The sequence below is a fragment of the Myotis yumanensis genome, unplaced genomic scaffold, assembly GCF_028538775.1.
Source record: "Myotis yumanensis isolate MYYU_CA2020_CCGP unplaced genomic scaffold, mMyoYum1.0.hap1 SCAF_13, whole genome shotgun sequence".
In the NCBI taxonomy this organism is placed as follows: Eukaryota; Metazoa; Chordata; class Mammalia; order Chiroptera; family Vespertilionidae; genus Myotis; species Myotis yumanensis.
Window position 1 is genome coordinate 5,689,042 of NW_027223764.1, and position 116,251 is coordinate 5,805,292.

A 116,251-nucleotide genomic window follows, 5' to 3' on the forward strand; every position below is an offset into this window, starting at 1 on the left:
ATGTTGATTATTTGAAGAGAATTAAGAGGATAAGATTTTTTAAAAAGAAAAAGTAAAGAAAAGTGAAAGTCAATAGAAGAAAAATAAATGTAAGAAAATTCCCAAAAAGTAAAGCAAAAAAGACAAACATGGAAGCTAAGAGACAAACCTAAGAAAATTAGAAATTTCTAGGCAAGGAACTCCTATATCTGAATATTAAGAGTTCTGCTAAAGAATAGGCACAGAGAAAATGCAGGGGAGGGAACCATCAAGGGGGAAAAAATTTATTCCCAGAAATGAAGGATACAAGTTTTCAGATTGGAGTTGAGTACCCAGTACAGTTGGTGAAAACAGACACACACCAGAGTGTTAGGACTATAGGGCAATATAACCTTAATGGCCTTTTGTAAGCTTCCCACCACAGGAGGACAAAGACCAGAAAAACTTGCAGAACACCAGGAATTAGACCAGATAAAAATTGTCCTAAAGACACCTGATCGCACACCCGTATTCCATCTGCATTCCAAGCCCACCAACTCAGCCCCCAGACCCACTGATGACAAGAGCTTCCCGCCAGTGACTACATATAGGGACGAAACTCCAGCTCCTGGGTGCTGCCATCCATCATCTACCAATGTCTCCTGTGCAGCCCTTCCCTTCGGATACCTCACCCCCCATCCCCTTTCCTTAAATAAATTCAATTTTCTTTCATCGCAGTCAGAGATGGCTATTCAGCTTGCCCACACACCCCGATTTTAATATTTCACAGAGCATGGAGACAAGATCCCTAAAGGTTCCAAAAGGAGAAAAACAGGTCAAAGGGAAAGGAATTCAGCTCCGAAACTATTTACCTCCCAAACATACTGTCTAAGAAAGCAATGGAGGAGATGATCCAGCCAAATGAAGGAATAAGCTAACAGAGTTCTTCCGCTGTGGGATACAGAAAACATGATACTGTTGAAGAAAAAGAAACTGGAGCCCCTAGAACAGCAAATCAAGACTTACTTGCAGTTTCAGCTCCTCCCAGGGATGTGGCCTTAAACCAATCAGTCTGGAATTTCCTGATCAACTCTAGTGCGGTAATCTGCTTGATAAGATCCTTCAGCCATTCCCAAAAGGTAGGTGACTTCGCCTGAAACAGTCCTTATGCTAATAACTCCCTTGTCCTGTCTTCCTGTCTATAAAAACCTTACCTTTTGTGCAGCTACTCTATTTATTAAATAGGATACCGCCCAGTTCACGAATTATTCAATAAAGCCAATTATATCTTCACATTTACTCAGTTGAATTTTTGTTCTTTTTTTGTTTTAGTTTTTGTCCTTAAAAGATTTGGTGGCAGCAATGGGATTTGAAGTGAATTTCTGCAGGTATTCGGGGACAACAAGAAACACAGGCATGGGACCCCGCAAACCCTTCGAGTTCAAGGTCTTTCTCATCATCTTGGAGGGCCAGGATACGTTCCTCAAAGTTCTGAGCTTCCCTTTTTTGTGTGTGTCAAGCTCCCAGTCTAATTGGCTTGTCAGCTCTGGGCTTGTCAGATCACCTTGAGCTGGCAGACAGTTCCATCCAGAACACAAGTCTCTGGTCTTTGGTTCTCCAGTTGTTTAGACTCAGTTTTCTCAGTTCTAGGCCACAACCTATACTCGTATGTTGTTTTCCTCGTCTTAAGGCTTGGAACACTTTTCACCTAGTGCACTTTCATTTGTCTTTTAACTGCTAGTGTACAGGTCAAATTTCCAGAAAACCCTGAGGCATCCTCCTCCTCCTCCCTCACGAGAGAAGATGGAGCTGTTTATCCCTCAGACAGAACTTCACTTTTTCCTTTTTCTTTTTTTTTTAAAAAATACTGTTTAGCCGAAGCCGGTTTGGCTCAGTGGATGGAGCGTCGGCCTGCGGACTGAGGGGTCCCAGGTTCGATTCTGGTCAGGGGCATGTGCCTGGGTTGCGGGCGCATCTCCAGTGGGAGATGTGCAGGAGGCAGCTGGTCGGTGTTTCTCTCTCATCGATGTTTCTGGCTCTCTGTCTCTCTCCCTTCCTCTCTGCAAAAAAAAAAAAAAAAAAAAAAAAAAAAAAAAAAAAAAAATACTGTTTATAGATTTCAGAGAGGAAGGGAGAGGGAGAGAGAGATAGAAACATCAACGATGAGAGAGAATCATCAATCAGCTGCCTCCTGCACAGACCACACTAGGGATCGAGCCTGCAACTCAGGCATGTGCCCTGACTGGGTATCGAACCTTGACTTCCTGGTTCAGAGGTCGATGTTCAACCACTGAGCCGCGCTGGCTGGGCAGAACTTCACTTTTTCTTGCTTAGCACCTATTATAGTTGTAAATGAATAATTATTTAGTAATAAGCTCTCACTGGACTGTACATTCCATGTGGGCAAGGATGGTGTCTTCTTTTTTCACTCCAGTATTTCCAAAACCCTCAGTAATGATATGTAGATAGGATTACTTAATGCCCTCTTTCAAAAATGCTGACATGGGCCCTAGCTGGTTTGGCTCAGTAGATAAAGCGTCAGCCTGCAGACCGAAGGGTCCCTGGTTCGATTCCTGTCAAGAGCACATACCCAGGTTGCAGGCTGGACCCCCACTTGGGAAGGGGGAGTTGTGCAGGAGGCAGCCGATCAATGATTCTCCCTCATCATTGATGTTTCTATTTCTCTCCTTCTTCCTTACTCTCTGAAATCAATAAAAATATATTTAAAAGAATTTTAAGCCCTAACCAGTTTGGCTTAGTGGATAGAGCATCATCCTGCGGACTGGGGGGTCCCGGATTCGATTCCGGTCAAGGGCATGTGCCTTGGTTTCGGGCATATCCCCAGTGGGGGGTATGCAAGAGGCAGCTGATTGATGTTTCTCTCTCATCGATGTTTCTAACTCTCTATCCCTCTCCCTTCCTCTCTGTAAAAAAGTCAATAGAATATATTTTTAAAAAATAATTTAAAAAATGCAGACTTGGGGTGGAAGCAGAAGTGTATTTACTGATAGTGAGAAAAAAATCTTGCCATTGAGATGTACCCTCATGGACCTTCCCCTGGCCTTTTAAATTTTCATAACTACTTATTAGTAATATAAAAACATCTTGCCCCAGAAAAATTAGAGGGTGAAATTATTCACATTATAAAATAACTATATTTTCATAAGGATCACAGTGTCTCTTTAAGTAAAATCTGAGGAATTCTTTTTTTTAATTGAATTTATTGGAGTGTCATTGGTTAATAAAACCATACAGATTTCAAGTGTACAACTCTATAAGCAATTATTTATTAATCACTAAATATTCTACAGAGGGAGAAATCCAAAGTTGAAGTGTTCCCTGGCCACTGCTGAGTTGGTATCCAGCTGTAGTTTCATACAAAGTAAATCTGAAATTATGATTTAAAAGCAGGATTTTCATGTCATACATTTACAGTTGCCCTTTGAATATCAAGGGGATTAGGGATGCCTACCCCCACACAGTTGAAAATCTGTGCATCATTTTTTTTTAAACCCTCACTCAAGTATATGCTTATTGATTTTAGAGAGAAGAGAAGGAGGAGAGAGAGTGAGACAGAGAAACACTGATGTGAGAGTGAGCATTGGTTGCCTTAGGTAGGTACCCTGACTGGGGATTGAACCCATAACTTAGGTATGTGCCCTGACTGGGAATCAAACCCACAACCTTTCAGTATACAGGACAATGTCCCAACCAATTGAGCCACACTGCTCAGGCTGCATGTAACTTTTGATCCCCTTAAAACTTCAGAGCCATCCAGGGTATCTGTGGGGAATTGATTCCAGGACCTTGCCCACCCCATACCAAAATCTATAGATGCTCAAGTGCCTTATATAAAACTAGTGGCCTGGTGCATGGATTCATGTACATTTAAAGGAAATTAATTAGAAGAAAGATTTGTGCAGTAATTACATTACTGCAAAAAATTACGTCAAAATAGTATATATGATATAGTATTATAAAATTAAAACACGCATGTGATATGTATTGCACATGCACAAGTCAATGTTTATTTTTAAACTATAGGCCCGGTGCACAGATTCATGCACATTGAAAGGAAATTAATTAGAAGAAATATTTTAGAGGCTGAGGAGGGACAGGAGGAGATTGGCCAGCCGGAGACGGACCGAGGGAGGTTGGCTCCTGGGCATGTCCGGCCTGTCTCACCCACTCCCAATAGGCCAGACCCCAGCAGCAAGCTAACCTACCGGTTGGAGTGTCTGCCCCTGGTGGTCAGTGCACATCATAGCAACTGGTCAAACTGGTCAGACACTTAGCACATTAGGCATTTTTTAATATATATATTGCCAGTGCACATCATATGTACCGGCCGGTTGGTCAATCAGATGGTCGGATGGATGTACTGTCGGTCACTTAGCCTTTTATATATATAGATGAGATGGTGTAGAACAATGCATACAGTTGGCTGTCTGCATCGCAGATTTCCAACCAGATTGAAAATACTGTCCTGTTAGCGGTGAAATGGCACCAGATTGTTATCAGATCTCAATTCAGCAACCTCAGTACTTGAGTTCAGTAAAAAAAGAATTCAGAGCCAAGGAACTCAAATTATAAGAGAAAGTTTATTTAGAAAGTCACAGCGGTAAAAAAAAGGTGAGCCAGCTGGGCTGCATGGGCTCAGGAACTGAGTTACAAAAGCAAAAGAAGGGCCCTTGTTGCTCAGGAAAAAGAAGGGCAGAAAGATGTGCCTTGGAGAAGGAAAAGGGGAAAGAGGAGGTAGAGAGAGAGAGAGAGAACACACACTGGGTCCTTGGTCCTAAGTGTTTCTATCCCCTCTTTAATTTAATGGCGGGGTCTTAGGGGAGATCCCAGGGGAGGGTCTCAATAGAATATCCGTCAGCTTTTCCAAGTCTGTCCTTTCAGGGTGTGGTCTCTACTGATTGGTCAGTGCTAAGGGAGGGTTATTAGTCATTGCATCTGAACCTGATGTCAGCTAAGGTGTCCCTTCATCTGGTTTTGCTGCTTTTCTGGGTCCCGAGCTGAAACACATCTGTGGTCTAAGTGTCATCTCTAGTTTGACCAAAAACTCAGCAGACCCGAGGCTTTGTTCTTAAGATTACTTGATGTGCAAAAAAAAAAAAAAAAGAAAGAAAGAAAGAAAAAAAAGGAAAGGAAAAAAAAAAAAAGATGACCTGATGTGGGTCAGAACCTCACGTCCTAAGGACTTGATGCTTAAGGGAGTGGTCCTGCAAGGACTTGTATGGGAGTCCCGTGAGGCTATTCTTCAGTCCCCCTGTTCCTCCTTTAAGGGGGGCTATCACATGACCAGGATATGCGAGGGGCGGCAAGGTCACCCTGGGGCGAGGTCCCAGCCTAGTTTGTCCGGTTGCTAGGTACCTGGGGCTTTCTGCCCTGGTGACTTCTGTACCTGGCCTATTGTTCCTGCTCTTCTCACGTCTATCTAAATGCCTACTGTATCAGTTCGGTCCGCAGGTGGTTGAACCTGAGGACGCAAAACCTGGGGATATGAAGGGCCGACTGTATATTCATTGGGAAAAAAAAAATCCCAGTATAAGAAGACCCAAGTAGTTCAAACCCGTATTGTTCAAAGGTCGACTGTGATTTGCCATTAAGCTAAAATATGAGACGTCTCCATTTACTACCAGGGACTGGGCCACCCTCTCCGCTAAACAAATGAGTGCGTGAGAACGTGGTGGTAATGCTCTGGATTTGCAACTCGATTTTGTCAACTCACGCAGACTCACAAGAGCCGGGTGTGTAACGCAATGTGCCAATTGCGAAGGTGAGAAATGCCAGGGACCCCCATAGGGCGTAAGGAGGGCTGGAGCCCCGAGTTCCCTTCTTTTCGCGCTTTCAAGACTCCGTTCCCATCACCCCGCCCCCGCCCCTCGCCCCCCACACCCCGTGCACATGCCCCATTTCCAGCCGATGAGACTGGCCCCTTCCAGGCCCAGGGAAAACAAACTGAACTTGGACATTTCCCAAACTTCCTCATGAAAAGGTGATCATAGATGTGATCTTCTGTGAGTGCTGACATGGGGAGGCGGGGGGAGGAGGTGGGCGGGCCCGAAAGGCTGCTGCACCCATTAGTTTTGCCCGGAGACGACTCGGAGGGGGGTCTCTGGGCTGCGCCTCGGGGCTGCGGTGCCTCCGCCCCGAGCACGGCCGCGCGCCGGGAACTAATTAGTCGGACTTGGTGTCGCTCTCGTCGCTTTGGCGCCGGGTGTCAGAGAGCAACACGGCTCTGCCCGCCCGGCCGGGACGCCGGGCGCCGCGCCACAGCCTCCCCGAGGCCGGCCTGCCCGTCCCTCCGCCCGCTTCCAAGATGGCGGCGCGCTGCCGTCCCGTCCTTTCGCGTCGCGTCGCGGCCCGCCCCGCCCCCGGGCCCGCCGGCCGTCCCGCCTCCTCGTGCGCGGGGCCGCGCCGCGCGCGCCCGCCGCCCCTTCCGCGCGAGCTCCACCCAGGTCGGCAGCAGCGCGGTCGGCGGCGCCTATTTCCCGCCATTGTGCGAAGTGGAGGTTGGGGGCCCGGACGCGCCGCCTTTCCGCGGCCGGCAGCTCCCGGGCGGCCGCCGCCACCGCCGCGGTTCCCTGAGGCCCGGCGGCCCGCGCCACGCGTGTCGCCCTGCGTGGGAGGGCGAGGAGCGGCCGAGCCCCTGAGGAGGCGCCGCGGCGCGGGACGCCGCTCGGCGAGATGCCGTGCGGGGAGGACTGGCTCAGCCACCCGCTCGGGATCGTGCAGGGCTTCTTCGGTGAGTGGCGGCGCGGGGCGGGCCGGGCCGGGCGGCGGCCGACTGGGCGAGCCGGGGGCCGGGCCCGCGCGGGGCGACCTCGGGGGCTCGCGCGGCCCAGACGGACCGCGCCGCCGGCGCCGAGACCCCCGTGCCCGAGCCGGGCCGCAGGTGCCTCCCACCTGCCGGATTCGCGGTCCGCCGGCGGCCACGGGGACGCCGCGAGGAGCGGGCGGCCGGCCGGCCGTGATTGACGGCGGCGCTCCCTGCCCGCTCCTCCGGGGCCCGAGCCCGCGGGCGGCCGGCCGGGCTCGGAGGGGTCCCGGAAGCCGCGGAGGGCCCGCCGGGACGGGGCGAGGAGCGCCCTTCGCCGGGGAGCCTGCGGGATATTTCAAAACTTCCGGTGTGGCGGGGCGCCGGCCGCTCGCCGCCCGAGTTGGCACCGGCCGCCGAGACCCAGCCTCCCCGCTCGGGATGAGCCGGGCTGGGACAGCTTCCCGCTTCTGTTAGGGCGACCGCAGACCCTGCCCCGGGGCCGCTCCGCGGCCCGAGCTCCCGGAAGGGCTGGCCGCTCCCCGAGCCGCCGCTGGAGACGCGCACACGCGGGGAATCGCAGTTGCAGGTGCTGTGAAGGCTGCTCTTGTGCTCGGGGCGCGGGGCATCAGGGAAGGTTGTTGACGGTTAACTCGGCCGCGGCGAGGAGCGGAGGCAAACGCGTGGGAAACCCCTGTGCGGGAGGGAGCCCTGGCACCCGGCCGCCTGCAAGTCACTTAGACGGGAGAGTGGCCTCAGCTCCTGGAGAGCCTCGTGGGGTATCGGCGAGAACTACCCGTCAGAAGCTGAATGCTCCCCCGGGGCCGAAGCTGATGGTGTGAAGCGGATGCGTTTCGGCCCTCGATCATGGTCCCTATAATTGGAACTCGTTTAGTTACCTGGTTTCGCAGCCTGAAACTAGAGGCAGCAAATGAGACGACATCCCGGGTAGGCAGGCATCCCCCTGGTAACCAGTGAACGCTGACAACCTGATGAAGAAGTGGAAGCTGTGTGTACCTGTATTTTAAAAACCAGACTAGACCCCCCCCCCCCCCCCCAAATCATATATCCATCAAGGGCGCTTTGAGGAAGGGGCAAATATCCCTCCACCAGATCCTAGTAATTGATGTTCATGATGCTGGAACCCGTAATTGATACCCAAAATAATGGTCCCAAAATGTGGAGCGAAGGTTAAATTGCATAGTCGGTTTATCAGGGTACAGACTCATAGATACTTTATCTGAGAAATCCTTCAAAAGTATAAACTTTCGGTGCTTAATGGGTGCAGTTCCAGTTACTGGTCTTTAGAAAATTTACTTATTAGAAATACCCCATATCCTAGTTATGCTGAACCAATGAGATTATTTTATATTTGATAGAGATTTGAATATGTTTGTATCAGATTTTGTCTCCTAAGTGTATAATCCTAAGGGGCACTTCTCATCATGGTACAGAAATGATATAATTTGGGTATAAAATACTGGCTTTACAGTAGTTGGAAAATTTTGTGAATTGTGGGGACCTGGACCTTGATACCCCCTCCTCCCATCCCCCGCCCCCCACAAGAATAATTTGTTCCTATATAGGTTGTGTCTTACAGAGAAAAAACTAATACTGGGTTGTCGTGATTTTTTGTAGAAGCTGTTCTGAAGTATATATATATTTTTTTGCTGTGTTTTCCTGTCACTGGGAATGTATTGAATACCTTTATAAAACAGCACTATGGGTATGTTTGTGTGAGAAGTATGTCAGGTGTTAACTTCTAAACTCTTTTTGCTTTAGTAGGAAATTGTTTAAATCCATTCCCCCCACTCCCACTCCCCCAGGTAGAAGAGTAATGCAGCACATCTGCCTAACTCTCAGACCTCATCGCTACCTTACCCCTCATGTTGAACTCTTTCACATTGACTTTGAGCCTTGCCTTCTGCATCAGCTGTTTCCTTTTGCCTGGTCCCTCCTCCCATCCCACTTCACTCTCCTGGCTGAATCTTACTCTTCCTTTGGGAACTTAAGTCCTTCTGCTCCCAGTTACTCCAGGACCCTGTGTGTCCTGGAAATGAGCATGGAAAGCAGCCTGCTGTTGGGTTCCTTTGCTGGATTTTGACTCTGAGCAGTCTTGGCCTGTAGCTGCCTTATTCACGGGCAATATCCTAATTGCCTGGAATATGTTTTGTGCAACATGACAGTTGAACAGAGGCAGTGGATGGTTTCTGGACCACACATCTCAAACTTAGGGCAGTTCTGGCAGACCTTATATTGATTCAGAGAATTTGTGGGTATGTCCCATATGAATTACTTTTACATACAAATCCTAATTCTTTCTTCTTGGCTCAGATAAGAAACTTTGAAATTCTGTGAGTGGCTACTCATAACTATATGAGTCTTAATCTTTGTGAACCAATCTGTACCTTGCATTTGTATTTGCCATAGTACAGTTGTTCATATGTAAAGGTTTTTCTGCAAGCCTTCATAAAATGCATTTAATGTTTCAGTTCCAGTTTCTAAAAGATTTTATATGCAGGACATTGAGGTCCAAGGCTTAAATTAAGATTTAGGAATGCTTTAGTTCTGCAGATTTCAGTTGGGCTCTGTCATGGGCATAATGCTAGAGTCAGTCCCCCCATTATTGCTCATTTCGTGATCCATAGCAGATAGCTTTCCTTAAGCAAAGGCAGGAATCTTCAAAAAAGAAAGTTTTGTACACTTCTTTTCTCTTTTAATCATTTTTTATTTTAAAAAATTTTTCTTTATTTAAATTGATTAAAAACTTGAATTAATAACCGCAGTTAATTTCAGAAGTAGAAATGCTTGTCAACTCTGACTTCTTTTATTGTTTTTAAATTGTTGGTTGAGTCAAGATCATTATTTTTGGTTATATTCAAGGAACTTTGGTTGTATCTGATAGAATTAGAACTAGCGTATCTCGTACAAATGAGCAGTGGTGTGTGAAGGAGGGGAGGAAGGAGTATTTTCTAGTATTTTAGGGAATTTAAAGCAGTAAGAAAATTGAAAGTTGGTATGCCTTTTTATTGTCACCATGATTCTAAACAGGCAATTAATACCCTTTTGTTTGTACCCACCTTGGATTTCTCCTGCCATCACACCCTTAGTAGGCCACTGATAAGAAGGAATCTGTTATGAGTGTTACGGCCAAAGGTGATCCTGAGTGGGGGTGGGGGCGGGGGTTGGGGGGTGTGTGTGTGAAAGGATTGAGAAAAGACAGACAAGAGAATGAAAGCTGGGTCTCGGTGGGACACTGCTCCCTGATGAGGAGACAGCGCTAGCGCCCACAAGCCGTGTCTTTATTTTATAGCAAATGTCACGAGGCAAAGTAGGGGCGTGAACAGGTTGTTTACAGCATTCTTGTGAGTTCCAACCTCACTCAACTACATGCAACTGAACTCTATCGCACAGGCATGTGGGGCCACGTGTTCGGACCATAAGTTCAAGCTTACAACTATGGCTGTTGGCTATAATTGTGCTGGGAGGGCCCTGCCCTCCAGCTGGGACTTGCACGTGGCAGTGAGAGGACCCTGTCCTTTCATTAGTCCGAGGCTTGAACCTGGCCAAAACACTGTAGCCGCGCCCCACAATGAAGCTGTGGGACCCCAAAACACAGGAGAGTGGCTTGGTATCCAAAGAGACTACTGAGTGGATCAGGAACTGGGAAACTAGCAAGAATCCAGTCCAACTTTATCTCTTCTCCACATAGCTCCCACATTCACTTGTTCTTAGTTTCAACCAACACTAGTTAGCACCTCCCATTTAATCCCAAATTCCAGGGTTAGAGAAACTGATTGGCCTGGCCTAGTATGGAGTCAGGAGTTCACTCCTACACTGGGCAGCTATGGCCAGAGCACAGCTATGTCATGTAGGCGGTCATGACTGTTGGGGGGGCGTGGAGGGGGGGGAGGGCAAAGTTCTCAGAGAAGAATGGATTGGGCAGCTATGGCAAAAGGCATAAATATGGATATATGCATTTTTTAACTCATTACATAATAGCTGGCACATGGTTACAAAAAACATAGTAGTATTAAATGAAGAGTAAAAGCATGCCCTTCCTGTACTGAGGTAACCACTTCTAACTGTTTTTACTTTTAGTTCTTTTTTCTTTGCAAAAATTTTCACTGAGGTGTAACTCATTCGCCACTTTAAAATGTAAGTTCATTGGTTTTTAATATATTACAGTGGTGTGCAATCACTATCATATGATATGAAACCCCATATCATAAGACGCAGGATTTCACAGGGAATTCTTATACATACACAGTACATAAAACAAAAACTTTATAAATTGGGCATCATCAAAATTAAACACTTTTTTCTTTGACCAGTTTTCTCAGTGGTTAGAGCATCAGCCCGTGAACCAGTTCAATTCCCCGGTCAAGGGCACATGTGTTGGTTGCAGGTTTAATCCTCCACCCCTGGTTGGGGCACCACTAGGAGGCAACCAACTAATGTGTCTCACACATCGATGTTTCTTTCTCTCCCCGCTCTCCCATCCTTTTCCTTTTCTAAAAATCAATGGAAAAAATATTCTCATTGGGTGAGGATTAAATAAATTAAAACCTTTTGTTATGCCAAAGATATTTATTAGGAGACTGACAAGACAAATTATGAACTGGGAGAATGTTTTTTGAAAATCATACATCTCATAAAAGAACTTGTATCCAGATTATATAAAGAAAATACAATGATAACCCAATTTTAAAAAGGAGCAAAAGATTTAAATAGACACTTTACCAGTTCAGTATTGTTAGCCACTAGGGAAATGCAGATTTAAACCATGATGAGCTATTATGCACCTATTAGAACAACTACAATTGGGAAAAAACAATAGTGACAATAGCAAGTACTGGCAGGGATACAAACAGCTGGATTCTTATACATTGCCAGTGAGAAAGCAAAATGAAACAGCCACTCTGGAAAAGTCAATCATAAAGTTAATCACACATTTCCAATATACCCAACTGTCCTATTCCTAGGTTTTTGTCCAGAGAAATGAAGGCTTATGTTCACACAGAAACCTATATACACATGTTTATAGTTGTTTTGTTCTTAGTTATCAAAACCTGGGGAAAATCTGTCCTTCAATAGCTAATTGGACAAAAAAATTAATGGTTCAGCTATATAGTGGAATACTATTTAACAGTAAAAATAAATGAACTATTGATACACACCTGGCCTTAGAGATTCACTAGGACTCGTGAATCAGTGTATAGATGTACACATGGCTAAGATTTATTACGGCAGCACAGTGAGGATACGAACTGGGAAAAGACACAGATAGAGTCTGGAAGAATCCATATGTAGGCTTCTTTATGCTTTCTCCCTTGGGAGAGTTCATAGATTGGAAGGTGTATTTTTATTTTATTTTTTTAATATATTTTATTGATTTTTTACAGAGAGGAAGGGAGAGAGACAGAGAGCCAGAAACATCGATGAGAGAGAAACATCGATCAGCTGCCTCCTGCACATCTCCTACTGGGGATGTGCCCGCAACCCAGGCACATGCCCTTGACCGGAACCGAACCTGGGACCCTTCAGTCCGCAGGCCGACGCTCTATCCACTGAGCCAAACCGGTTTCGGCGGAAGATGTATTTTTAAAAAAATATGTTTTCATTGATTTTTAGAGAGAGGAAGGGAGAGGGAGAGATGGAGACAGCGATGAGAGAGGAACATCGTCAGTCTCCAGGTAATAGCGTTGCAAACACAGCATCAGCATCACTTACGTAGAAATCTGACTGATAACACATACCTTCAGTTAATCTAAGAAAACATCAGACAAAACCAAAATGATGGGCATTCTATTTTTTAAAGGCCTGTATTTTTAAATATGAATGCCATAAAGATAGGAACTGTTCTAGATTAAAGATACATGGTAGCTGAAAACAATATGTGATGCTAGGCAGGGTCCTGTACTGAAGGGGTAAAATGCAATAAAGGATATTTTGGGTCAGATGACAAATTGGAATATGGATGGTTGATTAAGTAAAAAGTATATCAGTTTTTAACTTCTTGAGGTCGATGGACAGTACTGTGATCTATTGTTAGGAAACACATTGAACTACTTAAAGTTAAAAATCTGTGATGTGTGCAACTTAATCTCAAATGGGTCAGAAAAGCGTACATGCGAGAGAGCAAATGATAAAGCAAATGAAGCAAAGATACAGGTGTTCTTTGTGCTAGTCATGCGTCCTTTTGGAACATTTATTCCAAAATAGAAAATTCAGAACAACAGCAACAACCCCAGCTCTTCATTTCAGTCTGTAGAGAAGTGTTTTCAGAGAGCCGTGCGCTGTGCAAAGGCTGCTGGAGGTGCTGCTTTGCCTGGGTGCCCCCTCTTTCTGTGGGCGTCGCAGCCAGTCCTTGGCCCCTGAGAACCCGCAGGAGGGCGGCACGCCCTGGTGTGTAGAGCCAGCCTGCGGTGGGCAGCTTCTTGTCTTGAATGTGCCACTTACCTGAACAGCCTATTATTGTGTAGTGTAGCTTGACCTTTGAAAAGTATATTTGTCTTTCAGCCCAAAATGGAGTTAATCCTGACTGGGAGAAGAAAGTAATTGAATATTTTAAGGAAAAGCTGAAAGAAAATAATGCTCCTAAATGGGTAAGTTTATTGCTCTTTGTGGGGGAAGATGGTTGGGCTGACTTCCAGTTTCTCTCAGTAGAGTTGTAATCTATATATAATTTTAAAATATATAAATTAATGTGTACTGCCTTCTGCCTTAAGTGCCGTCAGTACATATATATTAAAAGATTTTGGTCTCTTTTACAACTTAAATTTAAAATCAAGCAATTAAATGTTTCTGTATTGAGGCCTCTAGATGGCAGTATCTGTCCGTGTTACTTTCTAAGACAAAAAAATTGGTAGTTGTGAGCTTTGATTATTATTTATTTAAAAAAATTGGCATGTACTAGTCTTAAAAAAAATTTTTTTTTATTGCTTTTTAAAGAGAGGAAGGGGGAAAGAGAGAGAATAAAACATCACCCTGGCTGGTTTTGCTCAGTGGATAGAGCGTCAGCCTGCTGACTGAAGGGTCCTGGGTTCAATTCCAGCCAAGGACACATGCCTGGGTTGCGGGGTCAATCCCCAGTAGGGGGATGCAGGAGGCGGCCGATCAATTATTTCCTCTCATCCTTGATGTTTCTATCTCTCTCTCCCCCTCACCCTTTCTCTCTGAAACCGATAAAAATATTTTTTAAAAAAGAGAGAGAGAATAAAACATCAGTGCGAGAGAGAAACATCAGTCAGGTGCCGCCCTGACTGGGGATTGAACCTGCAGCCCTTTGGTGTACAGATGATGACGCTCCAACTAACTGAGCCTCACCGGACAGGGCAGCATGTACTGGTCTTAAAAGAAGAACTCAATAAAACAAATGCCTTTCTGCTACTCAGAAAGTGTTCAGAAGGAAAAGCATTTATTTTTACACTGTAGTCAAATGCCATTACACAAAGTTGGAAGAACTCGGAGGTACTCTTGTCAGCAGTTATGTTGACTATTGAGAACATTGGCTTCCTAATGGGGCTGAGTTTTGTGCCTGAGTTGCGGTTTGGGTGTGGATATAAAGTCTATGTGTGTATTTGAGCTTAATGTTTTATAGACAGACTGCCTTGTTCATTTTCCTTTAAGGTACCATCATTGAATGAGGTTCCTCTTCATTATTTGAAACCTAACAGTTTTGTGAAGTTTCGCTGCATGATTCAGGACATGTTTGACCCTGAGTTTTACATGGGAGTTTATGAAACAGTGAACCGAAACACAAAAGCACGTGTATGTATGGCTTTTTATCGTGGAACTTTCTGTTTATAATTAGTGTTTTTTATGGTATTTTTGAATTAGATGTATTGCTATAATACTCTTATCCTTTGTTTTGGGTCATAGGTCCTTCATTTTGGAAAATATAGAGATATAGCAGAATGTGGGGTATGTATTTTTAAGATCTATAAAACATTCTTAATAAGAATTTTTTTCTAAGAGGAGAATTTATTTCTTTTGGTTTATCTTAAATTTATCTTTGTATAAATAAATTCTAAGAAGTCATGTGGAATGCTTTTGCTCTTATTTTCTCTATTATATTTTTGGTCTTCTAAAAATCTTTTAGAATGTGGAATGTTATAAATGACAAAACTAATTTGTTTCTTTTCTCAGTATCTATGTATTTGGTTTAAAAAATTACAGGTTGTGATAAATTCTTTAAAAAATGAAAGTGGAAGATTAACTGAGGGCTTAACACTTGCTTAATTAAGTTGGATCAAGTTCTCTCTTTCCCTGGAAAGAAAATAGTTTTTAATAGACTTAATCCTTCTTTGATGAAAGGAAGCACTGGGTGCTCTCTTACATATCAATGATAGGAAGGGTAAGAAGGCAGAATCCTGGTGCAGTTATAGTTGTGAATGGGACAGTCTTAAGGTAGAAACTTAATATTAAGCAGTTACAGTGGAACACAGTATATCTCCAATTTAAACAACTGCTTTTCTGATCATGAACAACATCCATAATTAAATTTAATTTCACAAAGAAACCTGTTCAACATACCTGGCATTATATCGGAACAGTTTAAAATTTATTTCTAGTTTAATAGTAGAAAAAGATTATCAGCATTTCAAAATAGATATGTCAGCCCCCAACGTCTCCCATCGTTTGCTCTCCCTGTGTTTTTCATGTGGTCCCATTGAAACAGCGATTGTAAATGTTGGGAAAGAAACCAAGTGTCCCAGGTGGGGATGGAGGAGGCAGGAGCTTGGGCAGGGCCTCAGGAGAAAGGTGGGCCCTCGGTGGAGCCACTGGGTCTAATTCTCTGCCTTGCAGACCATCCTTTTAAATCAGGTTTTCTAGGGCTTTTTTCACTCTGGGAGTCTGGCTCTTGCTTACTCAAACCTCAAGAGATTGGTTTATAAAGCCTAATCCCAGCCCATTCATTCATACAAGTTCTTCCTCATTGAATTAAAGTGTTCTGGTTCATTGGCCCAATCTGGACAGAACAACAACCCTAATTTGAAAGGTTGCTGAAAAGATTTTATTAAACAAAAATGTAACTTCCTACAATTATTTAGAGAAATGGACTCATGAAAGATGAATTTGTTTAATCTTACACATGATGACCTTCGGGTCTCCCAATGTCGTTTTTCTTCAGAGTGTTTCCATAGGTAAAATGTTTGCCAAGTCTGACGAATCAACTTTTAAATGCTTACTGCATCTTTTGATTTAGGAGCCCTAACCCCCCTCATATGAGGCTAATTTTTTTTTTAAAGATATTTTATTGATTTTTACAGGAGGAAGGGAGAGAAATAGAGAGTTAGAAACATCGATGAGGGAGAAACATCAATCAGCTGCCTCCAGCACACCCCCTACTGGGGATGTGCCTGCAACCAAGGTACATGCCCTTGACTGGAATCGAACCTGGGACCCTTGAGTCCGCAGGCCAATGCTCTATCCACTGAGCCAAACCGGTTAAGGCGAGGCTAATACTTTAATACACAACTTTTCCTGGTACACAGTAATGCAGTCTTACTATAGCTCAGTCATCGTAGTACCTGGGAATAGGAAAATAAAATAGATGCGACTGTCCATCTGGGACACTACCAAAGGCAAAGATAGTTCATACCGTGTGGCTTAAGATTCATACGTAAAAGCACCATCCCAGGAAAAGGGGACGTCAGGCCTGGAAAGAGAAACAGAAAGCCCTGCTTATACATATGATATCAGGCTCAAACCTGATGTCTTGGATCCTCTTTTTTCCCCTCTACAAAATGAAATATACATCTTAGTTTATTTTTAAGAGGATTTTTTGTACTTTAAAGTTATGTGTTTATTAAAGTAGTTTTTAAATGTTACATATTGGGTCCTTTAACACTTTCTAAGCATATATGAAGTAGAGAATATGCTTTTTTTAGGGAATAATAGCTGAGTCTTGGATTGCCTCTCAGAGCTACCTCAAAATGAGTATTTCATTAAATTCCTTTTATATAGGCTGATTCTGATATGTTTTCTATGAAAGAGATAGTGGGGTTACCATGTGCTTTGTCTTTAAAAAAAAATAAAGCACCCTGTTTATTAAAAGGATTTAATTTTGTAACATAGGGTGCTGTGTATTTTGAATTGAGGGAAGGTAATGTATTGATTATTGCTCACAAAATTATTTTTATGTCAGTTTTCTTTTAAAAAGTGATGGTTTGGATTTAGTTAGCTGCTTGTTAATTCAGTTAACTCAATGTGAAATAATTATGGTTTTATGGTAAATAGCATAAAAATGTGGTTGCTAAGTTAATTGTTTTGTTTTTCTTAATTTTTAAAAATACTTTTGTGTACATCACAGCCTCAACAAGAAGTTGATTTAAACTCTCCACGAACTACCACTTTGGAAAGACAGAATTTCTATTGTGTTCCAGTGCCTGGGGAATCTGTGTGGGTAAAAGAAATATCCTTTATCTGAACTTTCTTATTATGGTCCTTGATTATTTTAATTGAAAAGACCATAATTTAGATTGAGTTTTTAAAAACTTAGTCTTTTTATCCCAGTGAAGCTAACTGGAAAAAAACCCTATAAAGCAATCTAAGTATTCATCCCTGAGAAGTGATAAAATTGGTACATTCCTATAGTGAAATACTGTTAAAAGGTTAAAGTAGATTTAAATATATTGAAAAAAAGAGTAACATTCTAATTAAGTTAAAAAGTTTTAAATTACAACTAATTCTAATTTTCAAAGGGAAAACAATGTTAGTTCTTTTGAGAGGAGATTGTGGAAACTATTCATCTCATTTTTATTTTTTTATTTAAATTTCTAGTTAGTAATATTTTTTAGGCACAGTTGATATACACTGAAATGCATAGAGTTTAAGAGTACACGTCAGTGATTTATACCCCAAAGTGAAGAACTAGTGCCAGGAAGTTTCTTTCTGCCTTTTCTAGGATTGCAACCACTGTCCTGATTTTTCACCATAGCTTCCTCATGCCTGTTCTGGGATGTCGTAGCTTAGTTTTGGGATTCATTAAGGTGGGTTTGGAGTAACTTGCTGTATGGGACATAGTTCTTACTCATGCCATGTGCTATTTCTGGGTCTCACCTAAGTGCCCGGAATGTTCAGCAGGGTCCAGTTCTAAGTGTTGTGCAACTTCCAGAACCTTCATTTAGCTTCTAGCCAGCCAGCAACTGTTCTTTGCTAGACTTCAAGGAATCTGGCCTTGTGCATCCGCTGTTTTATATTCAGCCAAAGACCCAAATGGAACCTGCACCGATTTCTGGGTCCTCTTCTGTCTTCTACAGGGGAACTCCTTCCCCCCTAGTACCAGTCTGTGTTGTCTCTACCCAGCAAGAGATGCGTCTCCACTTCTTTTTTGTTGCGATTTAGAAAATGCCCCCTAGAGGGAGTTGGGGATAAAGTGGAGTTCACCCAGTATATTACTCATTCAAGGATCATAACATTATGCTCCCTGTTGTCTAATGATTGACAGCAGACCCTAACCAGTTTGTCTCAGTGGACAGAGTGTGGGCCCACAGTCTGAAGGGTCCCAGCTTTGACTCCAGTCAAGGGCATGTACCTTGGTTATAGACTTGGTATCGGGGCATGTGTGGGGGACAACCAATTGCTGTGTCCCTCTCACATCTCTCTCTCTCTGTCTTTTCCTCTCCCTTCCACTCTCTCTAAAAAAATCATTGGAAAATGTCCTCGGCTGGGTGAGGATTAACAAAACAAAAAAAAGAGAGAAATAGCTGCTTCATGTCTTTTGTCCAGTGTTACAGTTCTTTACAGCAACAGCAACGGTAGGTAGGGGGCATAAGTTAATCCATTAGCCTCTCATGGCCAAATCTGGAAGTCCAGCCTTTTTAAAAAAAAATACATTTTTGTTTTGAGCAAATTGCCAAATTAGCAATCTTTTATTAGTCATGTAATTAACATAACTTAGGACATTCCTCAGTACATAGTGGTCTTTTTCTTAACTTTTTATTTAACGCCTATATTAATGCAAACCAAGCTCGAGTCAGTCCTTCAACATCTTACACTCCCAGTCGTCACAAGAGGAGTTATGAAGATGATGAAGACATGGACCTACAGCCTAATAAACAGAAAGAGCAGCATGCGGGTGCCAAACAAACAGGTAGTTGTATGCTCACAGGTTTTCTGCAGACTTCTCTTTCATTAGGTTGTTTTCAGAATGAGCTGTTGTATAATACAGTTCTAGATTTAGGAGCTGGCAATGATTTGACAACCTTGCTTTCACGGTTATCAGACTTGTAGATGGTTCTGTGCGTTTTTACAGTACCCTGGTCAGACTGCAGTTAGGCATCCTGTAGGGAGAAATGGCTGCTCTGCTGTCAGTTTTTAAGGGTCTCAAATGGTTAGCTGAAAGGGGTCTTTTCTCTTTATTTCATTTTTATCTCAGCTCAACTACTACGGAAACAGTGGTTTTTCCTAAAAATGATTTATTGATATCTGAAAACATTCTTCTTTTTTTTCAGAATAGTGGTGCTTTTAATTTAGTAAGACTGAAAATGTCAGGAAATTGTGATACATTCCTAAACTCTAAAGAAGATAGCCCTTAGAATGGTCACAGTTCTGATCTGTTTACATATGTTTGTAGTGGCTTACTTCTTAAAACACAACTAATTCTGATTAGAACAAGGAGACAAAAAGTTGAAAATTTTCTCAAAGCAAGAGAGAATTTCAGAATTGGTATATCATTATTGATTTCACCAATAACAGTTTTTATGCATGGTGAATTTCTTTATTATGCCAGGTAGATAAGTTTGTCTTTATTTCTCTTTTTATATTCAGTTATTTTTCTTCACCTTTAATTGGAGGACATGTTAAAGAGAGAGGAGGTAAAACAAATTTAGTTAATTGATCTCTGTCAGATTGGGTCGAGAGGGCAAATATGAATCAGTGGTAAACAAAAAATCACTAAAGAATTTCATTTAACCATATATTATTCTATTTTACTAGAGGCCCAGTGCACGAAATTGCACTTCGGGGGGGGGGGTGTCCCTCAGCCTGGCCTGCACCCTCTCGCAGTCTGGAAGCCCACGGGGGATGTCAGACTGACAGCTTAGGCCCGCTCTTAAGCCAGCAGTCAGACATCCTTAGCACTGCCTCGGAGGCAGGAGAGGCTCCCGCCACTGCTGCTGCGCTTGACAGCTGTGAGCCCGGCTTCTGGCTGAGCAGTGCTCCACCTATGGGAACGCACTGATCTCCAGTGGGCAACTCCTGCATTGAGTGTCTGCCCCCTGGTGGTCAGTGCACATCATAGCGACTGGTTGTCCTGCCCTTCGGTCAGTTTGCATATTACCTTTTTATAGGATAAGTTCATGTTACTGTCTTTCCTTAATGCTAAGGAATATTTTAATATCTTTAAAATTGAAATGTTTTACAGTAAATATATATAAATGTAGTGCTCTTTTTCTCCACCTACCCCAAATGTTTATTGAAATTAGTGGTGTATCATAACAATAAATGATAAAATCCAGATCTTTGGTAATTCTTATCATTTAAGCAATTGATTCTCCTATTTCTTGTCTGATTGTTTGAATGCCATACTGCTGGGCTTTTAATTTTTTATTTGAGTACATTATTTATGTAAAGTTTAACTTGTTGGTTTCTAGGCAGTCTTTCAGGTTATAAATAGTTTTAAACTTTTTCTGAGGTAAGTGTGGATTCACAAGCAGTTGTAAGAAATAACACAGAGATCTTATTTACCCTTGATCCAATTTTCCCCAGTGGTGACACCTTGTATAATTATTGTAGAATATCATGACCAGAAAGTGGGCATTGATACAATCCATTGACCTTGTTCAGAATTCACATTCTTTACAGGCATCTGTGTGTGCGTATTTAGTTCTTTGCAATTTATCACACGTGTAGATTCATGTGCCCACTACTATAGTTAAGATATGGAGCAAGTCATTACTTGACTTCTCATATTGCCCTTTTATAAGCATGCCCATCTCTCTCCTGTCTCTGCTCTCCCTCCCCAAGTCCTTAGCCCCTGGCAACCACTAATCTATTCTTCATCTCTGTAATTTTGTCATTTCAAGAATCCCATATAATAAAAAGCTAATATGCTAATTAGACCAAACAGCAGAACAACCGTCCGGACGACCTTCCGGACAAAGCCGGGGCTGTGAGGGCCTACCCTTGCATGAATTTCATGCATCGGGCCTCTAGTGTTATATAAATAGAATCTTACAGTATGTAAACTCTGTGATCAACAGTTTTCATTCAGCAACATTCCCTTGCGATCCATCCAAGTTGTGTGTGTCAGCAGTTTATTTCTTTTTATTGCCGAGCAGTATCCTGTGGTATGGCAGGCTATATATTGATTCTAATTAGTTATCAGCCCTAAACTGATTATTTCAGGGCTAGAGGCTCTCTTTTAATCATCTTTGTATCCCCAATCACTAGTATGATTCCTGGTACATAGTGGATATTAATAAATGCTTGATAAGTGAATTTATTGCTATATAGTTTTATTCTGCTTAGAAGTAGGAAACTGTTTTACCAGGGTGGTTCTGTTGTCAGTAGGCCATATATGCCTTAGGTCAGAGATGTCAAAGAAACCATATTAAATATTAACTTTTAAAAATACTTATACTGAAATTTGATGGGGAATTTGTTGCCATTTTATTGTAGGAGAAACAATGACTCAATTTTCCAGATCATCGTAATCTGTGTTTTCTTTTTAAGTCAGAGAAAGGGCTTTGCTAGTATGTGTTCTTTCCTTAAGAACAGTAACAAGTTTGTGAGCTCAGAAGCATCCTTTATATCAAACTTGAAATGCTCCTGAGGGACGGTTCTTTACCTGCAGAAGGCCCTAGAAATGACGTGAGTGCAATGCTCGCTTTCCTTTGTCCTAGGGAGTGTCGGCGGTCTTCAGGGGTGTGGCGAGCCAAAACGTCTAGAAACTGAAGCTTCTACTGGACCACAGCTGAGCTCCCTGAACCTCTCTTCTCCTTTTGACCTGAACTTCCCCCTGCCAGGAGAGAAGGGCCCTGCGTGCCTTGTGAAGGTAAACCTTTCACAGACGGGACATTGACATAGACGTGTTCTGTGTCTCGGGAATTAAAATGGAAAATTCTTAGCGTTTGTGTTAGTTTCCTATTGCAAACTTGGTGGCTTAAAAGAATACAAATGTACCCAGGCTTTTAGATGAGAAGTCCGACATGGACCTTCCTGGGGAAATCCCGTGTCGGGGGCTGCGTTTCTTTCCAGAGGATCTGTTTTTGTTTGTTTGTTTGTTTGTATTTTTCCTGTTACTGTTTCTACAGGTACCCACCTTCTGGGTTTGTGGTCCCCTCCTCCATCTTCATAGCCAGCAACAGTGCATCTCTCTGACCACTTTCCTTTTTTTTTTTTTTATAATACCCGAGGATATTTTTCCATTGATTTTTAGAGAGAGTGGAAGAGAGAAATACCTATCGATGTGAGAGAAACACATCGATTGGTGCCTCCTGCACAAGTCCCGACCAGAGCCCAGGCTGGGGAGGACCCTGCAACCAAGGTCTGTGCCCTTTATCAAAATCGAACTCAGGACACTTCGGTCTGCAGGCCAAAGCTCTATCCACTGAGCCAAACCAGCCAGGGCTGACCATTTTTTCATAGTCACATCTGACCGTAGGTAGGAAAGATTCTCCAACTTTAAGGCACCGTGTTATCAAATTAGGTCCACCCACGTAATCCAGGGTAATTTCCCCATCTCCAGTTCCTTAATTTATGCAAGTCACTTCTGCTTTTAAAAATAACATATTCACAGACTTCAGGGATTCGGGGGGGACATCTTTGGGAGGTCCATTTTTCTGTCTACCATAGCATTCTTAAAGAATATTTCATTTTGGCCAAGGTGGCTCGGTTGAGTATTGACCCATGAACCAAGAGGTGGGCCCATGCCCAGGTTGCAGGCTCAGTCCCCAGTGGGGGGTGTGCAGGAGGCAGCTGATGGATGTTTCTCTCTCATCTGTGTTTCTATCTCTATCTCCTTTTCCGTCTCTCTAAAATCAATAAAAATATATTTTTTTAAAAGTATTTGTCAGAAGTGGAACAATATTTTAATTCGTGTCTATTCCCTTCCTATATTGTTTCTAACTTTCTAATACTATTTTCACCATTCTTCTCTTACCAAAATCCATTTCTCATTTGCATTTAAAATAGAAGAAAAAAATTTTAATAGCTCCCATATCTTGCTTATCCCCTTTTTAATCCTGATAAGTGAACAAGTGATACAAGTTTCAGAAATGATCGATGAGAATACATTTTTATTTGTTGTGGTTTTAACTTTAATGACACGTATGTAACACGAGGACCACAATCCCAGTATTTTTCCTGCCATACTTATATCGGGTGTCACCAAGGGGGCTTTGATAGTTATTAAAGACCATCATGGCGTACAACTTTGAAGGTTGGTTTTTTTATAGTGAAAGACCTCATGGCCAATCTGAGTTTTTTGTTAACCTCTTAATCCTGTGTTTTGTTTCTCCTTCTTTGGGTACGGGTGGTAGATTTTGAGATTGTGCATGTTTCTGGTTTTAGTTGGAAACTAGAGGCCCAGTGCATGAATTCGTGCACCAGTGGTGTCCCTTGGCCTGGCCTGCAGGGATCGGGCCACAACTGGCTCTCCAACATCTCCCAAGGGTCTCGAATTGCGAGAGGGCACAGGCCAGGCCAAGGGACCCCACCGGTGCATGATCGGGGCCAGGGAGGGACCACAGGAGGGCTCCAGGGCGTATCCGGCCTGTCTCACTCAGTCCTGATTGGCCAGACCCCAGCAGCAAGCTAACCTACTGGTCAGAGCATCTGCCCCCTGGTGGTCAGTGTACATCATAGCGACTGTTTGAATGATCGGACGGTTGGAGGGACAATTAGCATATTAGGCTTTTATATATATAGATCGTCCTTGCGGGGAAGCCTCTCCTTTGTAGTGTGCTCTATTGAAGACATGTTGGTCTGGGATCAGGGTTCCCCCTTTTACTTCACTTATTTGCTAACTAGAAGAATGACTTCAGGCAAGCACTTGACCTCCCTTGGTCTCAATTTATGAAACAAAAGAGTTCCACTTTCTCTAAAGTTCTATGAAATTATTACTTTATTTCAAGACTGATATCTTACACTTCGTTGGTGTTATTTAGTCCTAACAACACAATGTCATGTGGCCTCTTATTAGGTCTATGAAGATGGGGATTGTTTCAAAGTAAATGATGTTCTTGAGTTGTATGGCATCCTCTCTGTGGATCCTGTGCTAAGTATACTGAACAATGATGAAAGGTGAGACTTTTGTTCTTTTTTTGTGGGGGGCGGATAACTAATAATTAGCAGGGTAGAGAAGAATAAATTTTCTGCACAGTGAATAATAGGTACCTGATGGCTTTTGAGAAAAAGACCCAGGTTTTGAGACCCTCTGTGACATTTGATGTTCCAGCTGGTAGCTCGGGAAAGAGTCTGTTCTGAAATGCCCTAGTGAGTAGCCAGACTATATCCCGTTGAGTCAGGTGACAGCACACTGAGTACAGACATTGCTCTGCTTGAAGAAAAGAATGAGTACGTGTGTCATAACATGATCCATCCAGCCTGAGGTCCGTGAGGTGACAAAGGGGAGCCATTTTCTCGTTTTTTAAGATCTACAGGTAGAACTTGTTCTTGGCTTAAATTCTCATTTTTTTCAGAGATGTACGTTATCGTTACATCTCTGTAACGGGCGTATCTGTGAGTTGAAGCGCTGTCCCTCTCCGCAGGGACGCCGCGTCACTCCTGGATCCGATGGAATGCACAGACACAGCCGAAGAACAGAGAGTGCACAGTCCTCCTGCTTCGCTAGTGCCAAGAATTCATGTGGTTTTAGCCCAGAAGTTGCAACACATCAACCCACTGTTGCCGGTCTCCCTTAATAAAGAGGAGAGCAAAACCTGTAAGTGTAAGTGACCCCGAGATGTCCCCATGTGTCGGGAGCTACGTGTGACGTGTGCTCGTGGGGAACTGAGTCAGCAGGGTCTTGTTCCTCGAATGGCCACTGTTTCTTTGCCCCATTGTCCTTTAGGTTAATTAATTCTCTTCGTTAAAGTCTTGACACGTATACTGACTTGTAGTGGGGTTGTTGCGCAGTTATCTTTTAACCTAAAACACTCGAGAGGAACTGGTATGTTTATTCTGAATCTGGTCTCCTTTCCTTCTCCAGTTGTTTCAAGCTTCATGTCCGAATTGTCTCCAGTCAGAGCAGAATTGCTTGGGTTTCTCACACATGCCCTTTTGGGAGATAGTTTGGCTGCTGAATACCTTATATTACATCTCATCTCTACAGTGTAAGTGCTATATTCCTGGTGGGGATTGCGAGAGTTGGTGCTTTGTTAAAAGGGGGGAAGAGCAGGAAGGTTTCTGAGGATTTCATCATCAAGTCATTTTTATTTGTTCAGTGTAATGAGTGTTACACCAAATTAACGACAAAGTCCTTTTTCCACCTCTTCTCAGTTTCACATTGAGCACTTTGATGTTCTCTTTCAATTTAAGAGCTGATCCTGTGTAATAAAGAGCTAATATGCTAATTAGACTGAACAGTAGAATGACCATCTGGACGACCTTCCAGACGAGGCTTTGAGAGCTGAGCTCCTTGCACGAGTTTCATGCATTGGGACTTTAGTATCAGATAAAGGACATGGCTGATGAGTAAAATGAACTGTTTTATCCTTTTTGTATTCGTTATTCCCTAACAGTCAATGAGGTCTGTTGAGTGCACATCTAACTCAGATGTGGATGTGAGCACCCCTTGCTTTCACGTCACTATAGTTCTTTGTTTTCTGGTTTCAAAAGTAATATGTGTGTGGGGGGGAAAAAAGTAGTATGTGTGCCTTCAAGAGCATAAAGAGGAAAATAGAAATAATCTATAATCTCACCATTTAGAGATCATCTGTTATTAACACATTTTGGTACATGTTCTTGTCATTATTTTTGTTTACATTTATATACATTTCTGCATAGAACTCAGTTGTAATCTAAACACAGATCCATACCTTGCTCTTATCATTTAATATCTATTAAACATTATCCCGTCATAATACTTTTTTTGAGGATTTTTCTTTTCATTGTTTTCTTTAGAGAGAGTGGAAGGAAGGGAGGGAGGGAAGACGGGAGGGAGAGAAATATTGATGTGAGAGAGACACATCAATTGGTTGCCTCCTGCACCCACCCCGACTTGGGCTGGGGATTGAACCTGCAACTCAGGCATGTCCTTGACTGGGAATCAAACCCTTGATCCTTCAGTCCATGGGCTGACGATGCTCTTAACCACTTGAGCAAAATCAGCCAGGGCCATTTATTTCTAGATGAACTTTTTAATGGCTGTACAATATTTCATTGTAGACAGTTGTACTGTTTCTCTAAATGCTAGGTTTTCCTATTTTTTCTCTATTTTGAACTATACCACAGTAAACATCTCTGTGCTGTAAGTCTTTGCTCGTATAGAATTTGACACAGTGATATGTAATGGTTGCAAGCACAGACTCTGGAACCAAACACCTGTGTTCAAATCCTAGCTCTTCTACTTCCTGGCTATGTAAACTCGGTCTTATTACCTAAACTTTTTCATCTGTAAAACAAAGGAATAGTCCCTACTTCAGAGTGTTTAAATGAGAGGATTAAATGAGAAAGCATTTAAGCACTCAGAACAGTCCCTGGCACATAATCAGCACTCATGTAAGTATTGGCTGTTATTTTTACTGCTGTTATTCTGATAAGTAAAATAAATCTTTCGTGATACCATTAAGCTAATTTTCCCATGTTTGCTTTTTGATGGAAATCACCTGAGTATCTTATTGGTTAATATCTTTTTTTTTTCTAGATATACAAGAAGAGACGTTCTTCCACTAGGAAAATTTACGGTTAACTTGAGTGGTTGCCCACGGAATAGTACCTTCACAGAACACTTGTATCGAATTATTCAACATCTTGTTCCAGCAGTAAGATTATTATAAATACATATTACAGATCTGAGCACACTTGAAAAATCCATCTAAATGTCTTTCATTCAGCCCAAATATTTATCTTTGAGGTTTTAGTAGGTGTCTTTACAAGGAAGCAAGGCCGGCCGGACTCTATAACTTAAAATGTACTCACCCCTAAACATTCACTTTTGTTGCCTTAGCAGCAATTTCTGTAAATGTAACAATGAGCCCAATTGCAGTTACTCGCTCAGAATTGTACTCTCAGTTGAGGCCATGTGCTTGTGGAATTTGGTATCCTTTGTGCCTCTGAACACCTGCCTCTTTAATATCTTGTTCACAACAGGCCGAGTGTGAGTAACCTGCTCATGTGGCGCAGGGCCATCTTTGGGCTCACAGCCATCTTTTGTTTGGACAAGATGCTGCTCTTAACGGTGGTTTGCTTGTGTCTATATTGTGGCCTCCCTCCCTCATTTTCTTTGACGTCAACGAAGCCAAAGTACAAAAGTCTCTCCATTTTGAAAATATACCTTATCTCTTCTTCGACATCCTTCTCCCGCACCCCCCCCCCCCCCCCAACACTGCCGCTTAGGGAGGGAGACAGAGAGCAGATGGGAGTGAAGAGCGGGTCAGAGGGCGCTGGGGCGTGGGCTCTGGGAGATGGGTGAGGAGGCAGGTGCAGCCGGGTGGAGCGAGTAATGAGACCGCTCAGTGTGCTCTGCTCCTTGGTTTTTCTTGAAGCAGTTTATTCAAGAATCTGTAGGATATGAATGAATATGGTTTAAATTCAGGGAGCATAGAGGGAAACTAGGCTTTTCTCTCCCTATCTTGATGAGTAAATAAACATTTTATTTTCCGTTTAGTTGCCCTGTGCACTTAAGCTGCTGGATATTTGTTTTTGGTTGTCTGGTAAAATAAGAATCTTTAAGAATACTGAGCAAGACAGTTGAGAATAAAGCAGCTCAGAGTCAGTGAAATTATTTTTTAGGATGTGGATAATCGTTTTTGCTTAAAAGGGCTCAAGAAAACATGAGATTCCTCTTGGGAGTTGATAGGTTCTTTCCATATAAACACGGTGTTTAACTCCAAATATATGTTTTCTTAAAGCAGGAAACTTAGTTCCTTGCTCATTAAAAAATTTCTCTTTGCAGTCTTTTCGTCTGCAGATGACTATAGAGAACATGAACCATTTGAAATTCATTCCCCACAAAGACTATACAGCCAATCGCTTGGTCAGTGGGCTCCTCCAGCTACCCAGCAACACTTCCCTTGTAATTGATGAAACTCTCCTGGAGCAAGGCCAGCTTGACACCCCAGGTACGTACGTGGGTGTTTCCCTTCCATTTGTAACCTCCTGTCAAAGCCAGATCTGGTAATGACTTCTTAAAAGAATAACTAAACAAATTGACATCTCAGAAATATTTAAAGTAAAGGCTTGCCATATGAATTTAAAGCATATAGTATAAGTATAAATTGTGTACGTCCACTATATGTTGTTATAATTATATGAAAATTTACAGTTTAGACCAAATTAACAATGATAGAACATTAAGTGAATAGCTTTAAAGATAAAAAGAGGTTTCGCCGAAACTGGTTTGGCTCAGTGGATAGAGCGTCGGCCTGCGGACTGAAGGGTCCCAGGTTCGATTCCGGTCAAGGGCATGTACCTGGGTTGCGGGCACATCCCCAGTGGGGAGTGTGCAGGAGGCAGCTGATCGATGTTTCTCTCTCGTCGATGTTTCTAACTCTCTATCTCTCTCCCTTCCTCTCTGTAAAAAATCAATAAAATATATTTAAAAAAAAAAAAAAGATAAAAAGAGGTTTTGCCTTTAGTCATATATTATCTTTAAAAAAAGTCTAGAAAAGATGTAATAAAACATTTTTTACTGCCCAATATGAAGTTTAAAATGTTTATTTCAAAGCATCTCTGAAAAAGTAAAAAGCTTAGTAGATCATATGGTTTGCACTGAGCCCAGTTATGGAGCATTATAAAATTACAAGGGCCCGGCTAGTGTGGCGCAGTGGTTGAGCTTCGACCCAGGAACCAAGAGGTCACTGGTTTGATCCCCCGTCAGGGCACATGCCCAGGTTGTGGGCTCGATCTCCAGTAGCAGGCGGGAAGGAGGCAGCTAATTAATGATGTCCCTCTCTCATCGATGTTTCTATTTATCCCTCTCCCTTCCTCTCTTTCTAAAAATCAATAATATAAAAAAATGTCTTTTTTAAAAAATATATATATTTTATTGATTTTTTACAGAGAGGAAGAGAGAGGGATAGAGAGTTAGAAACATCAATGAGAGAGAAACATCGATCAGCTGCCTCCTGCACACTCCCTACTGGGGATGAGCCCACAACCAAGGTACATGCCCTTGACGGGAATCGAACCTGGGACCCTTGAGTCCGCAGGCTGATGCTCCATCCACTGAGCCAAACAGGTTAGGGCAAGAAATATCTTTTTTAAAAATAAAATTATAAAGAAGCAGATAGCTTGATGCTGGTGATAAGTTCAAGAGGAAAAGGGAATTAAAAACAATGTTGACTGGGTACACATATGGCAAAAGTGGATGGTAGCAAATCAGTAAAATTCTGTAACCTTATCCCTGTGGATAAATATAATTTTAGTTCTACCGTATTATTTTAGCCTTCTTGAACACACCACCTAGAAAGTAATCATACTTAATTGGGAACCTATTTTTTGCCTAATTGCATACCAGATGTTAGGTATCAGATACCATGTGAGAAGTATTACCTAATGAACACTTAGCTTAGTAAATTGGACAGTGCTTTCTATACTGTTTTAAAGCAGTAGAAGAAACCTCGTGTCTTATAATCAGTGTCAGCAAAACTAATTTGTTTAGGTGATTAAAATCAAATGACTGAAAAATTATTTTCCTGCTTTTCTAGGTGTTCATAATGTGACGGCCCTGAGCAACCTAATAACTTGGCAGAAGGTGGATTATGATTTCAGTTACCACCAAATGGAATTCCCCTGCAATATTAATGTTTTGATTACTTCGGAGGGGAGATCACTCCTACCCGTACGATGAGTTATTTTTAAATGGAGGGAGGTTATATTGGAAAGATATTCATATATTCTTTGTCTCTTGGTTACTGCATATTACTTCAAAATTGTAACTGCTGATTATTAATAAGGGAATTGATTATTTTGTTTCTGCCTTGGAATGAAAATCTTAGATCTACGAAGAATCAGTTATCAGCAAATCACAAGATAAGCAAAAAAAAGCTGTTGGGTAGTAGCTCCCACATCTAGGTATAGAAAGTAGAAGCTGTCAGTAACTTGCCTGATAAATATCCACACCTTTGTTCTTGCTGCCTCTATCCCATTGATTTCTGCCAATCTTATGTGCGAAGTATTTTAGAGTTCCTTTTAAAGTGTTCCTAATCCATTTGATGATGATTATTTTTTGCTTGATGGTGAAATTCTCTGGTAAATCATCAGTGTGACTGACAGCTCTCACTGATGGGAAATATGCTATTCAAAAGGCATCAAAGTTTCTGTGTATCATAAATCACATATGTTCACTTGTGATGTATGAGACAACTACCTGTGAATGAGGCTGAAATGGCCCTTGGTAAGTTTTCCGTGGGAAAGTGTGATTAAGATACAGATTACATATTCTGTGGTTAAGAAAACATCTAAAACATTTTAATTAGCTGCTTTTCAGACACTGGCGCTACCTTACGTGTTTGCTGATACTGGTGAGGAAACATAAGTAACCAAGAAAAGGCCAACTTTTGTAATTACTGTTGAGGTAGAGATTGTGTATGTAAATTAATGTGTAAAGTGACCTCCCCCCAATAATAAATAGTAGTTTTAATTCTCTTAGGGCCTGGTAGAGATGATGCATCTATTCTTCTGAAATTTTAGATTAATTTAAGAACTTGGAAAATACTGTGTACTATTTCTCTTTTTAGGCAGATTGCCAGATCCACCTACAGCCACAGCTTATTCCCCCAAACATGGAAGAGTACATGAACAGCCTTCTCTCAGCCGTGCTGCCTTCTGTGCTAAACAAGTTTCGCATTTACCTGACCCTTTTGAGGTTCCTGGATTATAGCATATCTGATGAAATAACCAAGGTATGTTTGGGATAAGATAAAGGATTTCCCTGTGTTGAATGAAAGTATTTAATCAATTTACATTTATTATATTTACTGATAAGGTAAGTTTGCCATTTGTTTTCTATGTCTTATATCTTTTTTGTTCGTCTCTTTCTCTGTTATTGTCTTGTGTTTGAAATAGATATTTCTTTTTTTTTTTAAATATTTTTTATTGATATTTTACAGACAGGAAGGGAGAAGGATAGAGAGTTAGAAACATCAATGAGAGAGAAACATCGATCAGCTGCCTCCTGCACACTCCCTACTGGGGATGTGCTCGCAACCAAGGTACATGCCCTTGACTGGAATCAAACCTGGGACCCTTGAGTCCGCAGGCTGATGCTCTATCCACTGAGCCAAACCGGTTAGGGCTAGATATTTCTTGTATACAATTTTAATTTCTATGTCTTTTATAATTTTTTTTCTTAGTTGCCTTGGGGGCTACAATTAACATCTTAACTCTTAACTGTAACCATCATTTGGGGATTAATGCCAATTTAATCACAGTAGTACACAGAAACTTCGTTCTCTTACAATTTCATTTTCTCCCTTTGTGCTTTATTATCATACAGATTACATCTTTATACACTCTATGCCCATCGACGTTCATAATTATTGGTCTATACAGTTGTCTTTTAATCAGAGGGAAAAGTTGCAGAAGAAAAGTCAGTTATACCGCCTTTTATATTTATTTGTATAGTTCCCTTTACCAGTGATCTTTATGTGCCTTCAAGTTACTTTGCAGTGTTGTTTTATTTCAGCTTGAAGAACTCTCTAAATATTCCTTGTAGGGCAGATCAGCTCATGACAAATTCTCTACGTTTTTTTGCTTATCTGGAAATGTCTTTCTTTCTCTTCCATTTCTGAAGACTGGTTTTTGCTGGATGTAGAATTCTTGATTTGTAGACTTTCTCTCAACCCTTTTGGGTTATTTAAAAAGCAATATGTCGCCTTAGCTGGTTTGGCTCAGTGGACAGAGCGTCGGCCTGCTGACCAAAGGTTCCCAGGTTCGATTCTGGTCAAGGGCACATGCCTGGGTTGTGGGCTCAGTCCAACATGCAGGAGGCAGCCAATCAATGATTCCCTCTCATCACTGCTGTTTCTATCTCTCTCTTCCTCTCCCTTCCTCTCTGAAATCAATAACAAAATATTTTCTTAAAAATAAAATCAAATAAAAAGCACTATGTCCTCCCACTGTCTTGTGGCCTTCATCATTTCTGATGAGAGGACCCTCTGTACACGAGTCATTTTTCTCTTGTTCTTTCAAGTTTCTCTCTGGCTTTTGACATTTTAACTGTGATGTGTCTAGGTGGGAATCTCTAAGTTTTTTCACTTGGAGTTGAGCATCTTGGATGTGCAGATTAATGCACATTTTGGGAAAGTTTTCAAGAAATTTGGTAAGTTATGAGACCATTGTTTCTTTAAGTTACTTTCTTCCCCCTTCCCTCTGGCACTCCCCTGTATAAATGTTGGCACCCTTAACGGTGGCCCACAAGCCTCATTCTTTTTGCTTGCCATTCCACAGACTGGATAATCTCAGTTGTCCTAACTTCAAGTTTGCTGAGTCTTTTTCTGCCTGCTCAAATTTGCTGTTGCCTTTCTAGCTAATTTTTAATTTGTTAATATTTTTCAACTTCAGAATTTCTATTTGCTTTTTAAAAAAATATTTTTTATTGATTTCAGAGGAGGGGAAGGGAAAAACAGAAACATCGATGAGAGAGAATCATTGAATGGCTGCCTCCTGCACACCCCCTCCCCCCCCGCCCCCGAGATTGTGCCCACAATCCGGGCATGTGACCTGACCAGGAATCAAACCATGATGTCCTGATTCATAGGTCAGTGCACAACCACTGAGCAACACTGGCTGGGCTCTATTTGTTCCTCACCTGAGGCTGTTTTTCCATTGATTTTTAGAGAGAGGGAAAGACAGAGAAATATCAATGTGAGAGAAACACATCAATTAGTTGCCTCCTGCACGCACCCTGACCAGGGCCCAGGCAGGGGAGGAGCCTGCAACCAAAGTATGTGCCCTTGACTAGAATTGAATCCGGGACCCTTCGGTCCACAGGTTGTCAGTGCTCTATCCACTGAGCCAAACTGGCTAGGGCTGGCTCTGTTTTCAAAGTAATTTCTATTGATATTTTCTATTTAGCAATACATCATTCTCATGTTTTCTCTTAGTTATTTATATGTGGTTTCCTGTAGTTCTTTGAATATATTTAAAATGGCTGGTTTCAAGTTTTTGTCTAGTAAGTCCAATATTTGAGTTTCTTCAAGGACAATTTCTATTAACTTTTTGTCCAATGAATGAGGTTGTACATTCTTATTTCTTTGTATGTCTCCTAATTTTTGTGTTGAAAACCAGATATCTATATGTATAAAAGCCAAGTGACCAGAATGACCGGTTGCTATGACACTGTGGCCTGCCAGCCAACCTCCTACGGCCCCTCCCCCCAGCCGGCCCAACCCCAACCATGCACAAATTGGTGCACTGAGCCTCTAGTTTTAAATAATATAATGTGACAACTCTGCTGACAGATTCCCTCCCTCTCTAGGGTTTGTTGTTCTATAATGACTTTCTGAATCCTATAGTTTGGTTGTATGTGGGCACTGAAGTCTGCCCTCGTAACTCAGTGGTCACTCAATGAATGGATAGAAATTTAATTTCCCTAGATGCCTATTAGCAATACTTCTCCCAATCTAAGTCCTGTATCCATGTTGGGGTAAGCCTTCAACACTCAGCCATGCAGATTACAACTGCTCTATCCTTCCTTCATTTTCTGCTTGCATAGAGACTCAAGGTTATTCCGAGGTGAGAGCTTAGGGCCTGCTCTCATCTGAGCATGCACACAGACCTGTGCAAGCACGTGACCTTCTAAATCCTTAGGAATTGATTTATATAGCTATCGAGCACACACACACATATGGACATCTCATTCCCTGTTTTTCCTTTTAAGGAATTTGGCTAGCCAGTGCCCGAGGCAGCCAAGATGTTCAATAATTGCTTCTGATTTTTTTAAAAATGCCCTGGGAGAAGAGCTGTTCACACTGGGCAAGCCCCATGTCAGGTTAAAGACAACCTTACAGAGGGGTTCTTCCAGGGAACCACCAGTCAAATGATAATTCCTGAATGGTGCTTTGGGAGACCTCAAGCCCCACTACCTCTTCAGTGGTTGCCAGGCGGGACATTCTCAGGGCTGTCTGGAGGTGGGGTGAGGGTGGGGAACAGAGCAAGTTAAAATTCCTCAAAGCTCAGTGTTCTTACTGCCTTTCTTGAGTAATGCTCCTCAGATTGCTACAAGCCTCTGGTTAATTTCCAGAGCTTTGATGAAGCTGATTTTGACCATTTTTACTAGAGTTCTTATTCCCTTTAATGGAATTTTCTGAGGTCCTTGTTCTGCCATTTTTACTGACATCATCTTCCCTGTGTTTACAGGCATGTTTGCCTGATCTTATTTTGTTTGGAATACTTTCATCAGTAACATTATTTATATGTATTAAGTTTGGTTCTCAATCATTTCATCCATGTTATCTAATTTTTCTAAAAAGCAGGGCTGACTTCATTTTTACACCAGTCAAGGGACCATGTTAGTTTTCTTTTCCCTATTAAATGCAAATGTCATTTCCTCTTGATAAAGGCAGTTGAAGATGACTTTGTGGAAATGCGCAAGAATGACCCTCAGAGCATCACTGCTGACGATCTCCACCAGCTGCTCATTGTCGCTCGGTGAGTAGGACATGTCCATAATTGCTTAACGTAAGCTATGAATAAAGCCCCTAGTTTATAGAAATGAACTTTTTCCTTTTAAAAACCCTTGTGAAGTGGCTCATTGAAGTGAAATTGCATTTGGCCGGTGATCACTTCAGTGGAACCAGGCATGCTTCTCAAAGTGAGTCATCTCCCAAATTTGACTTAAAGGATTGATTCCTTTGTAGACATCGAACTTGGTTCTTGACCTCTATGTGGCCCTGCCACAGGTCTTGTTCCTAAACTAGTATTCCTAGGTCTAGACTTAAATTTGTTTCTTATCTCAAACCAGGTTTCTGTCTCTCAGTGCTGGTCAGACAACACTGTCAAGAGAACGATGGCTAAGAGCAAAGCAGCTTGAGTCTTTGAGAAGAACTAGGCTTCAACAGCAGAAGTGTGTGAATGGAAATGAACTTTAAACATCTGATACCTTTCGAAGAGTAATGAGCAAATTACAGCCACATTCTTGTAAAATGCAAGTATCATTTATACCATTGTTTTGTAGATACTTTGTATTAAAAACCAAGGACTTTTCCTGAAATCAAGCCTGGTAACATCTGAAGTTTATATAATATTCAGTAAGGGCTTTTACCTTACTGATTTTATGGAGCTTTTGGAGTTTGTTTTATAATTATATAAATTAGTAATGTACAAAACTGTATTTGATATTAAAAGTTTAATATTGATAACATTGCTGCTTATACCATTTCCTTAGCTGAAGCTAAGTTATAGGCCAGACTTTGTTCATATGAAAATAGTTGCAATTCCATTCGGGAATTGTTCACTTAAGATTTTTTACGTCTTTCCAATTAACAGTGGATCTGAATGTGTTTTGTGATCACATGTTTGGGAAATGATACTATAGAATTTCACATGATTTCCCAAACATTTGACCACAGAAGCTTTTTTTTCTACTTAACAGTTGTTAATCTGCAACACTAGTCTTTAACGTGGCAGTGGTTCCCATACTTTTAGAGTTCATGGACCAGTAATATTTCCCCAAATTTTGGGATGGACAAGGCTGCCAAGTTATCTGAAAGAAATCACTGTATTATTACATTTTTTTTCTGAGGACAATCTTAAAACAAGATAGTTCTTTAAGTGGAATAAATGTAGCTTTCTAAAAAAAATACTCCATTGTCCTTATTTTTCTCATTTCACCCCAGTACATTTGGGAACCACTGTTTTATGGCACTCACTTAAGGAAATTCTACCCTACTAAGTTGTTTTTCCTAATTAATTTTAAGAAATGTCTTCTTTAGGAAAAAGGTTTTTAATTCTTTTCCTAATGTCATTTACTTGCTTTGATGATTGTATTAGATTTTGAACTTTATTAGATTAACTAACATTATCTGCTCGTCTAGAACACCATGATAAAACTAAGTAGGCTTTCCCCAGACCAATTACAGTTCTAACATACAGTAAGTTTTCAAATGAACAAAAACATCATTGTTCATAGTATAATTGTGGCTCCCAGAATATTTGGAGAGGTTAGAACATCACTTAAGCTGTGGTTATACATAATTATTTTTAGTCAGTGACTTACCTAGTTGGAAACATTAATGGTTCAGTTAAATGATTCCTTAAATTCCACCCCCAGGTCTAAATTGACATTGTTAACCAAGGAAACAGGGTGAGCCTTGAAAATCAAGGAATTTATTATGCCTAGCAAACGGGATTATTAGTTTAACTTTTCCTAAACTCAAATCTATTTTTTATAAACTAATCAGTTTATATTTAGTATTCTAACTGGTTTTCATTTTTATAACTGGTAGACTAGACCATCCTTGAACTTTTAGGAAATGAAACCTCACCTGGATTTGTGGGAATAAAATTCAAGAGATTAGTTACTGTGTGTTTATTGTGCCAATGTGAACTGTGGTTTACCAAAGAGAAGTACTAAGTAGCTTGGTCTGGCAGAGAAGTTCCCTTGAAAGGAAAACCCTTCCAGAGAACTGAAGCTCTTCCCATGTGCCCTGCGTGGAGATGCTGTGCCCTCAGACTCCAGTGAGCAGGTAGGAGAGAGAACCCTCGGCTTCAGAAACCCTTTCCTCCCTTGCTATATACACGTGGACATTAAAGTTGTCAATCTAACGTGATTTTAACCCTATTTTTGAATCACCAGAAAACTAAATGAATATTATAGAAAACTTACCTTGCTTACAAATTCTTTAATCCCATTCAAAAATCAAACCCTTATCCTTAAAATGTTATTCAAGGAATTCTCATACATTGTCACTTTAAATTACAATGTTATTTATTTTTTAAATAGCCACAAGATTTGACACTTCACACACACACAAAAAATATACCACTAATAAATAACAAGTGGAAATACTTAGCAAAGTTACAACAGACTTAATGTTTAGCTGAGAATCACATCAACAGAGTAAGGCTCTAAAGATACCAGACAAACCAGTATTTGTTTGGAATAAAGTAGCTTTCTTAATGTATGGGCTATAGAAGAGTTTCCATGTGGTCAGGGTTATGGTCATAAAACCAATTTTAACACAACTGTGCTTCAGACTAAGTTTCAATAGTCTACACAAGATGTTAAGGAATGCCCCCTTCAAAAGAATTACCAATATCCGGTAAATGTACATTCTTACCTGAAAATACCAAAATTAATAGGTGCTGGTATTCAGATCTGATGTCTCAGGTTTTATGACTGACATATCTTAATGCTCCTAGACTTTGGGGTATACAGAGTGGCATAAAATTTAAAATTGTTTAAAATACAGGGAAAATTAAGATCCAATGGGCATACATTTCTTAACTATGCCAGTAACCCTCAATTCTTCATAGGGAATGGTTAAGCCATCAAAACAAAACCAAGTTTTTTATATTCAAATGCTTTTCCATATTAGTAACACTTTTAAAGTCACTAAAAACAAAATGTATTTACCTTATAGAGCAGTGATTCCCCAAAGTGGGCGCTACCGCCCCCCGGTGGGCACTGCAGCGATCCAGGGGGGCGGTGATGGCCACAGGTGCATTTGGGGGCGATGAGTAACTGCTATTAAAATTTTAAAAAAATTAATTTCCAGGGGCTGAGTAATATTTTTTCTGGAAAGGGGGCGGCAGGCCAAATAAGTTTGGGAACCACTGTTGTAGAGGTAATACACAGAAATATACTGAGAAAAATGTTATAAAAAATGCTAACCCCCTCAATGTAGGCATGACCATCCTTTATGTGTCTACTTCATACACTCAACAGCTCCCCCCGCCCACTCAAAAAAAAAAAAAAAAAGGTTCAGGTACAGGTTATTATACCCCAAAGTAATCTATTCCTGAATTACATTCAAAGAGACAAACAGCTCTGTAGTGTTTAGCTACTTAGGTCTACACACTCTAGGATGCTGCACCTCTGTTGTCCTGACTCTCAAATTTGGAAATCTGCTCAAGTTCATATTCCTTTTAAAACCTTTCCCAGTAAACAGAATGTATGATCCCTAAATTCAGAGTCAGTGCGGGTTAAAATAGCCTCATATGTGAAACTTTTTTTTTATTAAAAGCCATAGGATTGTGGCTAAAAACTAAATCTGAATTATTCGCGTCTGGCATTGTGTAAACATATTTTTAAGTTCATTTTGCTGGACTTCATTAACCACTTCAGGTTCTGCAGGGCTCTTTTGAACCTTTGCCACTGCAAAGCTTATCCCCTGGGTTAACCCGGCTTGGGTAATATTAGCAACCTGGACCATGGAGCTCCGAATCTTTGCAAAGGGAGAGACGGCTCTGCTGCTGCTCTCCGAAGGAGAAGGAGTTACATGAAGCTCTGTCTCAAGTTCAAGCATGCTGGATCCAGAGCCGGGGGTCTTCTGAGATATAACTGAATGCACTGGTTCGACAGACAAAAACTGTGGGCCTGTTGCAGAAAAACATACATCTAATTGAGATGGTCGAGAAGGTATGTGTTCCGTTGATTCAGATTGGGTTTCTTCATTGGAAACTTGATTGGTGGTTTGACTTCCTTCCTCACTAGCCTGCTGAGAAACACATCTGGTTTCGGACAGTTGGGCCATTTTGTTGTGTGCCTCTTGTACAAACCGGTGGCAGTAAATATCCATAGGCTTGGCAGAGCCAGGCAGTATGTGTATATTATCAGCAGAAGGACTTTTTTTTAAAGGAGACTCACAGCCTTTTCCAAACTCACTTCCATGAGCAGCAATAGTAATATCTGAAGGAGCATGAATGCTAACATCAGTATTGCTAATAGATTGGGATCTGCCTAATCGAGGTGCTGAAGCAATAATGCCACAACTAGGAAGAACATAGTCTATTGGCCCCACGTTCTCTAGAGAATTAGTTAGCTGCCTGTCCTCATCAGACTTGGAATTTGTAAGGAATTCATCAGAGTGGTAGGAGTCATTATCTGAAGACATTTCCCCATCAGACTCTGCCTGGACTGTATTATCCATCACACCTGTGTTTTCCATGGTTTCAAGACTACTATCTGATTTCCAAAGATTTACTTTTAAGTTTGGTTTCAGAAAATTAACTTTCATTTCAGGTTTTGCAAAGTTTCCCAGCCTTCGTAAATTGCCAATATTTACATTGGATTTGGTCTGTTTCACTTTTTGATTTAGAGATGAAAATTTGCTCATTAAAAACTTTTTTCCCTGGGCCAGAGACCCTTGGTTTTGAGATCTGATGCCAATTATGTCTTCATGAGGTTTACTGCTCTTCCTACAAAGTAGAAGAGAGAAAAGTTAATTTCCCATGTAATTCAGCATACCATTTCCAATTACTGAAAACTGCACATTGCTAATTGAGAAACTAAGATAACCCCTTGGAGTTGACACTAGAAGAGAATGTCCAATAGAAATAGACAAGCTGTAGGTGTCACTGAAAACAGCCACATTAAAAATGTGAAATGAATTTTAATAGTATTTTATTTAAACCCAATATAGATAAAACATTGTCATTTGAGCTTAGAGTCACTATGGAAAAATAGTGAATGAGGTGTGTTTTTTGTGCCGAGTCTCTGAAACAGCCAGGGGGTAGGTTTTACAGGAGAGCAGCCCTTAATGACACTGGAACGTTGTTCCAGGCGCTGAGTGGAAACGGGGGTCGGGCTGTGTGACTTCAACCCCAGTCCCACACACAGGCCAGAGACATCTCCCACAGGCGCTCTGTCCTCACCTTCCTCAAGCAAGCCACCAGGAGCAACCCAGAGCCACCCTGTGGAAACCACCACATCAGCATTTTAATTCTGCTTGGTGACATTCTTTCTGGTAATTGGATTAATCGTGTTGAGTTCTTTTGGACCAAACCATTTGTCTTTGGAGTTACCACTGCTGCTGCATGTTTCCTTTCAGCTGGGTTCTCCTAGGCATGCAGAGAGGAGCAGGCAGCGGAGGAAGGGAGGGAGGGAAGCCTCCCAACAGTTGCCTCAGCCCATGTTTTTGTGCAAAAACAAACAACCAAAAACCCACACCCAAAACGCAGACTAATCACCTTTCAGAGGCTCCACATCCACAATCTAAAGGACGGCAAAATCACTGGTTGTAAGTGGGAATCTTACCGTAACTAGAGCTGTCTACACACATTCCAATTTGGCTGCATTCGGGGGGGCGGGGGGGGGGGGGGATTCAGATAACCCACTGGGAACATATTTTTAAAAATTTGGGACATTGAACATAACTTAGTGGTTTCTCCCTTGGCATCTCTCACGACAGGTACAAATGAGAAAAAATAAGTTGTGCTATTCATCACACATATCTTGAATGTTTGACTTGGTGGTCATGTGGGATTACTGGTCATGAGACTTTTGTAAAAATTGTAACATCAAAGACAACAGAAACAATATTCTCTACTAACAAAAGACTGAACAATTTTTTTCTAGATGACCAAAGGACTCTCTTCTCTAGTGGAATGTGGACCATGAACCTGCTCATTAGATGGAAAGCTCACAAATTTAAATGTAAAATAATCTGTTTACAGGCATTCTTTCCCAAATTAAGTAACCTCGTGTTTAAAGCATAGTGGCTAGTTTCTCTACAAAGTTATTTAAATTGAAATGCTCCCCTCTTAAGTATATTTTAAGAGTTTAAAAATATATTACTTGTGGCCATAATTTTAACAAAAAGTTTTACCTTTAATCCAGAAATTTGAAACTTCTCTCTCTAAATACCAACTCATTACTCTAATGCGACCCCTCCCCCCCACCTGTGCAAATATTTTTAAAGATGACTCTGGATAATAATGTCTTTATTCATGAGAGAAAATCAAAATAGGGTACTCACCTCTCAAGTTTTTTCTCGATTATAGGCACATCCAGTCCCATGGCTTGCTTGGTGATCTGCAGCATCTCTGCAATGCACTGAAGGGTATCTGAAACCCAAATAGAACTGCTGCCACTTTCTCCAGAAACATACTAAAAAGTAGCAGTTCTAACTCAGAACCCTAAATGAAATTTGTGGTCTTTCAGTTAAAATCAAACTTATTTGCTTCAATTTACAGAAAACTGCTCCTTATTCATTACTTCCCCCACTAATTCAGTGTTGTAAAACCAATTTTAACAAAAGAGTAAGTAAAGAGCAAAGGAACCAAATCAATTGGAATTAAAGTGCTAGATGCCGAGGGTAATAGCTGTGAACCAGACAGACACGGTCCCTGACTACTACCCACACGAGGCATATATGGTGGGAAAGCCCGCATCCATACGGCCACACAGGATTCCCATTATAGCTTCCCTCGCCCCAAACCATCATCAGTTCAGATCATCTATCTCCCTGTGCTGCTGAGAACAAAGTTGCTATTTCCCTGGATCGTTTAGTTGGTGATGGTATGTACTGCCCCCAATTCCATTTGTGCTTAGAAGAGCAGATCAAAAGTTTACACTCAGTAATTTCATCTCCTTACCTTTTCCATCCTCTTCTGGATTGCGCATTACAGCTCTCAATGTGTGGAAATAGCCACTTGTTTCTTTGTATCTGTAGTGCAGCCGCATACAGGAGAACTTTGGCTTACCAAAAAGAGTAGGTTCAGGACCTAAAGACCAGAGGAGTTCATGTGTAAATCTTTCACATAACCTTTACTTTCCTCTGTCTTCAAAAGACCAACACATCATTCCATTGGGCTATTTAGCACATTTCCCTCACAATCTAAACAAGCACACAAGCTTAGTGTGAGTTTGGTTTGATGAAATAAATACTAGCACTTCAGCCTCAAATATGTAAACTTTCTTGATCTCTGGTTTAATCTTCGCAAGATAATAAAATAAAAACTTACTATTGGATTATATTCATCACTAATCTCTAAAGCAGGGGTCCTCAAACTTTTTAAACAGGGGGCCAGTTCACTGTCCCTCAGACCATCGGAGGGCCGGACTATAGTTTAAAAAAAACTATGAACGAATTCCTATGCACACTGCACATATCTTATTTTGAAGTAAAAAAAAAAAACAAAACGGGAACAAATACAATATTTGTATTTGCATGTGGCCCGTGGGCCGTAGTTTGAGGACCCCTGCTCTAAATAGAAGGGAGACCTACAAAATACGACTGGGAATACCCCTCTCTGGTTCTAGTAAGATGCTATGCCAGTTGCATAAACAACTTGACCTACTCTTGGAAGAAACAGTATTTGCTTTCTATGACTTGATTAGTATCTTTAAATTTACCTATTTCTATTTTTTCCAGGTCTTCTAGACTTAGTCGTTGATACTGGTTTACTTTATCAACTTCATCATCATAACTAGATAAAGGAAAAGGGATTAAAAAATTATTCAAATCAAAAGCATATTTATCTTATAGCTGAAGTATAATAGTACCAACTACTGTGCAGTTAAAATCTGTAGCACAATACACAGTTAAATATTTTTCAAAGTTAGATGTAATGAGATAACATACATAGTTCAATAGTTAAAAGAAAATCAGTTTATAGATCTTACACTAAAATTCACAGCAAAAATTTGTTTTATAAACATTTGAAAAAGAAAAAAAAAAAGAAACTTAAACCTTAACCTAAAAGGAAATTTAAAAATACAGAGACATGTATTCTGAAGCTATGTATTTGGGAATAATACAGCAGATAAATTATATCCAAATCAAGGAGGGAAAATCAACGTGATCAATGCCAATAGGCACCCAGGCCAATGACAAGAAAAAACAGTTCACACAAGGTGGGGGGAACCACCCTCAGTTCTGGCAAGGCTATGAAGAAGCACTTGCAATTCATCACTATAACCAAATGATAACCTTGCACACACAATTATCTGCACAAAGACAGCTGTATCATTCACAACAGCAAGACGAAACTACAAAAAAAGGGAATCCTTTTAATGCCCAACAATGGGAAATCATTTATGGCATAATAATAAGACAATGATATATGGTCACTAACAATAAAAATATGTGAAATACACCAAAACCTGGGATATAACTCTAAAAATCATTTTCAAATTTAAAAAAGGAAGTCTGATGTCACAGTTATGTAAGGTAAAGGGGTTCAATGACATTTCTTCAAAATAAAACCCAATTCTTAATTTCCTAAAATCGAAATTTACTCAGATTTTAAAACAATTTAAAGCTTTAAATCAATAAGCAACTTACTAGGCAACGTAGTAGGCAGAGTTAGAAAGCAGTAACAGCACATCCACATCTCTGTGAGTAGCATCAATGAGGCTAAACAAACATGACACAGGCAATTACATATTTTTACTTTCATCTAAATTTTTGCCAAGCTTATTTTTAAAGGAGAACCACTTGTGATAAAAGACAGGAGGGAGGGGGAATAATCAATGCATACATTTAATTTCAGAAGGTAGGACACAATCTATCCATTTAGATATTTAAAAAAGAATCTAGTTTGGGAGGGTGGAAGAAAGGGTGAGTTGAAGAGAGATGCCTTCTCACAGCCAAGGAGGAGGGGGAAATGGATAATGGGGGGAAAAGGGGAATTGGAAAGAAAGAAATGTGAAGTTTAGAAGGAAGAAATAGTCTAAATGACTTACTCTCATAACCTAATCTTCAAAATGACACTGCACAGTATTTTACTCTGCAGAATGCATCCTTGGAAAGGATTTTACATGATATTTGCCTAATAACAGCCTTTCCAAACAAAAGGTGGAAATTAATCTGGCTTTTCAGAATAGTCCCAAAAGTCTCTATACCAGTGATGGTGAACCTGTGACACGTGTGTCAGGTGACACGCGAACTCATTTTTTTGGTTGATTTTTCTTTGTTAAATGGCATTTAAATATATAAAATAAATATCAAAAGTATAAGTCTTTGTTTTACTATGGTTGCAAATATCAAAAAATTTCTGTATGTGACACGGCACCAGAGTTAAGTTAGGGTTTTTCAAAATGCTGACACACCGAGCTCAAAAGGTTCCCATCACTGCTCCATACGAATGCATATTCTGCCTGAGAATTACACACCTGTTTGCCTGTATATCAAAGTATTGTAAAACACCCTTTGCAGATGGAACTGGAGCCGAAGAACCCGTGCTGCCTGCGGAGAAAACTTTACCAACGTGCAGCACCTTGTTGTAGTGTAGCTAACAGTCAATCTAAAAGAACAAATTCGCGCCGAACCGGTTTGGCTCAGGGGATAGAGCATCCGCCTGCGACTGAGAGGTCCCGGGTTCAATTCCGGTCAAGGGCCTGTACCTGGGTTGTGGGCACATCCCCGGTGGGGGATGTGTAGGAGGCGGCTGATCGATGTTTCTCTCTCATGGATGTTTCTAACTCTCTCTCCCTTCCTCTCTGTGAAAAATCAATAAAATATACTTTAAAAAATAAATAAAATAACAAATTCTCAATTTTCGCCAAAAACGCAATGAGTGACATAAGATGCCGGGGCGTCATCAGTCCCAGACAAGAACCAGGGTCGGCTCTGGCCTGTACTTACGGGCACTCCGAAAAGCGTTGCTCCAGCCAAGCCACGAAAGTTACGTCACAAGACACTTGAACACGGAAATATTTTACTACTGGTGACAATATTTACATCAGTCAGGCGAGCCTCACACTGACTGCGCTGGATGCGGAGGAAAGGCGGCTCCGTCCTAGCGCTTCCGCCCCCGCCACAGGGGCCGGCCGTCCACCGGCCACACGAGCCAAACAAAACCGCACAGCAGTATGTGGAGGCCGATCACCGCCACAACGAGGGCGTAAAAGCTGCTGTCCTCAGGGGACATTAACAGGAGGCTTTGAAAAAGGACTATTTTAGAATAAAAATATAACGCCACCGGAGCTTTCAGCATGAGCCCTGCTAAAAGAAGAACCGTCTTCAGTATTGTCGTCAAGCGATCATGTTCAGCAACCAGGTCTGCGGCGCGGGCGGGCCGCGGGGCGGCGGGCAAAGGCTTGTAGGACCGCGGCATCTGGTCGGGGCGTCCGTTTGTCTGTCTCTCGAGGGGTCAAAGCGGTCAGAACCGCTGCACCCAAACCCACGCGTGAATCGTCTGCACCCAACTGCACTGCGTGCACCCGCTGCGCCACGTCCCGCCCCGGAACACGTCAAGGCGGGCCACTTCCGCTGCGCAGCGTCCAGTGCGCATGCGCAAGCCCGTTAGCCCCGCGGCTGGTTCCAGTGCGATACTTAAGGGGTTGCCAATAGCCATCAAGATAATTCTTAACCAACTTAGCCGCTTTGGCCTGCGGACTCAGGGTCCTGGGTTCAATTCTGGTCAAGGGCACATGCCCGGGTTGCAGGCTGTCCCCAGTAGGGGGCGGGCAGGAGGCAGCCAATGATTCCCTCTCATCTTTGATGTTTCTCTTCCTCTGAAATCAATAAAAATATATTTAAAAAATTTTTTTTAACCATTTGCAACACCATGATGGTCCTGAAAGCATTATGCTAAGCGAAGTAAGTCTGTCAGAAAAATATCATATGATCTCACTCACTTGTGGAATATAATGAACATAAACTGATGAACAAAAACAGATCCAGAGACAGAGAAGTATCGATCAGATGCTCAAACCTCAGAGGGAAGGTAGGGGAGGGTGAGGGCATGAGTGGGTCAATGGGTGGTTAAGGACACATATATAATACCTTAATCAATAAAGAAAGAAAAAAAATATATCCAGAGACTGGGGTGGTGGGAGCTTGCCGTTAGGGTGGGAGTGGTGGGGGGGTCAATAGGGAAAAAGGAGACATATGTAATACTTCAAACAATTAAAAAAAAAAACATTTTAAGTGCAATATATTTTGTTAACCTTCACCAGAATATATTTTTCCATTGATTCTTAGAATAGAAGAGAGAGGGAGGGACACAGAAATATCCATGTGAGAGGGATTGATTGCCTCCTGCATGTGCCCCGGGCTGGGGATGGAGCCTGCAACCGAGGTACGTGCCCTTGACCAGAATCGAACCCAGGACCCTTCATTTTGCAGGCCAATCCTCTATCCACTGAGTTATGTGCATTAATACAATAACCCTAGATTCTGAGGGGGAAAACCCACACAGCCACTAGCGAACCATAGTTTTACAATTGTTTTTTATATCAATTATTGCATTAAAATAGTTCTTATTACTGAGTTTTTAGTGTCAGCTTTGTACTTGAAAAGTGCCATGCATCCATGCCCACAGCTTTATGGATAAGTCCTAGCATTAATTACAGAAAACTTATCAGAAATCTAAGCACATTAGTTAACAGGACATCACTCATTACCTGGGATCACAGTCAATGAGGGCCCAGCCCCCGTGGAACTTTTCATTATCAGGCAGCAGTAACTTCATGTAACTTTGTAAAAGCTGGCTAATCAGTTCCTGGTGACTTCTCTGGTTTTCCTTATGCAAAGCTTCATGCTCTTTCTCTTTGTTAAATATGGAATAAAGATCTTCTGTCACTGGAATGCCTTGCATCAAATCTAGAGTAGAAAGTGTCAATATCTATCATCATCTTAGTTTCCTAACACATTTTTTTTAAAAACAAAAGAGAATGAAGACCTAAACCATAAAACTCTAAGAAAACATAGGAATAAATCTTTGAGACCTGGATTAGACATGGGTTTTTTTAGTTTTTTATTTGGTGTTGGGGGGGGGGGGGTGTTAGGGAGGGGGTGGGGATGGACACTAACATCACAAACAAAAGAAAAAACAGATAAACTGAACATCATTAAAAAAAAAAAAAAAAAACTTCTGCCCTAACCGGTTTGGCTCAGTGGATAGAGTGTCGGCCTGCAGACTGAAGGTTCCCAGGTTTGATTCCGGTCAAGGGCATGTACCTTGGTTGCGGGCATATCCCCAGTATGGGATGTGCAGGAGGCAGCTGATCGATATTTTCTCTCTCATTGATGTTTCTAACTCTCTATCCCTCTCCCTTTCTCTCTGGAAAAAAATCAATAAATTAAAAAAAAAAAAGATACCGGCCTAGGATGTAACTACCCACCATAACTGCTAAAAAATAAATAAAAATAAAAAAAACTGTATTTCAAAGGGAAATAACATGATAGTGAAAAGACAATTCACAGAATGGGAAAGGATATTTATAAATCACCTATCTAATAATGGACTTGTATCCAGAATTCCTACAACTCAATAAAAAGACAAATAAGCCCAGCTGATGTGGCTCAGTGGTTGAGCGTCGACCCATGAACCAGGAGGTCATGGTTTGATTCCAGGTCAGGGCACATGGCTGGACACGCAGTGAGAGGTGTGCAGGAGGCAGCTGATCAATGATTCTCATCATTATGTTTCTCTTTCTCTCTGTCTATCTCTCTCTCTCCCTTCTTTTCTGAAATCAATAAAAACATTTTTCTGAAATCAAAAACATTTTTTAAAAAGCCCATTTTAAACAGATCTAAATAGACTAGCTAACTTCTTCCTAGTGTGGCATGTGGCTTAAACTTTAACAAGTCATTATAATCCCATTCCCTGGTTGTTTGGAACAATGAGACTGGAGAAGGCTTCTGGGAAAGATCTGCCACTGCTATCACTATAGGGGAAGCAATAGCCCAGCCTGCTATGGGCCTCTGTCTCAACCTTGAAGAGACCAAACTGCGCAAGGGACAAAACCTGAGTCCTCAAGGACATAACTGAGTTACCAGATCGACCAACAGAAGGAAAGTATCTTACTTTTCTGTAATAATGTGCTAAAAATCCAGTTTTCCAGTCAGCACACCCCCATCCATGGCAAATGAACCAAACTTCTTTACACCAGACTTCTCAAATTACTAACTGGCCTGTGTCTAGGCCCCATTATTTTATGAATGATAAATATCAAGTTTAAAAACAGGATTTAAAAAATAGTCTCAGAGACCATAAGATAAAGTGTTGCATTTGGTTCTAATCCACATTATATGTTTATTTAAATACTATAAGGTAATATTTTAATAAAAATTAAATTTAAAACATGCCAAAGCATGAATTCCACTGGGCAATCTACCCTCCATTTACTCTTCAAAAAAAAGGACTGAATTGGGTAGGATAAATTTTTAAAAAAATATTTTTATTGATTTCAGAGAGGAAGGGAGAGGAAGCGAGAGATAGAAACATCAATGATAACGAAGAATCATTGATTGACTGCCTCTTGCATGCCCCCCACTGGGGATTGAGACTGAAACCTGGGCATGTGCCCTTGACAGGAATCAAACCCAGGACCCTTCAGTCCACAGGCCGACACTCTATTCACTGAGCCAAAACAGCTAGGGCTTAATGTAATCCTCTTTGATATGCTATTTAATCACATCCACGGAAAGAAAGGATGGTGTTTTTGTCCACAGCAAGAACATACGATGTCATGGAAAGAAAGAAAATCATCTTGTTACATCTCTCAGCCTTGAGTAACGGAAAAACAAATAGAATGTGAGGTTTTTAGTTAATGAGGTTTTAGGGTCTCTTATTTCATATTTCAGGAGCCTCAACCATGCTTTCTGTTACATGAACAGCAAACTGACAAATACGGATGGAAACGAGTGGTTTCTTTTGTTGCTCCAGCCTAAAAAATTTGTCAAGTTCTAATCTCCTAAAAATTTGTTTTTGATTCATTTGGTAATAAGATGCTCAATATAGAAGCGTAAGTATATTATAAAACATATGAACTATGTTAATAATGTTGGTTTCAGTAAAACAGTCACAGAAGGAATAACAAATTTTAAAGAAAGGCTTTTACGTTTCTTACCTATGACAGCTTGCCTATAAGCATCCTTGAATCGATTCAGGTAATACCTATTTGCGGAGTTAACACCGTCTTTCATAACTCCTGCTAACTTCCTTTCTCCTGTCCTTGTAAAGTCACCCTGTCAAGGAAAACATTTTGACAATTTAAACACAAGAATGTTCCCGAAGTCAAGGTGGGCTTGTAAAACTGTAATTTTGTAGGCTTTTATAATTCCAAGTCATGCAGCTGAATTAAAATATCTATTAGTATTTGACTCTGACCCAAGCATGTCAAATAATTAAACATACTATTTGTAGCAAAAAGTCTTCAGCTAGATGGAGCTTTAAGGTAAAGCCATTCTTGGTAATCTATAGAATTTTGAAAATTTATAGGTCTAAACTTATTACATAACAAACAAAAAAGTCTTTCAATTCATTTATACGTTCTAGTTTATTGATGGAATCTTTAAAGTTCTCTCTATATAGATCCATGTCATCTGCAAATATTGAGTTTTACTCCCCCCCACCCCAAATCTGGATGGCTTTTATTTCTTCTGATCACTGTGACTAGAACTTCCAATACCATGTTGAATAAGAGTGATGAAAGTAGACATTCCTATTTTGATCCTGATCTTAACAATTTTCAATTTGCCCATTGAGTACGTATAATGTTGGGTGTGGATTTGTTAAATATGGCCTTTATTATGTGCCGGAAGTCGGTCCATCCTTGCTGCTTGACATAGTCGCTGCAGGGAAGAAACATCTGCATAGCATATGTTTCAAGGGACCTGCATATATGGCATATTGTTCTTAATATGTTTGCTCCCCTTCTTAGCGCTATGTGTTTTAACCAAGGTCACCTCTCCAAGAAAGGTTGTTTCCCCAGGTGGGGATTTTTCCCTGGAGGTAGGGATTAACAGGACTAAGGAAGGGAATAAATCAGTAAAACTTTTTTTTTTTTTAAATCTTTATTGTTCAGATTATTACATTTGTTCCTCTTTTTTCCCCCCATAACTCCCCTCCTTCCAGCTCCCACCCCACCCTCCACCCTCACTCCCCACCCACTGAGTTCATCCATAGGTGCATGATTTTTGTCCAGTCACTTCCCGCATCTCCCACACCCCTTTTCCCCCAAGAATAGTCAGTCCATTCCCTTTCTATGTCCCTGATTCATTATAATCACCAGTTCATTCTGTACATCAGGTTATTTATTCACTTGATTCTTAGATTCATTTGTTGATAGATGCATATTTGTTGTTCATAATTTGTATCTTTACCTTTTTCTTCTTCTTCCTCTTCTTAAAGGATTCCGTTCAGCATTTCATATAATACTGGTTTGGCGGTGATGAACTCCTTTAGTTTTTCCTTATCTGTGAAGCTCTTTATCTGACCTTCAATTCTGAATGATAGCTTTGCTGGATAAAGTAATCTTGGTTGTAGGTTCTTGGTATTCAGCACTTTGAATATTTCTTGCCATTCCCTTCTGGCCTGCAAAGTTTCTGTTGAGAAATCAGCTGACAGTCGTATGGGTATTCCCTTGTAGGTAATTGAGCCTCTTTCTCTTGCTGCTTTTAAGATTTTCTCTTTGTCTTTTGCTCTTGGCATTTTAATGATGATGTGTCTTGGTGTGGTCCTCTTTGGATTCCTTTTGTTTGGGGTTCTCTGCGCTTCTTGGACCTGTAAGTCCATTTCTTTCTCCAGGTGGGGGAAGTTTTCTGCCATTATTTCTTGAAATAGGTTTTCAATATCTGCTGGCACTCCAATGACTCTGATATTAGTCCGCTTAAAGCTGTCCCAGAGGCTCCTTACACTATCTTCACACTTTCGGATTCTTTTTTCATTTTGCTTTTCCAATTGGGTGTTTTTTGTCGAATCTTTGGTTTGATTCTTGTGCTCCTCTGGTCTGCTATTGGGTATAATATTCTTTATTTCAGTCCGTGTATGCTTACTTTCTAATTTCTTTATCGTAGCATCGAGGGTCTCATTAGTTTTCGTGAGGCTCTGCACAAATTTATGGCAAGCCCTCAAAATTGCGATTCTTAGCTCCATATCCTCCATTTCTGTCATGTTTTTTTGTCTCCGCATCTTTTATGCTTTCTTGGTGCACCCCCTTGTGGTCTCTGTGCGCAGTCTTGTTCTAGCCAAGCCTTAATTGTTGTAGTTAACACTAGAGGGATTTGACCACCAGGCCGACTCCAGTAAAACTTCTTAACTAAGTGCCAGGCGGGTAGTTAATCACTTTAACTATGAACAATCACGCTTAAACTACATAATCTTTTCTTAGGATAATCTCCTTCAGTTACTTCCTTGTAGCTTAACAGAACAATAGAGTAGTGACCTTGGAATGGAGATAACAAACGCCCTAACCTTTGGAATAGAATGGATGGGATTAAAATCAACTGGTATAAATACAGATGCTTGGGGGGAGAAGGGGGGTGTCTTTCAAGCCTCAACTTAATATATTGAAAAATCACAAATTTCTTATGTGGAAAAATGTGGACAGCTTCCCAGAGTTTATTAGAGATTTTACCTGTTTATGTGGATGTGTGTAAATACAGAGAGAGCAGGTTTCTCATTACACGTTAAAATTCCTGTAGAATGAGCCAATGAGGATTTAAATTGTTTTTTTCTCTTGCTTTTAACAAAGGTATCAGAGCAACTCCCCAGAGAGGTAGTGATTTAAACTTAAAAGGCAAGGAAAGCATAGTCCTTTTTTCCTCCATCCCAACCCCACTATTTCTATCCAAGGCCATTCCTGAAACAGACCTTGTCCTAACACTGATAATTTTGGAGAAGATACTGCCAACTAGTTAAGTCATTCACAGGAAACAATAATTAAATAAGAATCTATTACAGAAGAGAGACATGAATGCTGAATCCAAAAAAGTTTAGTATCAAAGAGAAAAATATTTCTCTCCTCCCCAACTTTGAGATAAAATTGATGAATAATATGTGTAAATTTATGGTGTACCACGTGATCACTTGGTAGATGTGTGTGTGTACACAGCGAGCTGGTTACATTAAGGTTAACGCATCACCTCACATAATTCCTCCGTGTGTGTGTCTGTGAGTGTGGTGAGAACATTTAAGATCTACTTCCTTAGCAAATTTCAATTATACATTATTGTTAACTAAAATTACGATGCTGTACATTACATCCCCAAAACTTATTCCATTTGTACCTTTTGAACAACATCTTCTTTGCCCCGAGTCCTGGTAACCACCAATCAACTCTTTATTCCTAGAAGTTTGACTTTTCCAGATTCCACACATAAGTGAGATCATGTAGTACTTTGTCTGGCTTATTTCACTTAATCATATTGCCCTCAGGGTTCATCATACTGTCGCAAATGACAGGATTCCTTTCTTTTTCATGGCCAAATGTTCCATGACACACACACACACACACACACACACACACACACACACACACACACATTTTCTTTAGTCATTCATCCTCACTGAACATTTAGATTGTTTCCATGTCTTCACTATTGTTAATAATGCTGCAATGAATATGTAAGTGCAGATATCACTTCAAAATAGTGATTTCATTTCCTTCAGATATACTACTATACCCATAAATGGGATTGCCGGATCATATCATAGTTCTATTTTTAATTTTGGGGGAACTTCCATACTGTTTCCCATAATGGTCATGCCAATTTACGTTCCCACCAACAGTGTATAAGGGTTACCTTTTCTCCACATCCTTATCAACACTTATCTCTTACCTTTTTTATAACAGCTATTCTAACAGGTAGGAAGTGACATTGCATTGTTGTTTTGATTTGCATTTCCCTGATGATTACTGATGTTGAGCACCTATGTATGTACCTGTTGGCCATTTGTATATCTTTGGAAAAATTTCTCTTTAGGTCCTTTACCCACTTTTTACTCAAATTATATTTTGCTGTTGAGTTGTATAAATTCCTTACATATTGTGAATATTAACTTATCAGATACATGTCTACAAATATCTTCTCCCATTCCATAGCTTGTCTTTTTATTTTGTTGATTTAAAAAACATTTTTTCTTACTGTGCAGAAAGTTTTTTGTCTAATCTACTCCTATTTACTTTTTCTTTTCTTGCTCGTTTTGGGAATCACACCCAAAAAATCATTGCCAAGACCAATGTCATGGAGCATTTTCCCTATGTTTTCTTATAGGAGTAAATGATAAAGTTTCAGATCTTACATTTAAGTCTTTAATCCATTTTGCGTTAATTTTTATATAAGACAGGGGTCCAATTTAACTTTCTTGCATGTGCCTATTCCATTTTTCCAGCACCATTTATTGAAGAGATTACCCTTTCCCCATAATGTATTGTTGACACCCTTGTCAAATATTATCTACAGAATTTATTCATCTTATAACAGACTATACTAGTTATACAAAAGCTGTCGTTGACTATATGTGGGTTTACTTCTGGGCTCTCGGTTTGATTCCATTGATCTATGTGTTTGTTTTTATGTCCATGCCATATTGTTTTGATTACTATAGCTTTGTAGTAAGGTTTGGAATCAGAGAGTGTTATGCCTCCAGCCTTGTTCTTCTTTCTCAGAAATGCTTTGGCTATTGGGGGTCTCATGGTTCCATACAAACATTAGAATTGCTTTTGTCTATTTCTGTGAAAAATGCCACTAGAACTTTGATAGGGATTGCACTGAATCTATATATGGCTTTGGGTAGTATTATAAACATTGTGAGAATATTAATTTTTTTATCCTGAACATGGGCTATCTTTCCATTTATTTGTGTCCTCTCAATTTCTTTCATCAATGTCTTATAGTTTTCAGTGTACAGATCTTTCACTTTCTTGGTTAACTTCATTCCTAAGGATTTTACTGTCTGTAATGCTATTGTAAAAGAGATTATTTTTTAGCAGTTTGTTATTGTACAGAAGCGCAACTGATTTTTGTAGGTTGATTTTGTATTCTGCAATTTTACTGAACTCATTTATTAGTGCTAACAGTTTTCTGATGGAGTGTTTTTAGGATTTTCCATATACAACATTATGTCATCTACAAAGACAAATTCACTTTTGCCTTTCCAATCTGGATGTTTTCTATTTTCCTTTCATGACTGCTCTGGCTAGAACTTCCAGTACTATGACAAATAGGAATGGTGACAGTGGGCACCAAAGTCTTGTTCCTGATTTTAAAGGAAAACCTTTTACGTTTTCACCATTGAGTATGCCGTTAGCTGTGGGTTTATTATTGCCTTTATTATGCTGAGGTACAGTCCTTCTATACCTCATTTGTTGAGAGTTTTTATATAAAAGAATGTTGAATTTTGTCAAATCCTTTTTCTGCATCTATTAGATTATGATTTTTATCTTTTATTCTATTAATCCAGGATGTCCCATTTATTGATTTGTATATGTTGAATGATTCTTCCACCTGATAGATAAATCCAACTTTATTATGGTGTATGATACTGTTACATTTAGTTTGTTAGTATTTTCTTGAGAATTTTTGCATCCACATTCATCAGGGATATTGGCCTATAGTTTTATTTCCTTATAGTGGTACCAGAGCCTCATAAAATGAGTTTTGGAGTGTTTCCTCCTTTTCTGTGTTTTGGAAGAACTTGAGAAACGTTGGCATTAATTCTTTAAATGTTTGGTAGAATTCACTAGTGAAACCATCTGGCCTGGGCTTTGTTGAGAGGTTTTTGCTTAATGATTCAATCTTACTCACTGGTCTGCTCAGATTTTCTGTTTCTTCATAATTCAGTATTGGTAGGTTGTATGGTTTCTAAGAATTTATTCTTCTAAATTGCCCAATTTGTTCTCATATAATTGTTCAGTATAGCCTCATGATCCTAAGTATTTCTGTGGTATCCTTTGATTGTTCAAGAGTGTTAATTTCCACATATTTGTGAATTTTCCAACTTTCCTCCTGGTAATGATTTCTAATTTCATACCACTATTACTAAAAACAACAACAACAAAAACACACCCTGATATAATTTTTGTCTTCTTGAATTTGTTGAGACTTTGTGGCCTAATATATGATCTATCCTGGAAAATGTTCCATGTGCGCTTCTTAAGAATGTGTATTCTCCTCTTGAGAGAGAAATTAAGTGACTTGCCCAAGGTAACAGAGCTAGTAAAAGGCAGGATGGGGATACAAATTTAGGGGGCAAATGATCATACTAGGGGCCAAATCCCATCAACAGACATGTTTTGTTTTGTCTATTTAAAATTTTAAAAACCCAGTATTTCACACAATTCCAAATTGCCAACTCCCTTGAAAAAAAGCCTCCATCCTCATAAGAAAACGAGACAGCACCCTCCTGAGACAACATATGCTCTTCCTTAGGGCCATACAGCTCGCTCCCTCTCTCCCTTTCACCTAATGGGTGCCTGCCTGAGCCACCTAGCCCCAGCCCGTCCCAGCCAAAAGATGAGTGTGTGACCCTGCCTTAGCCAAACATTCCAGAAAGTAGTCAGCCACCACCTGTAGCCACACACCTTTATCTCAAAAACAAAGATGGTTTTTACCCACATTCTGAGTCCCACAGAATAACCCGCAAATGCTCGCTGCAGGTATTTACCTTCAGAGCAGCTGTGCCAGCGTACTGCCTGCTGATGGAGTCACCATTGTTGGCCCACATTATCTGATAGATCCGATTGCATTTCACCGGCAGTGGCTGCTCTGGGGGCATCACACCTAATTTTTTCAGCTAAAATTTACACATTGGTGGATTAATTACATATAAACCAAGACACCGTAGCATAAAACATACTGCAGAAAAAGGAATTACGTTCATACACAATTTAGAACCCTTAAATAAAAGAAATGGTGTTTTCAGCCCTGGCCGGCATGGTTAGAGTGTCAGCCTGTGCACCAGAGGGTTACAGGTTTGATTCCCAGTCAAGGGCACATACCTGGGTTGCAGGTTCGACTCCCGCCCTCCAACCCAACGTCAGAGCTCATACAGGGGGCAACCAATCGATGTATCTCTCTCATCAAAGTTTCTATCTCTCTTCCTCTCCCTTCCTCTCTGAAATCAATAAAAATGTATTTCAAAACAAAACAAAAACAAAACCAAAACCCTAGAAACCATGCTAGGAATTTCCATCTTTGAATTTATTACTCAGGTGTTAGGGCCAAAAGATCTAAAAGGGGACCTGGGTAATGACATAATGACTACAGGAAGCAGTTGCCAGCAACTGGGGCATCAAGGCAAGAGGCTGGTTCTGTGGTGCCAAAGGGACCAACAGCCCAGTGATGGCACTGCTGGCAGGACTATAACCAGATGAAGAAGCTAGTCCCTTTTTTCTCCTCCAGCCTCATGATCTTCCTTTAGCGTCCACCACTGGCAGAGCCTGACACGAAGCCAGTCGGCCAAGCAGAAATGAAATGTACAGACTCCCAGCTCCAAATACAGGAGAGAGGGTTTAGAGATGAGGTAAAAAGGTAAGTGACCATACAGTGACACCCGATACATTTTTAAATGTTGGGCCTCACATTTTGAAATGTGTACTTAAGAAAATACCACTTGGTTCAAGTTATTTCTAGTGGAGGTTGTGCTTTCCAGGTTTTAATGCAACAAGAGTTTTATGCCATAAATGTTCTAAAGGACAAAGATTTTAGTTATTAGTTTACTCTTGAAAAAATTAAAAATGAATATTTACAATCCAACAGAGTCCAAGTTACCTGCTGCTCCATGACCACTCGTGCGATGGCAGCTTGAACCACGTTGGTGCGGTCCAGGCAGTCCATGCAATTAACTCGGAAAATCCCTTCTTGTTTACATATGACCCCAGCTTGATCAACCCTTTTCAAAAACAGTATGGGATTATTTCACAACATGAAACACTTTAATGCGTTTTTCAAAAACCAAAATTCTTTCAAGCACAGCGATGAGAACAGCAGCACTGGTTACCAGCTTGCTTGGAAGAGCACTGTGAGCAGGCATCATTGAGTCCTATGTAGACACTGTTGATTTACACAATAACTCAACAAGGAAGACATTACTATCCTCATTTTGGAAAGAAAACTGAGGTACAGAAAGAGACACTTGCCCCAAGTCATACAACTACTAGGCAAAACGGACCCGTTACTCTTTTCTGCACATTAAAATAAAAAAGCACTTTAAAACACCATCCTGTCCCTCCTCTTTGACTCCAAGAAGAAATACATCTAAATTAGCTCATTCACGTTACCACCTAATACAGAGTCATGCAGCATGCCCTGCCCATCTCATTTCTCTTGCCATCTGTGGCCTTAAAGTCTAATAGAATATAGTTCTGTTCTGTCCTTTAAGCCAATTTTTTCTTCCTGCCTCTCCCTCCTATAATCTGAGAATTTTCATCCTTCCTTGATAATTTTAAATGCCTGACAACTGAGACCAGGTACTCTTAGCCCTCCTTCCATGTTAGGGATGGCAAGAAAGAGGAGAAAGACATTCAACTACGAAGTATTAGAATGAATTAAATAATGGTCATCGGGCATTTCACGTCACTGTGCCCAACCACCTGACACCTCTTCCCGGTTCACAGCTACAATGCCTAATGCCTAACCCTCTCTTAAAAAGGAGAACAGGAAACGGGAAGCAAAACTAGAAAAACAAAAATGCTTTCTCAGCTTGCTGCTATTATTTTAATGCTTAATGTTACTAAACAAATACACATGGTTTCACAGACCAAGAGTTTGTTACACTGATTTCTTATGAAATAAATACGTACCAACACCACTTCATGTCAAGAATAATGTCATAAATAGCATCTGTTAGTGTTTGAACATTCTCAAACTTCATTCCTCGGCTAAAATACAAGCCAAAACAAAGAGAAAAATCTTTAACTTAAAAATATGATATTTAAGATAGCCTGAAAAATTAAAGAAAATTATTACTTTAAATAAATGAGGTTTATACTATATAATTTATATAGGCAATTACATAAACGTTTATAGCTAATCTGTCATGTGGAAGAAAATATACTGAAAAATAAAGATATCTAAAGCTTCTCTCCCCACCAAATTTTCAACACTTAGATAATTGAGATCACGTTAGAACCAGGGTCATGATAAAAGAACCTTGCTTTCAAAATACACACAAGTTAAAGTTATCATCAAAATGGTTCACTAATTGTTGATTTTCCAGAGCAAATTCTAGTGAACTTTATCCATAGAGAAAGAAGTGTTACTAATAAAGTATGAAAATGAGCCAGCAGGATGATTTTTATTAAGGGGTTTCTGTTACTTCTGCCAGGCTCAGGCTTAAGCAGAAAGGTAAAGCTCCAGAAATTCTTTACTTGAATAATAAAAGGAAAAATCAACTCTAAGTCTCCAAGTTATTTAGGAATAGAAAAACTATAAATATTTCAGGAACAATTAAGTTAAATTTTTAGCCGAAATAAAATCCGTATGAAAATGAAAACAAAGTAAACAAATAATATTTCTTCCCTTTCCAACAATGAGAAGAAATTTTTCTTCCCAATAAAGAGAAACCTAGGTCCCTGGGGCAGCATCGGACCACAACCATTGAAACTGGTAAAAAAACTCATCTCAGGAAGCATCTTACCAGTGCTCATGGAAGTCAAATGAAACATAAGTGAGGTGCGCATTGTTAAAGAGCAACACCTGCTTTAGGTAAGCGTCCCCGATAATTTTCTCTCTTCCTGCTTGGTCTACCAAGTTAATAATAACCTGTAAGAGTAAGGAGAAAAAATTCATTTTAACCAGATGATAGAATCATAATGTGACTTATTTGGAATTATGTTTTAGAAATATTTTCTAGCTATGCTTAGAAATCCACTCAAGCATTAATCTTTTTCCTATAAATTAGATTTTCATTTGTTACATTTAGGTTTATGATAACTGCTTACATCAGTGGCATTAATAGTTTTTATATACATTATACATTTGTAATAACCAACTAGAATAGACAATGAAAACAAGGTCCTTTAAAATAGCAAATCTTGAAAATATTTAGAATACTTTTAAAAAAATTTTTTTTATTGATTTCAGAGAGGATGGGAGAGGGAGAGAAAGATAGAAAACATCAATGATGAGAGAGAATCATTGATCGGCTGCCTCCTGCTCAACCCCCACTGAGGATCAAGCCCACAACCCAGGCATGTGCTCTAACTGGGAACCAAACTGTGACCTCCTGGTTCATAGGTCTACGCTCAACCACTGAGCTGGTGGCAGCAGATCAATGATTCTTTCTTATCGAAGCTCTACCCCCACCCTTCTTTCTCTAAAAAAAATAAGATAAAAAATATATTTATAACATTTATAATAGTATTTATATTTATGATAAAGTTTCAAGAAATAAAATTCTAATAAAAATTTACAAATTAGTAAGGTCAATTTTATTCACTTAAAAATTATGGTTAGTGCTTTTTAAGTCCAGTTTAAGACACAAGGTCAAAAGATGTTCTATATTTTCCTCTAAAAAGTTTTGTTTAACTTTACATATTTAAATCCATATCCACCTAGAACTGATTTTTGTATATGGTATGTAAGATAGATATCAGAAAGCAAAATTATGGGTTAACAGTAGAGCATATTTTATTTTGAATAATACCATTCAAAATGGCTGTACCAACTTATGCTCCCTCTAACACAGCGGTTCTCAACCTGTGGGTCGCGACCCCTTTGGGGTCGAACGACCTTTTCACAGGGGTTGCCTAAGACCGCCGGAAAACATGTATATATAATTACATATTGTTTTTGTGATGAATCTATGCTTTAATTATGTTCACTTTGTAACAATGAAATTGGGGGTCACCACAACATGAGTAACTGTATTAAGGGGTCACGGCATTAGGAAGGTTGAGAACCACTGCTCTAACAATATGTGAGAGTTCTCATTTCCCACATTCCTGACTTCATCTCTTATCATCAAACTTTATAGTTTTTTTTCAATCATTTCGTTTTTATTTCCCTGCTGGGACTTTCTTTGGGATTGCACAAAATTTATAAATTAATTTTGGAAGAACAGAAATCTGTTGAATAATGAGTCTTTCCTTCTACGATTATTGTATTTTCTCTCCATTTATTCAGATTTTCTTTTGTGTTCTTCAGTAACTCTCCCTTGGACCCCCGCAACCACCACTGTCATGGTATCCTTTTGTATGTTTACAAGATTTTAGGCCACCACCACTGTCATGGTATCCTTCTGTATGTTTACAAGATTTTAGGTTATTTCTTCCTATTTTATTTTTGTTGCTGTTAGAAAAATACATCCTATGGCATTATACATTCAGACTGGTTATTGCTAATGAATTAGTTATTGACAGTTCTAGTTCAATTCTGTATCTGAAATCTGGTCATCTTATTGAGCGTGTATTTCATCTATCAGCTTTTATCTTACTTTGGTTTATATGATCACATTCCTACATGACTGTATGAATATATAAGAAAGGTGGGCAAAGAAAAGATACTGAAAGATACATATTAAATTGTTATTTCCAGGAGGTAGAACTAACTATATGGGTGGTACTGAGAGATGCCTTTTATTTCTTACTCTAGAAACTTCTCAAATCATAATAATTGACAGATTAATCTCTTATCTAAAAATGGTCTAGTCAATTGTAATTGAAAAATAAAACTGATTTAAAAAATTAAAATTTTAAAAAATAATAAAAATAGTCTAAAGTAGCTGACAATGATATTTCTTTAAAAATATTAAGAATATTCTTAGCTTACATGTGTTCTTTAACTTTATGAGAAATGCCATTTTGCTTAATTATGAATAGTACATTGTTATTTTCATGAAATTTAAAGAAACAGATATACAATCATTTCAAAATATAAAGGAACATTAACTACTAGAGATCAAAGCCCACCTGTTTTTTGTAAATTTTCAGTTGTTCTTCGAAGTGGGCACAGAAATAGGCAACAGTTTCCTTTTCACCTACAAAGAAGTGATATAAAATCGATTTTTTCCTTCCCCTGTTTAAGAAAAAATTAGTGTCTATTCCATCGTTATTCTTACTTTTAAAAAATTGACAGCCCAAAAGTAAGATTTTCTAAAATTATTTTAAAATGAAATGCTAAGCCAAAGATCTGATTTCTTCCCCCCATTAGACTAAATTAAAACAAAGTACAAACTGTGAAATTATAACATTATAATAACAAGCCAGCCAACTTATCAGAAAAGGTTTCATGTAGTTTATAATAAAAAAATAAAAACTTCTTTAATCAAGGATATTAAAAACTGAAGTTTTACCAAATTCTCATAAATATAAATTCAGTTTTGAGAGAAAAATATTTTGTAAACAATTTTTAAAAATCAACCTAAGCCGCTCAGTGGATAGAGCGTTGGCCTGCGGACTGAAGGGTCCCAGGTTCAATTCCGGTCAAGGGCATGTACCTGGCTTGCGGGCACATCCCCAGTGGGGGGTGTGCAGGAGGCAGCTGATCGATGTTTCTCTCCCATCGATGTTTCTGACTATCTATCTCTCTCCCTTCCTCTCTGTGAAAAATCAATAAAATATATTTAAAAAAAAAAAAAAATCAACCTAAGCCGAAACCGGTTTGGCTCAGTGGATAGAGCGTCGGCCTGCGGACTGAAAGGTCCCAGGTTCGATTCCGGTCAAGGGCATGTACCTGGGTTGCGGGCACATCCCCAGTGGGAGATGTGCAGGAGGCAGCTGATCGATGTTTCTCTCTCATCGATGTTTCTAACTCTATATCTCTCTCCCTTCCTCTCTGTAAAAAATCAATAAAATATATTTTTAAAAAAAAATCAACCTAATTCAGTAATCTAATTAGGCTGACATGATTTAGCTATTCCAGTGTTAAAGTTAAAATACAAAAATAAATTAACTTCTCAATAATTTAAACAATAACAAACACTTCACAGTGAGGCATTTCAATAAAGGCATCTTGTATAATAGGTGCCATCTTAAGATATTTCCTCTTCCTACAAATATTGGCTTCATTTACCCTTTTCCAAAATTAAACATCCAATAAAGTATTCTTCAGAAAGTCAAGAATTTAAAATGTACAATAAGCTGTTTTGCTCTATTGTTTGGGGGATTTTTGTTAAATTGTCAACAACCATTATTGCTCTTATGTTTATATGACTTTCCACTAAATTTCACTGTATGAGTTATTGTTTTGAATGACGCATCTAGCAAAGCAAATCCAAATCTATAACGTATCTAATATCTGTCTGACATCATTTGCAAACCAAACAATGGACTTGCTTACTCTTGTCCAGCCGAGGTCTTGGATTGTATCGATAGCCAACCTGGCTCCAAAAGACAGGCACAGAGCCTCGGGTTTGAATAAATGACAAGGTATGATTATGGACATGAATTAGCTGCTCAGTCTCTACATAATTTGCAACATTTCCATTTTTATCCACCCCTCTTCGTTTATAGCGCATTCCTAAAACAAAAACAAAAAACAAACAAACAGAAAACAGCAATATTTTAAAAAAATTTAGCCTAACTAGATCATGCTTATCTCACTTTCAGGATAGTCTTGGGGATCTAATATGCAACTGCCAGGCAGAACTGGATCAACTTATCCCAAATCATAACTGCATGCATCATGATTTTTACAAACTGAAGCTACGAGAGCTCCTATGCACTGAAAGAGAAGGATTTTCCCAAAGGCGCTAGCACTCAGGAAGGATTTATTACTGTGATTGTGATCCAACCCATCAGTGGGAACAATGGTATTTTAGAAGCACATCCCAAGTGACTTTCTTCTCTTCTTTCTCCTTTTGTTAACTCTTCCCAGTTCGCCTCTATCCAATAATTGGTCCCCAGTCACATTACAAAGTGACTGAGCACTGAAACGGACAGTTTCCAGATCCATAAGGTCATCAGCATTTCAGCACCCCCGCAGGATTTCCATTTAGCCTGGATTTGATTTGCAGGTGATTACAGCCTTCCACACACCTGCTCTGTGCCGACTGCGACGTGAAATGAGAGCCACTAGGAATCGTGGGTGAATGTCATCTACACAGGTGGACTCCTGAGGCGGGGTCTCGGGGCTGCTTTTCTCATCATCAGATGACTCACTATAATTTACCACAAGTTCTTCAATCTGCACAAAACCTTGGATAATGGGGATAATCCAGAAGTCCACATCTGGTGTCTGAAAACAATAGGAACATCACGTTGTTTCTATGCTGTATAGCACTGACACTTTCTTAAACCCAAGCAGTAGCCAGCACACACTTGTTAGTTTATTAGGAACAGAAACTTTCCATTCTTTAACCATATATTCTGCTCACTGGAGAACACAAAGGAGTGGAGGGAGGAGTGCAGGTGGAGCAGAGAGCATTTCCTTTTCTTTATAATAATCACTCAAAAGAGAGCTGCCTGAGAGGGATCACACCATAGGAGCCAGACAGCGGGGTCCAAATTCAAGCTCCGCCATTTACTAACTCCCCCAGGTGAGTCACTGCACCTCCCCAGTGCCTGGACACTCTGCTTTGAAAAACAGGAAAACTACTCCCCTATTAGGTTGCTGTGAAGATGAATGAGTAAAATGGAAAAAGTCGTTAGCAGAGTGCCTGCCTGCTTACAGGAACTAGTTAGCAATAGTACGGATCAACAGTGAAGGCTGAGAAGCTTCCCAGAGAGTTGTTCTTAGTCCCTCTTTCTCTCCTGTCTCCATAATCCTATCTAGCCCTAATCTCAGCATCAACTTCAAACCCACCTCTTCTCGCATAACCACACACTCCAGGTCCTATCTCATGGTTCTGTTTTACGGAGCCTGCAGGGAGGATCTTGGAAGGCGGCTGGAAACAGCAAGGGCCGACCTGCCTTCATGATTCTTGTCACTCCCATTACTTGTGTTTTCCCTCTAGCAATACATGCAGAACTCTTGGCAGGAACAGAGACGTGTAAGTGGCCAAATGCCACCTTTGTAGCAAGTCACCAGTTCTCAATGGAAATGCTAAATATCTGCAAAAACTCTGCAAAACAGAGCTCAACACATCAGCAAGCAAGACAATATTCATTACCGACACCCTTACTGCTAATCCTGCCACAGAGTTCTGGTGGTCCCAGTATCAGCATCATAAAGAGGCAAGAACTCTTTCTCGATAGAGACATGATAGATAGCTAGTGGTAGGCATTATCTATCTACTAACTCCCACCAAGGAAGAGAAATAGAAAAAAGGAGAAAGGTCTGAAAAAATTTTTAAATAATATACTTATTTAATCCTCACCTGAGGATGTGTTTATTGATTTTTATTTTTAAGAGAAAGGAAAGAGAGAGTGAAGGAGAGGGAGAGGGAAGGGGAGGGGGGAGGAGAGGGGGAAGGGAGGTGGGGGAGAGAGATATCAATTGGTTGCCTCTCCTATGTGCACCAACCAGGGACTGAACCCATAACCTAGGTATGAGCCCTGACCAGGAATTAAACCCGAGACCTTTCTGTGTAGGTGACAGCGCTCCAACCAACCGAACCACAATGGCCAGGACAAAAGGTCTGAAATTTCTGAAAGGCTAAGAAAAAGATAACATATGATCCTAATCAACTATTTGCCCACTTTGTGTCCAAAACAGTAACTGGCACACAGCAAGCCTTCCACAAATATTTGTTGATTGACTGAATAAATTAATTAGTTGTCCTTGGACAGTCATAATTCTCCAGCATAATGTGACAGAGTAAAGAAAGACTGTAATCACCAAATCTCAATAACCTCATCATATTCCCTATCTTCCCTGATTCAAATACTGGCAGTACGAGAATGTCCTTGGAGATCTGTCCAGATGTAGAAACAGGAAAGTTAAAAAACTTGGTATTATTCAAGGACGACTGGGCTTCAACATTTCCAATGGGTAAACAAACTGCCTCTTTTATAGGAACTCTCAGGACATTAGTTCCCCAGCCTTAAATGACTACTATCCTATGGCAACCTGCTAAAAAGCTAGGCCTGTGGCTAAGCAATAGTGAGCTACCTTAAAATACCAAATGCCTTAGTTTTCCCTGGCTAAATGATTCCATTCTATAGGGAAAAACATTAGAGATTTTAAGACAATTTAAAAATATTTGCTTAATTATAATTATCTTAGAATATTTTAGAAAACAACTACTCACACCAATCTCAGTAAGATCTTGTATCATATATTTATTCCAAAAAAATCGATCATCAACCTGGAAAAGGTAGAGAATAAACAGTTCAGAAACCTGTTGTTTCAGTTTTCCGATAAAGCCAAATAAGTCCATAAACTGCTCCGGAGGGCAAACCCTGCTCTGAACCGTGAGAGGTACCTTCTGCCAGAGGGGCCGGGGGTCCCTCTCTGCAGCGCTTTGCCTCTGCACTGAGTTGGTCAAGTCATAGGTCAAGCTGTAGTAAAAGGATTCCGAGTCCATGAACATCTTCAGCAACTCTTCGAGTAATCTTCTTTCCAACTTTTCCTTTTCTTTACTTTCCTTGACCTGTAAAAATGTGGATTACTATCACTGCAGAAATGAAATGTAAAGACAGCCTATGTGGGTAATACACACCTTCCTAGGAAAGAGGTTAAGCTAATCACTAGGACAGTGGTTCTCAACCTTCCTAATGCCATGACCCTTTAATACAGTTCCTCATGTTGTGGTGACCCCCAACCATAACATTATTTTCGTTGCTACTTCGTAACTATAATTTTGCTACTGTTATGAATCGTCATGTAAATATCTGATATGCAGGATATATTTTCATTGTTACAAATTGAACATAATTAAAGCATAGTGATTCATCACAAAAACAATATGTAATTATATATGTGTTTTCCTATAGTTTTAGGCGACCCCTGTGAAAGGGTCGTTCGACCCCCAAAGGGGTCGCGACCCACAGGTTGAGAACCGCTGCCCTAGGACATGCAGAGGCAGTGCTGGAATATGACAAGTGGTTTCAAAATAAGTTCACTGGCAGGAAAATTACCCCTCAATTTAAATCTAATAAAAAATAAATTCCAAGCCCATATCAGTTAAATTCTTTTTTTTCTTATTAAATCTTTATTGTTGAAAGTATTGGGGGGGGAAAAAGGACACTTATGTAATACCCTTTGTAATACTTTTAGCGAAAAAAAAAAAAAAAAGAAAGTATTGCATATGTCCCCCCACTTCCCCCATTGACCCCTTCTAGCTCGCCCCCTACCCCGCCCCAGGCCTTCCCCACCCCATTATCTGTGTCCTTGGGTTATGCATATATGTATGCAAGTTCTTTGGTTAGTCTCTTCCCACCCACCCCCCCTCCCCTGCCTTCCCTCCAAGATTCCACAGTCCGTTCTATGCTTCTATGTTTCTGCATCTATTTTGTTCGTCAGTTAATTTTGTTTATTAGATTCCACATATGAGTGAGATCATGTGATACTTGGCTTTCTCTGACTGATTTTGCTTACTTTCTTTTTATTAGGAGCAGATACATTGGACTTAATATGCGTAAAGGTCTTCAGTAAAAACTTTGAGTCATCAGGAGATGGTATAATCTTCTCTGGTTTGTTAATTCCAAAATGATGCTTCTTACAGAGCTAAATAATAGGGAGAGAGAGAGAAAATTCATTATTATTAATATCTACTTGCTAAATGTTCAAATGTGAGTCCAGCAGTGGATGCTACTGCTCCTGCACTGTGGTTCAAAGTAAACCTCAAGAGTTAGAAAAACGACCAAGGAGACAACTGGTCACAGGAAACACAGCTGTGCTTTCAGTGATTAGAAAGCTACAGTAGAAGACAGGCAAAGAATACAGGGCAGGATATACTTAGGATTTAGGGATGAGAAATTCAGGTTAGGATCATAATTATGGTTAACATAACTGAAAAATAAAATGCTCCAGCTGAGGTTAATTAATGCTTTAAAAATTGGCATCTAAAATTTTAAATTTTAAACGTGCAAAATGCACGTTTTCTATGCTCCAAGGGCATTACTCCACAGCTGTTTGTGCTAAAAATTCATTCATGCCAGTTAACTGGGCGTTCTGGTTTAGAACATGTCAAGAGTCTGCTCTACTGGGAACGTTAAAAGCTGGACAGGTCAACTGCTTCCTCTCCTCCTATCCTCATACACTAACCAATCAACAAAAAACATAGTCTCTGGGTCCAGGGATTAAATCTGAAGAAGCAGTATGTAGAAGCTTCAGGAAATGTGTGGGCCAACTGGCAAAGGTGAGCAAGAGGATGGGGACATGTTAAGACCAGAGAAGGGCACAGAAGTTCTGAAGACAACTACCTGGTTAAAATCAAGTGTTTTACATATAATTTCACACACCCCCTCCCAGGTCTTCACTATCCTATTGCCCGTGTTCATGGTAACTCCAATCTTTTGTTCTGAGCACAAGACCCAAATATATAACATCTGCCTGCTATTGGCACACCAGTCCCTCGAATTCAGCATCTTCAAAACTGATCAACATCTGTTTCTCAAATCTATCTCGGGCAACTACTCTAGAACCCACGGGATCACGTAAGCAAGAAAGCTAGGAGTCATCTTCCATTATTCTCCTTCCTAAAGTCTCTCCTATCAAACCCAACCACTTGCTGCTGATTGCTACTGTGTTAATTCAGGTCCTAATCTTTTGCCCAGACCAGTATTTCTCAAAGTGCTAAACAGACAGAATTATTTATGCACAATTATCTATCCCATTTAGTGCAATGACCTAACAGCTTCCTTTCATGAGCTGGGGAGTCTCACTCTAGCACCAGGCTTCCAGTACCAAGCATGGTTTCAGGCCCCCATCTTTCCTGTAGCCCTTCTAGTTCCCTTTACTGTGTAGGGGACAAGTTTCTACCTGGAACTGCCTGCTTCTGGATCCAGAGTCCAGGAGGCCTATGGCCCCATTCAAACCACTATTCTGTTTATGATCCATGAAGATACTACTTCTCTCCAGGCCTAGCAATATCTTCTTTGTTTTTCTTTTTATTTACTGATTGATTTTTTAGAGAGAAAGGAAGGCAGAAGGAGAGAGAAACATCAATGTGAGAACAAAATAACCACTGGCTGCCTCCTGCACCTCCCCTAGCAGGGATCGAGCCTGCAACCGGGCCTGTGACCTGACCAGGGAATCACAGCACAGCCTTCTGGTGCATGGGACAACACCCAACCGAGCACCCTGGTCAGGGCTCTTTTCTTTTGTTAATCTAACCTCTTCCTGGGCTTGGGCCCAATACCCCTTAACTTCCTTCCTTACCAACAATATGCCAAAATGTACCCTAAACTGACATGAAGCTACTGATGTCATCACTTACCTCCCTTGGTATGAATATTCTCCTGATTCATTATTCTCTAAGAAATATTAATGTGTTGTATTGTGGAGTAACACCTCAGACTCACAGGGCATATATAAAATAAATGGAATAACCTTCTCAATACCTCCCCACCCTCCAAAATAAAAACTTGAACTCTAAAACAAATATGGCCCCAAAGGTTTCAGATAACCATTGTGATCTGTATAGGGAAGCATAAACACTACAACATCTTCCCCAGAAGTCTATCTCTACCTCTTAAAACTGATTTTTCTAAATAGAAATTTAAAATTACTTTGAACATAAACATTTTCAATGAATATTCTAGAATCCTCCATACAGTTACCTTTAGAAAAAAAAGTATAGGCCACTATCTTTTTAAAAAGGTTAAATAAAGTCCTACACAAAGTATGGATAGAGAAAATGAAGTCTGAGATCCTTTCCAGTCCTAAAAGGCTTTGTTTAGACAGGGTTCTTGGGATTACAAAACACCGTGTTGACAGTGGATCACTTTCCCTTTTCCAGAGGCCCAGCCAGGTCTGTGCCGTGTGTGCTTAGGCCTTTATCACAACCCTGACACACATGATCTCAAAGAGAAAGCCACCGCCACAAGCCCCACGGTGCTCCCTGATATCTTCTATTACTCTAGCCACTTACATTTCATAATCAAGATTAAGTAAGAGCTGCTGTCTAAGAAAATAAAAATAAATGATTTTTACTTTAAAAGTTGCTATCTATCTGTGTCCATCTGGAGCTAAAATTTTAAACAGATGTCTGATGGGAAACTAAATATGGGAAATGATGCAGTTATCTATTAAGGCAATGAGATACAGCAAATACGATATGCAGACATGGAACATCAAGCCTATAAAACTTTAAAGAATTTTTTTTTCCCCAAAAGAAAGAGCACCTCTGTTCTCATTTATTTGAACCCCACAGACTCTTCATACCCTTGTCTAGATTTTTTTTAATGGCACACTGCTTTGAAAAACAGTCTGGCAGTTCCTCAAAAAGTTAAACATAGAGTTACCACATGACCCAGCAATTTCATCACAAGGTATATACCCAAGAGAAAAGAAATGCCCACCAAAAATTTGTACATTAATGTTCACAGCACATGCCCACTCCCCATCACCACCTCAACCAAAGCAGCTCTGATCTTATGCATCTCATATACTGGATTTCACCGATTTGGAAACAGTTTCCACTACTAAAATGGAGTTTAAAAACCATAAGATTAAATTATTTTAAAGACATTATCCATGTCTAACGTTGTATGATTCTGGTCTATTAAACCAAATCCTCGTAATTGCTATTATATTCATATCACATTTCCATAAAATTTCCTGAGAAAGCACCTTACCTCTAGCTCAAGATCCTGAGGTTCCATTTCAGAAAGTGACAGCACAGCAATCTTGGTAACTTTACAGACCTCATGGTCTCCTGGAAGTTTGCCCACCAGTGCTTTCTGCCTAATTAAAATAAGCCACCATGGAAAATCTGAAACAGAAAAGTCATTATTAATGTCTAGTCTCTATAAAGTGCTTCCGTCCTGGGAGGCTGAAGGTGAATAATCCAACCACAACGTGCATTAGATATAACTCTTTAAAGCAGCGGTTCTCAACCTATGGGTCGCGACCCCTTTGGCGGTTGAACGACCCTTTCACAGGGGTCGCCTAAGACCATCCTGCATATCAGATATTTACATTACGATTCATAACAGTAACAACATTACAGTTATGAAGTAGCAACGAAAATAATGTTATGGTTGGGTCACAATATGAGGAACTGTATTTAAAGGGCCAGAAGGTTGAGAACCACTGCTTTAAAGTAAAGGACAGAACAAAATATAAACATGGCCCTTAAACATATGAAAGGGTGTTTAATCTCACTCATTAATTAGAGGAATGCCATTTTCACCCATCAGATTGGGAAAAATAAAAAAGTAAGATAGTACATTTGCTGGAAAGGCTGTGGAGAAGCAGGCACCCTCATACAGTACTGGTGGGAGTACACACAGATACAATTTTTCTGGAGGGAAATTTTGTGGTACCTAACAATAAAACATTTGCACTTACCTTTTAACCTAGCAACCCCACTGTTGTAAATTCACCTTAAGGTACACAACAATACACAAGTATATACAGTTAAGTCTATTCATTGCAGCAATTTGTAATTGCAAAGAACTGGGAAGAACCTGAATGCCAAGATATGGGAGAATGGTTGAATAAACTAAGGCACATATACTCAATGGAGTATTTGGCAACTATGAAAAATAATTAGAAGTGTTCTATGACTGATAAGGAGTGATTCCTGGATATATTAAGAGGATAAACTGGATATATTATTAAATCAAAGTACAAAAGTAGAGTATTCCACACTTTATACAAGAAAGAAATGAGAATATGTTGAGTATCTGCTCATTTGTTCAACAACAAGAGGCAAGATAAATCAGAAATTAATGAGACTGGTCACCTACATGGGATAGGCAGAAATGGAACGGAAGAAGGGGGCAATGGGGATAGTACAAGGGAATGAAAAATAACAGTCCTCTGAGTATACTCTTTTGTTAGACATGGTAATGTTTCATGTTGCCTCAAAAATGAATAGCTCAAATAACCAGAATGTGGAGGAACCCCAAAATGAAATGCAAACAGTAACCCAACTCAGCTACAAATGGAGAATGTAACCCACTATAGGAGACAGGGAGGACAAAAACTAAATAACTTTGGAAAAGAGTATTTTGTAAGGATAAAGGCAAAAACAACTGAGCACGATACTGCATTCTGGTTAATGAATTTGTTTTTCAGAAGGGTATGGATTAACAATACCAAAACTACTTTATGTGCACACTAGGACTGAGCAAATTAGTAAATATACTAGAGGCCCGGTGCACAAAAATTTGTGCACTCGGGGATAGGGGGTCTCTCAGCCCGGCCTGTGCCCTCTCGAAGTCTGGGACCCCTCAGGGGTGACCACCTGCTGGCTTAGGCCTGCTCCCTGGGGGATTGGGCCTAAGCTGGCAATCAGACATCCCTCCGGCAGCTCAGGCAGCCCTCGGGGGATGCCCATTTGCCAGTAGGGAGCAGACCTAAACTGCAGTTGGACATCCTTAGCGCTGCTGAGGAGGCAGGAGAGGCTCCCACCACCACCGCTGTACTGGCAGCCATCAGCCTGGCTTGTGGCTGAGCAGAGCTCCCCGCTGTGAGAGCAACTGACCACCAGAGGGCAGCTCCTGCATTGAGGATCTGCCCCCTGGTGGTCAGTGTGTGTCATAGTGACCAGTCATTCCTGGTCTTTCTGCTGTTAGGGTCAATTTGCATATTACCCTTTTACTATATAGGATAGAGGCCTGGTGCACAGGTGGGGGCTGGCTGGTTTTCCCTGAAGGGTGATCCGGATCAGGGTGAAGGTCCCGCTTGGGTGCCTGGCCAGCCTGGAAGACGGGCTGATGGCTGTTTGCAGCTGGTCACACCCCCTTCAGGGTGGGGGTCCCCACTGGGGTGCCTGGCCAGTCTGGGTGAGGGGCTGAGGGCCGTTTTCAGGCTGGCAGGCGACTGAAGCTCCCAGCCTCTTTTTATTTTTATTCTGGGATTTATTTACCTTCTATAGCTGTCACTGGAGCTGAAAGCCGGCTCCAGCTCTGAGGCTGTGGCTGGCTGAAAGCAGGTATCTGGTTTTGTTTAGCTTCTATAATTGAAACTCTGTTGCCATCACTGGCGCTCTAAGCCCTGAGCCCGCTGGCAGCTGAAAGCAGGTTTCTGGGTTTGTTTAGCTTCTATAATTGCAACATTGTTGCATCTGGAGCTCAGAGCTGGGCTACGGCTTCCTCAGTCACTGGAGCAAGCAAGCCTCCTATTCGCTTCAGCTGCGTGGCTGCCAGCCGCCATCTTGGTTGGCAGTTAATTTGCATATCTCGCTGATTAGCCAATGGGAAGGATAGCAAAGTTACAGTTAATTACCATGTTTCTCTATTATTAGATAGGAGGATTGAGGGGAAGAGTGAGGAAGATGGTAAAACAAATGAAAAAAATCTTAATACAAACGAGAAAAAAGAAAATACTCAGAGGCCTAAATTTTAACTTCCAATCTAAGTTTTAACTTCTCACAAACACTTTTTAATTAAATGAGAAATAGTCTACGAAAGACCGCATGTAAAATCAACCTTTCAGTTTATGAGTTTATATCCCTAAGAAAAATATACCAAAAATAAAAATAATTAAAACAGTTGTTTCAGGAATTTATTGTAGAAAAATAACATGATATATATTTCCCATATGAAAAAAGTTTTTTAAAGGGATACATAGTATTTCAATTTCCCCCACTTTTTCTTCCAAATATTAATCAACTCTCACATTAGGAACAGTGTTTTAAAGATGCTTTTTTAGGCATTTCATAAATGCAAGAGTTTGAAAGTGTTTTATAATTCTTTATGGAGTAGGGTGGAAATCTACTCCAAGGTTTCAAGGCTTTTACAGGCCATTTCATTATTCATTATCATTAAACATTAACCAAGAACCTACCATGTGCTGGGAAGGCATGAATCAAGGTTACCAAGCACCTAACACACAATAACCCTAATACATAATAAAAAATAATACACTGTAGAATGTCAATACATTTATTGAATAAAAAGAAATCCTTGCCCAGCCGGCGTGACTCAGTGGTTGATCATCAACCTGTGCACCAAGAAGTCACTAGTTCGATGATCGGTCAGGGCTCGATCCCCGGTATAGGGTGTGCAGGAGGCAGCCGATTGATGATTCTATCTCATCATTGATGTTTCCATCTCTCTCTCCCTCTCCCTTCCTCTCTGAAATCAATAAAAATATATTTTTAAAAAAGAAATCCTTACCAGAGGTTCTTAACCTCAAATAAGTAATTTCTATTTTACACTGAACAATTTAGAGTGTTGGCAGCTGACCAGACAAGCCAGCATTAGAAAGTCCTCTTCCATGCTATGCCTTCTTAATGCAGTTTACTTTGGATTCATTTGTATTAATATCATGAATTGTAATCTTAGTAAGTTACAGTATGACAAACATGATATGCATAATCAAATGTAATAAATTTCTAATAAATCATCTAATGGTATAATACCAAGATATAAAAATACTAACTTTCAAATACATAAGTTTTACCCCATACATAAACTCACTTGAGAAACCAAAAGGCATCCTTTTTTCCACAAAAATATTGGTATTGCCAATATTGAAATTCAACTTATGAACTCAAACACAATTAAAAATAAAATATGCATATTTTAGAGTTTAGTTAGGTACTCACACAGAATAAATCTGAAAAGTGGAAGTGCTCCTTTTAAAAAACTATTACAGATCAAAGTTCAATATACCTGGGGGGTTATGAGAAAGATTAAATCTGACAAAATATGCCCGGCTGGTGTGGCTCAGCAGTTGAGTATCGACCCAGGAACCAAGAGGTCACTGGTTTGATTCCCAGTCAGGACACATGCCCAGGTTGTGGCTCGATGCCCAGTAGGGGATGTGTAGGAGGCAGCCAATCAATGATGTTTCTCTCTCATCATTATTTCCATCTCTCTCCCTTTCTCTCTCTCTAAAAATCAAAAAAATATTTAAGAAAATAAAATTCTGACAAAATGTAACACAAATAATCTCAACAGAGAAGGAATTTTGTAAATAGTACCTTCCCGTTTCAAGGAGGCTTCAATGTTCTGGACTTCGCGGTCGGAACTCAGACTCGAATTCTAGCTCCATCACTTATTTCCGTGTACTTGGCAGCACAATACTTAACTGCTCTATGAAATGGACTAAACTGCCTACTGCAGAGAGTAGTTGTGAGGATGAAATAACCTTTTAAATTCATATTATCATTACTAAAGCTAATGTTTACCAGATAGCAAACCATACTAAAGCTCTCATTGAAACAGCAGTATCTAAAGCAGTGGTTCTCAACCTTCCTAATGCCATGACCCTTTAATACAGTTCCTCATGTTGTGGTGACCCCCAACCATAAAATTATTTTCGTTGCTACTTCATAACTGTAATTTTGCTACTGTTATGAATCGTCATGTAAATATCTGATATGCAGGATGTATTTTCATAGTTACAAATTGAACATAATTAAAGCATAGTGATTCATCACAAAAACAATATGTAATTATATATGTGTTTTCCTATGGTTTTAGGCGACCCCTGTGAAAGGGTCGTTCGACCCCCAAAGGGGTCGTGACCCACAGGTTGAGAACCGCTGATCTAACGCATGTCCCGAGAGCCAGGTCTCCAGCAAAGGCTGAGCTCCGCAGGGGCCCTGCCAGTGTCTCTCCTGTGCCTTGAGGATGGGGTTTTCTAGTGGCTTTTTAGAAAAGTATACAGCAATGTTAGCGACACTCCATTCACCACTGAAATATGTAAAATATTTCATGTCCTTAGTGTCATAGCAAGAAGTCTCTATAGACAGCAGAGGACTGAAATTATACACTTAAAACCCTGTGCATAATCCACTTTACATTTTAGTGACTGAGACATCTCCACTTCAAAGGGAGAAACAGGCAGATGGCGAGCACCACTTTACGGAGTGAGAGCTCATTGATGAACTGTCTGTGACTCTTCAATCCTACTTGTAGTAATTCCCTTAATTACTACATCAAGAGCCTCTACTGCCAAATTAATCAAGATTCCTGACAATTTTCAAACTATTTCTGAATCTATCATGGAATATATACTTTTGCTTTTTATATTCCGTTATTTCTTACCCCAACAGAGCTTATCCTTGTCTTAATCTTCAAAATAATCTCAATTTAAAGAGCTTTTGTGATCCACTTAAACTCTCCAGCCTAAAGCAATCTTTTCATGAGTAGCTGTGTGAAGATACAGCTATTTCCCCAGCATTACACAGAAAATAGAAACTACACACACACAGAGAAGATAATGTGAAGACACAGGGAGAAGATGGCATCTCCAAGCCAAGGAAAGGCCGCAGAAGAAACCAACCCTGATGACACCTTGATCTCAGCCTTCAAACCGCCAGAATTGTGAGAAAATAAATGTGTTATTACAGGTACTCAGTTTGCAGAACTTTGTTATATGGCAGTTCCAGCAAATAATACAGTTCCTACGTCACACCTGCTTAATACTTCCAGAGCTCAGAGTTCAGTGACGGTCATGAACAGCGCACCCACGCCCTTTTAAGACTGTCAGTGACATCTGTTCAAATAAATGTATGTTCCTATCTCACCAGGCAAGAACAAAAACTCATGTATTAATATGTAGAGAGTAAGTAGGAGGATGAAAACGTTTAAGTACATACGTTTTATTCCCCTCGTCCTCTCCCCCAGAAGGTAAGATGCTCCCATGGGAAAACATGCCTGCAGTGATTATCTGGTTCTGAGGCATACCAAAAGCACACCTCCCCTCACCCAGGCTAATGGTGTGTGTGGCCAGAGCAAGAGACATAACGGGGTCCAGAGAAGGGAGGAGGCATCCCCAGGACAGAATGAAGAAGAGAAGGCAAGGAAGAGTAAGATGAATGCTCAAAGGGCAAGGAGCTGGGGGCGGAATGACACATACAGGGTGAGGCTGCAATTGTCTCCATGGGTAAAAAGCAGCAGGGAGCCCAGAAAAGATTTCCCTTCGTTCCCCCTCCCCAACCCCCCCGCCCACTCCCTTTGTTAACAGCCAAACCTTAAAAGTGATGTGACAAGGGGGAAAAAAGGTAGAGATTAGAAAAGGGAAAAACAGATACCTTCCCTGTCCAACTTTCTTTTTAAATAATTTTTTCTTTTTCTAGTTCACTCTATTCCCCACCGTTACAATATAAATATCCTATATAACAGGTACCCCCACTGCCTACCAACCACTTGTTTTTGGTCCAGAGAAAGGCAAGTGGTGCAAGAAGGGGAAGCACACGTAAATGACCACAGGAGCTGACCATACTTTCACAGCACCATAAAATCACCCGCCAGTAAAATATTTGTTCATTGCTTGGAGGAGATAACTTTTGGGTTGTCTGCCACGTCTAAACCCTGGCTGCCCCTCCCGCCTAGAGGAGCACACCTCTGGAAAATGTCTGTGACCAGGGAGAAGAGTCTCTGTCTTAGGGGTCTGAACTGCACTCACTACTGAGTCCTTGATAGCTAGTCAGTCTCCTTGGTTGTAAGAAACATCAGCCCAGCCAGTGTGGCTCAGTGGTTGAACGTTGACCCATGAACCAGGAGGTCATGGTTTGATTCCTGGTCAGGGCACATGCCTGGGTTGTGGGCTCGATCCCTAGTGGGGAGCATACAGAAGGCAGCCAATCATGATTCTCTCTCATCACTGATGTTTCTCTCTCTCCCTCTCCCTTCCTCTCTCTGAAATCAATAAAAACATTTTATTTATTTATTTTTAAGTATATTTTATTGATTTTTTACAGAGAGGAAGGGAGAGAGATAGAGAGTCAGAAACATCGATGAGAGAGAAACATCGATCAGCCGCCTCCCGCACATCTCCCACTGGGGATGTGCCCGCAACCAAGGTACATGCTCTTGACCGGAATCGAACCTGGGACCCTTCAGTCCACAGGCCGACGCTCTATCCACTGAGCCAAACCGGCTTTGGCTGAAATCAATAAAAACATTTTAAAAAAAGAAAAGAAACATTAGATATTGGTTGGTTTGAGGGCTGAGGCTGGTTTGAATGCCATAAGAGCAAAAATTTTGTCTTACATACACAGAAACAGAGAAAGGCAAATGAAGAGAAGGAGGTAGGAGAGGTATAGGGAGAAGCAGTGGTCAGAGACCACCTGACCCAGAAAAAGTAATCTTGGATCCCTATACAATGTCTACTTCTTGGTTTTGGTCCCTAAGATTCCTTATAAAAATTTGGGGTTTTTCGTTCTGTTTTGCATAAGCTGATAGGTTTGTATTTGCAACCAAGAGCCTTGATAAAATAGTGATCTGTAATTTATGAAGCACCTTCAGGTATACTATCTCATTGGAGACTGGCAATACCCTAGGAAAAAAAGAGGGCGGTCAGTTTTACTCTTGTTTCACTGCTTACAAAGCAGAGGCTTGGAGACATTGTGGACCCCATGAGCCAGCCTCCTGGGATGCATGCCCTTGTGACATCCCTCCCATGTCGACTCTGGATTTGGCTTTGTGATTTCCTTTGGCCAATGGGACATTAGTAGACTCAGTGACAGAAGCTGATGCTTAATAAACCCCTGCCTGTTGCAGCTTGTCTTCTAGCCACCACCCTAAAAGGATAGGTATCCAGAAGAGAGAAGACCCAAGGAGAGGCTATGTGAGATGAGATATGAAGGAGATGCCACAAGCAGGAAAACTGGGACACCTCAGGCAAGCTCCCTCCCAGCTCCAGGCTGCCACAGTAATGACCTTGGCTAACAGAATAAATGAAAAGGATGTTAAGCAAAGTCCCTTTTATCTCAAAGCTAATAAATAAAGCTGAATCCAAGTCTTCTGATTGAGTTCAGTGATTTATTCACTGCTCCAAGATGTGAAGAAAAATAACTCAAAAATTTCATATACTTCACTTAAACAATAGAAAACGAAATTAATTCAGAACACTCAGCTGTGAAATTATCTTGTCAGCATATAAATGAATTAAAAATATATGTATGTAAATGTAGACAGGTAGGAGAGTGTTACTAAAATACTTAGCATGGTTACAGAATCTCTAAATGCTTTTCTCTTCTGTATTGAAAAATTTTTTTAAATATCAAAGGCAAAATATACAAAAATGCTTGGGGCAATATTATTTCTAATAGTGAAAAAATAAACAAAAAACCCACACTATTACCCAGTGATAGGAAACAGGACAAATTATGGTATATTCATACAATAGTGTAAACAAGGGACTAAAGTTTCATACATCAACATGGATAAAGCTAAAAAATGTAAAGTTGAGTAGGAGAAAAAGCGAAAGAATACAAACAGCTTAATCACTTATTAAAAAATTAGCAACATATCTGTTTAGGAATACATATGTAATAAAAGCAATAATGAAAGGCAAAATTCAAAATGGCAGGTTCTCTTGAAGGGAAGAAAGCAGGATATACTTGGAGAAAGGCATGGTGAGGGCTCCAAAGACATTGGTCATATTTCTTTTTTTTTTTTTTTTTAATATATTTTATTGATTTTTTTGCAGAGAGGAAGGGAGAGAGATAGAGAGTTAGAAACATCGACGAGAGAGAAACATCAATCAGCTGCCTCCTGCACATCGCCTACTGGGGATTGTGCCCGCAACCCAGGTACATGCCCTTGACCGGAATCGAACCTGGGACCTTTCAGTCCGCAGGCCGACGCTCCATCCACTGAGCCAAACCGGTTTCGGCCATTGGTCATATTTCATTTCTTAAGTTGAGTGGCAGATATAAATGTTTGTTTTATGATAACCTATACCTTATATCTGTGATAAACAGCTTTTGTATCTAAAATATATTTCAAAATGAAAACAGATTTTTAAAAAACCACCAAAAAACCTAATAAAGGAAAATTAGATTGTCTCCAGCAATATGTGCTTTATACCCAGAAATCAACCTAACTCACAAATGCTCAATAATTTTATTTTACAATAAAAAGGGGCACACTTAAAAAAAACAAACAAACATGTTTATATTGATTTTTAGAGAGAGAGGGACAGAGAGGGAGAGAGAAACATTTATCAGTTATCTCCCACATACCCTGACCAAGAATCACTAGGGATTGAACCCACAACCTGGGCAGGTGCCCTGACCAGGAATCGAACCAGCGACCTTTCGGTGCCACAGGACAACACTCAATCAACTGAGCCATACTGGCCAGAGTAAAGGGCACACTTTTTTACTCCTAATTACACAGCAATAATGGTAAAGCCTCCAAGAGCTCAAAATTCGTATTAAAATGGATACGAAAGGAAAAAGCCGAAACCGGTTTGGCTCAGTGGATAGAGCGTCGGCCTGCAGACTGAAGGGTCCCAGGTTCGATTCCGGTCAAGGGCATGTACCTGGGTTTCGGGCACATCCCTAGTGGGAGATGTGCAGGAGGCAGCTGATCGATGTTTCTGACTCTCTGTCCCTCTCCCTTCCTCTCTGTAGAAAATCAATAAAATATATTTAAAAAAAAAAAATGGATACGAAAGGAAAAACAGATATTTAAGTATAATGCTTAAACTATTTCATTTAGTCATTTTCAGGATATTTTGGGACCCAACTATGTAACATCTATTTTTTCACGAACAAAATTCCCTCTGAACCCAGGGCACAGGTGTCTGTCCTTCCAAGAGGGGGCCTGCTGAATTACCTAGACCAGCGGTCGGCAAACTGCAGCACTCGAGCCACATGCGGCTCTTTACCCCTTGTGTGGCTCTTCCACAAAATACCACGTGCGGGCGCGCACGTACAGTGCGATTGAAACTTCGTGGCCCATGCGCAGAAGTCGGTATTTTGTGGAAGAGCCACATTCAAGGGGCCAAAGAGCCGCATGTGGCTCGCGAGCCACAGTTTGCCAACCACTGACCTAGACCTTCCATCAATTTGTCTGCCCTGGATAGGGCCCCCGGAAAGGACCACACCCCATACTGAGAAACCCACACTCTTCCCTGGCCAGTTAATTGTATCAGGAATGGACAGCTGACCCAAAGCCAACAACAGCCATGGTCTGCCACTGCCTATCTCTCAGGCCTTATTCCTACCATCCTCCCCTTTGAAATCAGTGCAGTTGGGGGCTATCTTTCCATCAGAGCACCTACCACCATTATCAAATAATTATATGTTTGTTTCGGTGATTATTCACCGATGTCTGTTTTCTCTCCTAAACTAGAAGCTCCATAAGCGTGGGAATGCGTCAGGTTTTGCTCACCACTGCGTTCTACCAACTAGCACAATTCCTGACACATGCTAGGCATAATGCTGTGTTTTAAGAGGAAGAAAGGGTTGTAATATTATACCTCCTTTTTCTCTAAAGTTTTATTTCATGAAACTTATATGGCAATATACCCACTTTGGGCAGACCCAAAATTAAGGCAAAGGAATTAAAGCCATAACAGAATCTACATTTATCATCAAAGAAAAAAATGTCAAAATGCCACAAAAAATTTGACAAGTTTAAGGAGTTTACAGAAACATACCTGAATGAAGCTGAATTTTCCCAATAACACCTTCTACCAAACCCAAGCAAATGGGATTCCAGGCAAGAAGTAGATCAGTAGCTAAAATAAAATAAGAAACAATCATGAGAAAATATTCATATTAAAACAGTGTATTAAAAGCAGTATATTAAAATATGATCAATGCCCAAAAAGAGCAGTTATGAACACCCAGAACTGAATACATTACTATCAAGGAATTTTTGAGAAAGCATTAAATCAAAGCCTGAAAAAGGCTTCTGTCAATAAGGACAGTTATGGGGAAAGAACTGACATTCTGAAACTCTGCTCAGTTGGAGGCAGTACTCTAGCGCCCTTCAGTGGGGGAAAGAGGCTGGTACACTACAAGACAACAGAGATGCGGGCAGTCCTATAGTCATAGCTAGTCCAAAATCCAAAGACAAGGCCTGAGAAACTGCCATATAGAGATGTCCACTTACTGGATCTCAGTCTGGAAAATGCTCTTTCCCCGAGAATCATACACCAAGCAAAGAAATCCAGAAAGCCAGGGCTCTTTTATGGGACTTCTAGGGCAAAAATAATAGGAACAAGTACTGAGTGCCTGGTGTGCGCCAGGCATCCCGATCAGGCTTCCTCATCTCAGCCATAAAACAATGATGTGGGTGATTGTTTTTTCAATTCTCACAAATAACTTATGCCATTCTAGACACATAGGAGACAAGTTAATTCATTACACACATTGGGTGCCTGAGGACATTAGGGCTTAATTCTCTTGTGGAACCCAGATTGCAAAAGGCTGTGAAATACATGGATATAAATGTAACATTAATGGTAGTTCAATAGGTTGCAGGTTCAATCCCTGGCCCCAGTTGTGGTGTATGTGGGAGGCAACCAATCAATGTGTCTCTCACATCAATGTTCTTCCTCCCCTCTTTTCTCTTTTCTCTTTTCTCTTTCTCTCTCTCTCTCTCTCTCTCTCTCTCTCTCTCTCTCTCTCTCTCTCTCCCCCCCCCCCCCCCTCATATCCTCCCTTCCTCCCTTCCACTCTCTAAAAATCAATGGGAAAAATATCCTCAGGTGAGAATTAAAAAACTAGAAAAACTAAAACAATAACCAAGTTTTGTGGTATAAAGACTAAAAATAATAGTTACTGATAATCTTTGAGGTTCAAAATGAGAACCAGTTAAACCCATTAAGACTGAATTCATGGTGGGATAATCAAGGACAAATGTCTAGCTGTAAGAACCAGAGATATGAAAGGAGGACAAGAAAACAGAAGATGATGACATTAAAATTCCAGGTGTAAAAGTTAACCTTTGAAAAGGAAGGATACCACTTTTTTCTAAGTCTAGAAGCCAAGATGAAAGACTAAATATAGAAATGGAGAAGAAAAGCAGATGATGTATTGGATGGCCTTGATTCAGTAAAAATAGGAGTCAAGTCAACTTTGCTTTAGCAGGGGGAAGGACAGAGAGGAACAGAGAGGCAGCAGAGGCTTGGTGTGGTGAAGAGATTTCAGAAAGTCAATTTGTGAATGTTCTGTGTGTGTTCAAAAGCATGCATATTTTTAACTTAGTTTTTAAGGAAAAAGGGTATCAATCCATTAGTGGATCATGAAATCAATTTTGTATGAAATTAGTATTAACAGCAATACAACAGAATAGGGCAGAAAACAGAAAAATTGTACCATGTAGGGAAATATTTTATGAAACCTTTGTTTCTGGTACATACATATGTGTTCAACAGGTCATGATTTTTAAAGTATTTCTTACTATGGATCTGAAACATTTGAACACACTATTTAACTTTGGGGCTAGGGATCATTATATCAACTTGGTTGATTATTTTGTTCAACTCCTCTATGTATTTGCTAATTTCCTTGACTGCTAAACCTAATAGGTTGTTGTTTTCTTTTAACTCTCATGTTTTCTGTTTTTTTCCATTTTTCTTTCTTAAGCTTTGTTTTACACTTGAGACTATGTTCAGGATTACTATATCTTCCTGGTGAACTGCTCTATCAGGATGTAATAACTGCCTTTATTTTAAATAATGTTCCTTGCCCCTAAGTCTAGCTTGCCTACCATTATTGTTGTGAAGGAAATACATTAGATATAAAAAGGGATAAATACGAACATTGCTAATCCAATTGTATTACTTCTCCTATTCCCCACAGCTTTAGAAACTAAGTCCAAATTCCTCGGAAAGGCTTGGAAGGCCCTGCATGGGCGGGTCCTGTGCACCTCCTCCTGCCTCCCCGCCCCGAGCATCCTGGTCTTCCTGCAGTCATCCCCAAGTGTGCACAGGCTCTGTGTGGAATGCTGCTCCCCACCCACTTCTGCCGGCTCTTCATTCCAGACTCAGAGCAAGGGTCACTGGTGTTCGCTGACACATTCCCCTCTCCACCCTCCTAGCAGAACGGAGCAGGATCTCCTTTGTGACTCCCCTGAACCTTGCTCAGATTTCCATCATAGCAACTTATTTTGGCTTAATGCACCTAACTATTGACTTGTCTGTCTCTCTGACTGAGCAGGAAGCTCATCAAGAACAGGAAGCTCATAAGACCTACTCTCATTTAGCTTTATATCCTCAGTGCCTGGTACACAGCAGGCTCCAAAATGCTAAGTAGACAAATGAGCGTATGACATAGAATGGAGTGGCAAGTTAAAGTCAGATAATTTGCTGTGAGTCGTGTTAGAAGGGCTCACTATTTAAAGTGGCAAAGTTAAAGTACTCTGTTCTATTTCAGGTAAAGGCTTCAGGGCTGGCAGAGACACAGGGACTGTCCAATACCACATAACTTGTCAAAATCAAAACACCATTTCCCATTCTCAGTCCAGGGCTCTTTCTAGCATACCTCTAACACCGCAAGTTTCCCTACCAAATGTTCTCAGGTATAATATTCTCATTTTATTTTTGTATGGGACTTCCAGCTCACCATCATTCCAGCTGCACAAGCAGGATGTGGGTGACATCCAAAATGCTTTTCTTCCTCAGAGTCCTATTGATTCTATCCCCTCAATATCTGATGGATGTTTTTCTCTCCATCCCACTGCCACTATCTTTGCCCAGGGTCTAGACCTCCCCCATCTGGATCATTAAAAAGCTCTTGTCTGCTCTATATCTAGCAGGCTGCTTAATACATAAAAGGCATTCAAATATGCATCGAATGCAATGAGGACTCCAGACAGTTTGGTTCTGCAGGACCCTAACGTAAAAGGCAGGGAGCTGCAAGGACACGGCTGAAGAACTACACCGGGACCCATTCAGGAAGACAACAGATAGTGAGTTCAGGGCTATTTCCTCCAGACAGGGCAGATTTGCATTTGAGATTGAACATCAGGGTCAGTGTGTAGAGGATGAACATGAGAGGGCAGGTCTAAAGCCAGAGATCCAGATAAGCGTGTGTACAAGGACAGCCTCGAGCTGACTCTGGAACTGGAAGCCTGGACAGAGTCTAGAGGTGCAGGCATGATGTGGGCACAGCCTGAATACATGTCCCAGGTAAAGAGTCCTGGCTCTACTATAGTCTCTGAAGACCTCTCAGTTCTATTTTCTCTTGTGTAAATGAAAATTTCAACTAACTTATAGGGTTTTTATAAGGATCAAATGAGAGAATTATATGAAAGTGTCCAGCACAATGTCTGGCACATAAATGTTCAGTAACTTTTAGCTCAAGTTGGGAAATGTATATGCATTTAAAATTCTAGGTTCTTACCACTCAGTAAATCTCTCCATAGATTTTTATTTCAAGGATCTACGTACAGCTTTAAAAAAAAAAAAAAAAAAAAGAAAAACTTCAATTTTTTAACTTATTAAATCTTATGGTAATGCCATAATTCCTGAAAGCCTCCTCGAAGTAAAAATTTTTAATGAAAATCTCAATATCTAGATATGTCCCCAAAATTGTTTTCTCTAATATGAAACAGATCCACAGCTCTGATGCAGCTCAAAACTAGGCATCCAGTCAGTCCCAGCAACCCAGTTCAGGTTCAGATCCAAATGGCAAATCAAGCATGACTGCCAGCTTCCTCCCCTCGAAATCCCCCACACGCAGGGGTGGTAGGGGGTGGAATCTAGAAGTATAGGCTAAAGGGAGGTAAAATTATGCCTGGGAAAAAGACATGGATATTGGTAAATTTTAGTTATGTATGTGAAAATAAATACTGGATTTTAAGAAACCATAGAAAAATATAAGTAGAATATGTAACTTTCGGTCAGCAATAGAGAGGCACCTAACAAATATTTGAGATATCCAAAGGAAGACAGGAAAGGTGATAGAATAAAAAGAAAAAGCACAATAAATGGAAAACAAGGGTAAACAAGAGATAACTCCTAATATATTAAAATAAATGTAAAGTTTCAACTAACCAATTAAAAAGACAGACTATTACTAAGTCTCAACCCTTCTATCAGTTTATTTAATTCTATGCCTACTTTGTTTCCTACTATATACCTGAGGTCTAGGACAGTGTTTGACGCATAGCAGGCATTCATTCAATAATTATTGAACCAAATGAATCAATAAATGAGTAAAAGCAAGCATGAAAGCATAGCAGGCATTCATTCAATAATTATTGAACCAAATGAATCAATAAATGAGTAAAAGCAAGCATGAAAAATGGACTTCTACCAATTACTTATTTTCACTGACTTTTAATAGGGCTACCAACTTAAATTGTTATTGTTTTTAAAGGAAGTCCTAAAACAACAATCTTTGCTATACAAGCATTTTTAATAAAAGCATTTATCTTTCAATAAATATAATAAATGATGAGCATGTGATTTCTCACAATGAAAGACTTATCTAAACATTCAAGGGAAATGATCTTAAAATCTATAGCTGGTGCCCATGGTTTCTCATACCAATATAGAGACAAGAGACACAAAACAATAGAGGAAGGCCTGAAGCAGGCAATATAACTGGCACAAGAAAAGAGGCTCAGTGTGTCTTTGAACTGATGTGCCTTTGCTGCCCAGTACAGTGCCTGGGACACGATACGTACTTCATAATGTGTGTGTGTGTGTGTGTGTGTGTGTGCGTGCGTGCAAACCTCACCCAAGAATATGTTTATTGATTTTAGAGAGGAAGGGAGAGGGAGAGAGAGAACTAGAGAATCACTGATGTGAGAGAGAAACATCAATTGGTTGCCTCCCACACGTGTCCCAAGCAGGGATCAAACCCGCAACCTAGTTATATTCTCTGACCAGGAATCAAACCCACAACCTTTTTTGGCATACAGGACAATGTTCCAACCAACTGAGCCACCCAACCAAGGCTGTGTGCAGCCCCCTCCCCCCAATCTGTTACTCTTTAAAGAGCAAGCAGAATCAGTTGGCATTAGTGGATTCTGTATAGAGGAGATCTGTAACTGATATCAGTCTACGCATATGTAGCAAGTACACTTAGTAATGCACACTATCACTACTCAGGAGGCAGAAGGCATTGGAATGGCAAAGAAAATGGCCAGCGGCCTTATACTAACTACCCTTCCACAAAGAACAGCCATGTAATTGATCTGCTCCAACAAGCATATTGCTTTCTAATCTTCCCTTCAAAAAGTATATTCCAATGTGGCAGATAAATTCAAAAGAGAAATGTTTGAAATTTGCAAGTAGGTTTTAAAATTTAGGATTATCAAAGTCACCTAGTAAAGAGAAAAGTTGCTTACAAATTACAAAAGCATAGCATTTTACAAATAATGCCAACTTTAAATTAGTGAAATAAAGCAACATACACTAAAAGGCATAAATATTTTGTTATAAGCTCAATTGCTTGACCAATTAGGTCTACACTTCCAGGTTCATTTGGCAGTACAGGGCTTCTATTTTCATAGGCCCTCCTCTTCCTGGTACACAGAAAACAACTGATTAAATACTGGGTGCCTGCAGAGAGTATGAGTCATTCATTCCAAAAGCCCAGAGTGACGGCACTCCCTCAGCCCAAGAACAAGCCTGGGTTTTTCACAACTGCTGAAGTTTATGGGCAGTTGCGTTTGTTTTAGGAAAAAAAAAAAAAAAGGTACCAAGGTATAATCAGACCCAAGTTTTATTTCCTGCTAAAGACAATGGATATTATTGGTCTGAAAAGACAAACACTAAAGTCAAACAGATGAGTAAAAGGGTTCTAAAATGAGAAACTGAAAGTTCCCATTGTTAGCATTTCCATGCTTCAAACCTCAGAATTTAATTTGGCCAGGAAAACAGATAAAGTTGATTCAGGAGTCATCTTAAAAATGCAAAATTTGATACATTTCTTTGAACTCTAATGGTGATGATTTTCTGGCATGCAGCAAGTTAAAAAGCTAATCCAATTTAGAAGTTCTAGCAGCTGGTGATTTCCCAGTGTGAACTCCAATTCAATGGTTGCTCATTCTGGCTGTTCATGGTCATCATCTAGGACAGTGGTCGGCAAACTGCGGCTCGAGAGCCACATGCGGCTCTTTGGCCCCTTGAGTGTGGCTCTTCCACAAAATACCGACTTCTGAGCATGGGCCACTAAGTTTCAATCGCACTGTACATGCGTGCCCGCACATGGTATTTTGTGGAAGAGCCACACTCAAGGGGCCAAAGAGCCACATGTGGCTCTGGAGCTGTAGTTTGCCAACCACTGATCTAGGAGCTTTATAAAATACTGATGTCTGGGCCCCACCCCTCAGCAAGTCTGACTCAATTGGTTGGAGTGGGGCCCTGACAGAGGTGTTTTTAAAGCACCTCCAGGTAATTATAATGTACAGCCAAGTGGAGAATCACAGTAGCCTCCCCTTATCTACAGGGGTGGAGTGGCACAGTGGATGCCTGAAACTGCAGACAGTAGGGAACCCTATATTTACTATAGTATTCCCGATACTTACATACCTATGATCAAGTTTAATTTACAAATTAGGTGATTTCATCATCAAAAGATTTATTCTTATCATAGATCTTAGCAACTTCAGCAGACGATTTTTTCGTCCCTTACTACGTGGAGAATTTTCACCTTTTCACTTAAAGAAAGCAATTTACAGCTTCTATGGCACATCTGAATTGCCAGCACCACTACTCCTGCGCTTTGTGGCCATTAATAAGTAAAATAAGGGTTCTTTGAACACAAGCACTGCCATACCTCAGCAATGATCTGATAACCAAGACGGCTGTTAAGTGACTAACGGGACAGTATGAGATTTCATCACACCTCTCAGAACAGAGTGCAATTTAAAACTTATAACTTATTTCTGGAATTTTCTATTTAATATTTTCAGGCCTCAGTTGACTGGGAGTAACTGTAACTGAGGAACAGGAAATGTCGGATAAAGGGGGAACTACTCTATTGGTCTAAGTCAGTGGTTCTCAACCTTGGCTGCACATTAGAATCACCTGGGAATCTTTTTAAAATCCTGATTTCTGGGCCTCATCCTCCAGTAATTCTGTTTCTTTGTTACTAATGTTGTGGCCCCACCCCATAACAAAGAAACAGAATTTCAGGAGGATGAGGCCCAGAAATCAGGATTTTAAAAAGATTCCCAGGTGATTCTAATGTGCAGCCAAGGTTGAGAACCACTGGTCTAAGTGATTATAGGTCATTGGATGGAACGTGCATGAGTAAGTTTACTTTTGTCCTATCAGTCTGATTCAAAAATGATACCTGTGTCATGTACAACTTTAAACTCTTTAATGTAATAAAGTACCATAAATTGCATAAAGATCTCATAATACAGTGAGCTGGCGTAAGCTAGTACAAAGAATTATATTTCAAAAAATAACCCTAAGAGTACTTAAAAGATAAGAGATATTATCTAGGAAAGGGATCTTAAGAATATCTAGACTTTTCTATTAAAACAGGGCATCTAATTATAGCAAAGAGCCCACAAACTTTTGATCATGATCATGAAGGATATTAGAAATTGGTTTTTAAACTCTATAATATCTACACTAAAAATTATTGATTCCTTATCTGAAGTATAAAGTCCTAATAATCACATTTCAAGAAAGACCCAATGCAACTCAAAAAAGAACAGAAGATAACTAAAGAAAAAGACTTTCATGAAAGGTCAATCAATGTAGAAAGGTCCTGGGAAAACCTAGTGGAAATGTATAAAATTATGAGAGGTATGGAGATTACAGTACATTCAGAATAAGAGTGTAGGAGACTCGTGTTTAAAAGACATAGTTTGGGAATAAATGAAGGGAAGTACAGCCTGTCACAACTTTCCAAACTCATTACCTACAGAGGCTGAAAATACAACCAGTTTAAACAAGGATCAGATAAATCTTTGAATAATAAATGCATAATGCATCACCCAAGAAACATAGCAATGTGTTTAAATATGTCTCTCACCTTCTGCTCCCCCCAAAAACTGTCCTTTGATATAACTTTCAGAAATAGGATTCTGAGAACTAAATCAGAGCACAGCTGAGCTAACAATTGGTATTTTCCTTTCCTCATTTTAGAGCTCTTAAACTAAGATGTATAAAATTAGCACTTCCTTCATTAAATAAGTGCAACCTTTCTCCCAGCTGCTACTTAAATAATTTCCTAGCTTTCCCTGAAAACTTTGTCCAAAGTTAACTATCCTCTCCCATCTAGGATTGTCTGCATAGTAGTTTTGCCACCATAGGGCCTCACCAACAAAAAGCTCTGCCTTCAAACCCACCATCAGATCAAATGAAGAACTCTACTAGATCAAACAAGGACCACCAAAGACTGGAAGAACCTGCACTATTTCACTCTAGCCAGGTAGGCACTAGGCATCCTCATAAACTGTCATTTTGCTTTGTTTTGGTGTTTTGCGTACCTAATTAGAATGAAGGCACTGAGCATACAAAGAGTTATTTCTGGCAAAACACACACACAAAAGTCCATACATGCACAGAGCCCGTTTCTTCCAGGGCTTTCCACTCCTACAGAGAGAAAGAAACTCTCACAGACTACTTCAAGAAATTTCACAGAATCAAATAAAAAAGTATTCTTCCTTCTCATTTTATTGGAAAAAAATAAATTTTTACCATCTCGGAAAAACAAACACACAGAGACCTTGAACTTCAAGACAGCTCAAATCTTCCACAGAACTGTCTTATATAGCTCTATCACAGTATCTGTCACTCTAGACTTCTGTGCGTGTCTATCTCCTATTGGACTACATCCTCGGCTATAAACAGTGTTTTAACCATCTTTTCACTTTAGCACAATGCCCAACAGAAGGTCTTCAAAAATGTTTGTTGAAAGAATAAATGACTTCACAGAAACTCGGCCTTAATATATTTGGAAGGAGAAAGAAATAGAATACTAAAGTAGTTAAAAATGAGAAGGGGGGCTGCTGCTTTGAGATGAGGGAATTTTTGAAAGGTGTAAAGGGGAATAAATGCAATAGCTACCAGAGGAGAGACAAATCCTGAAAGTTAAGAAGCACCACTGCCCAGAAGGGAGACTGGCAAACTGTGCCTCTGCCCATCACAGCTATTCCACAGAGGGGAAAAAAAAGGTTTAAATCTGCCATAAAAGCAATGTATAATACTGTGAAGCATCATCATTATGTATGCAAACTACTAAAATTAAAAGCATATGGCATGTTTAAAATTTCCTAATATTTCAGTTTGATGCTATGATTGCTTCAGATGGTATATACTGACCATTGCAGAAACTGTAGAATTTGAAGTTCAGTGTAAATGAAAGCTGATTCAAAGAATAAGATTTATAACGAGTTAATGTATTGTTAAATATCCCACTGTCAAGTTGAAGAAATGCAAAGTTAAACTTGAAAGAACCTGAAATCAAAATGAAGTAACTTAAAGAAGGAACACTGACCTAAAATCAGTCTGTATTTAATTCAGCCAGCCTTACCAAAGAAAGCAGGCAGGAGTGGATGCTTTTTCTGAATGAGCAGTTTTTTTAAGGGTCTCACAGCAACCAGAAAGTGAGTCATTCTAACAAAGCATGGGCTTTAATTAAGATACTATCAGTGTGTCTTGTAATAGTACTACAATGCTAAATGTTCAGTGTTTATCCTCACTTCTAAAATATTATTTATATATTATTATCAACTACTGATAAAAAAATATTTCTCCATTTTGTTAAACATTCTCTAACTCAAATACTCTTTTCAATTCAATTATGGTCAGTTGACACATAATGATGATTTAGACGAGCTAAGGAGTAATTATTTGTTAGAGGTTCTATGACACTGCTGTTACTTCTCAAACTTGTGTTCGTTAGAAAGGCTAGATTTTAAAAGGTGATATTTTAAAACACATTTGAATATGAATAGAACAGTTAACAAAAAGATGCAAAGAGGGGTAGTAATACAGCTTATAAAGATCTAACAGTTAAACCCCCATAAAACCACACCAGACTATGGCTCTGAGAATAAATAGCACAGCCAAACTAGTTTGATTTTTCCAATAGTCTACTATCTATCTGTAAATACAACAGTTCATTTTGTCATAAATCACAAGGACCAAATCATTAACAAACTTTTTTTGCATAAGAAAAATAAAAATGTCTTCAGGTCCCATTTATTTTCATTCCAAAAGAGAATAAATTTCTTGAATCTTAGACTTAAAAGTTAAATTCCCCCCCTTTACTGAATAAAATGAGAAATTAGTTTTAGTTAGTAAGAGAGGCAGCATTCTGGCCTTCTATTCTTACATTCTCCATTTAATCCTCCCAAACAATCTCTTTGCTGCTCAAAGTACAAAGGGTTGACCAGGGACTAGCATTATTTCAATTCATTCAGACAATTTTTACATAAGACCCTGCTGTGGGCCAGGTGCTAGGGATATGGTGATGAATTTACATCTCCGCCTCCTTGCTCAAATGAGTTAGGCTGGGCAGGTAGGACTATGGGAAGCCGTGCAGCTAGGCATCCTGGAGCAGCACCAAAATAGCCAGGTTCCAGAAAAAAAAACAAGCTACCAGGATACCCCGTTTGCTGGCACCTGCATGCTCTACCCTAAAAGGCCTTCCTACTTCCTTTCCTCTGAAGCTAGCCTTTGCCAAGTCGTGGCCTCTGCTGACTATGGCCTGGTCAGAGCACAGCATCTAGGAACCAGTGATTCTACAAAGGCCCCTCCCCTTTTTGAAGGCAGTTGTCCTAAAGGCTTTTCCCTAACCATTTCCACTGCTTTATATGCTCTGAAAAGATGCCTGTGAAATTAGAGCTAGGACTCGTGCAGAGCTAGACTGAGGAAGGCTTCAGGTTGCTCATCCCAGGCTGAAATACTTCCCATCCCGTACATATCAATGTTTCTGCACAAAGATCTACCCTAGATCTATTCCCTTCCCCAACTGCAGATGTTCTAAAAACTTGAGGAGAGAAACCTGATAAACTGACCCTAACCTGGAAAAACAACTAGTCAATCTATTACATAGTGACATTCCCTGTAAGTATATAAACTAATTTTGTAAGACAGAGTCAGGGATAGGTGTTGGGTCAAAGAACCAACCAGCAGTCCCATTATCAACCTTTTCCTTCTATATAGATCCCTCGGTATATGTGCTTTGACATATGAGAGGCTATTTTATTCTCTATAAAGGCTATATTATAACGATGATGATAGTGCAAGACACATTTCAGATATTACCCATAAAGTTATAAATACTATAACTCTGTAGTCAAGAAGATAGAAAGGTTTATAAAACAGGTTTGTCAGCATTGAGAGGTTTCTATCTGGCTTTGTAGTCACATATTGGGTTAGAAGCCCATCTCTCTGCCTCTTAACTCTGTGAACTTGGACATATTACCTCTCTATGCCTCAGTCTCATCTGTAGGAAAATAGCAAAACCCTCCTCCTGATGTTTGTGGGGATGAAATGCACCAGTACAAATAAAGGGCTTAGCACAGTGTCTGGTTCAGAAAAAAATGCTCAATAAATGAAAGCTGTTATTAGCTACTACTGATCTCAGTTAACAATGTAGACAACAAAATATGTTCAAAAACTTCCTTCATCTGTAAAACCTGATTCCAAAAATTGTTATCTGCCCCATTAGCAAGACCCTGTCGTTCTTTTTTTTTAACCCAAGAGAGAAAAAATATTTTAGAAAGATGAGTCTTTTCTATTTTGCATGTATAAAAATAAGTGTTCATAAAAATAAATATACAGACCTCTTCAATCTAACAATGCTAGATTAGAAATATACTAAATTATGGAGTAAAAAGTAGTTCAGAATATAAAAACTGGTAAGTCATTTAAATAAACTGAAGGGTAAAGACACTAGAAAAAAACCTGGTTATTCAACAATGACAAAAACAAAGATTTTTACAATATATTTAATAATTTTTTAAATTAAAATGCCCTATTATATTTTGTCATGGTAATTTGTGTTTATTAGCAAATATTTTTAGTTCAAAATCTTTTTCAAAGTCAATACCAAATGAACAAAACTCTAAAATACACTGAATGTATATTAATAAAATATGATCCTGAAAAGATAAAGTTTCATGTGGATCTCATTCCATAACTATTATTTCTCATTCAAAGAAAGTTAACTTCATATGACATACTAAAAATAATTTCATTATAAAAAATTACTAAGAAGAACAGAAACACTTTTCATGTTTCTGTGAATTCTAATTGATAGCTAGTTATCTCCTCCAAAAAAATATTCACTGGTATTCATCATTCAGAATATCCTTTCTCTCTCTCCAGTTTACAGGCTGTGAATGTTATGTGTATGACAAATGCTTTAACATCTTTTCATGGTCACTCAGTCTCCAAATAGTATGAAGCATAGACTGCAGTAAATTACATAACACCGTCATATCAGACAAAGACACAAGGTCTAGTAGAAGCAATTTTAAGACTGAAGAGGTAAGACCATATCACCCTTCTCCAACAGTGGACTGTTTAAAGTCTACAATCCTTATTCTCAGATAGTAAAACTTCACTCTCAGGAAGTTATTGAATGTTTACATAGTACTTTATCATTTTCCCTGGTAGACAATAGAACAACCTAAATATTTTTCTCTAGGGGTCACCTTGCAATAGACATAAGCATTCACCAAGAAGCACTGTTACAGACTAAAGAAATGAAAATATCAGCCCTGGCTGGGTGGTTCAGATGGTTGAAGCATCCTCCCATACACCAAAAGGTTGCGGGGTTGGATTCCCAGTTGTGGCAAGTAGGGCAGGCAATTGATCACATCAATGTTTCTCTCTCTCTCTTTTCCTCCCTCTTCTCCCTCCCTCTCTCTAAGAATCAATAAAAACATATCCTTGGGTGAGGAATTTAAAAAAAAAAGCACCAGAAAAAAATAATAGTATCAACTGTTTAGAAGAAACCATTTTTACAAATTAAACAATGTAAAGAAGAAAATAAGGAATACAAAGATTTTCCTTTTAAAAATGGTGATGCTAAATCAGATAGAAAGGGAAAAAACACACACACAAGTGGAAAGCCTCACATTTATTTCCTCACGCAGCTGGACAGAGATTTTCCGCCCCAATTAGAAGATATTCAGAACAGGGCCTAAAATGGGTAATAAGCATAACACAGCATCCGACTTTTATGGCAATGATATTGCTGAGAGAAAACTTGGACTTAAAATTTAACTCGGCTCCACTCAACCAAAAATGCTTTCTGCATCCTAAGCACTCTAGAGCCCAGAGACACCGAGATGAGTCAAGTACGGTCCTTGCCTAGGGAAATGCACTGTCCCCTCAGGAGAAAGGAAGGAAACTATTATTATATGGTGCAGTAAGGGCTATAATCAAAGTGTGTACTAAGTGTATAAAGCACCTGGAAACACAATAATGTGTTTATTGTGACCACAATTCTGCCCTAGGAATGCGGGCTAGGGTGAGCACACATCTGAGCTGGGTCTTACAGAATAAACTAGGCAGGAAAAGAGCTGACAGTAGCAAACATTCCAGGATAAGGAAATGGTCATTTTAACCTTAAAAATCATAACCAACATTCCAGGATAAGGAAATGGTCATTTTAACCTTAAAAATCAATGCTGACTCTTTGGATGTCTCTAAGAAAAAGGAAAGTCCTGATACAGGTTGTTCAGTAGCCATAAACATAAAAACCACAAAGTCCACAGGCTTGTTTGGTCTTATACTAGTAACACTGCCCTTTGGAAAAGATAAGGACTTGGTCAATAACCTATTCAGTTGAACTATCAATTGGAAATAATGGAGTATTTTAAATGCTTTGATTAGAAACAAGAGCAAAACTGGCAATAAAAGCAAAGGAAAAAGGTACGATAAAATGGAAAGAATTTTGAATGATTCTATAGAAAAAAAGCAATTAAAATACAATTATTAATAGTCATTCTTTAAAAAGCATCTTAAGTACTGGATAGGACAAACTAGTTGGTAAAGTACATGGGATTCTTTATTCACTGGCTATACTTTAACACCTAAAGATCAAAACAGGGTGTTACTTCTGAAATATAATGGCCTCTTCCTTCCTCTAGATTTTCGGTCTACTTCAGTCTGTGGTTGCCTACATCCTAAGACATGAAATAAATGTAACTGCAAAGACTACAGCCATTTATGTAGAAAAGAAGTTTTTAACTTGCCTTCTGATGTGGACTTTGAATATATAAACAGTAACTCAAACCACGTGGCTTAATCAACAATCTAGGCCGAGGTTACCCTGGGGATATTTCTTAAAGGCTTAAACCTGTGGCTCATCTCAGCTTCTTTAGCTCAGAAGTATGGAGTTAAGTATCCTTCCACAGAAAGGTAAGACACTAGCCAGCAGCCTAGAAGAGTTGACTTTCTTCACTTGAGGGGAGTGATTTATCCCCAAACCACCATTAGGACAGGAGAGCCTCCCATGTATAAGAACTGAACACAAACCAAACAGAAAGTCAAATAATTCACTTAAACACGCTCCTCTTCGGAGGACTCCTATGACTGCACCGTGTTCTATGTAATTCCACCAGCTTGGTTCATCTCTGTCAATCTTAGGGGCTAAGACAGGGGTGGGCAAACTTTTTGACTCGAGGGCCACAATGGGTTCTTAAACTGGACGGGAGGGCCGGAACGAAAGCATGGATGGAGTGTTTGTGTGAACTAATATAAATTCAAAGTAAACATCATTACATAAAAGGGTACGGTCTTTTTTTTTTTAGTTTTATTCATTTCAAACGGGCCGCATCTGGCCCGCGGGCCGTAGTTTGCCCACGGCTGGGCTAAGAGAAAGAAGAGAGTGGCCCTAGAAATGCAGACAACCCAGGCCACCTTTTTATATATGCCTCAAGTCACTGCCCAAACATACTGGTGACTACCTAGATATCCTGAGTTTTTTTTTCATGAAACACACCAATATCAACTCCTGTCCTCTAAAACGTACACTGAACAAATTGGCATTGTTTTAAAAAACATTTTCATCATGTACAATGACCCAAAAGCCCAACCCTCATTTTACAGTTGAAGAAATGAGGCGTGGAAAAGTGTTCTGTTCCATGGGTTGGCGATGATCTCAATTTCCATCCAGCTGGAAAAGATCTACGGTCGGCTCCCTAACAGCTTGGGGAATTTTACAGTCTACCTTCCTTCAAGCTAAACTTGGAACTTTACCCAAACGTTGGGTTGTGGGAGCAGGGGGAGGGCTAGGCAAATGGTCAAATGAGGAAAAACAGAGAAAAGAGAATGAATGGAGACTGGCCAAAATTAGCCTATCTACAACAACTTCAGTCCCAAGACCATCAGGAACCTTATCGGGGTGCCTAGTTTCTCCTCCATTCTGAATAGAGGAAGTCACATGTAATTGTAAGAAAATACACGGAGCCGAGGGGGAAAAAATAAGTTCTCCTTCACTGCTCTAGCAAATCAGCCGGCAGGCCTTCGAAAGAAAGGGGCACCTGCCAGACAGTGTTCTGGGGCCAGTTCTACCCTCTCTGGGACCTGAGGTCCGTGTCCAACCTTTCACACCTGTGTCCTCACGGGACACGAGGACACCATCAGCTGCTCTGTAAGGATGTTGTGGGGACAGTAAGGACCACGACCTTGAACGCCACCTATAAATGGTAGCTGCTGTGACGCGAAACGCTCAGTTGGAGCTCTTAGGCCAGTGGTTCTCAACCTTCCTCATGCCGCGACCCTTTAATACAGTTCCTCATGTGGTGGTGACCCCCAACCATAACATTATTTTCGTTGCTACTTCATAACTGTAATGTTGCTACTGTGATGAATCGTCATGTAAATATCTGATATGCAGGATGTATTTTCATTGTGACAAATTGAACATGATTAAAGCATAGTGATTAATCACAAAAACAATATGTAATTATATATGTGTTTTCCGATGGTCTTAGGCGACCCCTGTGAAAGGGGTCGCGACCCACAGGTTGAGAACCGCTGTCTTAGACTTTCCAATTCATGTAATTCCTTTGTCGAGATGAGGCACAAGAATTGCTAGTAAATTTGAAATGCTCTATTTCTTTAAAGAACTCTACTCTCTCACTTCTCAAGTGAAAGATGTCTGAGGTGATTAGGGAAAAGGACTGACAACCTCCGAGGGGTGGGGGGACCCAGCCCCCTGCACCGCCGCCCCGGAGGCGGGGCTGCTGTTTCACTCCCCACGTGAACTAGTTTTCCCAACGCAAACCGAACGCCGTGGCCCTCGGCATCTCACAGCATCTTCACACCCAGACTCGGACCCACGATACACTCGGCATCGCCCACCACTGAACCCCACAAAAACAGTAAAAGTTCCACATGACGAGACGGTTTCATTGCAACACCACAACCAAAGAAAAGGAGCTTTAAGCCAGGTGCCCGGGGCAGCCGGAAGCAATCACGCCTTTAAAAAGGACCCAGAAACAGGTGGACAGGGAGCGAAGCTCGACAGCTCATGCCGCTGAACTGGGGTCGCTGCTGGCCCGAGACGGGGGTTCGCACCCAGACCCTGTCGCGAGGGCCGGGCCAGAGGCCATTCCGGACAGGAAGAGGCCTTCACGGCCGGGGTCTCTCGCTCGAACTTCCCGGGAGAGCCGGCCGGACCCCGGCTGCCGGCAGCCCGGGTCTGCTCTCCCCTCCCGGGAGGGACGAGGGCCCTTTGTCCGCGCGGAGGCGGGGGCCAGGGGCCAGGCGAGCGCCCTCCGTCGGGAAAGTAGGACAGCGCGCACCCTCGCCGAGCCGCCCGCCCGCCCGCCAGGGCCGCAGGCGGCGCCCTCCGCTCCCGCGGGCTGGGGGGCCCGGCCGCGCCCTCCCGCCGCCGCCCGCACCCCGCGCCCAGGGTGACCCCGCGCCGCCAGCCTCACCGGGTCGGAGCTCGAGGCCGCCATCGCGGCGGCTGCACCACAGCGCGCGCTCGCCCTGCTGCAGGATGTAGTGGTCCTTGGCTTGGAAGAGCTCCATGCCGGCCCCGCGCGCTGAGGGAGGCGGCGGCCCCCCGGCCCGGCAGGCGGCGGCGGCCCGCGGGGGGCGCGCGGAGCGTCCTCGGCAGCTGGGCCGCCAGGGCCCGCGCCCCGGGGAGCGGCGTCTGAGGGAGCGTCGCGGCTGCGGGGTCCGCGAGAGAACGCACCCCGGAGGCGGCGGGCGGGCGGCGGCGGCGGCCGTGGCCTTAGAGGCCTCTCCCGGGCTCCGCCCCTTGTCCGCTCCGCCAGGCCCCGCCCCCGGGCCCGCCCCCTCCTCGACCCCGCCCCCGGCACCTCCCAGGCTCCTCCCCCTGCGTGGCTCCGCCTCCGCCTCTTGCTCCTTTCGGCTCGCGGGTCCCCTTTCCCGTCGCCTGAGTCTCCTCCAGCTTCTGCCGAGCTCCCTCCCCGGGCTCCTGCCGCCGCCTCCCAGGCTCTTCTTCCTCCTTCAGCCTCGCAGGCCGCCCCCTTCTCCTCCCCCTCCGTCCCGCCTGCCTTCCCGCCCGAAGCAAACGCGGGCAGAGCCCGGGAAGGGCTGAGTCAGGCGGGCCGCCTTCCTCCCTCGTGGCCGTGGGAGCAATGGCCCACTCGTGGGGCCTCTCCGCCCATGCCGGTGGGGGATGCGTTCCTTTCACCAACCCTGAGAAAAGCTGGGCAGACTTCCTAAGTCCAGCTCGAAACCCCTCCTTCCCGGAGGCATGAGCTTCCCGGGTAGCGGGGTGGAGCCTGGGTCGTGGGGGGAGAGGGAGGGCCCCAGCCGGGCTCTCTGCCCGAGCGGGGCTGCCTTGTTTTGTTTGGTGTTTCCTCTTAGAACCTTCTGACGTTTGACAACAGCAGGCGTTCAATAAGTGCACATCAACGAGGAGCGGGTAGCAGTAGGAGATGCACAAGTGTTAGCTGCACAGGGCTCTCAACAGCGGGAAGGAAGGCGCAAACTCAGACGCCTCCAACTGAGCAGGATGGACCTGAGAAGACTTCATAAAATAAGTCAATTAATGAAGTGGAAAGGATTTAGACCGACGAGGGCGAGAGAGCTGAAGAACCTCTGTGGAAGGAGGAAGCCCCAGTATCTCTGAGCTGTCTATCCTGCAAGGAAGGCTAGGTGGCTTCTTGAACAGCCCAGCTCCAGGTGCAATCTACCTGGATGATTTGGGGACAGTCTTTTGGTCTCAGATGGTGGTTGAATTAAATGACCTTTAATTACACTCCCAGTTTTGTAGATCAGGGAATACTTTTTACCTTCTGCTTTGATAAAAGTAAGAGAGCCCAAATGCAGGAAGGAGTTCACATTATTAATTATTCCAGTCCACACTGATTGGTTGTTGGATTGCCATAGCACAGGAAGTCCCATGATGACAAAATGTCCCGGAGCCTCTAATAAGTACCACGCTTTCTGGGCTGCCCAGACACCTCAACATAAAGGTCTTAGACGAGTGATTACTAGATCAAATCTTTGTGATGTGACTTGGACACAGAAAATAATGGAAATAAGGAGATCAGAAGTTTCCGTGGAACCATCAGTTTCAGATCTGTTGAATTCAGGCCTATGTTGACTTTCCTTAGCAAAATATTGTATTTGTTTTTTTACTTCAAAATAAGATATGTGCAGTATGCACAGGAATTTGTTCATAGTTGTTTTTTTTTAACTATAGTCCGGCCCTCCAACGGTCTGAGGGACAGTGAACTGGCCCCCTGTTTAAAAAGTTTGAGGACCCCTGGTTTAGACTAGTGTAAGTAACTCACAGGTTAGGTTCTAGCCACTTCTCTGTGATCTCAGCCAAGTCACTTAATCTCTTTTAGTCTCAATTTCCTTATTTATTCAAAGAGATGATCACTGAGGGTTCTTCCAGCCCTGCTATCAAAGAATGTGAGGAAATGAGTCCACATAATTAAACCTACACAAATAATGATGGTAAATGACTCCGCTTTGATTATCAGTCTGGCCTTCATGTCAGGTTATTTGTCTTGGACTTGGGGTTCTGAATAGACTTTAGTATCCTCTGGTGCAATTTGACTTTTGACATCATCTCCTCTCACACTTGACCACAGTCTTGTATGTTGTTTGTCTATTACTTTCCTCAGTCATGTTTGTGTATGAGAAATCTCCCAAAGGAGAGATTTTTTAAATTACACATATTCTGCCTGCCAGGAGGCTGCTGATTTCTTAGGTCAGCAGTCAGGGCAACTAAAGGCCCAAGACACTCACCAGCCAAATTTTTACATTTGACCAATTATCAGCCAATTTCTCATGGGTTTGTCTGCCAGTAAATTTCTCATGGATTCGTATGCCACCTCCTCCCATAACTTCATCAGAGACAACTGGAGACTGTAAGTACCACTTTGGAGCACTGAGGCCTATATAAAATAGGAAATTACCTGAGAAGCACCATAGAACAAAGAGGGGGGAAGTCCCTCGGAGACATCATGTTGGTTTAAAGGAGAGAGATCACTTCGTTCACTGGAGAAGACCATCTCCCCTTCATTTCTATACTTTGGGGTTAAAAAGTACTGGCTTTTCGTTGTATGGTCTGATAAAATTGTCAAGGGCCCAAGTTATTGTTTAAACCAGCTATAATAAATCTCCCATGCGTGAGAGAGAGACAGAGGAAAAATGAAATATGTTTTCTGCATCTAATCTCCTCCCAGAGGAAAGATGAATTAGCCGTTTACAGTGATAATTGCATAGTTGTCTAAAGCCAGCTGTCTCTCCTTCCTTTCTGTTATGCACTTACTTTTCAATTAAAAAAAACAGACGAAGACAGTTAAGAAATTAGACCGTTCTAAATAAGCTAATTTGAAAAATATGCCCAATGTATACTATTAAATAGAAAAAGTCCAAGTTGCAGAATAGTATTTTTAAGTATTCCAATTGTTTTTTTTCTTTTTTATTGAATACTAGAGGCCTGGTGCATGAATTCATGCATGGGTGGGGACGGGCCGACCCACCCAGGTGGGGGCCGATCAGGGGTGGGGCCAGCCAGAAGGAGAGGCTTTGGGTGGTTGGCTAGCCGGCCCTGCCCCTGATTGTGGGGGGGAGGGGCGATCAGGGGTGGGACCGACCCCCCCCCCCTCCCCCCCATCAGGCCAGTTGGCCGGTCGCAGTACATGTCATAGCGACCAGTTGTTCCAGTCATTCTGTTGTTCTGGTCGCGTGGCTTTTGTATATAGAGATATTGGGGTAACATTGGTTAATAAAATGATATAAGTTTCAAGGGTACAATTCTACAATACATCATCTGTACATTATATTGTGTATTCACTACCCCAAGTCCCACTTGTGTTTTTAAAAGGGGAGGATGGAAGAGAGAGTATGTTTTTAATGCCCAGAACATTCTGAAATAAAACACAAGGAAGTGTGGTTACCTCTGAGGAATGCAAATGGAGAGGAGATGTGGCAGCTGAAGGCATCAGGAATGCAGGGAGAGTAGAAACTATTCCTTTTCATTTTATATTCCTGTACACTGTTTTAATTTTTATAACCATGTACTTTTTGAAAAATATATTTTTATTGATTTCTGAGAGGAAGGGAGAGGGAGAGAGAGAGAGAGAAATATCAATGATGAAGGAGAATCACCGATTGGCTGTCTCTCCTGTACGCCTCCCCACTGGAGTTGCAGCCCACAACCTGAGCATGTGCCCTTGACCAGAATCAAACCCAGAACCCTTCAGTCTGCAGGCTGATGCTCTATCCACTGAGCCAAACCGGCGAGGGCTATAACCATGTACTTTTAATACTTTAAATCTTTTTTAAAGGCCTGGATTAGTCCAGTCTTTATCAGCCTCCACCAGGGTGTACCATGCATGGCCAGGGCCAGAAAGTGCAGAAGGGAGGGTGCAGCCCATCAACCTCATCTGCAGACCCTTGCAGAATAGCTCTCCAGTTTGGGTGTGGCTTTAAGGGTAAGTGAACTTGCAGATGGAGGGTTTCGATGAGTATATGAACCTCGTACTAGATGATGCAGAAGAGGTTCATTCTAAAACAAAGTCAAGAAAACAACTGGGTCAGATCATACTAAAAGGAGATACTGCTCTGCTCCAAGGTGTCTCCAACTAGAAATGACTAATAACATGAGAAATTGTTGAGAAGGCAATATAGGTTGTGGTTTTTAGGTGTCCTTTGTTGGGAGTATAGTTCTTAAACATTTATTCATATTGCTTTGATTACCCTTGTGTTATTACCAGATGACAATAAATGCTGTCAGATTGTTTTTATTTAAAAAAAAATACTATGCCTGGCTGGTGTTGCTCAGTGGTTGAGCAGCGTTGACCTATGAACCAGGAGGTCACGGTTCAATTCCTGGTCAGGGCACATGCCTGGGTTGCGGGCTCAGTCCCCAGTGGGGGGCATGCAGGAGGCAGCCGATCAATGATTCTCTTTCAACATTGATGTTTCTGTCTCTCCCTCTCCGTTCCTCTCTGAAATCAATAAAAATACATTTTTTAAAAATACTAGTTTTGTGTGTGTGTGTGTGTATAAAACTCATTCTTCTACCACACCCCCAAAACATATGTTTTGGTAACATATTACCTAAAGATCTAGAACCTTTTACCTTGACAAGCCAGGAGTCCCAGGCCTACCTCTTTTTATTCTTCATACACTGCTTAATATTTTTGAGATTTCCTAACACCTTAAATGCTGTCAAAGTGAAGTATAGTTAAGTCCGTAAGCCATCTTAAATGTTGTCAAAGTGAAATATAGTTAAGTCCGTAAGCCATCTTAAATGTTGTCAAAGTGAGGTCTAGTTAAATCTGTAAGCCATCTTTCTGCACTGTATATTCTTTTAAATGGAGTGTAAGGAACAGGTTTTGTTTTTTCTTTAGCACTTTTCTGAACCACAACAGTGGCTGTGGCCTGTTCTTCCTCTCTGCCAATTGTAATACTCAGGCTGATGGCCTGCTGGGGTCTGTACCATCTCAAATCAATAACCATGGCTGAAATGCCTTCTGTTAATCACCTTAGAGATGTTTCAAAGACTGCTTTGTACTGCACCAGAGAACAGCAGAGGCGGAATTACTCTTGTAGGAACTTGGTCCACCCTTGGAAAAATCGCCCAGATTTTAAACCCATTGTTGCTTCTCCTGGTTAAAGAAAAATAATATCTCAGTTTTCAACAGTTTGTAAAAGCAACCCTTCGTTTCAAGGAAATATAGGGTTTGGGTTTTCCTAACACTGCTCCAGCCTTTTTCTCAATTTTGCAGCAATTCTTCAGTGAGGCCCAGGACGCACGGTGAAGTGTGTGTGTTGGGGGAAGGGCATTTGGATGAGCAAAGTGAGTGGGGCAACAGAGTGGGGCGGGGAGTGGAGTGGAGAGTGATTTGCATTCTTCTCGGTGGTGTTTTTAACAAAGCCCATGGTAGGCAACTAGAGACCAGCTGCAAAGGTGGCAAATATATTTTAAAAATGTGGTCCTCGCTCTAATTTTAGGATTAGACTCCTGCTGCTGCCTCTTGAATATGGTGAGATACTAACGTTTAAAATCCTGCAAATTATGCTTCATTTCTCATGGCTGCTCTGTGATTTCATCACGTGGGGTTCTAGGTTGTAGGGATGATGCTTATAAAGCTACAACCCAAAGGGCAGCATTAAAAATCTAAAAATAGCCATTCCATACAATTAAAAATAATTTGAGAAAATGCAAGTCCGTTGGGTGTATTTCCCCAATACTATAAAGCCCTCCATAAGTTTTTTTGGTTTTTTAATCTTATTTCTTTTCTCCTCATCATTGCCCTCATACAGCACAGATATTCCCATAGATCTCCTGGCCCAGCGGTCGAACGATCCTTTCACAGAGGTTGCCTAAGACCATCCTGCATATCAGATATTTACATTACGATTCATCACAGTAGCAACATTACAGTTATGAAGTAGCAACGAAAATGATTTTATGGTTGGGTCACAACACGAGGAACCGTATTTAAAGGGCCAGAAGGTTGAGAACCACTGTGACCTGGCCAAACTGCTCTCTAGACTCCTCTCTTTATTTCTGCTCTTTGCTGTGAAATCTGACCTCTTAGAGCTATTTCCCCCCCCCCCCCCCCCCCCCCCCCCACAGTGGCCTGGCCCTCCTTGGAAGTAGGAGGCTAAGCCACAAAACTCTCAGGCTGTGGGGCAAAGGGGACAAGTCTCTCTCACTACGCCAGCAGGCGCCTGCCATCGTCCTTGGAATCCAGTAAGACTATTTTCATGTTGAATAAGGGGTAGAAATGTGGCTGGGGAAAAGTTTTATTTGGGGCACTTACATTTAACGGTCCCAGACTAGTTTCTGGACCTTTCTTCCCCTGTGATTTCATGATTGGAACTCATATGTGGCTCAGAGGACCGCAGCAAGCTTGGGGACAACCCTGCAGAGAGAGACAGCTCTGCTTCTGTAGGCATCCCCCAAAGCGGCAACAGTCCTTGCTTTTTGCTCACCCGCCCTATATGGGGCAAATTACTTACTGTTCTGCCTGTCAAGCTGGGAGCTGAGAAATCCAAGGGGATGGAGAGACAGGTAGGAAGGATCAATGTTGAGAGAGAGGCAGTTTGGATGAACTCTCTTGTCTGGTTTACCCCGACCCTAACCCTACCTACCCCCTGGCAAGGAGAGGTGTTTGCCAATAGTGTTAACCCCCTGTGAATGCTGGCAAATGTCAAACCCTGGGTGCCGCCCACTTCCTCTATTAACCTAAGCTGTATGTACTGGGGCAAAACTCCCAACCCTCCAAACTTAGGTTCCCTTATGTAAAATGGGGACAAAATATAAAATTTCTTCACAAGGTTCTTGTCAGGATTAAATGAAGTAACGTCTTTGAAAGGGTGTCCTCAACTATAAAGTGATATAGAAATGTTATTTTATAATTTTAAACATCTATGTGTAAAGGTTTCCCCTCTAGATCTCAGATTATTTGACAGATTCGTAACACTGTATATAATTATAGATTCCTAACATTATATAGTATATATATTTTAGATTCCTAACATTATGTATATATGATTCAAATGCTTTTAGCTGGAACTACATCATTGAGAAGTTGGAGTAATGAGATATCATGTAAATAGGAGGATGTTGGTCTTGATTCCCAACCAAGACGGAGGACTTGCCCTGCGGCTAATGCAGCTTAAGCTTCAGGACTACGCGGTTTCATCCAAAGCCCTGTACTTAACTCTGTATTCATTGTTTTGTATTCTTCTTTCTAAGGAGGTCCCGCCATGTTTTAAAAAGCTTTCCTTGGCCTGATGGCTCACTTGAGGGTCGTCCTGGACACCAAAAGGTTGTGGGTTTGAATCTGGATCAAGGACACGTACCTAAGTTGCAGGTTCGATCCCCTGTTGGGCTCGTACAGGAGGCAACTAATCGATGTTTCTCTCTTACATTGATGTTTCTCTCTCTCCTTTCCTCTCTCTCTCTCTAAAATCCTCAGGTGAGGATTTTAAAAATAAAAAAAGCTTCAGGTACCACAAGTCTTGCTCCTAACACACTAGCATAAAAGAACATTCTGGCCCTGGCCAGAGTAGCTCAGTGGTTAGAGTGCTGGCCCCCACACCGCAGTGTCTTGGGTTCAATTCCCAGTGAAGGGCATGTATCTGGGTTGCAGGTTCCATCCTCCAGCCCAGTCAGGGCGTGTGCAGAGGCAACCAATCAATGTGTCTCTTTCACATCAATGTTTCTCTCTTTTTCTCCTCCCTTCTGCTCTCTCTAAAAATCAATGGAAAAAAACATCCTGGGGCCCTGTCAGCATGACTCAGTGATTGAGCGTCGACCCATGAACCAGGAGGTCATGGTTCAACACTCGATCAGGGCACTTGCCTGGGTTGTGGGCTGGATCACCAGTGTGGGGTGTGCTGGAGGCAGTCAATCAGTGATTCTCTCTCATTGATGTTTCTATGTCTTTCTCCTTCTCCTTTCCTCTCTGAAATCAATAAAAATATATTAAAAAGAAAAGAAAAGACAAAATACCCTCGGGTGAGGATTAACGAAGAAGAAGGAGGAAGAGGAGGAGGAGGAGGAGGAGAAAAAGAAGATGATTCTGTGCTTCTACATTTTAGGAGAATTTGGAGCCTGCTCTTGTCTTCTCTTGGTATGTCCTTCCTTCTTTGATCATTCTCTTGTATCATTTTAGTCCCTTCCCGCTTTCTAAACTCAAATATATTTTCACTTCTCTCCAATTCTCTAATTCATTAACAGTCATGCAGCTGGGTGAATACACGCGCACACACACACACACACACACACTCACTCCTAGCAAGAGATAAATTTAGAAATAGGAAACAGTGTGTTCAAGGATAGCACCATTCATCCCAAATGACTCAGAGAGAGCTATTCTCAGTCAGTGTGGAGCCCTTGGGGTGAAAATAGAGTAGAGGTGGGAAGAATTGTTTTATTCAATAATGCCAGGGATATAGATTTTCCAGGAGTGGATCCAAAAGCACTATTAATAGGAAGAGAGTGTTTTCCTCATGTGATATTAGACCAGGTTGTCTTCGGGAGAAGTGTAATGCTCCCTGCGGTAAGGTGTGCTTGCCCTTGGGTGATTCAGAGGGAATCTGACCACAGCCCTTTCTGGTCAAAGGACTCCCTGGAAGCAAGCAGGGCACCAGAGTCCTCCCCCAAGGAGTAGGAACCCAAGCTCACTCTTAGCACCACACACGCACACACACACACACACACACACACACACACACACAATTCCGAGCCAACAAAGAAATGTCTTCAGTGACATCAGGCTGAAGCCCGGAGTAGTAAATAGTTGGGGAGATAGAGGACAGGTCCCAAACTGTTGAAAGAATTGTGATTTTCAAAATAAGGTCTGGGAGACATCAGACTGGGAGGGGGCAGGAGACAGACACTCAAACATTGGAGAGAGAGAGAACTGAGGAAATAGGTAGTATCCATTCAGAATATTCTCTGAAGGCCCAAACCAAGAGGACTTGCCCCACCCTACCCTCACCCTGAGTGGCATGAGGAAGAGAGTCAGATGAAGGCAGAGCCTCCAGCCCTGTTAACTGGGCTGCTTGAAGTTGCTTATCTGACATTTCAATACAAGCACAGTCTGGGCCCCTGTGGCCAGCTGAATAATAGCTCTCCAAGATAGCAGGTCCTAATCTCTGGACCTTGTAAGTGTTGCCTGATATGGAAAAAGTATCTTTGCAAATATGATTGAGATGTGACTAAGGAGCTTGTTTTGGACGATCCAGGTGGGCTCTAAATGCAATCACATGTGCCCTTATGAAAAGGAGGCGGAGGGAGATTTTACACACATAGAGGGAGAAGTCTCCATGAAGGCAGAGCAGAGAGAGATTCAGAGGTGCTGGCCTTGAAGATGGAAGTGACATGGCTACAAGCCAAAGAATGCTGGCAGCCACCAGAAGCTGGAAGAGGCCAGGAACTGATTCTACCCTAAGGCCTCTGAAGGCTGCTGACACTTTGATTTTGGCCCAGCGAGGCTGATTTTGGACTTCTGAGCTCCAGAACCATAAGAGAATAAAAGTGTGTTCTTTTAAGTCACCAGAGGAAACTAATACAACCCCTGTTGGAATTCTGTAGGTATTTGGTCTGACCAAGATAGGCAGAGATGGACAGCACTGGCTTCCAGTCATCAGATGCAGCAAGATTTCTCGTGGGTCACTAGTGCTAGGGGACTGTATTTGTTTGCTAGGGCTGCCATACAAATTGTCACAAACTTGGTGTCTTAAGACAACAGAAATGTGTTCTGTCCCGGTGCTGGAGGCCAGAAATGCACAATCAAGTTGACAGAATTGCTTTCTTCTGGAGGCTCCGAGGAAGAATCCATTCCATGCCTCTCTCCTGCTTTCTGGGGCTTCCTCCATCCTTGGCTTGTAGCCACATGACTCCAACCTCTGCCTCTGTCTTCACGCAGCTCTTCACATGGCCTTCTCCCCTGTGTCTCTGTGTATCTTCTCTTTCTCTGTCTCCTATAAGGACATAGGTCATTGGGCTTAGGGCCCACCCTAGTCCAGGAGAATCTCATCCAGAGAAAGTTAAACACAACTGCGAAGACTCTATTTCCAAACAAGGTCACATTCACAGGTAATGAGTGTTGGAACTTGGACATACCCTATTCTACCCACTACAAGGGCCAACGCCCATCCCGTCTCACTCCGTGGGGAGTGGTAGAACATTCTAGCAACCGTACGCAGCCAGCCTCTCCATGATGAAGACTCGGCAAGTTGCAGCACATTTCTGATGTCAGGCCTCCTGGAAACCAACCATGGAATTGCTAATCCAGTGCGATTCCCACCACAGCACCTAGCTGCTCGGTAATCCCCTACCTGGCAACGAAGCCATTGCATTTACAATCAGCTTCCAATGTACACCTCGCTAATCTTCACGCGAGTCCTTTGGGCAGAAAAGACCAGCATACCGTACACTAAACCTTAAAACCAGGACTTCAGATTTCAAGTTTACATCCGAAAGACTTAAGAAAACATTGCCATTCCAACACATACTTTCCTGTGCCTGTTGCTAAATGATAATTCTCAGAAAGGGAAAGATTTCTCAAGAATTGGCTCATTTTGCCTCCCACAGCAGCTATTCTGATGTTTCAGAATATGGAAGATTCTTTACACTGGAGGTACAATAATCACCTCACAGTTGACGAGGCTTTCTCTGGTTCTAAAGCTCTTTCTTTGTGATATCTTGGTTGACATAATGGATACCCTCAAGATGTCCTCGTGGAACTTCAGTCAGTGGTTCCCACTTACCGGATAGTGTGAAAGGAGGGGAAGAACAATTTCTTTTTTAATATATCTTCATTGATTTCAGAGAGGAAGGGAGAGGGAAAGAGATACAACATCAATGAGAGAATCATTGACTGGCTGCCTCCTGCACACCTCCTACTGGGGATCAAGCCCACAACCCAGGCATGTGCCCTTGACAGGAATTGAACCCAGGACCCTTCAGTCCCCAGGTCGATACTCTATCCACTGAGCCAAACCAGCTAAGGCGGGAAGAACAATTTCTGAGGGTCTGTTCTAGATACGGTACCACTGATATACCACTCACCACAGATTCCAAATCTCTTATTTGGACCTGAAGCTGCTGAACCACACAAGCCATCAAACACTTGTCAATCATTGTGCTTGTCCCTGCCCTGCTCCCTTCCTCTGTCAGTTCCCTGGGGCCACTGTAATCAAGTCCCTCAAACTGGGTGGTTTAAAACAACAGAAATCTATTCTCTCACAATTCTGGAGGCTACAAGTCCAAAATCAAGGTGTTGGCAGGCCTGTGCTCCCTCTGAAGGCTGCAGGGGATCCTCCCTTGCCTCTTCCTAGCTTCCTGTGACTTCTGGCTCTCCTTGGCATTTCTTGGCCTGCATCTGTGCTGCTCCAATCTCTGCCTCCATCATCACATGGCCTTCCCCCTTCTGTGTCTATGTCTCTCTCTCGGTTCTCTTCTTCTTATAAGGAGTCATGTTGGAGTGAGGGCTCACCCTAATCCAGTATGATACCATCTAAATAACTAACTCTATCTGCAAAGAGCTCTATTTCCAAATAAAGTCACATTCACAGTTTCCTTATGGACATGAATGTTGGGAGACACTGTTCAACCAAGTACTTGCCCAAGGAAGGCTTGTAGGTCTCTTGGATGGCTTGATTTTCTTTTACAACCCCTTTTAATACACTAACTCATCATGTCACTCAGCCAGAAAAGCCTGATAGAGAATAATAGAAGCCTGTACAGATTAATTGTTTTGTTTCCTTCTGTTTCTAAAGGGTAGAGTTTTATTTGCTCTTAAGGAAAGGAACAGCATCAGCCATCGGGGAACCAAGTACGACAGCAGCCAGATCATTATAGTGCGAATATTCGCAGCCAGCTCTCTGTTCCAGGAGTGTGGGCTGTCATCACCCACACTGCGCCCCCTTCCCCACACTCAAGCAGGCTTCCATCTCTGCCAGCCGGCCTAGATATGATGACATACTCAGAACTCCGAGAGTGGTACCAAGCAGATGTCCAAAATGAGGGCACTGCCACCCTCCTTCTCCTCCCGGCCCCTCCCACTGCTCTGCAGGCTGAGGTCCTCAGTAGGGAAGGCCTGTGGCCAGTGCCCAGCTGTATTAGCATCTCAGGCTGCCAGAACAAAGAGCCACTGAGCCGATGGCTTAAACAACGGAAATGTATTTCCCCCGCAGTTCTGGAGGCTGGAAGCCCAAGATCAAGGTATCATCAGGGTTGGTTGCTTGTCAGGCTTCCCTCCTTGGCCACCTTCTTGCTGTGTCCTCACATGATTGTGTCTCTGTCACATGTAGTATGTGTCCTAATTTCCTCTTCTTATAAGGATACCAGTCCTATGGGATTCAGGTCCACTCATACGACCTCATTTCATATTAATTACTTCTTTATAGGCCCTATCTCTAAATATAGACACAGTGTGAGGACTTCAACATAAGAACTTGGGGGAGACACAATTCAGCCCATAATATCAGCTAAAGATCTCATCTTCCACTTACCTACCGTCCTTCTCATCATCCCCTACCCATCCTTGGGGTCCACCCAATCACCCTACAAAATGTGGGATCTTTTCGCTAAGCACAATGTGAAATATATAGATATTTAAATAGCATAGAGACACAGAAACTGGGTATTTTCCATAATCTCCCCAGGATTGATATACTCTGCAAAGTTCTTGAATAAATGAAAGTACCTGTTAAAATGATCATTTCAGAGGCAGATTGCAAATATTTTGTTAGCTGAGAAAATGGAGAAAAAAAAAACCACCAAGAAATTTTGTTCCATTATTAATCTAATCTAAAACAACAGGTGTTCGGTGATAAAAATAGCACCAGGAATCTGAACGAGCAAGATGACTGAGAATAATCACAAGTTTAAAAAAACAACAACACCTAAATCATAACCAACCCCTCATGTGAAAAAGTGTCTTCTTCTTTTTTTAAAAAAAATATTTTTAATTGATTTCAGAGAGGAAGGGAGAGGGAGAGAGAGATAGAAACTTCAATTATGATAGAGAATCATTGATTGGCTGCCTCCTGCACGCCCCCCAGTGGGGATCAAGCCCACAACCCAGGCATGTGCTCTTAACTGGAATAGAAACCGGGACCCTTCACTCCACAGGCCATCGCTCTATCCGCTGAGCCAAACCAGCTAGGGCAAAAAAGTGTTTCTTCTTAAAGCACACCAAAAAGGGTGGGAAATGGACAATACAAAAGTCTTTTAGAGACAACCTGAGAGTCAAAAGACTATATTCATGGAAACATAAAACCATATAGACATTCATATTTTTCTTTAGAGCTTGAGAAAAATAGAAACACATGGGTAATGCTCGCAACAAGCGTTAATACTGAAGCCAGAAAGTAAGCGTGCAGAACTAGCCCCAGCACCAGGACAAAGGATTCCTCGGGCAACAGGCAGAACAGGCAATGTTTTGGAGTTGGAAAGTAGGAGGCCAGACAGCTTATCATTAATGATGATGTAATTAAGCGGTGAGTGCTTTTTCAGGTCACCAGCTTATATCAGTTCCAAGTTCTCTGTGACTCACTGTAGTCGTGAGAGATAAAAAAAGAACATGAGGTCAACAGAGTTTCTATCAATTTCACCCCACAGTGCTAAGGATGCATCTACAATCTGATAAGGGAATGTATTCAACCAGAATATCCTTTTCTGCTACAAGTCTATGAATGGATTGAAATAAATAGCTGAGTTCCTGATAGAATGGAAAAATATCACCTTTGCTTAGGGGTGGACTCACCAATGACATCAGAACAAGAATTATTGTCAGGCACCAGAGAGAAGATATCTTGAGGGGAAAGGTATGAATAACAAGTTCCGAGGAAGGGAAAGTCCGTTTATAATAATAATTTTTTTAAAAAGAGGCAAAGGAAAATAATGCTACCTCTGATTTTCCACAGCAGCCTTTGTAGAGCTCAGAATACTTACAAGACATATTTTTATTCTGAAGTAGCAGGAAGTGTCAGCAGCGTTTGCAGATGGTTCTCGTGGTGCCTGGTCCTCCGGGCAGGATCTCCGGCACTGGATGGAGCAGCACAGAAGAGGACTCATAGAGTGTCTCTCTTTTTCCTACGAGCTTTCCAACTCAGTCACCAGAAAGCTTCCCCAGTCCCAATGTGTATCATCTTAATATAAAAATACTACATATTAATGATATTAAAATTTCCATCAGAAATCTCAGAGTTATTAAGAGCAAGAATTTGTCCTATTTCACAGATTAAATAAGAGCGGGGACAAAGAGATGTGGTCATGTGGTCAGTGTGTTCATTTCCTGTGTTGCCATAACAAATTTCCACACACTGTGTGGCTTAAAACAACAGAAATTTGTTCTCTCACCGTCTGAAGGCTAAAATCCAAAATCAAGGTGTGGACAAGGCCGTGTTGGCTCTGAAGGCTTTGGGGACAATCCTTCCTTGCCTCCTCCAGCTTCTGGTGGTTGCAGGCAATGCTTGGCGTTTCCCGGCTTGTAGATACATCCCTCTAAGCTCTGCCTCCATTGTTACCTGGTGTTCTCCCTCTGGGTCTGTGTCTAAGCTTTCCTCCTCTTACAAAGACAGCGGCCATTGGATGGGGGCTCCAGTATGACCACATCTTAACTTGGTGACATCTGGAAAGACCCTATTTCCATTAAGGTCATATTCACAGGTACCAGAGTTAGGACTTGAACATATCTTTTGAAGGGATACAATCCAACCCATAACAATCAGTTTAAGAACAGGACAATTGCTTCCTAGGGGTAAATATACTCAAAACCAACAAAGGCCCTGTCTCTACAGGCAAAAAGGGAGAGAGCACCAGGTTTCCTGGTGAAGTGGGCCAGAAGCTCTTTCTAAATAAGCTCTCTAGGAGTTCATCCCATCTCTAACATTCATGATTCTATGACTTGAAACTCATTATCCCCCAGAATCTACCTATAATTTTTTTAAAAGTATTTTTTTTAAAATATATTTTATTGATTTTTTACAGAGAGGAAGGGAGAGAGATAGTTAGAAACATTGATGAGAGAGAAACATCGATCAGCTGCCTCCTGCACATCTCCTACTGGGCATGTGCCCGCAACCCAGGTACATGCCCTTGACCGGAATCGAACCTGGGACCTTTCAGTCCGCAGGCTGACGCTCTATCCACTGAGCCAAACCGGTTTTGGCTAAAAATATTTTTTAAATTGATTTTTTACAGAGAGGAAGGGAGAGAGGATAGAGAATTAGAAACATTGATCAGCTGCCTCCTGCACACTCCGTACTGGGGATGTGCCCACAACCATGGTACATGCTCTTGACCGGAATCGAACCTGGGACCCTTCAGTCCGCAGGCCGACGCTCTATCCACTGAGCCAAACCAGTCAGGTCTACCTATAACCTCTTGTGTGACGTTTCCATTACAAAATCTTCATATTCCCATCCATAAAGCTGGTAACAGTGTTTTTCAGAGGAAACTGCTTCCAACATGGGATGGGCTTCTCTAAATGATTCTTCTTTATAAAGAAAGGAGAAGACTGTCCACAGAGGGAAAAATACATCATAGGAATAATGGACACGTTTGAGCTTCCATTCTGCTTAAGACTCTGTGGTAGGCGCCATCAGTCTCCTTCATGTATCTACACGATCGTCCCCAGTTAGGGATGTGGAAGGTAGGAGGCAGAGCACTCAGGAACTTGCCACGGTCTCATGGTCCCTCAGAGGGTAAAGGGTAAGCTACAGACAGATGCACCCCGCTTCTGACCCCAAGGACAAGACAAGGGGGCCTAGAGAGAAGGAGACAGGATGGGGTGAGGAAAGGCCCGGAACAGAAGCGTCCTTCCTTCCCTCTGTGCCAAGCAATGGTTTGTTTAGGAACTGGCTGCTCTTTCTGTTTGTGCTGTGTTGCCTCTGACCAACCAACCCAATCAGAATACAACACCCGAGAACAGTGTCCATTGTCATGTGAGTCAGGTGGCCGTGAGCTCAGCATTGTCCTCATCTGTCCCAGGCTTTGCTGGGAGGCCGGAGAAAATCATGACATGTAATCATTCTTTCTGAGTCTGGGGGAGAGCCAGTGGGAGTGAACGATTCATTTGTGAGTGACCCCACATTGAATCATCATATCCTGCAACGTTCTTTGCCCACCTTCTCCCTAAAAAGCATTTACTTACTAAGGACTATGCACTAGCTTCCACAAGCTGAATGCTCAACGCAGCTACTAGATATCAGTTGTTGTTTTTTCCCCTTCAGAATTGCTGAGTCCTACAAAGGCAAGTCATAATAACTCCTGAAGATTTCATCGTAATGCAAGAGCAATATAAACAACCAGATTTCTTCTTTCTCTGCAGGCTTAAAAAGAAAATGTCATGTGATTTAGCTACGCAGTTCCAAGAAAACATTTAACCTTCCATTTCCTCATTTTCACCTTGTTTTATGTTACTCCACTTTCTGCTGTTCTGAATTATTTTATATTGCCTTCTCCAACTTTGGGCTAAAGTCTAGGGAATTTTAAAAATTTGCTCAAAGTGATGCAGTTCATTTGTGGGAAGACCCAACATGAGATCCTGAGTGTCTTGATTACTTAGACACAGAACTGATTCCCTTTTTAAAAAATATATTTTTTTATTGGTTTCAGAGAGGACAGGAGAGGGAGAGAGAGATAGAAACATCAATGATGAGGGAGAAGCATAGATTGGCTGCCTCCTGCACACCCCATATTGAGAATCGAGCCCACAACCCGGGCATATGCCCTGACCAGGAATTGAACTGTGACCTTCTGTTTCATAGATCGACACTCAGGCACTGAGCCACGCCAGCTGGGCCTGATTCCCTCTTTGTATCTCATTCTACATTCACATAAATGTTTTTATATCCCTGCCAAGCTTGCTGATCTCTAGTGCTGTGCAGTAACGTCAAATGATGGGCTTGGGACCATCAAGTACAGATTTAGAAAAGTTATTCTGGCACTTAAAATTTTTGAGGAGTCATTCCTCAAGCGATTTCATACACGTTTGAGAAATGTGGCATCCTTATTATTTAACTTTACAAAAAAAGAGAGAAAGAGAGAAAGAGAGAGATACAAGGAAAAGAAGAAAAGAAAAAAAGGGGGAAATTTGATACAGTATTAGTAATAGTAAAAGTGTTAAGAAAAAGGAAGTGAAATTATACAACTCAAAAATATACTCATGGTTTACTCATAGATTTCCCTCATGAGCACAATCTAATAATAACCAACATTTAGGTTATAGGTCAAACACGTACTTATAAGCAACAGAGGAAAAACAATGTTTTCCATCAACTAGAACGAGGCTACATTTTATTAAATGTTGTGTTCCCACAGTCCTCACAGTGTTTGAGGCCTCATTGGTGCTCAGTGCACTGTGTCTAATAAGTACTGATTGAAATGGATATGTGGTCTACAAAAAGTCAGATTACAATATTGCCGAGACCAGTGATGGCGAACCTTTTGAGCTCGGTGTGTCAGCATTTTGAAAAACCCTAACTTAACTCTGGTGCTGTGTCACATATAGAAATTTTTTGATATTTGCAACCATAGTAAAACAAAGACTTATATTTTTGATATTTATTTTATATATTTAAATGCCATTTAACAAAAAAAATCAACCCAAAAAATGAGTTCGTGTGTCACCTCTGACACGCGTGTCATAGGTTCGCCATCACTGGCCTAGACTCTGGATTCAGGGTGTGTGTGTGTGTGTGTTTTAATTGATATTAGAGAGAGGAGGGGAGAGAGAGAGAGAGAGAGAGAGAGAGAGAGAGAGAGAATATCCATGTGAGAGAGAAACATCGATCAGTTGCCTCCTGCACACATCCCACGGGGATCAAACCCACAATCTGTGTATGTGCCCTGCCTGAGAATCAAACCTGCCACCTTTCGGTGCATGGGAGGATACTCCAATCACCCGAGCCACACCGGCCTGGCTGGATTCAGGTTTCTTTTAATGCCAACAACCTGTAATTCTATTTTGAAAAGCAGCGCAAAAATGTTCCCAGTCAAAAAAAAAAAAAAAGTTCCCAGTCCCCCGTTTTGAGCTTCCCCTCTACACCAGATGTTGAGACACATGTATAGAATGGGGCTGATTTGAATTCCTTCGTTACAAGGAACAACCACCAATCTAAGCTAGCTTAAGCAAAAAAGAGCCTGTATCATGTGACACAACTGTCTCGCCGCAGAACCCCATGTCTCACAAAATATTCCATGTGCTCCTCTGCATTTTCCCAGCCTCCTTTGTAGTTCCTTTGGGGCCATGTGACTAGATCTAGACAATGAGCTGCAACATATGCCATGCCAGGGCTGAGGCATTTATGAATGACTCTCCCTCCTTGAAAATATTATGCTAACTGAAATAAGCCAGTCACAAAATAACAACTATTGCATGATTCCACTTAGATGAAGTGCCTAGTCTAGTCAAACTTAGAGAGACAGAAAGTAGAATAGTGGTTGCCAGGGGTTGGGGAGAGGGGAGAATGGGGAGTTAGTGTAAATTTAATGGGAATAGAGTTTCAGTTTGGGAAGATGAAAGAAGTTCTAGAGAGGATAGTGGTGATGGCTGCACAATATGGTGAATGTACTTAATGCAACTGAGATTTTATATTATGTGCCCTAGCTGGTTTGGCTGAGTGGATAGAGCATCTGCCTGTGGACTGAAGGGTCCCGAGTTCAATTCCAGTCAAGGGCACATGCCCGGGTTTCAGGCTGATCCCCAGAAGGGGGCGTGCAGGAGGCAGTCGATCAATGATTCTCTCTCATCATTGATGTCTTTTTTTTTAAAAAAAATATATTTTATTGATTTTTTTACAGAGTGGAAGGGAGAGGGATAGAGAGTTAGAAACATCGGTCAGCTGCCTCCTGCACACTCCCTCCTGGGTATGTGCCTCACACCTCCTCGCAGCCCACAGTCCTCCTGTGCAGCACCCACTGTGTTTGTTCAAGTCTGTTGACCTGGTAAAGGAAAGCTCCTTGAGAGCAGGAATCATGTCTGTCTTGATGACCCACCAGGTCCCCAGCACCTGCTTCCATACCCAGCACACAGCGGATGTGCAAGAAATATTTTCGATGGAATGAATGCAGGAAGCAAGGCAGGAGAGAGCAGGTTTCGGTGAGATCAATAATGCAAATGGCCGATACGGAGGCGCCTCGTGTTCTGAGCTGCCGCGGTGTGGGCCAGAATGAGGATTGACTTGGAGACTGGGGTCAGATTTCGTGAGGAATTGGCGGGGGCGGGGGGGGGGGGGGGGGCTGCTACCT

General features: G+C 41.2%; 2 protein-coding genes, 1 long non-coding RNA gene and 1 pseudogene across 6 annotated transcripts; 3 read left to right on the top strand and 1 right to left on the bottom strand.

Moving 5' to 3' along the window:
* The first annotated feature begins 6,450 nt into the window (after positions 1-6,450).
* MCMBP (minichromosome maintenance complex binding protein) lies at positions 6,451-36,353 on the top strand. Of its 4 annotated transcripts, none has more exons than XM_070432155.1 (16): positions 6,451-6,709; positions 13,244-13,329; positions 14,354-14,494; positions 14,606-14,647; positions 17,040-17,141; positions 18,677-18,824; positions 21,574-21,725; positions 23,874-23,974; positions 24,442-24,620; positions 24,882-25,005; positions 26,538-26,655; positions 27,789-27,954; positions 29,542-29,675; positions 30,574-30,738; positions 34,398-34,486; positions 34,800-36,353. In XM_070432155.1, exons 1-16 carry the CDS (start codon positions 6,652-6,654, stop codon positions 34,924-34,926), a joined length of 1,932 nt encoding a protein of 643 aa, XP_070288256.1. In that variant the 5' UTR covers positions 6,451-6,651; the 3' UTR covers positions 34,927-36,353. The 4 variants fall into 4 exon arrangements, with proteins under 4 accessions (XP_070288256.1, XP_070288258.1, XP_070288257.1 ...); XM_070432157.1 differs by having other exon boundaries at positions 24,442-24,614; XM_070432156.1 differs by having other exon boundaries at positions 18,677-18,821.
* Positions 36,354-36,739: 386 nt separating this feature from the next.
* Positions 36,740-97,218, bottom strand: INPP5F (inositol polyphosphate-5-phosphatase F). The gene is made up of 20 exons (XM_070432154.1): positions 96,966-97,218; positions 79,798-79,878; positions 69,078-69,214; positions 65,875-66,003; positions 64,760-64,927; positions 64,586-64,642; positions 62,433-62,631; positions 61,735-61,914; positions 60,366-60,433; positions 58,094-58,218; positions 57,258-57,335; positions 56,227-56,347; positions 55,121-55,249; positions 48,582-48,699; positions 46,131-46,329; positions 43,066-43,137; positions 42,135-42,208; positions 41,375-41,503; positions 40,756-40,843; positions 36,740-39,196 (listed from the first exon to the last, which is right to left on the bottom strand). The coding sequence occupies exons 1-20, from the start codon at positions 97,060-97,062 to the stop codon at positions 38,044-38,046; spliced, it is 3,402 nt and encodes a 1,133-aa protein (XP_070288255.1). The 5' UTR covers positions 97,063-97,218; the 3' UTR covers positions 36,740-38,043.
* A 3,637-nt stretch (positions 97,219-100,855) lies between these two features.
* On the top strand, positions 100,856-101,112 carry LOC139022163 (small nuclear ribonucleoprotein E-like; annotated as a pseudogene).
* Positions 101,113-104,273: 3,161 nt separating this feature from the next.
* LOC139021499 (uncharacterized) lies at positions 104,274-111,125 on the top strand. The gene is made up of 3 exons (XR_011473518.1): positions 104,274-104,354; positions 104,977-105,116; positions 110,973-111,125. It is a non-coding gene; the product is annotated as an uncharacterized lncRNA (long non-coding RNA).
* Positions 111,126-116,251: the final 5,126 nt, after the last annotated feature.

Bases quoted from the DNA above. Each gene is read 5' to 3' on its own strand.
- MCMBP (XM_070432155.1), top strand. From the start codon at position 6,652: ATGCCGTGCGGGGAGGACTGGCTCAGCCACCCGCTCGGGATCGTGCAG. The intron at 23,975-24,441 runs GTGAGACTTTTG...CCCTCTCCGCAG, and splicing joins ATACTGAACAATGATGAAAG to GGACGCCGCGTCACTCCTGG. The intron at 30,739-34,397 runs GTATGTTTGGGA...CTCTTGATAAAG, and splicing joins TATCTGATGAAATAACCAAG to GCAGTTGAAGATGACTTTGT.
- INPP5F (XM_070432154.1), bottom strand. From the start codon at position 97,062: ATGGAGCTCTTCCAAGCCAAGGACCACTACATCCTGCAGCAGGGCGAG. The intron at 62,632-64,585 runs GTGAGTAGTTGT...TATTGTTTTCAG, and splicing joins AAGATCTTACTGAGATTGGT to ACACCAGATGTGGACTTCTG. The intron at 61,915-62,432 runs GTGTGTGGAAGG...TTTTTGTTTTAG, and splicing joins TCGCAGTCGGCACAGAGCAG to GAATGCGCTATAAACGAAGA.